The 138630-nt window shown below is 51.4% G+C and overlaps 6 protein-coding genes across 6 annotated transcripts; all 6 read right to left on the reverse strand.

The window, feature by feature from the left end:
• Nucleotides 1-9093: 9093 nt before the first annotated feature.
• LOC129201002 (ubiquitin carboxyl-terminal hydrolase 38-like) lies at nucleotides 9094-23731 on the reverse strand. Its single transcript, XM_054812230.1, is given in 12 exon segments — nucleotides 9094-9282; nucleotides 9641-9763; nucleotides 11114-12137; nucleotides 12139-12399; nucleotides 13511-13620; nucleotides 14170-14271; nucleotides 14577-14706; nucleotides 19974-20109; nucleotides 21168-21332; nucleotides 22600-22659; nucleotides 23009-23080; nucleotides 23626-23731. Coding segments are annotated over 12 exon segments (2478 nt in total).
• A 1507-nt stretch (nucleotides 23732-25238) lies between these two features.
• On the reverse strand, nucleotides 25239-37466 carry LOC129200996 (electroneutral sodium bicarbonate exchanger 1-like). Its single transcript, XM_054812224.1, has 23 exons — nucleotides 37379-37466; nucleotides 36934-37062; nucleotides 36324-36459; nucleotides 35954-36114; nucleotides 35275-35463; nucleotides 35049-35137; nucleotides 34771-34928; nucleotides 34325-34412; nucleotides 33697-33843; nucleotides 33422-33513; nucleotides 32743-32917; nucleotides 32476-32609; nucleotides 31556-31801; nucleotides 31343-31448; nucleotides 30278-30439; nucleotides 29448-29561; nucleotides 28963-29124; nucleotides 28114-28365; nucleotides 27259-27327; nucleotides 26601-26774; nucleotides 26364-26501; nucleotides 25823-25920; nucleotides 25239-25326 (listed from the first exon to the last, which is right to left on the reverse strand). The coding sequence occupies exons 2-23, from the start codon at nucleotides 37031-37033 to the stop codon at nucleotides 25239-25241; spliced, it is 3078 nt and encodes a 1025-aa protein (XP_054668199.1). The 5' UTR covers nucleotides 37034-37062; nucleotides 37379-37466.
• A 7746-nt stretch (nucleotides 37467-45212) lies between these two features.
• Nucleotides 45213-57427, reverse strand: LOC129201003 (electroneutral sodium bicarbonate exchanger 1-like). Its single transcript, XM_054812231.1, has 23 exons — nucleotides 57358-57427; nucleotides 56951-57041; nucleotides 56304-56480; nucleotides 55934-56094; nucleotides 55255-55443; nucleotides 55029-55117; nucleotides 54751-54908; nucleotides 54305-54392; nucleotides 53677-53823; nucleotides 53402-53493; nucleotides 52726-52900; nucleotides 52459-52592; nucleotides 51539-51784; nucleotides 51327-51432; nucleotides 50253-50414; nucleotides 49421-49534; nucleotides 48936-49097; nucleotides 48087-48338; nucleotides 47232-47300; nucleotides 46574-46747; nucleotides 46337-46474; nucleotides 45797-45894; nucleotides 45213-45309 (listed from the first exon to the last, which is right to left on the reverse strand). Exons 2-23 carry the CDS (start codon nucleotides 57010-57012, stop codon nucleotides 45213-45215), a joined length of 3090 nt encoding a protein of 1029 aa, XP_054668206.1. The 5' UTR covers nucleotides 57013-57041; nucleotides 57358-57427.
• An 8327-nt stretch (nucleotides 57428-65754) lies between these two features.
• Nucleotides 65755-77848, reverse strand: LOC129201007 (electroneutral sodium bicarbonate exchanger 1-like). The gene is made up of 23 exons (XM_054812236.1): nucleotides 77761-77848; nucleotides 77310-77444; nucleotides 76707-76842; nucleotides 76337-76497; nucleotides 75657-75845; nucleotides 75431-75519; nucleotides 75153-75310; nucleotides 74707-74794; nucleotides 74079-74225; nucleotides 73804-73895; nucleotides 73127-73301; nucleotides 72860-72993; nucleotides 71940-72185; nucleotides 71728-71833; nucleotides 70656-70817; nucleotides 69823-69936; nucleotides 69338-69499; nucleotides 68499-68750; nucleotides 67702-67770; nucleotides 67044-67217; nucleotides 66807-66944; nucleotides 66339-66436; nucleotides 65755-65842 (listed from the first exon to the last, which is right to left on the reverse strand). The coding sequence occupies exons 2-23, from the start codon at nucleotides 77413-77415 to the stop codon at nucleotides 65755-65757; spliced, it is 3084 nt and encodes a 1027-aa protein (XP_054668211.1). The 5' UTR covers nucleotides 77416-77444; nucleotides 77761-77848.
• An 8233-nt stretch (nucleotides 77849-86081) lies between these two features.
• Nucleotides 86082-98219, reverse strand: LOC129201006 (electroneutral sodium bicarbonate exchanger 1-like). The gene is made up of 23 exons (XM_054812234.1): nucleotides 98132-98219; nucleotides 97687-97815; nucleotides 97086-97221; nucleotides 96716-96876; nucleotides 96037-96225; nucleotides 95840-95928; nucleotides 95562-95719; nucleotides 95116-95203; nucleotides 94488-94634; nucleotides 94213-94304; nucleotides 93536-93710; nucleotides 93269-93402; nucleotides 92349-92594; nucleotides 92137-92242; nucleotides 91063-91224; nucleotides 90232-90345; nucleotides 89747-89908; nucleotides 88898-89149; nucleotides 88101-88169; nucleotides 87443-87616; nucleotides 87206-87343; nucleotides 86666-86763; nucleotides 86082-86169 (listed from the first exon to the last, which is right to left on the reverse strand). The coding sequence occupies exons 2-23, from the start codon at nucleotides 97784-97786 to the stop codon at nucleotides 86082-86084; spliced, it is 3078 nt and encodes a 1025-aa protein (XP_054668209.1). The 5' UTR covers nucleotides 97787-97815; nucleotides 98132-98219.
• A 19150-nt stretch (nucleotides 98220-117369) lies between these two features.
• Nucleotides 117370-129972, reverse strand: LOC129201005 (electroneutral sodium bicarbonate exchanger 1-like). Its single transcript, XM_054812233.1, has 23 exons — nucleotides 129885-129972; nucleotides 129071-129205; nucleotides 128469-128604; nucleotides 128099-128259; nucleotides 127420-127608; nucleotides 127194-127282; nucleotides 126916-127073; nucleotides 126470-126557; nucleotides 125842-125988; nucleotides 125567-125658; nucleotides 124890-125064; nucleotides 124623-124756; nucleotides 123703-123948; nucleotides 123491-123596; nucleotides 122417-122578; nucleotides 121585-121698; nucleotides 121100-121261; nucleotides 120251-120502; nucleotides 119396-119464; nucleotides 118738-118911; nucleotides 118501-118638; nucleotides 117954-118051; nucleotides 117370-117457 (listed from the first exon to the last, which is right to left on the reverse strand). The coding sequence occupies exons 2-23, from the start codon at nucleotides 129174-129176 to the stop codon at nucleotides 117370-117372; spliced, it is 3084 nt and encodes a 1027-aa protein (XP_054668208.1). The 5' UTR covers nucleotides 129177-129205; nucleotides 129885-129972.
• Nucleotides 129973-138630: the final 8658 nt, after the last annotated feature.

Here is a 138630-nt window from a genome sequence, read left to right on the forward strand (position 1 = left end):
CCGTGAGGCTCTCCAAAGAGCAGGGCCCGATGGTCCCAGTGCCCAGGAGGGTCTGCAGGCGCTGCCAGGCCGTAGCCTTGGCCCTGGCCTCCTTGCAGGAAGCAGGCTGCTGGTCCTTGAACCGCTCCAAGATGTAATTTTGGAAGAGTCTCCTCTGTTGTAGCAGTTCGTCTTGCAGGCGGAGGATGCGGGCAGCCTGCTCGCCATTGGTGTCCCAGCGCAGCTTGCCGAGGACGTCCTGGAGCTTCCCGCGGGCCTGGCTGCTGCTCCAGGCTCCTCTCACCAGCTCCTTGGCCAGCTGCTGCTGCAGGTCCCGTGCCTGACGGATGGCGTCGCCACGCTGCTGCTGCAGCATCCCCTGCACCTCGCGCAGCTCAGCCTCCTTTGAGCGCAGCAGCTGGCGGATCTGCGCCGCCCGCTGCCGCTGGTTCAGCTCCCGCAGCCGCTGGAGCTCCCGTGCCTGCTGCTGCTCCCATTTGGAGTGCAGCCGTTCGGCCAGGAGCCGCTGCTCCTGCTCTGCCGCCTCCTTCAGCTGGCGAGTTTCAGCGGCGAAGCGCTGGCGCAGCTCTTGGGAGCGGAGTCGCTCAGCCTCCAGCTCAGCCCGCAGCCTCTCCCGCTGCTGCTTCTGCTCGTCCTTCTGCACCGGGCCCCGGCAGGGTGAGGGGCGGCTGCGCGCCACGGGCCCCCGTCCCGCACCGTCCCGGCTCATGGCTGCAGGGATGGCAACCAAACACGGCCACCAACAGCCACCAACGTCGTGCGTCACTCCCTCTCAGCAGCTGCTGCCTCCCTTGACCATGCAGGTGCGCAGTCAGCGTCTGCAATGAGCCAAGGGTGGGCGCATATGGCCTGATATGCGTGTCCTGGCGCTGACCTCACAAAGGAGGGGTGGGGCTGTGGGGCCTTATAAGGTGTGTCCTGGTGTTGACCTCACCAAGGAGGGGTGGGTCCACATGGCCTTATTAGGTGTGTCCTGGTGCTGACCTCATCAAAGAGCGATTAAGCCACTCGGTTTTGTTGCTTCTTATCTTACTCCCGATAAGACAGGTAGACTCCTTTCCATAAGAAGGGAGTTGTCATGTTCTGTCCCTGACGGTGAAGCAGGGAGTCCCTGCTCTGGATCATCTCCTCCTCCTCCTCTACTCTGGAGAAAGATCCCGTAGGTTGTTGCCTGCATGGATGAGCAAGCAGCTGCAGGAAAAACTCAAAGGGAAGAAAGAAATTTAGAGTATGCTCAGCAGTGACTCAATCATCCCTGGGTGATCAGCGCTGTTTCCAGCACAAATCCAACACACAGCCCCATACTCGCTACTATGACAAAAGTCAACTCTGCCCCAGCCAAAGCCAGCACAGCTCCCCAGCACAAGAGAGGATTTTGATGCCAGGACCAATGAGGGCTTGCCAGCTTGGCAGAGCACGGCTGCCTTTTCGCGTCCTCAGGTGTCCTGGCAGGGGCAGGCTGGGCTAAAGCTTCTCCCCTCCTCCCCTCCGCGTGTTGTGGTCTGGCAGGGCAGCTGGGGCTTTGTTGCAAGCACACCCTGGGTCGAGGCGTGCTGTCCTGCAGGCAGCAGCAGAGACCAGGCATGACGCTGTCTGCTTGGCACACTCGGGGGGGTCCCCATGGGAAGGACAGCATGGGACTGGGCTTTTTGTTCCAGCTTTACTAATAAAAAAGAGAAAAATCTATTCAAATGTGGCCGTGTTCAAGAGAACAACTTCATCTCTGCAGGGCTTGGCAGGGCCAGCAGCGCAGCGACCGCAGGCTCCATCGTGCTGTTGGCACCTCACTTGACAGGATGAAGACGGTCTGAGTTGCCAGACAGCTGACCGAGGGATCGGTGTCTTTCGCCAAGGGCAGGAGGGCTGCAACAAAAGGAAACAGAGCAGGCATGAACCCCCACTGCCTGCCTCTGGAGACCCCCAGGAGTCCCCTCCAGAGCATGCCAGCCCCAGCCATCTCTTGCCCTGGCCAGGAGGAGCAGGGGAGGCAACCGGAGCAGCTGGAAGCTGCTGCTCAGGAATGCTTAAGTACTTAAGGACTTGTCTGAGAAGTGAGAATGCCTGGGAAGTTTCTGACTGTCCCGGGTTCGGCTAGGATAGAGTTAATTGTCACCAGAAGCTGGGATGGGACACAGCCAGGACAGGTGACCCAAGCTAGCCAAAGGAGTATTCCCTACCATGTGACATCATGCTCAGTATAAAAGGGGAGCTAGTCGGGGAGGGGCAGTGCGGCTCCAGGGCGCGTGGCTCAGGGACGGTCCGGTTTTGGGACCAGTCGGAGCGTGCGGTCTGAGTTGTATGGTCGTTGGGTGAGAAACTGCATTGTGTATCACCAGTTTTGTGTATTCTGTTAAGTACTGTTGTTGTTATTTCCCTCTCCCTTTGCTGTCCCAATTAACTCTCCTTATCTCAACCCATGAGGTTTTGCCTTTGCCCATTCTCCTCCCCATCCCACCCACTTCTCACTATTTGTGAAGCCTTCTGTAAGACTCTAGTATGAAGAGCTGTCACAGCGTCTGTAGGGGCTATGGGAAAGTGTTTTCAAGACCCTTCTCCTCAGGGTCACTGCTAAGCCGGTCAGGACCCATCCTGCTCTGATATATGGGGTTATTCCCCCCCCGATGCACGACTGACCACTTCTCCTTGAAAAACTTTACTAGCTCCTGTTGGCCAAATCCCAGAGTTTCTCAAAGTCCCCCTGGACTGCAACTCCTTTTTGCCAGCTGTTCCTGTTTGTGTGCCAATGGCTGGCCCTGATTGTGGTGAGCCATCAACACAAGACCTCAGCATCAGAAACTGCAGGACACTACAGCTAATGAAAGGAGTTCCTAGTTTGTACAGACCAATGTGGGAATCAGCACGACAACCATCTTAGAAACATCCAAGGAGGGTACAAAGCCAGAAACGCCAGGGCCGGTGGGGAAAGGGCAGAGTTGGGCTGTTTGTAGAGGAAGGTATGAAGATGATCAAAGAGGAGAACTTGGGAGGGAGAAGAAGGGAAAAGAAAACCAAAGGTTAAGCTCAGGTATGATGAGGCCTGCTTGGGGTTACCTGCCTAGCAGCCCTGCGTCAATGACTTCAGTGGGACAAAAAAGCCACAGCTGATCACTGTGGACTTATGTCTGCTCACTTCCACGATCATGGGGAACCTGAGTGCTCTGCCTGCTGCCATCAAGGGAAGACCTGTGGTGGAAGGAAATGCACAATCACTCACCCTGGAAGGGATCGCGGGAGGTCTCTAGGCCAAGCCAGACCACTGCCAGTGGAGAAAGGAGAAGCGAGGGTTGGGCTGTTTGTGTGCTAGGCTGTTAATGGAAAACATCGGCCTGTATAGACATGCATACTGTAGTGATGTCTCCAGGAGCTGCTCTTAGACTCGCCATCTATGCAGGAGCTGGCCCTGGGATCCCCTCACCCCTCCAGTTCCAAAACACACACACACACACGCACAGAGCTGTCTCCATCACAGAATCACAGAACCACTGAGGCTGGAAGGCAGCCAGCTTCCACCTTCTCTGTGCTTCCTCTTCATGCTTGATTTTTGTCAGGGGCTCCTTTCTCATCCAGTCCAGCCTCCTGCAATGTTGCTTGACTTCCTGCATGTCTGGGTGTACTGTTCCGAAGCTTGAAGAGGAGATCCTTGTCTAGCAAACAGCTCTTCCCTCTTCTCTGCAGGACCCTAAACCATGGGATTCTTCCAAGCAGGTTCCTCAGCACGCCAAAGCTGTCTCTCCTCAAGTCCTGCTCTTTGCCTTGTTCCCTTCTCTCAGGAACCTCAACTCTACTTTCCCACCCCTGGCTGTTCCATCCCTGACCAGCTCTTCCTTGTTTCGACGGATGACGTCCTGCAGGACAGCGCCCTCTCACTGGCTCCTCAGTCACCCTTGTCAGGAAGGCGTTGTCAATGAACTCCAGAAACCTCCTGGATGGCTTTCACCTTGCTGTGCCCCTTCAGCCAATATTGGGAAAGTTTAGGTCAGCCATGAGGACCAGGGCCTGCTGAATTCAGCCTTCCCTTTGGGTGAATATAACACATGCAGGATTACTCAGAATCTGTTCCACCTTTACATTGCCTTTGTCTACCTGTCATCTCTGCCTCCAGCTTTCTGCTCTAACCAGCCCCTGGGGAGGCTTCGTCAGTAATGGTCCTCGGTGGGACCTGTTAACACTCCAAGAAACTTTGGAGTTTGCATCTGACTTGGACTTCTTCAAAGGTTTCTTCAATTTCCTCTCAGTGTCTGAGGTTCAGGGACAAAACACAACAGAGGGGTCATTAAAATGCCTTGGGCTGGTCCTCTGCTGCTGAGCTGGGCTGGGCTCCTGAGATGGAGGGAGCTCATGGCAAGCGGGCAGCGCTGCAGAGAGACAGCTCTGCCCAGGAGCAGCTCCTCTGCAAAGCGCAGCAGGGCTGAGGGCACTGCCTGCAGGCAGCGAGGGGAAGAGAACGGCTAAAGGCAGATGGGACTGGGAGGATGCTGAGAGCTCAGAAGAGGAGAAATCTTCACGGCCCTTGACACAGTAAGTCTCTGGGTGCAGGCCAATGCAGCTGCAGTTCATGGAGGGATCTCCTAAAGCTGGCATAACCCACAGCCTATGGGATCTCTCTCTTCTACAGAGCAGGAGGACGTGCTCCAGAGCAGGGTTTTCCTGCTGCACCATCAGAGGGACAGGGCATGACAGGGTGACAGGGACAACTGCAGAGGTGTGAAGGTGAGTGTGCAGCCAGGGCTTCCAGGATTGTCCTGGACCAGACTACGGCTGTGTGCCGGGGCAGGGACTCTGCCACCTGCCAGGGTCAGCACTCAACCTGCCTGGGGAGCTCCCCATGACGGTGCAGGGAGAAGCTGGGAGTTAAGAAGTGAACCTTGGCAGGCCAGGGTCCTGGTGTTGAGAGGGTGCTGCATGAGTCATGGTTCTTCACAGCTCAGGATGACATGCAGGACATTAGTAGAGGCAGCATTTCAAGAGGAAGGTCAAGGTAGGGACTAACTTAAAGATGAAGACCTTTGCAGGGTCTGTGATCTCAGCTTTCCTCTAAAGAACGAATGCTCTAACAGAAAGCTGCCCCTGGGCAGAGCCCTGCTGCCAGGAGGTGTCTTCAGGGCAGAGCTGAGCACAGAGCAGGTGGGATGTGGTCTGTGAGCACTGACAGGGAGGAGACTTGGAGACAGAGAAATGGCTCCCGGCAGGGACAACCCCAGGGAGCAGAGAGCCAGGTCATCCGTCAGCATCACTGTCTGCTCAGGTGCACAGAGAAAAAAAAAAAAAGAGGTTTGAGAAATGGACTTTGAAACTGGACTCTTCTGAGCTCACAACAGTCCAGTGTCTTCTTCAAGTACATTGTGTGTAGAGATCATCCTGCAATGAAAGAGGTGTAAAAATTACAGGGCACCTGCCTGGTGACCAGCAGGTCACTTGTGGGCAGACCAGCTCTCCTGACTCTGCATTAGGGCATAAGGAGCCCTTTTGTCCCTCAGGGCTCACCAGTGTCCAGGATGAGAGCAAGGTGAAAGATGAGGATTTCTGCCCCTTCAAGGAAAGTGCCCTCACTCAGCAGCACAAACCTGAGCTGACAAAAAGGAGTTGAACAAAGTTCCGCCAACTAAACAGAAGTTATTTTGAGGGGATTTTTTTGGAAAAAAACATAGGGTAATGTTTGGAAAACAGCATAGGATGGGAACAACAAAGTCTGTGCTAACTTGTCAATGTCTTTCAAGAGTCCTCCATGCTCAGAGTGAAAAATTGTCCAACAACAGCTCCATCACCCAGTTCCTCCTCCTGGCATTCGCAGACACACGGGTGCTGCAGCTCTTGCACTTCGGGCTCTTCCTGGGCATCTACCTGGCTGCCCTCCTGGGAAACGGCCTCATCATCACCGCTGTAGCCTGCGACCACCACCTCCACACCCCCATGTACTTCTTCCTCCTCAACCTCTCCCTCCTTGACCTTGGCTGCATCTCCACCACTCTCCCCAAAGCCATGGCCAATTCCCTCTGGGACACCAGGGCCATCTCCTACGCAGGATGTGCTGAACAGCTCTTTCTGTTTGTTTTTTTCATTTCAGCAGAATATTTTCTTCTCACCATCATGGCCTACGACCGCTACATTGCCATCTGCAAGCCCCTGCACTACGGGACCCTCCTGGGCAGCAGAGCTTGTGCCCACATGGCAGCAGCTGCCTGGGGCAGTGGGTTTCTCACTGCTCTGCTGCACACGGCCAATACATTTTCCCTACCCCTCTGCCACGGCAATGCAGTGGACCAGTTCTTCTGTGAAATCCCCCAGATCCTCAAGCTCTCCTGCTCAGATGCCTACCTCAGGGAAGCTGGGCTAATTGTGGTCAGTGTCTGTTTAGCATTTGGGTGTTTTGTTTTCATTGTGGTGTCCTATGTGCAGATCTTCAGGGCCGTGCTGAGGATCCCCTCTGAGCAGGGACGGCACAAAGCCTTTTCCACGTGCCTCCCTCACCTGGCCGTGGTCTCCCTCTTTATCAGCACCGGCATGGTGGCCTACCTGAAGCCCCCCTCCATCTCCTCCCCATCTCTGGACCTGGTGGTGTCACTTCTGTACTCAGTGGTACCTCCAGCCATGAACCCCCTCATCTACAGCATGAGGAACAAGGAGCTCAAGGATGCAGTGTGGAAACTGAGGACTGGATGGTATTCGGCAGCAATAAACTGCCCATCTTCTGCTGCATAACAACTGTTATTTAACTCATTACAGGCCCAGCCTGTCCTCTGTAATTTATATAGTTGATGATGGTGTTTTACTTGTAATGATGTTGTCATCCCCTCTCTAATTCAGTCTCTGCTTTTCTTTTCTGACTGAGTGGCTGTGTAAACGAGGAGCCATGCTCTCTGTGTGTTTAAGTAAAATAAAGGAACCTGCAGCAAGGTGGGGTTTTTTCTGAGATCCTTCCTCCAAGAGCTTTATTGAGGTGCAGGGACAGTTCCTGTGTGCAGAGGTGGCAGGGAAGAGAGTCCTGGCATGGCAGCACTGCCAGGAAGAACTTGATCTCCCAGAGCTGTTCTCTTTTCACTTCCACACTCTCTTTCTGATCCCTTGGCTTTGGTGGAAGGCCTGATTGCTCTGCAGCTTGGTCACAGTCCTGATGCGTGGTCGTCCTGGGACCACAGGCAGGGACAGGCAACGGGCACTTCTGTGACAGAGCTGGCCTCCGTAGGAGTGGTTCCATCATGAAAGGGCATCTCCTCAGGGCAGTGCATGAAGCCTTAAGCCTTCCTCCAAAGTCGCTATCATGAACATGCCCAAGAATGGGGCCCACAGATGAAAACACCAGTGAGCAGCTAAAGTGTGTGAGTGTGCAGGGTGGGGGCACACAGCAGTGTCCTCGCACAGCCAGTCCTCCTGGGACAGACGTGAAGGCCCAGCAGAGCAGGGTCTGGCCTGTGCCCGTGGTCACTGGACAGCCTGGGGAAGCTGCCTGTGCTGGTCTTGGCTGGGATAGAGTTCATTTTCTTCAGAGTAGCTAGGATGGGGCTGTGTTTTGGATTTGTGCTGAAGACAGTGTTGATGATACAGAGATGGTTTTGTTATTGCTGAGCAGGGCTTACATGGAGTCGAGGCCTCTTCTGCTTCTCACACCACCCCACCAGCGAGGAGGCTGGGGTGCACAAGAAGTTTGGAGGGGAAACAGCCAAGACAGCTGACCCCACCTGACCAAAGGGATATTCCATGTCATATGACATCATATGCAGCATATAAAGCTGGGGGAAGAAGAAGGAAGATGGGGACATTTGGAGTGATGGCATTTGTCTTTCCAAGTAACCATTTGTGTTGGGTTTGCGTGGCAAGGTTTTGGTAGCGGGGGGGCTACAGGGGTGGCTTCTGTGAGAAGCTACTAGAAGCTTCCCCTGTGTCTGATAGAGCCAATGCCAGCTGGCTCCAAGATGGACCCGCCCCTGGCCAAGGCCGAGCCAATCAGCGCCTCTGTGAGAACATATTTAAGAAGGAAAAAAAAAAACAGAGAGAGCTTTTGCAGCCGGAGAGAGGAGTGAGAAGATGTAAGAAACTCTGCAGACACCCAGGTCAGTGCAGAAGGAGGGGCAGGAGGTGCTCCAGGCACCGGAGCAGAGATCCCCCTGCAGCCCGTGGTGAAGACCATGGTGAAGCAGGTTGTCCCCCTGCAGCCCATGGAGGAAGGATGAGGGGGTGTAGAGATTCCACCTGCAGCCCGTGGAGGACCCCACGCCGGAGCAGGTGGAGGGACCTGAAGGAGGCTGCGGCCCGTGGGAAGCCCACGCTGGAGCAAGTTCCTGGCCGGCCCGGTGGACCCGTGAAGAGGGGAGCCCACGCCAGGGCAGGTTTGCTGGCAGGACTTGTGACCCCGTGGGGGACCCCACGCTGGAGCAGTTTGCTCCTGAAGGTCTGCACCCCGTGAGAGGACTCCATGCTGTAGCAGGGGAACGATGAGAGGAGTCCTCCCCCTGAGGATGAAGAAGCGGCAGAAACACCGTGTGATGAACTGACCGTAACCCCCACTCCCCGTCCCTCTGTGCCGCTGAGGGGGGGAAGGTTGAAGCCGGGAGTGAAGTTGAGCCCGGGAAGATGGGAGGGGTGGGGGGAGGTGTTTTAAGAGTCGATTTTATTTTCTCATTCCTCTACTCTGTTTTGCCTAGTAATAAATTTGATGAATTCCCTCTCTAAGTTCAGTCTGTTTTGCTTGTGACAACAATTAGTGAGTGATCTCTCCCTGTCCTTATCTCGACCTACAAGCATTTCGTTATGCCTTTTCTCCCGTTTAGTGAATGGGGGGAGTGAGAGAGCGGCTCTGGTGGGCACCTGGCCTCCAGCCAGGGTCAACCCACCACACCGTTACACATGATGGATCCTTGCTTTCTTGGAGATGGCTGTACACCCACCTGCCCATGGGAAATGGTGAATGAATTCCTTGTTTTGCTTTGCTTGCGCACACAGCTTTTGCTTGACTCACTTTTACCCTTGCTATTCTCTCCCCCATCCTGCCGGGGGTGGGACTGAGCGAGAGGCTGCGTGGTGCTCAGCTGCCGTCTGCAGTTAAACCATGACACTTGCTTCAACTCTGGCATACCATAAGCCTGCCACCCCATAACCCTAGCCAACTGTAGCCTTAGCATCCCAGAACCCCAGCACTTTGTAGCCCCAAGATATCAAAACATGGAACACAAACTCCCTGGAGATCTCTGCCAGAGTCTTCAGGTGGCCCCAGATCTCAGACATCACAACTTTGACGTGGGAGTGGGACAGAGCCAACAGGACAAGACCGGCATCCACCTTCACACCCTGAAAAAGTGCCCGGGTTAACAGTCCCAGGGAGAAGGCTGAGGCACTCAGACACTTTGAACCAGCCAGCCATGGCCACAGGGCTTCAGCTCATCATTGCCGTGCCAGAGCCACCAGGCAGATGAACCCATCCTGCCTGCGAGACCCCTCAGGCAGCACTGCCCAGCTCCAGATACAGGCTGGAGACAACCTCAGCTCTATGGGGAGGTGCTTCCTGGGAGCAGGATCTCTCACGGGGGCACTGGGAAACCATCCTCATGCCTGGATGCCTGAGAAACTTCGATGTGATGCTCCATATCGCACCCAAACCAGGGGTACAGGAAGGCTGCTGTGGTGGCCGCCAAGAGAACCAACTCACCTGGGCTGCTCTGCGGCCACTGGGCACCTTTGCTGTCAGGCAGGTCACAGCGTTGCCCTGTAATCGTCTGTCACCTTCCTGCAGGACACTCTTCAGCGCAGGGTACATCTCTGCTAGGTCACCCTTGGGACAAAGATCAAAAGGGAGGGACTGCGTTTGCTTTTCCCCCATTCCCTGGGTGCCCCAAGAGAGACCTGCCACCCCCACATCAGCTGTGTGACATGGACACCACGTACGAGCTGCAGATGGGGGTCAGGACGGCTGTGGGGAGCGGGCAGGCCATTCTGCAGTGCCCCCGGTGCTGGCAGAAAGCAGAGCTGGAGACAAGCGGGGGAAGCCCAGTGCTGCAGCCTGCACAAATGCCCGGCTCCTTGAGCCCGGGGCTGCAGCACGGCACTGGCACTGCTGGGGCTTCGCTGGGACAAAACAAGCAGGGATGACCCTGACACCCTGCGTACGTACCTGCTCTGGCATCTGACAGCCTGTCCCTCTGCCCATTACTGCCACGGGATCCAGAAAGCAGCACTGCTGCCCCGGCGTGGTCCTGAGCCATCTCTCAACGGATGAGTCTTTCACCAGCAGCCCTACAGAGAGGAAAAATTGCCCAGAATTAAGCTGTTCTCAAGTTTTTGCAGGCAGTCAGTTTTTCTGAGCTGCCTGGTGGTGCTGCTTCTGGGGAATGCTCAAGAAACAGGGCAGCTGCCTGTACCTGCAGGCAGGCAGCAGAGTGTGCACACTGGGAGGGAGCAATGGTTTGTGCGGCTGTTGAATGGCTTTGGGCTTAAAATGTATCCAGCCTGGTACGCCAGGTTCCTTTTCCTTCCAGGTTGCATTCAGAGCTTAAATAGCCTTTTGTAAAAAGCAAAACAATCAAACAAACAGATGGGCAATTTTTTTCCTCCCAGTTGGGCTTTTTTTCCCCCACTCCTGGCCACTCTGCAAGGTGATGTTCGTCACCAAGGTTAGGGCGCAGGATTGGGCCCAGGACAGGGCTTTGGCAGGCCGCACGTTTCTTGAGCCTTCCGGTAATGCAGTTCCTGAGCAGTGCTCGAGAAATGGAGTCAGTTGCCCAAAACTGCTATTTTTGGCCTCTCCCCAGAGCTCTCTGTCCCGCTCCCTGACCCCATGTTTTAATTCTTCCCTCTCTCTCTGTAGCCCATCATGATATTTTTCTTTCCCTTTTTGTCTCTCTTTGGCTCCCTGATCTTTTTTAATCCCTCCTTCCCTGCCCTATAGCCTCTTGCTTTTTTTGTCTTTCTCCACATCTCTCTCTCCCGCTCCCTGTCCTTCTCTTTTTTCTGTCACCATCTCCTGCTTCCTGCCCTGAGTTTCCCTCTCTCTCCCGCAGCCTGTCCCCTCTTTCCTGCCTGCATCCCCCGCTCAGCTGGCTGTGCTTCTCTCTTCTCTCCGGGCCTCCGTCCTGCTCCCCATCCCCTTTTGGGGACCCCTCTTTGGAGAGTATTTATGTCTTACCCGCAAGTATCGTTTGTTATCTTTCATAATTGCATCCACGAGGTCTTTCTGGAGGGGAGGGTCTCCGTTTGCCGAACTGAAGCCACGGGTGCTATTTCGTTTTTTGTAGAACAGAACATAAGCAGTGTCCTTTGGAAATCTACTGGTCATTTTCTGGACTGACTGAAATGAGGGAAATGTCACTCTGCTGTCATTGAACAGAAACCATTCTCTTGACTTATCAGTGTCACTTTCTACAACAGTAGGACGACTCTCCCCTGTCAACAACTGAGCCTGAGGAGAAACTAAAGAATCACCTGTAGACTGCTGGCAGGGTCCTGAAGGCCCTGACCCAGGAACATTTCTAGCATATGAAGAGTAATGTCCACTTCCAGAGGATACACCAGAATGCATCACCACGGAGCTTAACAAACAGGGCTCCAATCGTGGGCGAGTCACTTCATCAGCACCTGAGGGCTTTAGTTTTTTAGCAATATTTTCTCCAATATCAGACACCTCGACACCAACAGACCAACCTCTTGAAACTACACCTGGAGAGGATGCTACTCTTTGGACTGGTAGTTTCAAACCAAGTGGCAGAGACACATTAGCTAAGACTTTGCGCCTTACGTGACACTTTGGATCATAGGAAAATCTCAAAAGAGTGAGAATGAGGTATTCAGGTTCCTCAATGATTTGCATAGTTTTCTCAGCATTCTGTAGAGAGGCACACTTTTCACAGTAATACTTGTTGTCACCACTGAGGATCTCAGGCGCCAGAAAATAATGCAGTAAATCTGTAGCTGACAGAGGGTTTTCACCTACTACCCTCTGAGGCATTTTCTTCTTACCTTGACCTTTGTTGCGTTCAGAATTTGTAGTCTTCTCAGACTTTGGCTCAGCAGAAAAATCCTTTGTGGTTCCTTTCTTTGTTCTTGGGTCACATCCACCATTTGCTTCCAACTTGAGAGGTTTTTTCCCAGCAGGACTCATGGGTGAGGTCTGAGTTTGCACCACGTTGTCGCCTTTCCCTTCAGTACATTCCAGGACAGAAAGCCAGAGGGAGATCTGTGAAAGCTTCTTCCTTTTGAGACACGCTTTTGCACTTCAGACAGTATACAGTAGTCTTCACTTTTCCTCCAAACATCTTCTCGACCAGAGCTCTTTCTTCACTTCCCTTACCAGATGCTTCAGCAAATACTTTTGCCTTATTGACAGCTTCTTGTTTCTGGGACTTTGCATTGGGTTTGCTTTCAGAAGTCTTTGCTGAAGACAAAGTTTTCAAGGTTTTCTCTTCTTCATGCAGCCTGAAGACAAAGAAAAATAGATCCAAACAGCTGTGCTATTTTACAAACAGATCCCGCTGCACCATTTCAGACTTTTTTTTCCCAGTTATGCTCAAAAATATAGATGGTTCAGTGGCTAGAAGTGTCTTACATTCAAAAAAGCTATTTGTTATTTTGTATATAAGCAAGTTGAAACATACAGGTCAGTACCATCCAAGACCGAGTATGAGAGAAGCACAAGTGCATTTAAGGTGGGTTTCATTGTATATAGCAGAACACAATGGAGATACTGAGAGAACTGGCAAGTATTAAAAAACCTAACAGACAACGATTTTATTATTTACCATTACATTATCTTGATAAATCAGTTCTCCAGTTGACTGGTTCTGTATGTCAGATTTTCTAAGAGAACAAGTAGCTGTTTATCCAGTGCCAGACTATTTCCAAAGAAAAGGTCAGGATTTTGTAGCTAAGAAAGTTAAGAAACTACAAGAAAAAAACAAAAAACAAAAAAGAAACACAAGTTGGGAAAAAAACCAAAACAAACAAAACACCACTGTTTCACTATGGGGATAAACTTGTCCAGGAGTGGAATGTGCCATAAAGCAATATTGCTTAAGCCACACCTCAGCAATCCAAAATTCAAGAGAACTACTAATAGATCTAGGTACTTTTGTATTATCCATGCCACCGTTAATTTGCTTGTTTATCAACTGGTTATAAATGCATGTACATCTCGTTGTGACTTATCTAACCTGTAAGAACTATAGCTGTCTCCACCAACACGAAATACCCAGATGCACAACTAAACGGCTTTCAGCAACCACATTCTTTTACAACAGGATCATGACTCGAACATAACACTCAAATGGAGATTTGTAAAAACATTACTACCACTGTAACCTGCTTTAAGTGATGCGGGTACAAGATGGTATCCAGACTTTACCACAGATTAAACCCATGAAGCAAAGTGTTCCATACACCATACAGAAAACCAGAGACAGCCAGGAATGAGGCCCAAGATTCCCGGTGCCCACTCGTGCAGTGGAACCCTTACACGACCGCTCCGAAGAGTTCAACATTATGTGATAAGACTATAGATCTATTCCCATTAGTGGCACAATAACTGTACCTGTCTAGCAGGAATTTGAGATATTCTGAGCAATCCTGCTGGGATCGAGGGCTGAACCATGGTGGTCGGGAAGCCTCAAAGAAAATTCTAGGAGCATATGCCGCCTCTCTCTGTTCACATAAGAGAGGGACAGACAAGGTTACGTAAGAACTACTTAAAAAATTGGTCCTATTCGTTTGATCTTGACCACTGAACTTTGGACTACATCATTCTAGAGAAACTGTATTAAATATGTGGTACACAGAAACATTTAAGCCACTTAATCATAGCAAGAGAGCACCATTAATCTTGTAGTTATCACCTCTAGTACAAAGATAAAAACAGTGGCTCCTGAAGGCAACTATTAAGTGTGTGGTGCGTGTAAATCAGATATTATTTGTAATAGCAGCTACTGTTCTTGCTGGCAAGCTTGAAAAAAATGTTTTCTTTTTTCAGAAGAACACAGTGTTTCATAAACACGAGTTTACTTTTAAGGTGATCCAGCCTCATCCCCTTCACAAGCAAGCCTAGTGGTCAGTGCTCCAGAGAAACCAGATTCTAGAACCTTGAAACAATGAGGACGTTCCAAGCGCAGGAACTCTGTTACTCTTTACAGCCACTTAGGAACCACATGCGAATGACACTTCAAAGAACTGAAAACCATTTCTTTAGTAACTTACCAAATGAAAAGCTTCTGCAGAATGCTGAAAACTAAGCAACATGTGGGAAAGGACAGCAAGGGCACCAGGCCTCGCTAGAGGAAACCAAAGTCGATTAAAGACCTAAAAAAACCCACATTCCTTTCAGTAAATCTAGAAAGTAGAATTTCAGTAAAAATGTAAACATATCTCCAAATCCACAACCATTGGAAACAGACAGAATTGTTACATGCAGCTGAAAGCTATAGATACATTTACATCATCTTTGCAGAATCATAAAGTAATATCTGTTGCGATCTACAAGATGCTACACAATTGCATAGTTGTTACAAACTCCTTTCCCTCTCCTGCAATTTTGAATGTTCTTTTACAGCTATTACAAATTCCTTTCCCTCTCCTGCAATTTTGAATGTTCTTTTCCAACGTACCAATTCAATCGTAAGCAGAGTAACATCAATGAGGATGGTAAATGTCTGGACTGCAGCCAGGCCTTTCAGCAGTGCAATCACCCGTGTTTCCACATGCTAAGCCAGAGGCCAAGACAACCAGGCAATCATTCTGAAATATTAATGAAAAATTAAAAAAATAAAACAAATCAAAACCCCAGTATGCCACTAATTTTAATCTCAACAAAAAGATTCTATATATTGCGCGGATAGTTACACACTTATGCAGAGACTCACAAGAAGTAAGGCAAGAATGTGAAGTAGTAAAATAATTTTGATTCTACTTCAAGTCACTTAACTCTGTAATTAATAGTGATTTACTACATTAAAAGTAAATACAACCATCTCAAAATACATAAGCATATAAAGTTATATATTATATATATAACTGTTACTTGTTATTTAAGAATATGAACCCTGGTTTTATAGACATTAAGCTAATGTTTTTATGTTGTGGCAAAAACTTACTCCTGAAAGTGAAAAAGTGTCTGTACCCGGGAACCTCCCCTCCTCCACCTTTTAACCCAAACCAGACCAAAGCCGACTATTAAGTTTGAACTTGAAAAGCAAGACTCTTCAACTTTGAACCACACGCCTGGAACCCAACTCAAATACTCTCAGCTAAAAAGGTAAAATCCAGTCATTTTAAATCCATTGCAGCAGGTGTTATAAGGATCTTATAATAGCTACCAGCAGCCTGGGGTCCACATCTGCCCCAAAAGGAAGAATTTCACTACAGCTAAGGAAAAGTGAAGGGACTTTATCTGTGCCTAGAAAATACAGTGAAATACCAGCAACGGAAAAGAGGGGTATGCCATACTTTTAAATTCATGGACAATTTACACTGATGTTTAAAGCAGACAGGTGGGTTAGCTGAAGCAATTCTAAGTCACAGACAATATCATGAGGCAGTACCAGCTCAAACATGACATTTAGGCTTTGTTCTTCGGAGATTTTACTTAGCAATAGTTTGGATTTTCTTCAATTGTCCACAAGACCTCCTTCTTCAAACCAGATGGGGGACCACTAATTAAGTGGAAGGAAAAATTTTTCACCATAAGGGGGGTCAGGCATTGAAACAAGTTATGCAGTAAGGCTGAGGCACCTCCATCCCTACAGAAAGCTGTTAACTCAAATGGACAAAGCCCTGAGCAACAATGTCTGACTTTGAAGCTGACCCTCCTTCGAGAAGGACTGGACCAGATCATTTCCAAAGGCTCCACTCAATCTATGTACCATCATGATTCCATTCTACAGTTCAATGAAAATAGGAAGTTAGAAGTATATTTCTTTACTTCTTTTCTGAAAAAGCTCCTCCTAAAGACTAATTCTTTTCAGAGGCTAAATTCTAGCACAGAACTGAATAGGTTACAAGGAACAATTCTAATAAACAGTCACTATCACTACAAACTGAGAATCACCAATGATGCCTATCTGAAGCAAAACTATCAGCCCCTACATTCTTCCGAGAGATTAAAAGAGCTCCAAACAGACTGAAATCAGGGTTTCCATCCTCAGATTCCAAACTAAAAAGAAAACCACGGTCTTTAGCAACACCAGACAAGCATTGTGGACATGTTGTATTGCCATAAACAACCTAAAACTTACACAGAGTTTATAATTTGGATATGAAAAATGTATAGTACACGCATTGTAAAATTTAAATATCTTAGAATTACATACTATCTGCACATATAACATTCAAAGGTTTATCTCAAACAAGGAATCGTTAGGACTGCCCTTTTTTACAATCCAGCACTGATCTTAGTGGGTTTCTTTCATGTTACTACAAAAAACACATGGCAACATCATAATCATTGCTCACAATTTACACAAAGCTCTCATTTCCCCAAGGTGTTAAATTCAAACATGTTTATTCTCAGCGCCCTTTCCATATACTTTCTAAAACAGGGAATCAAGAAAGTAGGCCAAAACTGCTTTGCCCTGCAAAGAATTAAGCTTAACCTAAAAACAGGCCCTGAACCTCACAGTACTATATCGTCTTCAAACCTCCTCCTTGCCCCTCTCCAATTTGTAGGCTTGATATTTTTCAGTAGTGGCACAAACACCTGCACAGTTAATTCAAGCCTAATGACAATATATTTGGTTTTCTTCATTATCTTTTGAGACAGGTCAAGAGTATTCTGTAGAGCCCTCCATTAGAACAACTCTTCTGAAATACCTGATTACCATCTTTATACTACATGCACTTTCAGCCACACTGACTCACAAACTCCAAATGACACCCAGTGCTTTTGGGTAGGAGCCGGAGCTCCCAGTGTTCCATCCCATTGCTCTGGTTATGTGATGGGCCATCCTGTGTCATCTCCAGTCAGTATAATTAACCACTAAACTATTCAACACTCTTACTAAGAGGACAATGGCTATCATTTCAGTATGATTAACCTTGTAAAGAGAAGCCCCATTCTCTGTATATTTGACAAAGAGAGAATTCCCATCCTTCAAATCTGTTTCTGCTCTTTACAAGCAGAGTCAATGCTCTGAAGAGCAGAAACAAAAGCCAGAAGAGGAAACAGAAGTAAACTTGCAGACATGCTTGAGAGTGGCCTAAAAACATCTACTCTGGTATCCAGTAGCTGAAGATTAGACCTTTTGGTTACTAAATCCTCTCTCTGTGTTGCATTTACTTCTCTCCTGCTCTGTTGCAATCAATGACTGCATTTTTAATACAAAAGCAGATAACAATACGGGACGTGATGAGCATGAATGAAAACATAGAGGATGTTTTTCGTGTTTGACCAGATTAAAAAAACCTTCAAGACCTCAAGAGGACCTTCTGCCTCATGTCACCCTAAAACGAGCAGGTCTGCTATCCATAAATGTGCCTAACAAGGACAATATTTCTGATATCTCTGGAGAGAAAGAAATTAGCTGTGCAACCTCAGACAGTAACTTCTTTCACAAAAATATCTGCTTAGCCACATCAGACAAAGAATCTGCCACCTCAAATGCAAATCCCTCAGATTAGAGAAACAAACAAACCACAAAACCAAAACAACAATAAAACTGAAGATCCTCAGACTACAAAGCATCCCCATCCAAAAATTTAACATCTTTTACAATATTTTACATTTTTAGCAACAGGGCAAAGGGCCTGGTCATGTCTGGAGTTTTTCTTAGCAAAGTGCAAGTAAGCAGTGTACTTGTCAGGATAGTGAGTACAGGCAGTCAACCTCCTCTGAGGCCTCTGTAGTAGACCCTTAACGTAGTCGTATATCCTAGAAGAGATTTGACAATTTTCTGCTTTTCCTCACTGATGCTTCAGGGAAGGTTTCATGAAACACGTGAGCTAATTAAGAACAGCTCAATGATTCCAAAAAGCAAGCGCCATTTCTTATACGAACCTGTACCTAATATAACCCCTCACCGAAAAGATTCCATTTATTAGTCTAATTACAGATTATTTACTAATCTGTGGTCAACTTTAGACAGACTCTGCAGGGTCACGAAAGTTGTCCTCAGGAAGTGTGCAACAAGGTCTCTAATTTGCAGTCACCAAAGATCAGCTTCCTCCCATCAGGAGACCTTGCTGTGCCTGGAGTTCTGCATCACCTGGGAATGATGCAAGCCTGATGACAACTTGTCATTTGGTGCTCCAGACATTCCAGCTGCATTATTCTCTTTACAATGACTCCTCTAAGCCAGAAGAGAGTAATCACTGCAAGGGGTTGCCAGAGATGGAAAAAGAAACTGGATACAGTGTTGACATGAGAGTATCTACAAACAGAAATAACCAGGGGTACCTAAGAAGTGAGCTCCTTGGAACAGAACTAGAGACTCTTAAAATCAAGTATTACTTCAAAGAATGAACGAGGCAAGTAAGATTGCACTGCTCTTTCAAAAAGAAGAGGAAAAAACCCCACCAGACAGCTAGTATGAAGAAAGAGCACTTGTGGGCTAATAACAGCTCCTATTACACCCAAAGCTCAGCACTGCATTACTTCCCTAAGCAGAGGCGCACAGAGAAGCCATTCTAAAGCTACAATTAGACAATCACATTGGGTTGAAGCGGGTACCGCAATGTAAATGTTACAATTACACTAACATGAAAATTAATCACCAGCACATTACTGGCAAATTATTAGCATGCACAAATCCTTCTGAATTTCCCAGCTTTGAATTTTAGACTGGGCACACAGCTTAGTTAAAAGAATCTGCTTGAGTGAACAGATTTTAAAGTCTCCGAAGGATATGTCTTACACCAAATTACAATATCAATGCTGCTGCTTCTCATTATGTTTTCAAATGAAATATGGCTTCTCAATTTAATGTAAACACGAGAAATGTTTTCACTGTGAAAAAACCCCTCAGTATTTCACCAAGATACGCAAGTGCTACACTACATGAATGTGTAAGCATTAAAAAATAATACAGCAGACGTTATTTTAGTTGAAAGACTTTTTTAAAGTTACTTTTTTTAAACAACACAAATTTCTAACAGTCTCCTGTTTAACTGCTCTACTCATTTTTCTACCCTTCACTGCTCAGTAACAGCTTCTTCCATAGGCTTTAAAAACAATCATTCAACGAGCTTCAAGGTCTTCATCTTTCCCCCATTGTCAACTTGCTGCACAGCTATTATTCACATAGCTGAAGATACTAACCAAGATTGCAATCTGAATCACAGTCTGTTAACAGCGCAACTTATCTCAACGTTGACTCACGTTTACATTAGTGACAAGAAGCATAATATGCAATTGTTTTTACATCATTCCTATTCTTCTACTATTCAAAGAACATCCAACAAACCTCCGGAGCCTTGAGAGAAGATGGAAACAGAGGCTGTTCCCTGTGAATCCTACTAAAAATCCACAAGGATATCTAAGCAGATGAAAACCCTCAAAACTAAGCAGTAAAACTCATTTCTAACCAGATGATGGGTAAGACAATCATGCGAGAGCACCACTCTGCCTCTTGGAAAAGCAGAAAGGTGGATCTTCTGAAAACAAGGCCTTGTTTCTCAGCTTGATTGTAAACACCATGAAGTTTCCTGTTTATACCACCTCCCATAAGGTGGGAGATCTAAACATAGCATCTAAAAGGAACACCGCTGGCTTCCTCTTAGTTTCTATTTCACCCTCTTCTTCACCCACCCTACCCCTAACAAAGCAGGAGGAAGAAGCCACATCAGCGATCAAGGCAGCAACCTTCAACTGAAACCATGCCAGTAACAGCCATAGCATCATAAATACATAGTACCTTCACATGCCAAACAGCACAACTTAGAATACCATTTTAAGAGAGTTTTTTTTCTCCTATGGCTTTTGTTTGTATGGGGGGGTTTTTTTTAATGGCACCTAAGCGACAAATAGCTTCAAAAAAAGGCAAGAAAAAGAGACTTTTCCTGCCTTTACAGACCTGCACAGAGCTTGAGTCATACTTGCATCTTTCACATTTGGATCTGTAGTCAGGCTCCTGATGAGAACTGTAATCATCTGTAATGGTCTGTGCTGCACAAGACTTGCCAGTGCAACAGAAGGTTCGAATGAAGGATCTGTAATGGTTGAACATGACAAAGTGTAAGAAACTAAAAAGAAAACCCCATAGAAAAAATAGGCTTTATCTTCTCTCCTACGACTTCACTATAATTGTAAAGTTTTGAGACAAGTCTGTCCTCCATCTAACGTTCTATCATTACAAAGCAAAACGAAATTGAAAAGCGTCAACGGATGAAGGCGCTGAATTACAAACGCCTTTCATTCACCTAATATCCGTGCAAGAAAGTGACAATCTGCCAACTTCCTCCTCCGTCATCAACAGAACTGAGAAGTGGGGGTTTTTTATCTAAAAAGCACCACCATACAATTGTTTATCATACTTGATGTTAAGGATCCAACGCAGCTGATAATTCCCACATCCTATCTCAACAACTGCCTGCTAACCATGCCAGTTATAGCAATATATAATGTTATAACGTTAAGTTGCCCAGCTGCCTCAACAGCAAAGGCGCTTTCCAATCTGAGCTAATACAGTCCTTCACAGATTTTTTTGAGGTCAGAAAGGACCTGTTTACAATCGCATCGACATTACTCAGACAGCAAATCCTTCTTATGATACCCACATTTTGTATCTTCTTTACATATATCCCAGTTTCGTAGACTAAACAGTTCCAAGACCTAAGCTACCCCTCTGGAGGGAGCAAGAGGAAGAGCAGCTTTTGGTATTGAATTGTACTTTTTCCTAACAGGACACTCCAGCTCTGCTCCAGTATATCATTTAAAGCGTTGCAACAGGAGTTTTTCCAAAAACCATGCTGCTCTGCAGGTAAATAAATCACCATTTCCCCTGTAGCTCTTCTTGGGCGGGGGTTGGGGAGAAGAGAAGAAAAGGCTTTGCTTTCTCCATGGCCAAAAAGTTGCTTTTCAGTATCTGGGCAGGAAGCAACAGTTCCAAGGCAATGTCTGCAAAGCGACCGATGCTAGCAGTATAACTTTTCCTTTCTGTTGGCAAACCTGCCGCTCTCCTCAAGCCCCCACGTTACTCTACACCCCTCCCACCACCACCACCACCACCACCACCCCTCGGCCGCGTTTCCTGGCGGGCGGTACTCACCGGCGGTGGAGATGACAGCAAAGAGTTCCTGCAGGGAGGGCAGCAGCGTGTCGGGCTCGGCCTTCCAGACGCTCTGCAGCAGCCCGCTGACCTGTGTCACCTGCGAGACGGAGAGGTGCAGCTCGGCCTCCCGGCTGCCCTGGCTCGGGAATGGTTTTACTCCTCCTTGGCAACAAGTACAGTATGGCCTGAATTAGTGGCCTCAGCCTCCTCCACGAGCTTCTTCAGCAAGATGTGAGGGGACCAAGTTGGGCAGTGGGTGCTCACGTAACAGCAGCCCTCTTCATCTGCAGCCACTTGAGCCTGAAGCTCCTCAGCAGCCTTCTGTCAGAAGTCATCCTGCTCGGCCCGTGCCAGCAAAGCTCCAGCAGGCTCTCCCATTTCTCCAGCTCTCTGCTGAGGGAACGACGTCCTACACAATTCTTCAGGGAAGCTTTAGATGTGCAGTGGCACTCGAGCATTGATCAGCTGATGGATGCTCTGCAGTTTCCTGGCTCGCTCCTGCAGCTGCTTGCTAAAGGAGATGCAGCTTAGCGCTCTTCTGCTTGAGCTTCTCCACCTCCTCCCGCACTTCAGGAGAGCTTCCCTTCCTCAGAAGACAGTTCTCCTCTTGAAGGGCACGGCACCGCCTCTCCAGGTCTTGGAGCTCACGCCAGCTCTAAGCTCAACCCCAACGTGCCCGCTGGCTTTGCAGCCAGCACTGGAAGCAGCGCAGGGGAGGAGAAGCTGGCAAAGACAGCTTTGCAAGGCAGAGCCCTCTGGGGCACATCACTGAGCCCAACCCATTCCCACTCTGCTCTTCTGCGTGCCCAAGCATCAGCCAAGAAAGCAGTAAGCTGAATTTCACATGAACAGGAAATTAAAATGTCCGTGCTCGGTCGTTCAAGGGAACGAACCTGCCTGTGGGATCACCCTGAGGCTCACGGACAGGCCCAAGTCAAGAAGTCCAGTAGCCATTGCCTACAGGGAGAGCTGTAATCAAGCAGAGATGGAAAAGATTTCCATTGTTTGTGGTGATCCACCTCTTCCTTAGCAACCTGCGGCGACTGGAAGCAGGTCAGGCAACAACATGGGACCCGGGCGCAGGCAGAGATCTCCAAAGCTGCAGAGAGGCCTGGTGACCTCTTGGCTGGGAGCTGGCACCTTTCAAACTACTGTCTCCAGGCCATGTGCAACACCCCTCAATGACTAGATGGACGAACACACGGCCTCTCGGGGCCTTCTTACCAGGAGACCTCTCCCACACAAAAGGAAGCCCAGACTAAAGCGGGAGCATGTAGCACCCGAGGAAGAAATGATCATGCACGATTCCTATAGAGAAGAGCCTGCTGGCCACTGGAAGGCTGAACGATCACGAGAAGATATTAACAAATAACAAACCAAATACTACCAAGTACAAAAGGCCGGTAACAAATGAAGACTGAATACTTACCTCTGGGATGCCCCCCCGGCTCAGGAACAGGATTCCACCAAGTAGCTTGATCGACACGGGCTGCAGGAACCAAACAGGTAATCAGACAGAGGTGGGGAGAGTTTCCATTGCATGGCGTGATCTACTTCTTCCTTAGTCACCTCCAGTGACTGGAAGGGGGTGAGGTAATGACATGGGACACACAGAAAGGGGTAGGTTCCCACACCTAAAAAGGAACATGGGGGACCTTTTTGCCAAGATCTAGCAGTTCTTCAGGAAAAGAAATATTCAAGACTCATTTGTGCAATGCCTCCAAGGCACAAAAAGCTCTTGGAAGATCCTTAAGAAGGGCTTAGGTAAAACTGCACACGAATAACCTATTAAAACATCAACGTTTATTCCTTCTACCAAACAGACATCGACAAGTTACCTCTGGGATACCCCCGAGGCTCATAACCAGGATCCAGCCGAGAAGCTCGATAAGCACTGCCAATGCCCTCATCTGGAATCAAGCACAGATCAGAGATGTTTCCATGCACACAGAAGAAGCCCACACTAAGGAACTGGAGGAAAAAGTGATTGTCTATGCTTGTTGTGGTCGAGAGCCCATGAAAGGCTGCACCAGCACGACCCCTGCGTGTTCCTGTGGGCCAGGGACCTGCGGTTGATCCAAGGGGAGCAGGGCTGCAGGACTAGAGCAGATGCGCTCCTGTTTTACTGAGCGGACATCTCCTGAGCATGCCCCTCCGGGACGTCCCTGAGGCTGAAAGCCAGAGGGACTCGGCACCAGATTTCTTGCCCCGCACCACCACTCCCAGCCCCTTTGCTTGCCCAAAAACTGTTCCGGAAGCTGCTGCAGCCCCTCTGCACCTCCCACGGTGTGTCTGCCCCACTGCCCAAACTCTGGTGCCTGCCCAGCTCACCCAGCCCAGCCCAGCTCCTCTCCCGGACACAGCCCTAGTCCCGGCCCCACTGCCACCACGCTGAGGTGTGGTGGGTGCCAGGCCGCACTGCTTGGGGCTGGGTGCTGGCCCCCTGCCCGCCTACCTGCTCCCTGCGCTCGTTTCGGAGCAGCCTGGGCATCCCAGGCTTGCAGGGCCACCAGGAGGAGGAGGCGGTGGGCGAGAACCATGGCCCCCCACACTCGCACCATGCTGCGACCACTGCTGCTGCAGCTGCCACTGCCGGAGCATTGCCTGCTGGCACAACACATCAAGGGAGAGCTCTGTGACCTCACAGCCCCACTGGGCCACGCCCTTCGCCAGGACAGGCTGAGAGAGTTGGGGTTGTTCTGTTACCGGAAAGCGGCAAAATAATTCACTCTCTAAGACTTATTTGGAAGTTTTAGAAAGCAGGCATTCTTTATTGCAGCGCTGGCTGCACGGGGGATAACTCCACCTAACGTGCACACCCAAAAGACAAAACTAGCAAGTATTTATACTATGTTAATATACATATTCAGTATATTTCCAAGTAGTGCTTATCACATTCATGGATTTTTCCGGGAACTCGTTAGCATATGCTAATGTCTTTCGCGCATGTTTGTTGGCACCTCCGGGTGGTCGTCCGGGGTCTTCAGACTCAGTCCTGGTATGACGTATACCTTATCCCTCAAGGCTGCTTTTGGGATCACCTTGTAACTTTCTTATCTTTGCGCATCTGTTCTTCCAAGGCCAAGCTGTTTAAAATGAGATTGTTCCAGAGCTTCTTAACTTACAACTAAATATTTTCTAAGTTACAATGGTTTCCCTTTTGTTTGGTTACATCTATTGAGCAATGGATCTAATTGCTTGAATTGATCTTAGTATTTCAATATTCACAGGTATCAGTTCAGCCTGGAAAAGACAAGGCTCCGGGGAGATCTAATTGCTACCTTTCCGTACCCAAAGGGGCCTACAGGAAAGCTGGAGAGGGACTGTTTATGAGGGAGTGTAGTGATAGGACAGGGGTAATGGGTTTAAACTAAAAGAGGGGAGATTTAGATTAGATATTAGGAAGAAACTCTTTACTGTGATGATAGTGAGGCACTGGAACAGGCTGCCAGAGAGGTTGTGGACGTCCCAGTACAAACTGGAACCCCTGATCCTTCCCAGTACAGACTGGAGCACGTTCTGCTATGTGCTGGCTTTGGCTGCCCCACGTGCCCGTGGGGAGGGCTGCGCAGCTGGGCCTCACCTGCCCTTCTCCAGCCCAGAGCCCGCAGTACAGCCTGGAGCTGCGTCCTCCTTCCCTGCCTTCAAGCACAGACCCCCCAAGGCCTCTTCTCCAGGCCCCTCTCCCCTACCTGCTTTCTAGGGTCCAAAGCGCTGGCTGTAGCATCTTCTCCAGGGCCAAAATGCTCATTTTTGGGGCCCAAACCTGTCTTTTATTACCCACAGCCTTTTGTGAGGGCCCACAGTTTCATTCTTAGGGCCTGAACCCTCAAGGCGGAGCGAGTCGCCTGGCAACGCCTGCCAAAAAAAAAAAGGGAGAGCATCATCAGTGGATGATGGGGTTTGAGCCCCGTTCGTGGGACCACCGCGGCAGAGAGGAGCTGGCTGGCGTGCCACCGTCCTCGCCGCTGCTCGTGTGCTCAGCATTGCCGGCCGAAGCATGGGAAAACCGTACGCGCGCGTCTCGTCACGCTCGCATGCGGTCCTTTACCTTTTTCCTCCCCAAATTCAGACTGTTTCTGTGTTCATAGGGAGAGTCTTCCACACGGTCGTTTTCGACATTTCATCCCAGATATTAATCTCGGAAGGATCGGTCCTGCAATAAATATTTTACATCGCAATCCGTGATTACGGGAACTGCTGCCGCCAAGTGCGTTAGCACCAGCAAGAGGACCAGGGGGGCCCGGGGAACCAAAGCTCAGCGTAAGCACCGGAGGTTTTGCTGGATGAGGAGTTTCGGGAGGCAAGCCTGTAGAACAACAGCTCCAGGCAAAGGCTCTTGCTGGCGTTTAGCCCTGGAGCGGGCTCCTAAGCCACTGCTGCTACAGGTCGTGCCTACACCACCTCTTTCTTAAATATGAGGATCTCCTGCTACCCTAAAGTCACTGATGATGCAAGTTTTGGGGGTTAAATGGGAGTTGTGCAGCCGCTCTGCGCAGGGGCAGAGCCCCGCCATCGCCTCCGGCAGCCCTGCCCAGAAATTTGATTTTCCCGCCGAGCGGACCGCTTTACCGAGGGACGCTCGATAAAGACGGTGCCAAACACCTTCAAACGAATCTTGCCGGGGGTCCTGGCGCTTGGTGGCACTTTACCTGTCGCTGCTTTGCTGTGGGATATCCAAGTCGCTGGTCTTCCCCACTTTCAGTTGAACCCAATTTGCAGCAGCAGCTTCCATCACCTTCTGGGACTCCTGACGGAAAAGGGACAAGCCAAGTTCTCGGTCTTTAATCAAAGCGGAGATAAACTCAGCACCCAGTAAAGACGTTGCACGCTGTCCTCTCCTCCTGACCTGCGGCAGCTTTAGCTATTAGTGCAGCAGGGTGAAGACCTTTCACTCCAAATACTTTGGGGGGATTAAAAAACGCTATTATGAGTAAACCTTTCCGTAGTATTAATTAATAATAATAATAATAATCTTTATTATAGGACTCATTTTTAAAATTATACCTCTAGTCGAGTGTTAAGCTCACTGCTAATTTAGGACAAAAGGTTACGATGTGTGATCCAGGCTATTAGGATCCGTTTCTGTTTAGTTCTGATCTTGCCCCGACATTTAAAGACGAGCTGTGGCAGAAAGAGGCGATCTCACAGCCCGAGGGAGACGCCCGGCCCCGAGCACCCAGCAAGCTTCACCTCTTCTTCTTTGGCTTCATTTTTGGCATCGTCCAACTTCTTCTGCTTGCTTTCTGGCATAAGGTCATCCAGAAAGCTGAGCTCTCGCTTCGAGAAGCAGAAATCCATCACTTTCCGGACAAAAACGAGAGCCAAAACCTTCACGAATAAGAGGGAAGATGCAGCGAGGTCAGAGATGATGCCACAGCTCGCTCCGACGCTACAAACACCCCGACGCCGAGCAGCACCGGCTCTTACCATCATGGGGAAGATGATGGCGGCACGCGACACCTTGATGGCCCAGAGCAGGACGAGGCAGATCAGCTGGATCATGGTGAAGCAATGCACCTTTCGCAAGGGGACGTGCCGCAGGTAGATGAAATCCGGCTGGTGTTTCGCCGGCATCCCAAACAGCTTCAAGCGATCGAAGAACTGTAAAATAACAGTGAGAAGTTTCTGGCCCCGGGGAGACGCGGAGGGAGTGTTCAGGATCTCACTTGCAATGAGAAATCCTGGATCCCACCGCGTTCCTCTGCGAGCAGCACCCAATTTTCCCTCCGCTCCATCTATAAACCGGCTTGCCCGCGAGAGCTGCCCACCGAACTGCAATTATTCCCCGTTATTCTGTTCTCAGCGTTTCTCAGCACGCTGAATCCCCCAGCAAGGATTTCCACCAGCCACAGAAATCGCCTTCCCTTCGCGCTGAATTCCCCCTTTTTCCCGTAACCTGCCCTGAACTTGCCCGGTCCTCCCGGCCCTATACACCTCCTGTGCCTCCTCCAATCTTTTTCTTACACAAAATATTTTGATCGCTTGCTTTCGGAGAGGGGTTTTTCCCCCCATGCCACTGCTTTTTTTACCTGCTTCTATAGAGATGAAATACCAGGGACCCAACACGCTGTAAAAGAGGCCGTACCTGAATTCCTCTGAGCGACGACACACCCATGTAGAGAAAGACGCCATAAAGCACAGGCATTGGTATAAACTCCAAAAATAAATACAGAAGTTAGTGCATTCTTGTTTTCAAATTGCATTTTCAGTATTACCGCTCTCTTCTACAGTCCCTGCCTAAAATTGCCTAAAGCCTTCCAGCTTCCAGAGGGTTAGAGAAGTGTCGCATTTTAACCATCAGAGATTTTGTGCGTGCGAATGATTTAATGCTCTGCTTTAGGCTGAGCTTTTGAGTTACACTTCATCAGAATAATCCTGTTTTCCAGAAAGGTTGGAGGAAAATAGGTGATTTCGCCCATGCTACCATATGCCGCGTTCTGCGACGGTAGAAAAACATTTGTACGTGTTCTTGTGGCAACACGCAAGAGCAGCGTGCCTCCTGTGAGCCTAGAGATGAGATTACTTTGTGGGAGGAACACGCAAGGAAGCCCACGGGGACGATTTCAGCGCGTTTAGCTACTGGGAACGGCTGTTCCGAGGCATCTGGGGGAACAAATTGCAAGCGATAACGTGCTGCCTGGTTGAAAGAGCAGAGGTACTGCTCTAAATACGCTTCATCGTAACCCATAAACACGGGTGGGCCTGAAAGACATCTGAAAATCCAAGCAGTTGGCTTGCTCGCTTGGCTCGAGCGTGCCAAACTGGGGTCTGAAGGGCTGGAAAGTGCAACCGAGGGTGGTTCCCACCACGGATCGAGCCCCAAGGTTTGGGATCACCTCCTCCTCTGCTCCACAGCTACTCAGGCCTGGAGAAAGGGGACTAGTTTTGCATAACCTCCAAAAAGCTCGCGGTTGTTGGGTGGTTTCCATTTTCCTCTTACCTTTAACACCGAAGTGAAGAAGACTGAGCAGCCCATTAGCACAAAGATCATCAAGCCAGTGACTCTCTGCTCTCGTATCCCCAGAAACTTGGGCTGTTCTCCTGGAGCTGAGCAGCCAGACTCTACTTTGAGGCTATTCACGTGGGTGATGGACAGGACGGTCGCAGCCACAAACCACGGCAGCCCCATCACGGAGCACACCCCCAGCATCACGGCCACCATGAAGAGGTCCAGGTGGTACCCGCATCCTTTCTGCGCGGAGCAAAACAAGAAACAGAGCATCTCACGGGACAAGAGCAAGGACAACGTCGCAAGTCAGACCCAAACAACCCTGTTTGAGCTCAAGTCGACGTCTTGAAAATTTAAAACACGAACTGGAAACAAATAAGGATGTATCCAGTCTTTGCGCAAGCACCTTGCATGACAATCCGGCAGCAGTTCAGACAAAGTGGATTTGGGGAGTTTGTATCTACTTCTCAACAAAAAAAAACCACCTTACTATTTTTCATTCATAAAGACATTTCTACCACTTGCGAGTAAGATATGACTCTCAGTTATGCCTGGCAGCACATCAAAATGATTCGTTCCCCAGCTGCTGCTGACATTTTAAAACAAAAGCGTGCTTCTACAACGCTCTAAGCTTAATATGCTCCTCCGAAAGATTGCTCATCTGAACTCCCCTGTTGTCGTTTGCTCCCTGTGTCATCATTAAGCCAGGAGACCATCTTGCCACGCTGCCTGACGTTGTTCCAAACCAATGCCTTCACAAGGCATTTGGAATTGGAGCTTCTCCCCGTACCTGCAGCCCAGAGCGGGTTGCGGATGGGGTTGTCTCCTGCAGCCCCTTACCCTCAGCCTGTGCTCCTTCCTGTTCACGATAAGAGCCGTGATCTGCTGGTCCATGAATATCAAGATGGTGCAAAGCAGAGCTGGGATGAGCGCAGCCACCACCGTCCACCAAGGGTTGGGTCCTATGGGGTTGATGAACCACCCGCGGTCGTCTCTGGTAGGCTGCAACAAAGCACACACATCAGCCTCGTCTCCCAGCCCAGCTACTTCACCGGCTTGGATTTTCCCCTCCATCCCCGTGTCACAGCATCTCCCAGCCCTGGTTTCACGTCACCCCGGGGCTCAGCAGTGCCAGCATCCTCTTTGCAAGCACCTGTAGCTATTTCTCCTGCAGGTACCTAGTTTTGGGGCTGTCTTCTCATTTCCAGGAGGAAACGATGCACTTGGAGGTGGAGGAGGAGATGGTCACACCACCAGCATCTCCTCCAGACTCAGCCCTGTCCTGCCCCGGTGAAACCCGCTCCGTGCCACAACACCCCCCCTACCTTGAACGTATGGGGGATGTGGAGCTTCGGTGACGGGATCCCAGTCATGAAGTCAGTGAGCACCATGATGACGATGGTGAGGAAAACAGCAAAGTCACTTATTGTGGACCGCACCTGGGGCAAGAAACCAGAGCTGAAAGGGGCATCGCAAAGGGGGCCGCAACATGAGATGGAAAAATGAGAGACATCAACAACATTAAGGCTGGTTAACAAAATCCCACCACTCTGAGGACGTGCAGCCAAATCCCTTGGTTAGCTACTGTTGCTGTGCTTGTCTCTGTGAGAGATGGTGTCAGACAAGAAAAAAAAAAAGAGTTTAATTAGGTGGAAGAGGGTTGTTTGAATTCAAACCTTAAGTAAAAAAAAAAATTAAAAAATAAGGAAGCAGATGGCTGCCACTGCAGCCACGCTCACAGCTAAAATGGGAATAAGGCGCACTGAGGCATCGTATGTTCCTCAAAAGGAAGAAAAAGTGTCTTTTCCTATGGCAGCTCCTCATTTGAACCAACTTTCCCCTTGAGCATAATGCACAGAAGGTAAAAAAAAAAAAAAAAAAAGGCAAATAAACCCCCACAACTTTGGAAGACCTCATTTCCCACTGCCTGAGCAAAATATCGCTCGGGGGCAGGTCGCGAGGCAGGTGGGAAACGCCACGGTCGTTTAGCACTCATGGAAACGAGGGAGGGACATCCAAGCTGCTGGAGAGTTTGGCCTTCAAGGTCAATGTTTCCCAGCTTGACCAAGCGGTGGCAAATACTGCTTAGCGCTCCGGGAAAGCCATTTTGGGAAATGAGTGTGGAGACTGCTGCCGGCCACCATCTTCTACCTACTCTGGTTGGGAAGTAACGGCTGCTTTTAAACTTCTTCAAGAAGCTCGACAGGACAAAGGTGGAGAAGAAGAGGATGCAGCACCAGAAGAGGACATTAGGCGCGTAGGGGCCATTGCGTCCACAGGCAGGTCCGTGAAACTCTCCATGCAAATACCGACATTCCTGGAGAAACAGAGCGTCAGGACACAAAGGTAGTGCACGTGCGGCAAGGAAACCTGGGATAACTCGGGGCTTTTGAGGATCTTGGTCCAAGATCCATGACCTTGTAACTGCTGCTGCTGCTGACGGAGATTTATATTGAATGAGCAGCAGCTGAACAAGTGACACATCGAACCGCACAGAGGAGAGCGGAGAGGCGAGATGTGATGGGACACCATATCACAGACCCATGGCACATCCTCCGCTCGAATGGCAGGCAACCGTGGCTGAAGAAGACGCCAAGAGGGGAAGGAAACACTGGAAGTTCTTGGGGATAGAGAAAGAGGGAGCAGGGAAGGAGGGCTAAGACAACCGCGGAAGGAAAGGAGAAGAGACGAATCGTCCCTTCCCAGCGAAGGGCTCCCAGGACACGGCCAAGAGGGGATGAAGATGTCCTGAAGAGCCTCCCATCCTATGCCTGGGCTTTGCTTCCAGCAACAGCAGCCCGAGAGGCTGCTCAGACGTGCAAATTTATGCATGGACCTACAGACAGTGCTGAGTAAGCAAGCAAGGACTGGAGTTCTTAGGAACCAATTAAGGAAGCTAATGACTACCTTCAAGCAGGAACTTAAGTCCTCCAACTTCTACAAGAATCAAACCACCCACTTAACCTTGCTCCTGGTCAGAAAAATTGTCCTGCGACAGGGTCAAGGAGGACAGTTATTACCCACGATGTTGGGGGGACAAGGTGGACTCTCCTTCCCAGGACCAAGCGGGTTAAAACCACACGTTAGATTTAAAGAATGACTTTGCAGAGCAGCACTAGCACAGTCTGAAGCCCCTCATCACCCGAAGGGCTCTGACTTTTGCAAAATGTGAACGCCCCTGGACCCCGCGGCCACGGAAGTAGTGGCTTGGGGCACTTACAGTCACCGTGAGGTTTTCCCAGGCGATGCCAGACACGTCGATCTCGTTGCTCTCCCAGAAACGCAGGGTTGCCTTGCTGGGATGGCTTGGTGCCTCACACTTACAGCTGGGAGGAGAAAAGCCAAGACGAGGGTGAGGGAAAGGCAATAGAGGTGCAGCCCTGAGCTCCTGCCAAGGGGCAGTAGCCTTTTAGGAGGAAAAAAAAAAACTCACTAGTAGACGGTGAGGAAGTCGAGCTTGCTGTGCATGTGCACAGGGTAGGTCTCTCGCAGGTGACTCAGCTTCTCCAGAGCCTCGTAGATGAAGATGATGCAGATGAGGGAGGCGAAGGCTTCTTCGGTGAAGCGGGTGATGTAGCACACCAAACAGCTGGCATCGGTGGCCACCAGCACTATGCAGAAGAAGGCAGTCCACAGCCCGATGCAGGCCCGCAGAGAGAGATAGGAGAGCGCGTACTCCCTGGGAAACCAAAATCAAACAAAGGCTGGAAAGGCCAGGAAGAGGCGCCGAGCCGTGCCTTCCTTCGGGGAAAATCACGAGCAATTTAGGAGCACGTCAAGGCTGCAGATGGTAAATGCACTTTCCATGTCCTACTACAGACAGCCTTGGGGCTGCGGTGCAGGGTGCGGACCTGCAGGAGGAGAGGCCAATTATTTCATGATTGTTATTTAACAATTAGCTTGTGTTAAGGCCTTGGAGGCTAATTGAGGTCAGGGCCCTTTGTGGAAGGTGGTGTCCTCCCACATCACCCCCATGCCCTAACACCAAAACCCCAGCTGATTTTGCACCCAGTCACCTGCTACCAGCAAGCTGGGGCTGAAGAATAAATTGAATTGCAATCAGGGTGTCTCATCTCACATCAAAGTCATCACAACACAAGGATCCCCATCCTTATGGCTTCTCCTCTTCCTGCTTCATTTTAACCCTAAAAACCCCAAACAACCTCATCCATCCTTCAGAGACCAAGGGCTCTTGCACCATCACATACTAAAGCAGCAGCGTGCAACGTCTGCGACACAGAAAACAACTGAAATCTAACAACTCTCACTGAGAAAAAGACGAGAAAAACATCTTTTCTCCACCACTGCCTCCTGAAGGCTCTCGCGGCACTCGGCCGCGGCAGCCGGCCTTACTTGCAGAATTTGTAGAGGATCTTTTCGAACACGAGGACGGGTCCAGTGCTGCCGAGGATGGTGAGAGGTTGGCCAGCAAAGGGGGAATACACCACGCCGGTCATGGATGCGCCCAGCAGTGACTCCATGGCACTCTGTCCAGGGAAGAGGCAGCGGCGAGGAAATAAATCAATGAGAAAAAGAAGAAAAAACCCAAAGCAAATTCACTGCAGCGAAGATTTTGCATGAGTTTTGCGCTCCCCTACGCCACCCAAGAGAGCTGCTCACGATGTGGCCGTCGGTCGCCTCCCCCAGCAGTCCCCCGAAGGTGATGACAGGGGACATGCAGGCACAGAAGAGGAAGAGGAAGGACGCCAGACACTGCAGGCTCAGACCATCCCGAAAGTCGCTCCAGAACCACGGGGCTTTGCGCTTCACGTCCAGGATCAAACCTCCAAAGAGCCTGGAGGAAGGAAAAACAAATAGACTGTTTCCCTGCAAGACCACACAGAGGGGGTTTTGCTGCAGAAGGACAAGCCCAAGCAGACAGTAACCTTCATTGCTAACCAGCAGCAGTCTCCTTCGGCCGTTTTATACCCGGCAGAAACCAAGCAAGCACAAAAAACCCCTCCAACAAAAAGAAAAAGGACCAAACCTGAAAGCCCATCCCCTCTTACTGCAACTGTCCCTTGCTTGGAGAAGCAGCAGAGCTCTCCCTGGAGGTATTTACACAGCTGCTTCCACCCCAAATCAAGAAAATCTGTCTGCAGTGGTGCTGTGGCTGAGCCCAGCTGCCCAGATCTCACCTGCCCAGCCCAGGGGACCGAGCTGGTAATGTGAAGCCCCTTCACTGAACCAACTAACCCCAGAAAACTGCTACAAGGGAAGGTGCACGCTCCGATTCTAGAGGCAAAGAGAAAAAAAAAAAAAACAAACAACAAACCCCACAAACTATTAAAGCTCACACCTTCCCGTGCGCTCCAGTTCAGGACCACTGTGTTTCTCTGGCTTGCTGTGAGAAGCACTGTCATCGAGAGCTCCTGGCATCTTCCTTTTTCCCTGTTAAAAAGGAAATAAGCCAAAGCTATGGATTCGTAACCACTGGCTTGTTGGGCTTCTGGTCTGGGTATGTGACTGCGTCAAACTGGGACCTGGTGAATCTGGGTCCCAGAACAGCATCCCCGGCCGGCCGGCCGCCGGCCTGCCCGTCCCCCTCGCGCCTCCCTCCGCCGCAGCACCCACCTGCGAAGGGACGTTTTTCGGGGGCTCGATTCGGATCGATGGATCCCATTCTCCTGGCGGCAAGACCGTGACCTGATCCAGAAACTCGTCGATGCCGGCCACGAGGTCAGCCCGGTTCTTGGCTTTATAGGCAACGTCACGGAAAACCTGCCGACAGGAGACAACCTGCTCAGAGGACAGCCCATCTCCGATGTCCTAAGCACTACAGTAAGCTCCTGGCTAAATGCAAGATCATTTTCCCCAAATTTCCTGCTTGTAATGGCAGGAAATATTCCCCCAAATGGAAAAAATCTGTCCATCACGGTACTTGTAATCATCTCCTCCACGAGGTCCCCATCCCTCATGGCACACCATACCCTTTTGCTTAAAGCGGGGAAGTTTCACTGGCCCTGGCAACGCCACCACTGGGGACAGGGTGCTGGGGACCCAGGGAGGTGCAGGATGCACACCGGGTGGGATTTCAACCTCCAAGAGGTGGGGTGATACAAATCCGTGCGTTTGCTTCGGCGTGTGAACGAGGGGTGGGCTATCTGGAGAGGTGTGGGCAGTTGGGAAGCAAATCCTCTTCCTCACTACTGCAGAGAGGTGAAGAAAACCAAAAATGACCCGGAATTCTCTCTTCTCGCACCTCATCCGTCATGATAGTAGCCATGGACCTGCCGATCTCATGGTACTGATGGGCTTTGCCTTCTGGTCCAAGCAAAACAAACAGGAACCTGGGCAAGAAAAACACAATGAGCGAGAAGAACGTGTCCTTGCTCAAAGGACACCCAAGGAAATCCCTGGGAGCCCCCAGCCCCGAGCGCAGCTCCAGAGGGGACACGTAGGCTCACCGACTCCGCCAGGAATTTGAAATTCACCAAAACCGATGGCAAATTTAATTTTTGGGCCAATTTTCATTAAAATTGGCCAAGGGGTTTGAAAGACACAGCAGGGAAGGGATGCGAGTGGGAGAAATGTCCTCGCTCCCCCTGGCCTTGTTCCCTTGGGACGCCAAACTGATGCATGCACCTTGATGTTCTTTTGTTGGGTGGGGGTTTTTTGAAATAAAATCTTTGTGCTTCTCGTTCAGACCTTGTTGGGATGGGAACTTCCGTCAGGCCCGAGAGGAGGACAGCCGGGGTCAGGCGGACAAATGCCACGATGGGCTGGCGAAGGAAATCCAGCTCTCCTACGAGCACGTTGGATGCTTCAGCCCCGGTGGGAATTTTCTTCATGAAATGCAGCTGCGCCTAGGCACAACAAGCGATTTTCAGGCAAATACCCCAAAAGCAAAGCCCTCAGCACTCTGCACCCAAATTTGCAAGACCAAATCTGGCCCTAAAGGCATAAGATAGCTACGAGCATCTCACCTTGCTTAAGTCCATCGCGTTGCTCTCATGGTTCACCCCATTTTTAGCTTCTGCAGTGGTAGGACAAGGATGCGGGGTGAGTGTTTGGGCTGGTAGGAAAAAGAAAGACACTCAGAAAGACGGACAAGGAGCAATTGGGATGCTTCTCCTCTGCCAGGACAAGTCGAATGGGACCAGAGCCCTGCAGGAACCCTCACCTGGTGCCAAACCCTGCAGGAACCCTCACCTGGCTTGTCAAGGAGGTGCAGGTCTGACTGCTTCTTGCTCACATCAGCAAACGAGCGGACGATGGGAAGAAGGTTGTTTCTTTTCTTCTCATTCTGATGGTGATGCTTCTTCAGTAGGACTTCTCGAACTTTTGCCCGCACGTGCTCGTCAAACTCCGTGGACTGGTCTTGCGGGCCCAGGATCATATCTGGGGATGGCAAAGGGAAACGAAGCCGTCAGAGCAGAAACCCCCCCAGGTCCCAAGCCCCGAAGCCCCCAGGGGAAGGCTGTGCCACGCAGGATCCCCTGACACAGGCCCAGCCTTGCTTAGCAAGACATTTTAATACAGTTCAGCCTTTGCAGCGAAAGCAAGAAGTTTCTTTTGCTAAAAAACACGAGCAAAGTGCTTATTCATCACTCTGCTAAGATAATTATTTCCCATTCGAAATAATGCAATTTTCTTGCCCCGTCTGGCCTTTCTGTCTGACTCTACACATTTAAAAAAAAAGCTGGAAAAAACACACCAGAAAAAGCTGGTGTGACTGTTGCACGCCCAGCCTGCATCCAAAACCAACTTAAAAACACAGCGGGGTTTCTGGAAAAGGACGCGCCGTTGGGGCAGGGTTTGATTCGGGAGCGGAGGGCACCGCGGCAAACCGAGCTCGGCCGTTCCCGCAGAGACGCGGCGCCCGCGGTACCTGCAATCTCTTCGATGCTGTTGGCACAAATGTCCAGCAGCACCGTCCCGTTGATGATGCAACTCCTCAGCTCAGAGAGGCTGTGCAAGGACAGCGTGGCCACGTAGGGCTTGCTCCAGCGCTCGCCGCCGTCTTCCACGTCCTCCTCAAACTTCAGCCACCTGCGGACATCAGGCGCGATCAGCCCCATTGCGAGGAAACGGCCTCAGCTCCGCAACCCCTTTAACAGAGCTACAGGGCGGCGAGAGAAGGCTCCTCGCATCGGCACCTGCAAAAGCTTTGCCAAAGTCCCGGAGAGCGGAAAGCAGAGCCCGCGGGCGCTGCCGGCGAGGGGACTCCTCTCCCACCACGGCCGGCAGCGGGGATTTACCTTGCCGTTTCCTTCCACTCGGCATCTTCACCCTCTTTCACGCAGATCTCATCCAGCTCGGTGAACAAGTCATGGGGAACGTGCTGCTCGTCCTCCTCGGTCCCGAGGATGAACTGCACTCGCTGGGACGGAGTGTCTGGGGGCAGAAGGCAAAGCCCCGTCCCGTTACCGTGCCCGAATACGGCCCGTCACGCTCATAGGCAAAGCGGGCATCGATCGGCACCATAAACATCGGGCTGGCCCCTCTGCCCTGGCTCTGTCCAGGCTTGCACAGAGCCCCAGAGAAGGAGAAGCATCTAATCCACCTCTGCATAAGCATGGGCACCTTCCCTTCCCCACAGTTCCATTTTTAAAGCCAGGATCCCTCTGAGGAAGGCGAGCCTAAATCCTTTATGCATTTAACTGTCTTAAAAAAAAATAAAAAAAAAAAAAAAAAAGGAAAAGAGAAGAAAGAGGAAAGTTTGGGAAAAGAGAGAGGGTCCTGCTAAATGATGCCGCTTTCCCTCGGAGGAACAGCAAGCCACTCAAACCGGCACGGGGACCTGCTTGCAGAAGACCCCAGCACCCACGTAGCCCCGAGGAGTTCAGTGAACGCTGCGGCGGGACTTACAGTGGTAGCCCTGCTCCGTCGGGGCAGAGTCCTTCTCCCGTTCCCGATGCTTCTGGCTGTGGGGACGGTGATGCCGGTGGCTTTGCCTCACCAGCGGCATCCGCACGCCCACGTACAGGGTCCGGTGGCCTGCGAAAAAGCGGCGTTTGCATCATTCTCGATACCGCGGAGACGCTTGACGCAGATGCCGCAATTAAATCAGTGCAGCCACCCCAGGAAGAAACACCAACTTCTCTTAATTTTCTTTTAACTGGATCCCTGAACGTCACAGACCTGCCCTTTTTTCCCAAGCCTATTTTACTCAAACTTTGCAACGAGAGAGCAACAACAAGTGATGGTTCCCGATCATCTAAAATGCCAAGCAAGGGACGTCGCAGGGACTTTGTGCGACAGGAAAAGGCGCTGGGCTGGCGGCTCCTCTACCGGGATCTCAGCAGAGACTCACCTTCCAACTCCTCCTTCTCATAGTGAATATTGACGACGTTGCTCGTTCTTCCTTGGTCAATCACTGCCTCTTCGTCATCTCCCTGTTTAGAAAGGAGAAGGGAAAAGTTGCGCAGAGCTCCCTTACATCCTCCCGGCCATCGTCCACCCCCGCGTCCACCCAAATCCACAAGCATCACGCCTCCGCGTGCCTCCTCCTCCAGGCACAGCCCTAAAAGCACGGACTTGGAGGAGGTTTCTCTTCCCATAACCCAATAAAACAGCCCGTAGCATCGTTCAAACACAAAAAAAAGCCCCAAAAAACCTCTGAGATTCGCACCCAGTTGCTCGATTTCTGAAACCGAAGTTTGAAGAAGAGCAAAACACCAAGAAAACTTGGGGACCTGGCAGGGCTGTTGGACGAAATTCAAGAAGCAAGAGCTACACCGGGCACTGGGAAACAGCCCAAAAGAACCAAACCCATAATTTAAAATAAAACTTCAAACGCCGCGCTGGTATATGCTGCCCGTCGTACTAATGATGATGCATTAATCACAAAGACTTAATTAAAAAAAAAAAAAAAAACAAACCCAAAGCCAGAGAATAAATAACTTGTTACGATTTAAGCTGCAAACACTAACGTGAAATCTGCTTTTTATCCCCCAAATTCCTGCTTTGACTGAACAAAGGTATGGGATGAAAGGGCTTAATAAAATCGCTTTAAATTGCAACTTAAAAAAAAAATCGCTGTTTAAAGAAAAAAATCGCGGTTTCAAAAAAAAATCGCAGTTTAAAAAAAAAAAATCGCGATTTAAACGAAATCACAAGCTCGAGCGCATTAGGTGGGTGTTGGAGTGGGAATACACGGGGCGGTTTGGGAGTCAAACACCCCGCGGGTGACACGGGGAAAGTCTCCGTCTCTCTTAGAAACCGTTTTGCCCCCGTACTCCGACCAACAACGCTGAACCTGCCGCCGGGAGCCCTCCCCGGCACAAAGCATCTCCCCCCTCCGCATCCCTCTGCGCTCCGGGGAAATGCCGACGGGATTTCGGGGAGAGGTTTCCAACCGTTTGGGGCGGGGTGGGGGGGCATCGGGGACGTTGGGCCCCTCGGCAGAGCCCCTACCTGTAACTCTTCCAGCAGCGTCATTTTGTAACCCTCGTCCTGGCTCATCCTGACGTCGGTCAGCGGTTTTGGGGTTTTGGGGATCAATCAAGGGGGGTTAGACCCCCCCCAGGACACCGCAGTAACCCTCACCGAGAGGAGCTCAGTGTCGCCCGCTGTGTACCAACTCCAGGTACACAAAAAGTGACCGTTTCTTGGAATTGGAATCTTGGGCACGGGCGGTTATTTAAAGCCATGCAACCCCAAAACTCATCCTGCTTGGAAAACTTAGTGGATGGGGAGAAACCAGCTCTGTTTTGAACCAAACCTACCCGGAGGAGAGAAATGGGGTGTAAACGCCGGGGCGAAAGGCATAAGCGGCGTTTTGGTGTGTTTCACAGCACAAGCTGCCAACATACGAGTGAGGCGCAAACCCTTGGGAAAATACCCGTTACGGGGCGGCTCAGATCCCCCGCTGCTTTTTTATTATTAAGTTTTAAAGCTTCAGGAGCAAACGTGGGAGGAAACGGGACAAGTGGGGACCTCCAGGTCCGTGGCGAGATGCTCCAAGCATCTCATCGCCCTTCCCCGGCCACCACAGCATCCCCGAAATCGCAGCGAGCCTCGCACGGAGATGCCACCAAAGAAATTAAACCAGAGCACTGAAAGTGCGTGGTGATAGGCAAACAAAAGCCAAAGTTTCAGCAAATGAGGGGGGGTGGGGGGTGGCATTTTACTCCCCCTGAACTGCTAAGGCATCCAGCAAAGATAAAAAATGTACAACTCTAATTAATCTTTGAGTCTGCCGCTTCTTCCTCCTCACGGGGAGGACTCCTCTCATCGTTCCCCTGCTCCTACATGGAGCCTCTCCCACGGGCTACAGTCCTTCACGAACTGCTCCAGCGTGGTCTCTCCCACGGGGTGCAGACCTTCAGGAGCAAACTGCTCCAGCGTGGGTCCCCCACAGGGTCACAAGTCCTGCCAGCAAACCTGCTCTGGCGTGGGCTCCTCTCTCCATGGGTCCACAGGTCCTGCCAGCAACTTGATCCAGTGTGGGCTTCCCACGGGCCACGGCCTCCTTCAGGTCCCTCCACCTGCTCCGGCGTGGGGTCCTCCACGGGCTGCAGGGGGAATCTCTGCACCCCCTCATCCTTCCTCCACGGGCTGCAGGTGGAATCTCTGCACCCCCTCATCCTTCCTCCATGGGCTGCAGGGGGAATCTCTGCACCCCCTCATCCTTCCTCCATGGGCTGCAGGGGGACAGCCTGCTTCACCATGGCCTTCACCACGGGCTGCAGGGGGATCTCTGCTCCGGTGCCTGGAGCACCTCCTGCCCCTCCTTCTGCACTGACCTGGGTGTCTGCAGAGTTTCTTACAGCTTCTCACTCCTCTCTCCCGCTGCAAAAGCTCTCTCTAACTGTTTTTTTTCCTTCTTAAATATGTTCTCACAGAGGCGCTGATTGGCTCGGCCTTGGCCAGGGGCGGGTCCATCTTGGAGCCGGCTGCCATTGGCTCTGTCAGACACAGGGGAAGCTTCTGGCAGCTTCTCACAGAAGCCACCCCTGTAGCCCCCCCCTGCTACCAAAACCTTGCCACACAAACCCAACACATTTGGGCTGGGTGCTGAGCCCCGCTCCATGCCGGCAGCTGTGTGGGAGGAAAATCCTTTGGGGATCTTCTGCCGGGGGGAATTTGTGGAAGGGGGGGACCCCAATGTCAGCTCTCTGTCCTGGAGCTGGAGGAGGTTGATCTAAACCTCGGGGCGGCACCACGCTCCCTCCCTCCCTCCCTCCCTCCCAGGCATGAACCCACCACAGCCGAGCAAGGAGTAGGGCAAATAATATGGGATAGGATAGTGCGTATATATGATGGCGGGGACAACCCTGGCCTGGCTTGGCAGACCCTCCCGAGGCTGCAAATTATTTTTCTTTATTATTAGAGCTTTTCTGGAGGATGCTGCACACAGTAAAGTACTTTACAGGACACACCCCCCACTCTGGGCACCTCCCGCAGGGAGAATGCAGGATGCCACCACGTGCATTAAACCACATTTTCTTCCCCCATCCTTCTCTCCCGAGCAGATGGCAGTCGTACGAATCCCAAAGCGCCCAAAGCTTCGCCTCCAACATCAAGCGACACTCGGAAGGCACCTTCACCAGCGACTTCACCCGCTACCTGGACAAGATGAAGGCCAAGGACTTTGTGCACTGGCTCATCAACACCAAGCGGTACAGGTAAAAAGAGGAGAGGGGAAGGGGACCACGCTGGGAAATAACCTCCCACCACGCCACGATCCCAGTCGGTAACGCAGTTTTAGAAGTTTTCTCTCCACCTGTTTTCTTATATTCGGCAGCTCCGCAAAGAGGTCCCCGAAGGAGGAGCCCCGTGGCGTCCCCTTCCCGGCCGCGTTCCCACCGCTCACGTAAGTCAGCCCAAACAGCAGACGTGGCCCATTAAAAACAAATAAAGGAATCATTTCAAAACGTAGCCACAAATCAGCGGGTGTGGTGCAAAGTCAGAGTCTGGCTTCCTACGCCTGACGCTGCTTCTCATTTTTGCTGGCTCACGGGGCTTCTCTGGTGTTTACTCGTAATAAAATAAAACAAGGAAAATTAAGCTGCTTTGGGGGAGAGTTGATAATTTACGATGGGAAGAGGCTGTTTTGTTCTTGCCGTGCTCCGTGCTGACGTTTTGCATTTCATTTCAGTCTCAACGCGGCGGGATCGTTTGCATTTACAGGGGATATTACCACGTTGCGGTCTCGTCGAAGCAAAGCATTTGCTCCTTTGCGAACGAGAAAATCCGCTGTTCCCAAGCTCCTAAACTGATGTTAGGGGGAGTTTCTAGTCCGTGAAACTGTTTGGTGGTTGTTTGCTTTTTATTTTGAAGGTACAATTAAACGGCAACATCAGCTTTCCAGCAGCATCAGCCTGGGGATAGTTGCACCCGTCCATCACTGCCAGCGATGGGATGCTCCACGGGAAGGATTTATCCATCACACGCAGCCGCATCAATCAATCCCTTCGGTGTTTCCCAGTCACCTCCTCCGAAAATTTGCACCCGCGGATCAGCCTTCCCTTCAAACCTGCATTTCTCCGGCTTCATTTTCTCTCTAACAGCTCCGAGGGCGCTGTAGATCCTGCGGCTTTCCCTAAACCGTAATAAAACCTTTGTTAAATCCGGCAGCCGGTTGGTGACGTCTCCAATGCTTCCGAGCATCCCATCGGGATCCCGCGCGCCGCTGGTCCCGGGGGATTTTGAGGCACCGGGCTCCGATCCCCGGCTTGGCTCAAGTGCCCCATTTTTCTCTCAATTCCTCAAGTTTTAGGTAAAAGGGTGATCGGGATGAACCTGCCTGACCCCACAGACCTGTGCCAGAAGGGATTTGGAAAGAAATTTAAAAAAAAAAAAAAAAAAAAAAAGGAAGATAACTAGAACCTTTGGATTGAATGGTAATTAATTGTGTTGCAAATGGTCCAAAAAAAAGCCAAAATAGGCAGGGGGGAGGATCTGCTCACTCTGGATGGGGTGACTTCTCTCCTGTACCAACACCTTCACCCCCCCAAGTCCCATTTCTGAACTCCCCGCACACCCCCGGTCTGGCAGAGGTGACGTGGGTGATGCTGCTGTCGCCTCCCTCCTGCAACACAGAGCTCATTGCCATCACTTGCATAGAGAAATTAAAAGAATTTTTTTTTTTAAATTACATAAATCAATAAAACCCCAAACCCACTGATTTCAACTCTTTCCCCAATCGGTTGGTTCCTGACCCAACATCCCAGGGAGATGGATTTCCCCCAAATCAGCGCTGCCCACTCCAAACCCCCCCTTAAAGAGCTCCAAAGATGCCTCCAACTCCTCTCCTCCCTTTAAAAGACTCGGGAGCGGCACAGCAAGACACACGAGACTTTTATTATATTCTTTTCCCATTACGTTCAATGGGTGACAAGAGAAAAATCAGACAGACACGGCTCAGGCGGGTGGACCCGTCAGCCAACATCAACCCTTCACGGACGGGACCCACGAGACGGCGACACAGATTTATATTATTTGAGTTTCACAGAAGGAACCCAAAATCAATCAAAGAATAATTAAAAGAAAACAAAAAAAAACAAAACACACAAAGATTCAAAGTGATAAATAACACAGATATGCTCAAAGGATTCCAACCTCCCCCAGTTTTATTTACAACACGGAGCATTTCCAAACTAGAGCATCTCTTACCATAAAATAAATATATTTCAGCATCTCCAAAATGAAAAAATAGTGTCTGTATTTCTAAATGTAGCACATGGGGGGAAAAAATGAAATAAAATTTAAAAAAAGAAAAAGTGCCAGCACCTTATTTATTACCTTTTTACATCTTTTTTCCCCCCTTAGGGATTTCCATGCACCTACATTTTAGGAAACTTCTTTCGAAGGGGCTCCCGGGAGATCTGGGGAGCTCTTCGTTCAGCCCGGCCCCGTTTTCCTTCCCGGGTGGGTTTCTGTCTTTTCTTTCTTTCCGAGCCGAAGAGACGCCAGGCACGCGCAGGGAACAATCCCAGCCTCCGGCCCCTGCCAGGAGGGAGCCGAGTCCAGCCCTGCGCTCTCCTCTTACGGAAAAGAACAAGGACAAAAGAAAAACTGGCCGCTACGAGAAGCCAAATAATTTCATTTAGGGACAGGGCAGCAAGGGGACTGGTACCACAACCGCCCAGCTCCACGCCCATGCCCGTCACCGGCTTAACGCTTCTACCTCCACGGGAATTCAAGTTTATTTTCCAACTGGTGGAGAGCTCAGGGCTCTCCCCCACTGCGACCTTTTCTCCCTGGGGAGGGAGGGACGGCACGGGGGAGCAGCACAGGAAGGCAGCGTGGACGGGAGGTGCACGGAGGAAGAGCAGCGAGAAAACCCAGGCTTTGCACCTTTCCCTTCCTCCAAGCACACACACCCCCCTTTTTTTTTTTGGCCTCCCCTCCTTTTTGAAGAGCTAAACCAGTTTCCTCCCCCTCCACCGGTCACCCCGCCGTGCCGGCAACCGTCAAACTACGGTTTGCAAAGCCCCATCCCGTAAAAGCGTCCGATTTTGGCCCTGCTCGGTGATGTGCCGCTCTCACCCTTACAGAGCCATTTCACATTTTCTTTTCCCCACCCGCACGTCACTTTGGGTCGGTTTGATGCACAAAACGGTTCCCGCGGCGGATGGGAGAAGCCGATGGCAGGAGGGTTCGTGCGCCCGTCCCAGCTGGGTGCGGGGCAGCGGCCGCAGCCGCCAAGAGCCTGGAGCAGGTGCTGAGCCCCCAGCAAGGTGCAGGGCTGCAAGGGGACCTTTTCTTCTGGGTTGTCCTCTCCTCCCAGGCTCCAGGGCCACCCGACTCGACCGCATGTGCCTGGGGTGACGCCGCAGCCCAAGGACCCCCCCAAAACGTGAAGGGGGCACGAGAACCGTCTCTGCTGAACAGCTTGTTCCTGCAAAGCGGCAGGGAGAGGGAGGAGGAGAAGGCAGCTTCCCGCTTTCCTCCCAGCTCGTCCCACCCTGCGAGAGAAAAGACTTTGCAAGGACAGGGCTGAAAAAAGAAAAAACAAAACAACCAACCCCTAGAGTCCCAGGGAGGTAAAAGGAAGGAAAGCGGAGGAACAACGGGGGGGGCAGCCTAGGGACGCAGAGCCCCAGGTCTCACCTGGCCGCTCCCAAAACCATACGCTGTATTCAAAGTATTCGATTTTAAGTGGTCCCTTATATTCGGTTTACGGCCAGGGGACAAGAAAGGGGCATTTCTGCATTTTGCAGCTTCCAGGCTGATGGCAGAGCCAAAGGAAAAGAAAATAAATACAATTAAAATAAAATTAAAATAAAATAAAAATAAAAAAAAATTTAAAATAAAAGAAAAATAAAAGTCAAAAAGAAAATAAAAAGAAAATAAAAATGAAAATTAAAATAAAGTAAAATGCTGTAAAACTGGAGGGCAGGGAGCAAACGCTTTTCCTTCGCCTTAGCCCAACTGCTCGGACGCTCCTTAGGCTGCCCCGCCAGGGAGGACATCCCTCTCCTACCTGTAAGGGACGTAGGAGTGAACGAAAGCCTGGACCCCAAACCAGACCAAAAACCCAGCCGTGATAAAGAAGAAAACGGAGAAGGCGTCAAGTATAACAGAAAACTATTTGGAACATAAACATGAGTTTATATTTGGAAAAAAAAAAGAGAAAGGAGAGGAGGAATTGGGTATTAAAAAAATAGCACTGAATGATAAAGCGGTAGCAGTCCCTCTACCACTACGCAACCGCAACAAACACACGCACGTACGCCCGGAGGCTCAACAACACCGAACTCCCATTGACCGTGATGTGCACCTCAGTTTGCTGGTCTAGAGATACTGAATGCCTGAAGCACACCAAGGATAACTGAAGACGTCTGCATGGCTTTAATGGGAATCCTCCAACTGGAAAAAAAAAAAGCAGTTTCTCCCCGTGTCCGCGTTGGCACATCCCTGAGTCACGTTCTCGCTCCTCTCCTTCAAAGTCAAGATTCCTAAACATGAAAACTGGGGAGGGGGAAGAATGAAAAAAAAAAAAAAGGGAGAGCATCATCAGTGGAAGATGGGGTTTGAGCCCCGTTCGTGGGACCACCGCGGCAGAGAGGAGCTGGCTGGCGTGCCACCGTCCTCGCCGCTGCTCATTTGCTCAGCATTGCCGGCCGAAGCACGGGAAAACCGTACGCGCGCGTCTCGTCACGCTCGCATGCGGTCCTTTACCTTTTTCCTCCCCAAATTCAGACTGTTTCTGTGTTCATAGGGAGAGTCTTCCACACGGTCGTTTTCGACATTTCATCCCAGATATTAATCTCGGAAGGATCGGTCCTGCAATAAATATTTTACATCGCAATCCGTGATTACGGGAACTGCTGCCGCCAAGTGCGTTAGCACCAGCAAGAGGACCAGGGGGGCCCGGGGAACCAAAGCTCAGCGTAAGCACCGGAGGTTTTGCTGGATGAGGAGTTTCGGGAGGCAAGCCTGTAGAACAACAGCTCCAGGCAAAGGCTCTTGCTGGCGTTTAGCCCTGGAGCGGGCTCCTAAGCCACTGCTGCTACAGGTCGTGCCTACACCACCTCTTTCTTAAATATGAGGATCTCCTGCTACCCTAAAGTCACTGATGATGCAAGTTTTGGGGGTTAAATGGGAGTTGTGCAGCCGCTCTGCGCAGGGGCAGAGCCCCGCCATCGTCTCCAGCAGCCCTGCCCAGAAATTTGATTTTCCCGCCGAGCGGACCGCTTTACCGAGGGACGCTCGATAAAGACGGTGCCAAACACCTTCAAACGAATCTTGCCGGGGGTCCTGGCGCTTGGTGGCACTTTACCTGTCGCTGCTTTGCTGTGGGATATCCAAGTCGCTGGTCTTCCCCACTTTCAGTTGAACCCAATTTGCAGCAGCAGCTTCCATCACCTTCTGGGACTCCTGACGGAAAAGGGACAAATCAAGTTCTCGGTCTTTAATCAAAGCGGAGATAAACTCAGCACCCAGTAAAGACGTTGCACGCTGTCCTCTCCTCCTGACCTGCGGCAGCTTTAGCTATTAGTGCAGCAGGGTGAAGACCTTTCACTCCAAATACTTTGGGGGGATTAAAAAACGCTATTATGAGTAAACCTTTCCATAGTATTAATAATAATAATAATAATAATCTTTATTATAGGACTCATTTTTAAAATTATACCTCTAGTCAAGTGTTAAGCTCACTGCTAATTTAGGATAAAAGGTTACGATGTGTGATCCAGGCTATTAGGATCCGTTTCTGTTTAGTTCTGATCTTGCCCCGACATTTAAAGACGAGCTGTGGCAGAAAGAGGCAATCTCACAGCCCGAGGGAGACGCCCGGCCCCGAGCACCCAGCAAGCTTCACCTCTTCTTCTTTGGCTTCATTTTTGGCATCGTCCAACTTCTTCTGCTTGCTTTCTGGCATAAGGTCATCCAGAAAGCTGAGCTCTCGCTTCGAGAAGCAGAAATCCATCACTTTCCGGACAAAAACGAGAGCCAAAACCTTCACGAATAAGAGGGAAGGTGCAGCGAGGTCAGAGATGATGCCACAGCTCGCTCCGACGCTACAAACACCCCGACGCCGAGCAGCACCGGCTCTTACCATCATGGGGAAGATGATGGCGGCACGCGACACCTTGATGGCCCAGAGCAGGACGAGGCAGATCAGCTGGATCATGGTGAAGCAATGCACCTTTCGCAAGGGGACGTGCCGCAGGTAGATGATATCCGGCTGGTGTTTCGCCGGCATCCCAAACAGCTTCAAGCGATCGAAGAACTGTAAAATAACAGTGAGAAGTTTCTGGCCCCGGGGAGACGCGGAGGGAGTGTTCAGGATCTCACTTGCAATGAGAAATCCTGGATCCCACCGCGTTCCTCTGCGAGCAGCACCCAATTTTCCCTCCGCTCCATCTATAAACCGGCTTGCCCGCGAGAGCTGCCCACCGAACTGCAATTATTCCCCGTTATTCTGTTCTCAGCGTTTCTCAGCACGCTGAATCCCCCAGCAAGGATTTCCACCAGCCACAGAAATCGCCTTCCCTTCGCGCTGAATTCCCCCATTTTCCTGTAACCTGCCCTGAACTTGCCCGGTCCTCCCGGCCCTATACACCTCCTGTGCCTCCTCCAATCTTTTTCTTACACAAAATATTTTGATCGCTTGCTTTCGGAGAGGGGTTTTTCCCCCCATGCCACTGCTTTTTTTACCTGCTTCTATAGAGATGAAATACCAGGGACCCAACACGCTGTAAAAGAGGCCGTACCTGAATTCCTCTGAGCGACGACACACCCATGTAGAGAAAGACGCCATAAAGCACAGGCATTGGTATAAACTCCAAAAATAAATACAGAAGTTAGTGCATTCTTGTTTTCAAATTGCATTTTCAGTATTACCGCTCTCTTCTACAGTCCCTGCCTAAAATTGCCTAAAGCCTTCCAGCTTCCAGAGGGTTAGAGAAGTGTCGCATTTTAACCATCAGAGATTTTGTGCGTGCGAATGATTTAATGCTCTGCTTTAGGCTGAGCTTTTGAGTTACACTTCATCAGAATAATCCTGTTTTCCAGAAAGGTTGGAGGAAAATAGGTGATTTCGCCCATGCTACCATATGCCGCGTTCTGCGACGGTAGAAAAACATTTGTACGTGTTCTTGTGGCAACACGCAAGAGCAGCGTGCCTCCTGTGAGCCTAGAGATGAGATTACTTTGTGGGAGGAACACGCAAGGAAGCCCACGGGGACGATTTCAGCGCGTTTAGCTACTGGGAACGGCTGTTCCGAGGCATCTGGGGGAACAAATTGCAACCGATAACATGCTGCCTGGTTGAAAGAGCAGAGGTACTGCTCTAAATACGCTTCATCGTAACCCATAAACACGGGTGGGCCTGAAAGACATCTGAAAATCCAAGCAGTTGGCTTGCTCGCTTGGCTCGAGCGTGCCAAACTGGGGTCTGAAGGGCTGGAAAGTGCAACCGAGGGTGGTTCCCACCACGGATCGAGCCCCAAGGTTTGGGATCACCTCCTCCTCTGCTCCACAGCTACTCAGGCCTGGAGAAAGGGGACTAGTTTTGCATAACCTCCAAAAAGCTCGCGGTTGTTGGGTGGTTTCCATTTTCCTCTTACCTTTAACACCGAAGTGAAGAAGACTGAGCAGCCCATGAGCACAAAGATCATCAAGCCAGTGACTCTCTGCTCTCGTATCCCCAGAAACTTGGGCTGTTCTCCTGGAGCTGAGCAGCCAGACTCTACTTTGAGGCTATTCATGTGGGTGATGGACAGGACGGTCGCAGCCACAAACCACGGCAGCCCCATCACGGAGCACACCCCCAGCATCACGGCCACCATGAAGAGGTCCAGGTGGTACCCGCATCCTTTCTGCGCGGAGCGAAACAAGAAACAGAGCATCTCACGGGACAAGAGCAAGGACAACGTCGCAAGTCAGACCCAAACAACCCTGTAGGAGCTCAAGTCGACGTCTTGAAAATTTAAAACACGAACTGGAAACAAATAAGGATGTATCCAGTCTTTGCGCAAGCACCTTGCATGACAATCCGGCAGCACTTCAGACAAAGTGGATTTGGGGAGTTTGTATCTACTTCTCAACAAAAAAAACCCACCTTACTATTTTTCATTCATAAAGACATTTCTACCACTTGCGAGTAAGATATGACTCTCAGTTATCCCTGGCAGCACATCAAAATGATTCGTTCCCCAGCTGCTGCTGACATTTTAAAACAAAAGCGTGCTTCTACAACGCTCTAAGCTTAATATGCTCCTCCGAAAGATTGCTCATCTGAACTCCCCTGTTGTCGTTTGCTCCCTGTGTCATCATTAAGCCAGGAGACCATCTTGCCACGCTGCCTGACGTTGTTCCAAACCAATGCCTTCACAAGGCATTTGGAATTGGAGCTTCTCCCCGTACCTGCAGCCCAGAGCGCGTTGCGGATGGGGTTGTCTCCTGCAGCCCCTTACCTTCAGCCTGTGCTCCTTCCTGTTCACGATAAGAGCCGTGATCTGCTGGTCCATGAATATCAAGATGGTGCAAAGCAGAGCTGGGATGAGCGCAGCCACCACCGTCCACCAAGGGTTGGGTCCTATGGGGTTGATGAACCACCCGCGGTCGTCTCTGGTAGGCTGCAACAAAGCACACACATCAGCCTCGTCTCCCAGCCCAGCTACTTCACCGGCTTGGATTTTCCCCTCCATCCCCGTGTCACAGCATCTCCCAGCCCTGGTTTCACGTCACCCCGGGGCTCAGCAGTGCCAGCATCCTCTTTGCAAGCACCTGTAGTTATTTCTCCTGCAGGTACCTAGTTTTGGGGCTGTCTTCTCATTTCCAGGAGGAAACGATGCACTTGGAGGTGGAGGAGGAGATGGTCACACCACCAGCATCTCCTCCAGACTCAGCCCTGTCCTGCCCTGGTGAAACCCGCTCCGTGCCACAACACCCCCCCTACCTTGAACACATGGGGGATGTGGAGCTTCGGTGACGGGATCCCAGTCATGAAGTCAATGAGCACCATGATGACGATGGTGAGGAAAACAGCAAAGTCACTTATTGTGGACCGCACCTGGGGCAAGAAACCAGAGCTGAAAGGGGCATCGCAAAGGGGGCCACAACATGAGATGGAAAAATGAGAGACATCAACAACATTAAGGCTGGTTAACAAAATCCCACCACTCTGAGGACATGCAGCCAAATCCCTTGGTTAGCTACTGTTGCTGTGCTTGTCTCTGTGAGAGCTGGTGTCAGACAATAAAAAAAAAAAGAGTTTAATTAGGTGGAACAGGGTTGTTTGAATTCAAACCTTAAGTAAAAAAAATATTAAAAAATAAGGAAGCAGATGGCTGCCACTGCAGCCACGCTCACAGCTAAAATGGGAATAAGGCGCACTGAGGCATCGTATGTTCCTCAAAAGGAAGAAAAAGTGTCTTTTCCTATGGCAGCTCCTCATTTGAACCAACTTTCCCCTTGAGCATAATGCACAGAAGGTTAAAAAAAAAAAAAAAAAAAAAGGCAAATAAACCCCCACAACTTTGGAAGACCTCTTTTCCCACTGCCTGAGCAAAATATCGCTCGGGGGCAGGTCGCGAGGCAGGTGGGAAACGCCACGGTCGTTTAGCACTCATGGAAACGAGGGAGGGACATCCAAGCTGCTGGAGAGTTTGGCCTTCAAGGTCAATGTTTCCCAGCTTGACCAAGCGGTGGCAAATACTGCTTAGCGCTCCGGGAAAGCCATTTTGGGAAATGAGTGTGGAGACTGCTGCCGGCCACCATCTTCTACCTACTCTGGTTGGGAAGTAACGGCTGCTTTTAAACTTCTTCAAGAAGCTCGACAGGACAAAGGTGGAGAAGAAGAGGATGCAGCACCAGAAGAGGACATTAGGCGCGTAGGGGCCATTGCGTCCACAGGCAGGTCCGTGAAACTCTCCATGCAAATACCGACATTCCTGGAGAAACAGAGCGTCAGGACACAAAGGTAGTGCACGTGCGGCAAGGAAACCTGGGATAACTCGGGGCTTTTGAGGATCTTGGTCCAAGATCCATGACCTTGTAACTGCTGCTGCTGCTGCTGCTGCTGACGGAGATTTATATTGAATGAGCAGCAGCTGAACAAGTGACACATCGAACCGCACAGAGGAGAGCGGAGAGGCGAGATGTGATGGGACACCATATCACAGACCCATGGCACATCCTCCGCTCGAATGGCAGGCAACCGTGGCTGAAGAAGACGCCAAGAGGGGAAGGAAACACTGGAAGTTCTTGGGGATAGAGAAAGAGGGAGCAGGGAAGGAGGGCTAAGACAGCCGCGGAAGGAAAGGAGAAGAGACGAATCGTCCCTTCCCAGCGAAGGGCTCCCAGGACACGGCCAAGAGGGGATGAAGATGTCCTGAAGAGCCTCCCATCCTATGCCTGGGCTTTGCTTCCAGCAACAGCAGCCCGAGAGGCTGCTCAGACGTGCAAATTTATGCATGGACCTACAGACAGTGCTGAGTAAGCAAGCAAGGACTGGAGTTCTTAGGAACCAAGTAAGGAAGCTAAGGACTACCTTCAAGCAGGAACTTAAGTCCTCCAACTTCTACAAGAATCAAACCACCCACTTAACCTTGCTCCTGGTCAGAAAAATTGTCCTGCGACAGGGTCAAGGAGGACAGTTATTACCCACGATGTTGGGGGGACAAGGTGGACTCTCCTTCCCAGGACCAAGCGGGTTAAAACCACACGTTAGATTTAAAGAATGCCTTTGCAGAGCAGCACTAGCACAGTCTGAAGCCCCTCATCACCCGAAGGGCTCTGACTTTTGCAAAATGTGAACGCCCCTGGACCCCGCGGCCGCGGAAGTAGTGGCTTGGGGCACTTACAGTCACCGTGAGGTTTTCCCAGGCGATGCCAGACACGTTGATCTTGTTGCTCTCCCAGAAACGCAGGGTTGCGTTGCTGGGATGGCTTGGTGCCTCACACTTACAGCTGGGAGGAGAAAAGCCAAGACGAGGGTGAGGGAAAGGCAATGGAGGTGCAGCCCTGAGCTCCTGCCAAGGGGCAGCAGCCTTTTAGGAGGAAAAGAAAAACTCACTAGTAGACGGTGAGGAAGTCGAGCTTGCTGTGCATGTGCACAGGGTAGGTCTCTCGCAGGTGACTCAGCTTCTCCAGAGCCTCGTAGATGAAGATGATGCAGATGAGGGAGGCGAAGGCTTCTTCGGTGAAGCGGGTGATGTAGCACACCAAACAGCTGGCGTCGGTGGCCACCAGCACTATGCAGAAGGCGGCAGTCCACAGCCCGATGCAGGCCCGCAGAGAGAGATAGGAGAGCGCGTACTCCCTGGGAAACCAAAATCAAACAAAGGCTGGAAAGGCCAGGAAGAGGCGCCGAGCCGTGCCTTCCTTCGGGGAAAATCACGAGCAATTTAGGAGCACGTCAAGGCTGCAGATGGTAAATGCACTTTCCATGTCCTACTACAGACAGCCTTGGGGCTGCGGTGCAGGGTGCGGACCTGCAGGAGGAGAGGCCAATTATTTCATGATTGTTATTTAACAATTAGCTTGTGTTAAGGCCTTGGAGGCTAATTGAGGTCAGGGCCCTTTGTGGAAGGTGGTGTCCTCCCACATCACCCCCATGCCCTAACACCAAAACCCCGGCTGATTTTGCACCCAGTCACCTGCTACCAGCAAGCTGGGGCTGAAGAATAAATTGAATTGCAATCAGGGTGTCTCATCTCACATCAAAGTCATCACAACACAAGGATCCCCATCCTTATGGCTTCTCCTCTTCCTGCTTCATTTTAACCCTAAAACCCCCAAACAACCTCATCCATCCTTCAGAGACCAAGGGCTCTTGCACCATCACATACTAAAGCAGCAGCGTGCAACGTCTGCGACACAGAAAACAACTGAAATCTTACAACTCTCACTGAGAAAAAGTCGAGAAAAACATCTTTTCTCCACCAGTGCCTCCTGAAGGCTCTCGCAGCACTCGGCCGCGGCAGCCGGCCTTACTTGCAGAATTTGTAGAGGATCTTTTCGAACACGAGGACGGGTCCAGTGCTGCCGAGGATGGTGAGAGGTTGGCCAGCAAAGAGGGAATACACCACGCCGGTCATGGATGCGCCCAGCAGTGACTCCATGGCACTCTGTCCAGGGAAGAGGCAGCGGCGAGGAAATAAATCAATGGGAAAAAGAAGAAAAAACCCAAAGCAAATTCACTGCAGCGAAGATTTTGCATGAGTTTTGCGCTCCCCCACGCCACCCAAGAGAGCTGCTCACGATGTGGCCGTCGGTCGCCTCCCCCAGCAGTCCCCCGAAGGTGATGACAGGGGACATGCAGGCACAGAAGAGGAAGAGGAAGGACGCCAGACACTGCAGGCTCAGACCATCCCGAAAGTCGCTCCAGAACCACGGGGCTTTGCGCTTCACGTCCAGGATCAAACCTCCAAAGAGCCTGGAGGAAGGAAAAACAAATAGACTGTTTCCCTGCAAGACCACACAGAGGGGGTTTTGCTGCAGAAGGACAAGCCCAAGCAGACAGTAACCTTCATTGCTAACCAGCAGCAGTCTCCTTCGGCCGTTTTATACCCGGCAGAAACCAAGCAAGCACAAAAAACCCCTCCAACAAAAAGAAAAAGGACCAAACCTGAAAGCCCATCCCCTCTTACTGCAACTGTCCCTTGCTTGGAGAAGCAGCAGAGCTCTCCCTGGAGGTATTTACACAGCTGCTTCCACCCCAAATCAAGAAAATCTGTCTGCAGTGGTGCTGTGGCTGAGCCCAGCTGCCCAGATCTCACCTGCCCAGCCCAGGGGACCGAGCTGGTAATGTGAAGCCCCTTCACTGAACCAACTAACCCCAGAAAACTGCTACAAGGGAAGGTGCACGCTCCGATTCTAGAGGCAAAGAGAAAAAAAAAACCAAACAACAAACCCCACAAACTATTAAAGCTCACACCTTCCCGTGCGCTCCAGTTCAGGACCACTGTGTTTCTCTGGCTTGCTGTGAGAAGCACTGTCATCGAGAGCTCCTGGCATCTTCCTTTTTCCCTGTTAAAAAGGAAATAAGCCAAAGCTATGGATTCGTAACCACTGGCTTGTTGGGCTTCTGGTCTGGGTATGTGACTGCGTCAAACTGGGACCTGGTGAATCTGGGTCCCAGAACAGCATCCCCGGCCGGCCGGCCGCCGGCCTGCCCGTCCCCCTCGCGCCTCCCTCCGCCGCAGCACCCACCTGCGAAGGGACGTTTTTCGGGGGCTCGATTCGGATCGATGGATCCCATTCTCCTGGCGGCAAGACCGTGACCTGATCCAGAAACTCGTCGATGCCGGCCACGAGGTCAGCCCGGTTCTCGGCTTTATAGGCAACGTCACGGAAAACCTGCCGACAGGAGACAACCTGCTCAGAGGCCAACCCATCTCCGATGTCCTAAGCACTACAGTAAGCTCCTGGCTAAATGCAAGATCATTTTCCCCAAATTTCCTGCTTGTAATGGCAGGAAATATTCCCCCAAATGGAAAAATCTGTCCATCACGGTACTTGTAATCATCTCCTCCACGAGGTCCCCATCCCTCATGGCACACCATACCCTTTTGCTTAAAGCGGGGAAGTTTCACTGGCCCTGGCAACGCCACCACTGGGGACAGGGTGCTGGGGACCCCGGGGAGGTGCAGGATGCACACCGGGTGGGATTTCAACCTCCAAGAGGTGGGGTGATACAAATCCGTGCGTTTGCTTCGGCGTGTGAACGAGGGGTGGGCTATCTGGAGAGGTGCGGGCAGTTAGGAAGCAAATCCTCTTCCTCACTACTGCAGAGAGCTGAAGAAAACCAAAAATGACCCGGAATTCTCTCTTCTCGCACCTCATCCGTCATGATAGTAGCCATGGACCTGCCGATCTCATGGTACTGATGGGCTTTGCCTTCTGGTCCAAGCAAAACAAACAGGAACCTGGGCAAGAAAAACACAATGAGCGAGAAGAACGTGTCCTTGCTCAAAGGACACCCAAGGAAATCCCTGGGAGCCCCCAGCCCCGAGCGCAGCTCCAGAGGGGACACGTAGGCTCACCGACTCCGCCAGGAATTTGAAATTCACCAAAACCGATGGCAAATTTAATTTTTGGGCCAATTTTCATTAAAATTGGCCAAGGGGTTTGAAAGACACAGCAGGGAAGGGATGCGAGTGGGAGAAATGTCCTCGCTCCCCCTGGCCTTGTTCCCTTGGGACGCCAAACTGATGCATGCACCTTGATGTTCTTTCGTTGGGTGGGGGTTTTTTGAAATAAAATCTTTGTGCTTCTCCTTCAGACCTTGTTGGGATGGGAACTTCCGTCATGCCCGAGAGGAGGACAGCCGGGGTCAGGCGGACAAATGCCACGATGGGCTGGCGAAGGAAATCCAGCTCTCCTACGAGCACGTTGGATGCTTCAGCCCCGGTGGGAATTTTCTTCATGAAATGCAGCTGCGCCTAGGCACAACAAGCGATATTCAGGCAAATACCCCAAAAGCAAAGCCCTCAGCACTCTGCAGCCAAATTTGCAAGACCAAATCTGGCCCTAAAGGCATAAGATAGCTACGAGCGTCTCACCTTGCTTAAGTCCATCGCATTGCTCTCATGGTTCACCCCATTTTTAGCTTCTGCAGCGGTAGGAGAAGGATGCGGGGTGAGTGTTTGGGCTGGTAGGAAAAAGAAAGACACTCAGAAAGACGGACAAGGAGCAATTGGGATGCTTCTCCTCTGCCAGGACAAGTCGAATGGGACCAGAGCCCTGCAGGAACCCTCACCTGGTGCCAAACCCTGCAGGAACCCTCACCTGGCTTGTCAAGGAGGTGCAGGTCTGACTGCTTCTTGCTCACATCAGCAAACGAGCGGACGATGGGAAGAAGGTTGTTTCTTTTCTTCTCATTCTGATGGTGATGCTTCTTCAGTAGGACTTCTCGAACTTTTGCCCGCACGTGCTCGTCAAACTCCGTGGACTGGTCTTGCGGGCCCAGGATCATATCTGGGGATGGCAAAGGGAAACGAAGCCGTCAGAGCAGAAACCCCCCCAGGTCCCAAGCCCCGAAGCCCCCGGGGGAAGGCTGTGCCACGCAGGATCCCCTGACACAGGCCCAGCCTTGCTTAGCAAGACATTTTAATACAGTTCAGCCTTTGCAGCGAAAGCAAGAAGTTTCTTTTGCTAAAAAACACGAGCAAAGTGCTTATTCATCACTCTGCTAAGATAATTATTTCCCATTCGAAATAATGCAATTTTCTTGCCCCGTCTGGCCTTTCTGTCTGACTCTACACATTTAAAAAAAAAGCTGGAAAAAACACACCAGAAAAAGCTGGTGTGACTGTTGCACGCCCAGCCTGCATCCAAAACCAACTTAAAAACACAGCGGGGTTTCTGGAAAAGGACGCGCCGTTGGGGCAGGGTTTGATTCGGGAGCGGAGGGCACCGCGGCAAACCGAGCTCGGCCGTTCCCGCAGAGACGCGGCGCCCGCGGTACCTGCAATCTCTTCGATGCTGTTGGCACAAATGTCCAGCAGCACCGTCCTGTTGATGATGCAACTCCTCAGCTCAGAGAGGCTGTGCAAGGACAGCGTGGCCACGTAGGGCTTGCTCCAGCGCTCGCCGCCGTCTTCCACGTCCTCCTCAAACTTCAGCCACCTGCGGACATCAGGCGCGATCAGCCCCATTGCGAGGAAACGGCCTCAGCTCCGCAACCCCTTTAACAGAGCTACAGGGCGGCGAGAGAAGGCTCCTCGCATCGGCACCTGCAAAAGCTTTGCCAAAGTCCCGGAGAGCGGAAAGCAGAGCCCACGGGCGCTGCCGGCGAGGGGACTCCTCTCCCACCGCGGCCGGCAGCGGGGATTTACCTTGCCGTTTCCTTCCACTCGGCATCTTCACCCTCTTTCACGCAGATCTCATCCAGCTCGGTGAACAAGTCATGGGGAACGTGCTGCTCGTCCTCCTCGGTCCCGAGGATGAACTGCACTCGCTGGGACGGAGTGTCTGGGGGCAGAAGGCAAAGCCCCGTCCCGTTACCGTGCCCGAATACGGCCCGTCACGCTCATAGGCAAAGCGGGCATCGATCGGCACCATAAACATCGGGCTGGCCCCTCTGCCCTGGCTCTGTCCAGGCTTGCACAGAGCCCCAGAGAAGGAGAAGCATCTAATCCACCTCTGCATAAGGATGGGCACCTTCCCTTCCCCACAGTTCCATTTTTAAAGCCAGGATCCCTCTGAGGAAGGCGAGCCTAAATCCTTTATGCATTTAACTGTCTTAAAAAAAATAAAAAAATAAAAATAAAAAAAAAAGAGAAGAAAGAGGAAAGTTTGGGAAAAGAGAGAGGGTCCTGCTAAATGATGCCGCTTTCCCTCGGAGGAACAGCAAGCCACTCAAACCGGCACGGGGACCTGCTTGCAGAAGACCCCAGCACCCACGTAGCCCCGAGGAGTCCAGTGAACGCTGCGGCGGGACTTACAGTGGTAGCCCTGCTCCGTCGGGGCAGAGTCCTTCTCCCGTTCCCGATGCTTCTGGCTGTGGGGACGGTGATGCCGGTGGCTTTGCCTCACCAGCGGCATCCGCACGCCCACGTACAGGGTCCGGTGGCCTGCGAAAAAGCGGCGTTTGCATCGTTCTCGATACCGCGGAGACGCTTGATGCAGATGCCGCAATTAAATCAGTGCAGCCATCCCAGGAGGAAACATCAACTTCTCTTAATTTTCTTTTAACTGGATCCCTGAATGTCACAGACCTGCCCTTTTTTCCCAAGCCTATTTTACTCAAACTTTGCAACGAGAGAGCAACAACAAGTGATGGTTCCCGATCATCTAAAATGCCAAGCAAGGGACGTCGCAGGGACTTTGTGCGACAGGAAAAGGCGCTGGGCTGGCGGCTCCTCTACCGGGATCTCAGCAGAGACTCACCTTCCAACTCCTCCTTCTCATAGTGAATATTGACGACGTTGCTCGTTCTTCCTTGGTCAATCACTGCCTCTTCGTCATCTCCCTGTTTAGAAAGGAGAAGGGAAAAGTTGCGCAGAGCTCCCTTACGTCCTCCCGGCCATCGTCCACCCCCGCGTCCACCCAAATCCACAAGCATCACGCCTCCGCGTGCCTCCTCCTCCAGGCACAGCCCTAAAAGCACGGACTTGGAGGAGGTTTCTCTTCCCATAACCCAATAAAACAGCCCGTAGCATCGTTCAAACACAAAAAAAACCCCCAAAAACCCCTCTGAGATTCGCACCCAGTTGCTCGATTTCTGAAACCGAAGTTTGAAGAAGAGCAAAACACCAAGAAAACTTGGGGACCTGGCAGGGCTGTTGGACGAAATTCAAGAAGCAAGAGCTACACCGGGCACTGGGAAACAGCCCAAAAGAACCAAACCCATAATTTAAAATAAAACTTCAAACGCCGCGCTGGCAGATGCTGCCCGTCGTACTAATGATGATGCATTAATCAAAAAGACTTAATAAAAAACCCCAAAAAACAAAAATCCCAAAGCCAGAGAATAAATAACTTGTTACAATTTAAGATGCAAACACTAACGTGAAATTTGCTTTTTATCCCCCAAATTCCTGCTTCGACTGAACAGCATCACCTGCCACCGCGCAGCAGCGATGCTCGTGAAAGGCACCGGTTAATTTAACGAACAAGAGGAAGAAACGCTCCTGTCTGGAAACGAGTTTGCTGGTCCCCGAGTATTAATTTCAGAGCCGACCTGTTGCTAACTCCCCGCCAGCTCCCGGGACTCGCCCACGTAACCCGGCAGCCGGATTATCACGCGCCCGTGGCTTTCCTGTCCTCTCTCCGATGACGGCCTCCACCACCCTCCATCCCCTCTTAGCAAAAATGCATCCTGCTCCCCTTTGGTTTTGCCAAAAAAAAAAAAAAAAAAATCCCCAAAAAAACCAACCCCAAGAAACTCCAAACCCCAAGCCGGGAAAAGGTATGGGATGAAAGGGCTTAATAAAATCGCTTTAAATTGCAATTTAAAAAAAAAATCGCTGTTTAAAGAAAAAAATCGCGGTTTCAAAAAAAAATCGCAGTTTTAAAAAAAAAAAATCGCGATTTAAACGAAATCACAAGCTCGAGCGCATTAGGTGGGTGTTGGAGTGGGAATACACGGGGCGGTTTGGGAGTCAAACACCCCGCGGGTGACACGGGGAAAGTCTCCGTCTCTCTTAGAAACCGTTTTGCCCCCGTACTCCGACCAACGACGCTGAACCTGCCGCCGGGAGCCCTCCCCGGCACAAAGCATCTCCCCCCTCCGCATCCCTCTGCGCTCCGGGGAAATGCCGACGGGATTTCGGGGAGAGGTTTCCAACCGTTTGGGGCGGGGTGGGGGGGCATCGGGGACGTTGGGCCCCTCGGCAGAGCCCCTACCTGTAACTCTTCCAGCAGCGTCATTTTGTAACCCTCGTCCTGGCTCATCCTGACGTCGGTCAGCGGTTTTGGGGTTTTGGGGATCAATCAAGGGGGGTTAGACCCCCCCCAGGACACCGCAGTAACCCTCACCGAGAGGAGCTCAGTGTCGCCCGCTGTGTACCAACTCCAGGTACACAAAAAGTGACCGTTTCTTGGAATCGGAATCTTGGGCATGGGCGGTTATTTAAAGCCACGCAACCCCAAAACTCATCCTGCTTGGAAAACTTAGTGGATGGGGAGAAACCAGCTCTGTTTTGAACCAAACCTACCCGGAGGAGAGAAATGGGGTGTAAACGCCGGGGCGAAAGGCATAAGCGGCGTTTTGGTGTGTTTCACAGCACAAGCTGCCAACATACGACTGAGGCGCAAACCCTTGGGAAAATACCCGTTACGGGGCGGCTCAGATCCCCCGCTGCTTTTATATTATTAAGTTTTAAAGCTTCAGGAGCAAACGTGGGAGGAAACGGGACAAGTGGGGACCTCCGGGTCCGTGGCGAGATGCTCCGAGCATCCCATCGCCCTTCCCCGGCCACCACAGCATCCCCGAAATCGCAGCGAGCCTCGCACGGAGATGCCACCAAAGAATTTAAACCAGAGCACTGAAAGTGCGTGGTGACAGGCAAACAAAAGCCAAAGTTTCAGCAAATGAGGGGGGGTGGGGGGTGGCATTTTACTCCCCCTGAACTGCTAAGGCATCCAGCAAAGATAAAAAATGTACAACTCTAATTAATCTTTGAGTCTGCCGCTTCTTCCTCCTCAGGGGGAGGACTCCTCTCATCGTTCCCCTGCTCCTACATGGAGCCTCTCCCACGGGCTACAGTCCTTCATGAACTTCACCATGGGCTGCAGGGGGATCTCTGCTCCGGTGCCTGGAGCACCTCCTGCCCCTCCTTCTGCACTGACCTGGGTGTCTGCAGAGTTTCTTACAGCTTCTCACTCCTCTCTCCCGCTGCAAAAGCTCTCTCTAACTGGTTTTTTTTCCTTCTTAAATATGTTCTCACAGAGGCGCTGATTGGCTCGGCCTTGGCCAGGGGCGGGTCCATCTTGGAGCCGGCTGCCATTGGCTCTGTCAGACACAGGGGAAGCTTCTGGCAGCTTCTCACAGAAGCCACCCCTGTAGCCCCCCCGCTACCAAAACCTTGCCACACAAACCCAACACATTTGGGCTGGGTGCTGAGCCCCGCTCCATGCCGGCAGCTGTGTGGGAGGAAAATCCTTTGGGGATCTTCTGCCGGGGGGAATTTGTGGAAGGGGGGGACCCCAATGTCAGCTCTCTGTCCTGGAGCTGGAGGAGGTTGATCTAAACCTCGGGGCGGCACCACGCTCCCTCCCTCCCTCCCTCCCTCCCTCCCTCCCTCCCAGGCATGAACCCACCACAGCCGAGCAAGGAGTAGGGCAAATAATATGGGATAGGATAGTGCGTATATATGATGGTGGGGACAACCCTGGCCTGGCTTGGCAGACCCTCCCGAGGCTGCAAATTATTTTTCTTTATTATTAGAGCTTTTCTGGAGGATGCTGCACACAGTAAAGTACTTTACAGGACACAACCCCCCGCTCTGGGCACCTCCCGCAGGGAGAATGCAGGATGCCACCACGTGCATTAAACCACATTTTCTTCCCCCATCCTTCTCTCCCGAGCAGATGGCAGTCGTACGAATCCCAAAGCGCCCAAAGCTTCGCCTCCAACATCAAGCGACACTCGGAAGGCACCTTCACCAGCGACTTCACCCGCTACCTGGACAAGATGAAGGCCAAGGACTTTGTGCACTGGCTCATCAACACCAAGCGGTACAGGTAAAAAGAGGAGAGGGGAAGGGGACCACGCTGGGAAATAACCTCCCACCACGCCACGATCCCAGTCGGTAACGCAGTTTTAGAAGTTTTCTCTCCACCTGTTTTCTTATATTCGGCAGCTCCGCAAAGAGGTCCCCGAAGGAGGAGCCCCGTGGCGTCCCCTTCCCGGCCGCGTTCCCACCGCTCACGTAAGTCAGCCCAAACAGCAGACGTGGCCCATTAAAAACAAATAAAGGAATCATTTCAAAACGTAGCCACAAATCAGCGGGTGTGGTGCAAAGTCAGAGTCTGGCTTCCTACGCCTGACGCTGCTTCTCATTTTTGCTGGCTCACGGGGCTTCTCTGGTGTTTACTCGTAATAAAATAAAACAAGGAAAATTAAGCTGCTTTGGGGGAGAGTTGATAATTTACGATGGGAAGAGGCTGTTTTGTTCTTGCCGTGCTCCGTGCTGACGTTTTGCATTTCATTTCAGTCTCAACGCGGCGGGATCGTTTGCATTTACAGGGGATATTACCACGTTGCGGTCTCGTCGAAGCAAAGCATTTGCTCCTTTGCGAACGAGAAAATCCGCTGTTCCCAAGCTCCTAAACTGATGTTAGGGGGAGTTTCTAGTCCGTGAAACTGTTTGGTGGTTGTTTGCTTTTTATTTTGAAGGTACAATTAAACGGCAACATCAGCTTTCCAGCAGCATCAGCCTGGGGATAGTTGCACCCGTCCATCACTGCCAGCGATGGGATGCTCCACGGGAAGGATTTATCCATCACACGCAGCCGCATCAATCAATCCCTTCGGTGTTTCCCAGTCACCTCCTCCGAAAATTTGCACCCGCGGATCAGCCTTCCCTTCAAACCTGCATTTCTCCGGCTTCATTTTCTCTCTAACAGCTCCGAGGGCGCTGTAGATCCTGCGGCTTTCCCTAAACCGTAATAAAACCTTTGTTAAATCCGGCAGCCGGTTGGTGACGTCTCCAATGCTTCCGAGCATCCCATCGGGATCCCGCGCGCCGCTGGTCCCGGGGGATTTTGAGGCACCGGGCTCCGATCCCCGGCTTGGCTCAAGTGCCCCATTTTTCTCTCAGTTCCTCGAGTTTTAGGTAAAAGGGTGATCGGGATGAACCTGCCTGACCCCACAGACCTGTGCCAGAGGGGATTTGGAAAGAAATTAAAAAAAAAAAAAAAAAAAAAAAGGAAGATAACTAGAACCTTTGGATTGAATGGTAATTAATTGTGTTGCAAATGGTCCAAAAAAAGCCACAAAAGGCAGGGGGGAGGATCTGCTCACTCTGGATGGGGCGACTTCTCTCCTGTACCAACACCTTCACCCCCCCAAGTCCCATTTCTGAACTCCCCGCACACCCCTGGTCTGGCAGAGGTGACGTGGGTGATGCTGCTGTCGCCTCCCTCCTGCAACACAGAGCTCATTGCCATCACTTGCATAGAGAAATTAAAAGAAATTTTTTTTTTTAAATTACATAAATCAATAAAACCCCAAACCCACTGATTTCAACTCTTTCCCCAATCGGTTGGTTCCTGACCCAACATCCCAGGGAGATGGATTTCCCCCAAATCAGCGCTGCCCACTCCAAACCCCCCCTTAAAAAGCTCCAAAGATGCCTCCAACTCCTCTCCTCCCTTTAAAAGACTCGGGAGCGGCACAGCAAGACACACGAGACTTTTATTATATTCTTTTCCCATTACGTTCAATGGGTGACAAGAGAAAAATCAGACAGACACGGCTCAGGAGGGTGGACCCGTCAGCCAACATCAACCCTTCACGGACGGGACCCACGAGACGGCGACACAGATTTATATTATTTGAGTTTCACAGAAGGAACCCAAAATCAATCAAATAATAATTAAAACAAAACAAAACAAAACAAAACACACAAAGATTCAAAGTGATAAATAACACAGATATGCTCAAAGGATTCCAACCTCCCCCAGTTTTATTTACAACACGGAGCATTTCCAAACTAGATCATCTCTTACCACAAAATAAATATATTTCAGCATCTCCAAAATGAAAAAATAGTGTCTGTATTTCTAAATGGGGGAAAAAAATGAAATAAAATTTAAAAAAAAAAAATTGTGCCAGCACCTTATTTATTACCTTTTTACATCTTTTTTCCCCCCTTAGGGATTTCCATGCACCTACATTTTAGGAAACTTCTTTCGAAGGGGCTCCCGGGAGATCTGGGGAGCTGTTTTAAGGCACCAAAGATGAGGAAAACACCCAGCACCCATCCTGCATCGATGGCAAAGGGGCTTTGCTACCAACCAAAGCGTCACGGGTCACTTCAAGGATGGGGTTTTTTTTCAGTCAGAAAGCGATTCCAGGAACACCTTTGAGAGGGTTTTTTCCCCCCCTCGTATAATTTTCCTCTGCACAGGGCAATATTAAATCCTCCCAAAATAAGGAGCCATCCCTGGGTTTCTGGTGTCTAATGGGGGCAGGCAGCCGGAGCGCTGGGTCTCCAGCCAGGCTGGGGGGTTCCAAACACCATTGAGATGACCCAGAGTCACGTTAGAAAGTAAGACATCAGCTTTCATTTAAATAAAAAAAAAGTTTAAAATGACAATAAATACAGAAAAAAGAAAAAAGAAAAATCTAGCCCTGTAAGTAGCCAAAGCTCCAAATGGAGAAGCTGGGGCGCGCCGAGGAAGCCTGGTTTGCTTTTTAAATAAGGAACTGCCCAGGCAGCTGCCAAATTTTCGCAGCCCCCCGAGGCCAGGGGAGATGCAGATCCCGGCGGAGCTGGCCCCAGCCCGCTCTTCGTTCAGCCCGGCCCCGTTTTCCTTCCCGGGTGGGTTTCTGTCTTTTCTTTCTTTCCGAGCCGAAGAGACGCCAGGCACGCGCAGGGAACAATCCCAGCCTCCGGCCCCTGCCAGGAGGGAGCCGAGTCCAGCCCTGCGCTCTCCTCTTACGGAAAAGAACAAGGACAAAAGAAAAACTGGCCGCTACGAGAAGCCAAATAATTTCATTTAGGGACAGGGCAGCAAGGGGACTGGTACCACAACCGCCCAGCTCCACGCCCATGCCCGTCACCGGCTTAACGCTTCTACCTCCACGGGAATTCAAGTTTATTTTCCAACTGGTGGAGAGCTCAGGGCTCTCCCCCACTGCGACCTTTTCTCCCTGGGGAGGGAGGGACGGCACGGGGGAGCAGCACAGGAAGGCAGCGTGGACGGGAGGTGCACGGAGGAAGAGCAGCGAGAAAACCCAGGCTTTGCACCTTTCCCTTCCTCCAAGCACACACACCCCCCTTTTTTTTTTTGGCCTCCCCTCCTTTTTGAAGAGCTAAACCAGTTTCCTCCCCCTCCACCGGTCACCCCGCCGTGCCGGCAACCGTCAAACTACGGTTTGCAAAGCCCCATCCCGTAAAAGCGTCCGATTTTGGCCCTGCTCGGTGATGTGCCGCTCTCACCCTTACAGAGCCATTTCACATTTTCTTTTCCCCACCCGCACGTCACTTTGGGTCGGTTTGATGCACAAAGCGGTTACAGCGGCGGATGGGAGAAGCCGATGGCAGGAGGGTTCGTGCGCCCGTCCCAGCTGGGCGCGGGGCAGCGGCCGCAGCCGCCAAGAGCCTGGAGCAGGTGCTGAGCCCCCAGCAAGGTGCAGGGCTGCAAGGGGACCTTTTCTTCTGGGTTGTCCTCTCCTCCCAGGCTCCAGGGCCACCCGACTCGACCGCATGTGCCTGGGGTGACGCCGCAGCCCAAGGACCCCCCCAAAACGTGAAGGGGGCACGAGAACCGTCTCTGCTGAACAGCTTGTTCCTGCAAAGCGGCAGGGAGAGGGAGGAGGAGAAGGCAGCTTCCCGCTTTCCTCCCAGCTCGTCCCACCCTGCGAGAGAAAAGACTTTGCAAGGACAGGGCTGAAAAAAGAAAAAACAAAACAACCAACCCCTAGAGTCCCAGGGAGGTAAAAGGAAGGAAAGCGGAGGAACAACGGGGGGGGCAGCCCAGGGACGCAGAGCCCCAGGTCTCACCTGGCCTTTCCCAAAACCATACGCTGTATTCAAAGTATTCGATTTTAAGTGGTCCCTTATATTCGGTTTACGGCCAGGGGACAAGAAAGGGGCATTTCTGCATTTTGCAGCTTCCAGGCTGATGGCAGAGCCAAAGGAAAAGAAAATAAATACAATTAAAATAAAATTAAGATAAAATAAAAATAAAATAAAATAAAAATAAAATAAAATAAGAATTAAAATAAAAGAAAAATAAAAGTCAAAAAGAAAATAAAAAGAAAATAAAAATGAAAATTAAAATAAAGTAAAATGCTGTAAAACTGGAGGGCAGGGAGCAAACGCTTTTCCTTCGCCTTAGCCCAACTGCTCGGACGCTCCTTAGGCTGCCCCGCCAGGCAGGACATCCCTCTCCTACCTGTAAGGGACGTAGGAGTGAACGAAAGCCTGGACCCCAAACCAGACCAAAAACCCGGCCGTGATAAAGAAGAAAACGGAGAAGGCGTCAAGTATAACAGAAAACTATTTGGAACATAAACATGAGTTTATATTTGGAAAAAAAAAAGAGAAAGGAGAGGAGGAATTGGGTATTAAAAAAATAGCACTGAATGATAAAGCGGTAGCAGTCCCTCTACCACTACGCAACTGCAACAAACACACGCACGTACGCCCGGAGGCTCAACAACACCGAACTCCCATTGACCGTGATGTGCACCTCAGTTTGCTGGTCTAGAGATACTGAATGCCTGAAGCACACCAAGGATAACTGAAGACGTCTGCATGGCTTTCATGGGAATCCTCCAACTGGAAAAAAAAAAAAGCAGTTTCTCCCCGTGTCCGCGTTGGCACATCCCTGAGTCACGTTCTCGCTCCTCTCCTTCAAAGTCAAGATTCCTAAACATGAAAACTGGGGAGGGGGAAGAATGAAAAAAAAAAAAAAAGGGAGAGCATCATCAGTGGAAGATGGGGTTTGAGCCCCGTTCGTGGGACCACCGCGGCAGAGAGGAGCTGGCTGGCATGCCACCGTCCTCGCCGCTGCTTGTTTGCTCAGCATTGCCGGCCGAAGCACGGGAAAACCGTACGCGCGCGTCTCGTCACGCTCGCATGCGGTCCTTTACCTTTTTCCTCCCCAAATTCAGACTGTTTCTGTGTTCATAGGGAGAGTCTTCCACACGGTCGTTTTCGACATTTCATCCCAGATATTAATCTCGGAAGGATCGGTCCTGCAATAAATATTTTACATCGCAATCCGTGATTACGGGAACTGCTGCCGCCAAGTGCGTTAGCACCAGCAAGAGGACCAGGGGGGCCCGGGGAACCAAAGCTCAGCGTAAGCACCGGAGGTTTTGCTGGATGAGGAGTTGCGGGAGGCAAGCCTGTAGAACAACAGCTCCAGGCAAAGGCTCTTGCTGGCGTTTAGCCCTGGAGCGGGCTCCTAAGCCACTGCTGCTACAGGTCGTGCCTACACCACCTCTTTCTTAAATATGAGGATCTCCTGCTACCCTAAAGTCACTGATGATGCAAGTTTTGGGGGTTAAATGGGAGTTGTGCAGCCGCTCTGCGCAGGGGCAGAGCCCCGCCATCGCCTCCGGCAGCCCTGCCCAGAAATTTGATTTTCCCGCCGAGCGGACCGCTTTACCGAGGGACGCTCGATAAAGACGGTGCCAAACACCTTCAAACGAATCTTGCCGGGGGTCCTGGCGCTTGGTGGCACTTTACCTGTCGCTGCTTTGCTGTGGGATATCCAAGTCGCTGGTCTTCCCCACTTTCAGTTGAACCCAATTTGCAGCAGCAGCTTCCATCACCTTCTGGGACTCCTGACGGAAAAGGGACAAATCAAGTTCTCGGTCTTTAATCAAAGCGGAGATAAACTCAGCACCCAGTAAAGACGTTGCACGCTGTCCTCTCCTCCTGACCTGCGGCAGCTTTAGCTATCAGTGCAGCAGGGTATAATAATAATAATAATAATCTTTATTATAGGACTCATTTTTAAAATTATACCTCTAGTCAAGTGTTAAGCTCACTGCTAATTTAGGACAAAAGGTTACGATGTGTGATCCAGGCTATTAGGATCCGTTTCTGTTTAGTTCTGATCTTGCCCCGACATTTAAAGACGAGCTGTGGCAGAAAGAGGCAATCTCACAGCCCGAGGGAGACGCCCGGCCCCGAGCACCCAGCAAGCTTCACCTCTTCTTCTTTGGCTTCATTTTTGGCATCGTCCAACTTCTTCTGCTTGCTTTCTGGCATAAGGTCATCCAGAAAGCTGAGCTCTCGCTTCGAGAAGCAGAAATCCATCACTTTCCGGACAAAAACGAGAGCCAAAACCTTCACGAATAAGAGGGAAGGTGCAGCGAGGTCAGAGATGATGCCACAGCTCGCTCCGACGCTACAAACACCCCGACGCCGAGCAGCACCGGCTCTTACCATCATGGGGAAGATGATGGCGGCACGCGACACCTTGATGGCCCAGAGCAGGACGAGGCAGATCAGCTGGATCATGGTGAAGCAATGCACCTTTCGCAAGGGGACGTGCCGCAGGTAGATGAAATCCGGCTGGTGTTTCGCCGGCATCCCAAACAGCTTCAAGCGATCGAAGAACTGTAAAATAACAGTGAGAAGTTTCTGGCCCCGGGGAGACGCGGAGGGAGTGTTCAGGATCTCACTTGCAATGAGAAATCCTGGATCCCACCGCGTTCCTCTGCGAGCAGCACCCAATTTTCCCTCCGCTCCACCTATAAACCGGCTTGCCCGCGAGAGCTGCCCACCGAACTGCAATTATTCCCCGTTATTCTGTTCTCAGCGTTTCTCAGCACGCTGAATCCCCCAGCAAGGATTTCCACCAGCCACAGAAATCGCCTTCCCTTCGCGCTGAATTCCCCCATTTTCCCGTAACCTGCCCTGAACTTGCCCGGTCCTCCCGGCCCTATACACCTCCTGTGCCTCCTCCAATCTTTTTCTTACACAAAATATTTTGATCGCTTGCTTTCGGAGAGGGGTTTTTCCCCCCATGCCACTGCTTTTTTTACCTGCTTCTATAGAGATGAAATACCAGGGACCCAACACGCTGTAAAAGAGGCCGTACCTGAATTCCTCTGAGCGACGACACACCCATGTAGAGAAAGACGCCATAAAGCACAGGCATTGGTATAAACTCCAAAAATAAATACAGAAGTTAGTGCATTCTTGTTTTCAAATTGCATTTTCAGTATTACCGCTCTCTTCTACAGTCCCTGCCTAAAATTGCCTAAAGCCTTCCAGCTTCCAGAGGGTTAGAGAAGTGTCGGATTTTAACCATCAGAGATTTTGTGCGTGCGAACGATTTAATGCTCTGCTTTAGGCTGAGCTTTTGAGTTACACTTCATCAGAATAATCCTGTTTTCCAGAAAGGTTGGAGGAAAATAGGTGATTTCGCCCATGCTACCATATGCCGCGTTCTGCGACGGTAGAAAAACATTTGTACGTGTTCTTGTGGCAACACGCAAGGAAGCCCACGGGGACGATTTCAGCGCGTTTAGCTACTGGGAACGGCTGTTCCGAGGCATCTGGGGGAACAAATTGCAAGCGATAACGTGCTGCCTGGTTGAAAGAGCAGAGGTACTGCTCTAAATACGCTTCATCGTAACCCATAAACACGGGTGGGCCTGAAAGACATCTGAAAATCCAAGCAGTTGGCTTGCTCGCTTGGCTCGAGCGTGCCAAACTGGGGTCTGAAGGGCTGGAAAGTGCAACCGAGGGTGGTTCCCACCACGGATCGAGCCCCAAGGTTTGGGATCACCTCCTCCTCTGCTCCACAGCTACTCAGGCCTGGAGAAAGGGGACTAGTTTTGCATAACCTCCAAAAAGCTCGCGGTTGTTGGGTGGTTTCCATTTTCCTCTTACCTTTAACACCGAAGTGAAGAAGACTGAGCAGCCCATGAGCACAAAGATCATCAAGCCAGTGACTCTCTGCTCTCGTATCCCCAGAAACTTGGGCTGTTCTCCTGGAGCTGAGCAGCCAGACTCTACTTTGAGGCTATTCACGTGGGTGATGGACAGGACGGTCGCAGCCACAAACCACGGCAGCCCCATCACGGAGCACACCCCCAGCATCACGGCCACCATGAAGAGGTCCAGGTGGTACCCGCATCCTTTCTGCGCGGAGCGAAACAAGAAACAGAGCATCTCACGGGACAAGAGCAAGGACAACGTCGCAAGTCAGACCCAAACAACCCTGTTTGAGCTCAAGTCGACGTCTTGAAAATTTAAAACACGAACTGGAAACAAATAAGGATGTATCCAGTCTTTGCGCAAGCACCTTGCATGACAATCCAGCAGCAGAGTGGATTTGGGGAGTTTGTATCTACTTCTCAACAAAAAAACCCACCTTACTATTTTTCATTCATAAAGACATTTCTACCACTTGCGAGTAAGATATGACTCTCAGTTATCCCTGGCAGCACATCAAAATGATTCGTTCCCCAGCTGCTGCTGACATTTTAAAACAAAAGCGCGCTTCTACAACGCTCTAAGCTTAATATGCTCCTCCGAAAGATTGCTCATCTGAACTCCCCTGTTGTCGTTTGCTCCCTGTGTCATCGTTAAGCCAGGAGACCATCTTGCCACGCTGCCTGACGTTGTTCCAAACCAATGCCTTCACAAGGCATTTGGAATTGGAGCTTCTCCCCGTACCTGCAGCCCAGAGCGCGTTGGGGATGGGGTTGTCTCCTGCAGCCCCTTACCTTCAGCCTGTGCTCCTTCCTGTTCACGATAAGAGCCGTGATCTGCTGGTCCATGAATATCAAGATGGTGCAAAGCAGAGCTGGGATGAGCGCAGCCACCACCGTCCACCAAGGGTTGGGTCCTATGGGGTTGATGAACCACCCGCGGTCGTCTCTGGTAGGCTGCAACAAAGCACACACATCAGCCTCGTCTCCCAGCCCAGCTACTTCACCGGCTTGGATTTTCCCCTCCATCCCCGTGTCACAGCATCTCCCAGCCCTGGTTTCACGTCACCCCGGGGCTCAGCAGTGCCAGCATCCTCTTTGCAAGCACCTGTAGCTATTTCTCCTGCAGGTACCTAGTTTTGGGGCTGTCTTCTCATTTCCAGGAGGAAACGATGCACTTGGAGGTGGAGGAGGAGATGGTCACACCACCAGCATCTCCTCCAGACTCAGCCCTGTCCTGCCCCGGTGAAACCCGCTCCGTGCCACAACACCCCCCCTACCTTGAACGTATGGGGGATGTGGAGCTTCGGTGACGGGATCCCAGTCATGAAGTCAATGAGCACCATGATGACGATGGTGAGGAAAACAGCAAAGTCACTTATTGTGGACCGCACCTGGGGCAAGAAACCAGAGCTGAAAGGGGCATCGCAAAGGGGGCCACAACATGAGATGGAAAAATGAGAGACATCAACAACATTAAGGCTGGTTAACAAAATCCCACCACTCTGAGGACATGCAGCCAAATCCCTTGGTTAGCTACTGTTGCTGTGCTTGTCTCTGTGAGAGCTGGTGTCAGACAATAAAAAAAAAAAAGAGTTTAATTAGGTGGAAGAGGGTTGTTTGAATTCAAACCTTAAGTAAAAAAAATATTAAAAAATAAGGAAGCAGATGGCTGCCACTGCAGCCATGCTCACAGCTAAAATGGGAATAAGGCGCACTGAGGCATCGTATGTTCCTCAAAAGGAAGAAAAAGTGTCTTTTCCTATGGCAGCTCCTCATTTGAACCAACTTTCCCCTTGAGCATAATGCACAGAAGGTTAAAAAAAAAAAAAAAAAAAAAGGCAAATAAACCCCCACAACTTTGGAAGACCTCATTTCCCACTGCCTGAGCAAAATATCGCTCGGGGGCAGGTCGCGAGGCAGGTGGGAAACGCCACGGTCGTTTAGCACTCATGGAAACGAGGGAGGGACATCCAAGCTGCTGGAGAGTTTGGCCTTCAAGGTCAATGTTTCCCAGCTTGACCAAGCGGTGGCAAATACTGCTTAGCGCTCCGGGAAAGCCATTTTGGGAAATGAGTGTGGAGACTGCTGCCGGCCACCATCTTCTACCTACTCTGGTTGGGAAGTAACGGCTGCTTTTAAACTTCTTCAAGAAGCTCGACAGGACAAAGGTGGAGAAGAAGAGGATGCAGCACCAGAAGAGGACATTAGGCGCGTAGGGGCCATTGCGTCCACAGGCAGGTCCGTGAAACTCTCCATGCAAATACCGACATTCCTGGAGAAACAGAGCGTCAGGACACAAAGGTAGTGCACGTGCGGCAAGGAAACCTGGGATAACTCGGGGCTTTTGAGGATCTTGGTCCAAGATCCATGACCTTGTAACTGCTGCTGCTGCTGCTGCTGCTGACGGAGATTTATATTGAATGAGCAGCAGCTGAACAAGTGACATCGAACCGCACAGAGGAGAGCGGAGAGGCGAGATGTGATGGGACACCATATCACAGACCCATGGCACATCCTCCGCTCGAATGGCAGGCAACCGTGGCTGAAGAAGACGCCAAGAGGGGAAGGAAACACTGGAAGTTCTTGGGGATAGAGAAAGAGGGAGCAGGGAAGGAGGGCTAAGACAGCCGCGGAAGGAAAGGAGAAGAGACGAATCGTCCCTTCCCAGCGAAGGGCTCCCAGGACACGGCCAAGAGGGGATGAAGATGTCCTGAAGAGCCTCCCATCCTATGCCTGGGCTTTGCTTCCAGCAACAGCAGCCCGAGAGGCTGCTCAGACGTGCAAATTTATGCATGGACCTACAGACAGTGCTGAGTAAGCAAGCAAGGACTGGAGTTCTTAGGAACCAAGTAAGGAAGCTAAGGACTACCTTCAAGCAGGAACTTAAGTCCTCCAACTTCTACAAGAATCAAACCACCCACTTAACCTTGCTCCTGGTCAGAAAAATTGTCCTGCGACAGGGTCAAGGAGGACAGTTATTACCCACGATGTTGGGGGGACAAGGTGGACTCTCCTTCCCAGGACCAAGCGGGTTAAAACCACACGTTAGATTTAAAGAATGACTTTGCAGAGCAGCACTAGCACAGTCTGAAGCCCCTCATCACCCGAAGGGCTCTGACTTTTGCAAAATGTGAACGCCCCTGGACCCCGCGGCCGCGGAAGTAGTGGCTTGGGGCACTTACAGTCACCGTGAGGTTTTCCCAGGCGATGCCAGACACGTTGATCTCGTTGCTCTCCCAGAAACGCAGGGTTGCGTTGCTGGGATGGCTTGGTGCCTCACACTTACAGCTGGGAGGAGAAAAGCCAAGACGAGGGTGAGGGAAAGGCAATAGAGGTGCAGCCCTGAGCTCCTGCCAAGGGGCAGCAGCCTTTTAGGAGGAAAAGAAAAACTCACTAGTAGACGGTGAGGAAGTCGAGCTTGCTGTGCATGTGCACAGGGTAGGTCTCTCGCAGGTGACTCAGCTTCTCCAGAGCCTCGTAGATGAAGATGATGCAGATGAGGGAGGCGAAGGCTTCTTCGGTGAAGCGGGTGATGTAGCACACCAAACAGCTGGCGTCGGTGGCCACCAGCACTATGCAGAAGGCGGCAGTCCACAGCCCGATGCAGGCCCGCAGAGAGAGATAGGAGAGCGCGTACTCCCTGGGAAACCAAAATCAAACAAAGGCTGGAAAGGCCAGGAAGAGGCGCCGAGCCGTGCCTTCCTTCGGGGAAAATCACGAGCAATTTAGGAGCACGTCAAGGCTGCAGGTGGTAAATGCACTTTCCATGTCCTACTACAGACAGCCTTGGGGCTGCGGTGCAGGGTGCGGACCTGCAGGAGGAGAGGCCAATTATTTCATGATTGTTATTTAACAATTAGCTTGTGTTAAGGCCTTGGAGGCTAATTGAGGTCAGGGCCCTTTGTGGAAGGTGGTGTCCTCCCACATCACCCCCATGCCCTAACACCAAAACCCCGGCTGATTTTGCACCCAGTCACCTGCTACCAGCAAGCTGGGGCTGAAGAATAAATTGAATTGCAATCAGGGTGTCTCATCTCACATCAAACTCATCACAACACAAGGATCCCCATCCTTATGGCTTCTCCTCTTCCTGCTTCATTTTAACCCTAAAACCCCCAAACAACCTCATCCATCCTTCAGAGACCAAGGGCTCTTGCACCATCACATACTAAAGCAGCAGCGTGCAACGTCTGCGACACAGAAAACAACTGAAATCTAACAACTCTCACTGAGAAAAAGACAAGAAAAACCTCTTTTCTCCACCAGTGCCTCCTGAAGGCTCTCGCGGCACTCGGCCGCGGCAGCCGGCCTTACTTGCAGAATTTGTAGAGGATCTTTTCGAACACGAGGACGGGTCCAGTGCTGCCGAGGATGGTGAGAGGTTGGCCAGCAAAGAGGGAATACACCACGCCGGTCATGGATGCGCCCAGCAGTGACTCCATGGCACTCTGTCCAGGGAAGAGGCAGCGGCGAGGAAATAAATCAATGGGAAAAAGAAGAAAAAACCCAAAGCAAATTCACTGCAGCGAAGATTTTGCATGAGTTTTGCGCTCCCCCACGCCACCCAAGAGAGCTGCTCACGATGTGGCCGTCGGTCGCCTCCCCCAGCAGTCCCCCGAAGGTGATGACAGGGGACATGCAGGCACAGAAGAGGAAGAGGAAGGACGCCAGACACTGCAGGCTCAGACCATCCCGAAAGTCGCTCCAGAACCACGGGGCTTTGCGCTTCACGTCCAGGATCAAACCTCCAAAGAGCCTGGAGGAAGGAAAAACAAATAGACTGTTTCCCTGCAAGACCACACAGAGGGGGTTTTGCTGCAGAAGGACAAGCCCAAGCAGACAGTAACCTTCATTGCTAACCAGCAGCAGTCTCCTTCGGCCGTTTTATACCCGGCAGAAACCAAGCAAGCACAAAAAACCCCTCCAACAAAAAGAAAAAGGACCAAACCTGAAAGCCCATCCCCTCTTACTGCAACTGTCCCTTGCTTGGAGAAGCAGCAGAGCTCTCCCTGGAGGTATTTACACAGCTGCTTCCACCCCAAATCAAGAAAATCTGTCTGCAGTGGTGCTGTGGCTGAGCCCAGCTGCCCAGATCTCACCTGCCCAGCCCAGGGGACCGAGCTGGTAATGTGAAGCCCCTTCACTGAACCAACTAACCCCAGAAAACTGCTACAAGGGAAGGTGCACGCTCCGATTCTAGAGGCAAAGAGAAAAAAAAAAAACAAACAACAAACCCCACAAACTATTAAAGCTCACACCTTCCCGTGCGCTCCAGTTCAGGACCACTGTGTTTCTCTGGCTTGCTGTGAGAAGCACTGTCATCGAGAGCTCCTGGCATCTTCCTTTTTCCCTGTTAAAAAGGAAATAAGCCAAAGCTATGGATTCGTAACCACTGGCTTGTTGGGCTTCTGGTCTGGGTATGTGACTGCGTCAAACTGGGACCTGGTGAATCTGGGTCCCAGAACAGCATCCCCGGCCGGCCGGCCGCCGGCCTGCCCGTCCCCCTCGCGCCTCCCTCCGCCGCAGCACCCACCTGCGAAGGGACGTTTTTCGGGGGCTCGATTCGGATCGATGGATCCCATTCTCCTGGCGGCAAGACCGTGACCTGATCCAGAAACTCGTCGATGCCGGCCACGAGGTCAGCCCGGTTCTCGGCTTTATAGGCAACGTCACGGAAAACCTGCCGACAGGAGACAACCTGCTCAGAGGCCAACCCATCTCCGATGTCCTAAGCACTACAGTAAGCTCCTGGCTAAATGCAAGATCATTTTCCCCAAATTTCCTGCTTGTAATGGCAGGAAATATTCCCCCAAATGGAAAAATCTGTCCATCACAGTACTTGTAATCATCTCCTCCACGAGGTCCCCATCCCTCATGGCACACCATACCCTTTTGCTCAAAGCGGGGAAGTTTCACTGGCCCTGGCAACGCCACCACTGGGGACAGGGTGCTGGGGACCCCGGGGAGGTGCAGGATGCACACCGGGTGGGATTTCAACCTCCAAGAGGTGGGGTGATACAAATCCGTGCGTTTGCTTCGGCGTGTGAACGAGGGGTGGGCTATCTGGAGAGGTGTGGGCAGTTGGGAAGCAAATCCTCTTCCTCACTACTGCAGAGAGGTGAAGAAAACCAAAAATGACCCGGAATTCTCTCTTCTCGCACCTCATCCGTCATGATAGTAGCCATGGACCTGCCGATCTCATGGTACTGATGGGCTTTGCCTTCTGGTCCAAGCAAAACAAACAGGAACCTGGGCAAGAAAAACACAATGAGCGAGAAGAACGTGTCCTTGCTCAAAGGACACCCAAGGAAATCCCTGGGAGCCCCCAGCCCCGAGCGCAGCTCCAGAGGGGACACGTAGGCTCACCGACTCCGCCAGGAATTTGAAATTCACCAAAACCGATGGCAAATTTAATTTTTGGGCCAATTTTCATTAAAATTGGCCAAGGGGTTTGAAAGACACAGCAGGGAAGGGATGCGAGTGGGAGAAATGTCCTCGCTCCCCCTGCCCTTGTTCCCTTGGGACGCCAAACTGATGCATGCACCTTGATGTTCTTTCGTTGGGTGGGGGTTTTTTGAAATAAAATCTTTGTGCTTCTCGTTCAGACCTTGTTGGGATGGGAACTTCCGTCATGCCCGAGAGGAGGACAGCCGGGGTCAGGCGGACAAATGCCACGATGGGCTGGCGAAGGAAATCCAGCTCTCCTACGAGCACGTTGGATGCTTCAGCCCCGGTGGGAATTTTCTTCATGAAATGCAGCTGCGCCTAGGCACAACAAGCGATTTTCAGGCAAATACCCCAAAAGCAAAGCCCTCAGCACTCTGCAGCCAAATTTGCAAGACCAAATCTGGCCCTAAAGGCATAAGATAGCTACGAGCGTCTCACCTTGCTTAAGTCCATCGCGTTGCTCTCGTGGTTCACCCCATTTTTAGCTTCTGCAGTGGTAGGACAAGGATGCGGGGTGAGTGTTTGGGCTGGTAGGAAAAAGAAAGACACTCAGAAAGACGGACAAGGAGCAATTGGGATGCTTCTCCTCTGCCAGGACAAGTCGAATGGGACCAGAGCCCTGCAGGAACCCTCACCTGGTGCCAAACCCTGCAGGAACCCTCACCTGGCTTGTCAAGGAGGTGCAGGTCTGACTGCTTCTTGCTCACATCAGCAAACGAGCGGACAATGGGAAGAAGGTTGTTTCTTTTCTTCTCATTCTGATGGTGATGCTTCTTCAGTAGGACTTCTCGAACTTTTGCCCGCACGTGCTCGTCAAACTCCGTGGACTGGTCTTGCGGGCCCAGGATCATATCTGGGGATGGCAAAGGGAAACGAAGCCATCAGAGCAGAAACCCCCCCAGGTCCCAAGCCCCGAAGCCCCCGGGGGAAGGCTGTGCCACGCAGGATCCCCTGACACAGGCCCAGCCTTGCTTAGCAAGACATTTTAATACAGTTCAGCCTTTGCAGCGAAAGCAAGAAGTTTCTTTTGCTAAAAAACACGAGCAAAGTGCTTATTCATCACTCTGCTAAGATAATTATTTCCCATTCGAAATAATGCAATTTTCTTGCCCCGTCTGGCCTTTCTGTCTGACTCTACACATTTAAAAAAAAAAGCTGGAAAAAACACACCAGAAAAAGCTGGTGTGACTGTTGCACGCCCAGCCTGCATCCAAAACCAACTTAAAAACACAGCGGGGTTTCTGGAAAAGGACGCGCCGTTGGGGCAGGGTTTGATTCGGGAGCGGAGGGCACCGCGGCAAACCGAGCTCGGCCGTTCCCGCAGAGACGCGGCGCCCGCGGTACCTGCAATCTCTTCGATGCTGTTGGCACAAATGTCCAGCAGCACCGTCCCGTTGATGATGCAACTCCTCAGCTCAGAGAGGCTGTGCAAGGACAGCGTGGCCACGTAGGGCTTGCTCCAGCGCTCGCCGCCGTCTTCCACGTCCTCCTCAAACTTCAGCCACCTGCGGACATCAGGCGCGATCAGCCCCATTGCGAGGAAACGGCCTCAGCTCCGCAACCCCTTTAACAGAGCTACAGGGCGGCGAGAGAAGGCTCCTCGCATCGGCACCTGCAAAAGCTTTGCCAAAGTCCCGGAGAGCGGAAAGCAGAGCCCGCGGGTGCTGCCGGCGAGGGGACTCCTCTCCCACCGCGGCCGGCAGCGGGGATTTACCTTGCCGTTTCCTTCCACTCGGCATCTTCACCCTCTTTCACGCAGATCTCATCCAGCTCGGTGAACAAGTCATGGGGAACGTGCTGCTCGTCCTCCTCGGTCCCGAGGATGAACTGCACTCGCTGGGACGGAGTGTCTGGGGGCAGAAGGCAAAGCCCCGTCCCGTTACCGTGCCCGAATACGGCCCGTCACGCTCATAGGCAAAGCGGGCATCGATCGGCACCATAAACATCGGGCTGGCCCCTCTGCCCTGGCTCTGTCCAGGCTTGCACAGAGCCCCAGAGAAGGAGAAGCATCTAATCCACCTCTGCATAAGGATGGGCACCTTCCCTTCCCCACAGTTCCATTTTTAAAGCCAGGATCCCTCTGAGGAAGGCGAGCCTAAATCCTTTATGCATTTAACTGTCTTAAAAAAAAATAAAAAAAAAAAAAAAAAGAGAAGAAAGAGGAAAGTTTGGGAAAAGAGAGAGGGTCCTGCTAAATGATGCCGCTTTCCCTCGGAGGAACAGCAAGCCACTCAAACCGGCACGGGGACCTGCTTGCAGAAGACCCCAGCACCCACGTAGCCCCGAGGAGTTCAGTGAACGCTGCGGCGGGACTTACAGTGGTAGCCCTGCTCCGTCGGGGCAGAGTCCTTCTCCCGTTCCTCTTCCCGATGCTTCTGGCTGTGGGGACGGTGATGCCGGTGGCTTTGCCTCACCAGCGGCATCCGCACGCCCACGTACAGGGTCCGGTGGCCTGCGAAAAAGCGGCGTTTGCATCGTTCTCGATACCGCGGAGACGCTTGACGCAGATGCTGCAATTAAATCAGTGCAGCCACCCCAGGAGGAAACACCAACTTCTCTTAATTTTCTTTTAACTGGATCCCTGAACGTCACAGACCTGCCCTTTTTTCCCAAGCCTATTTTACTCAAACTTTGCAACGAGAGAGCAACAACAAGTGATGGTTCCCGATCATCTAAAATGCCAAGCAAGGGACGTCGCAGGGACTTTGTGCGACGGGAAAAGGCGCTGGGCTGGCGGCTCCTCTACCGGGATCTCAGCAGAGACTCACCTTCCAACTCCTCCTTCTCATAGTGAATATTGACGACGTTGCTCGTTCTTCCTTGGTCAATCACTGCCTCTTCGTCATCTCCCTGTTTAGAAAGGAGAAGGGAAAAGTTGCGCAGAGCTCCCTTACGTCCTCCCGGCCATCGTCCACCCCCGCGTCCACCCAAATCCACGAGCATCACGCCTCCGCGTGCCTCCTCCTCCAGGCACAGCCCTAAAAGCACGGACTTGGAGGAGGTTTCTCTTCCCATAACCCAATAAAACAGCCCGTAGCATCGTTCAAACACAAAAAAAAACCCCCAAAAACCCCTCTGAGATTCGCACCCAGTTGCTCGATTTCTGAAACCGAAGTTTGAAGAAGAGCAAAACACCAAGAAAACTTGGGGAACTGTCAGGGCTGTTGGACGAAATTCAAGAAGCAAGAGCTACACCGGGCACTGGGAAACAGCCCAAAAGAACCAAACCCATAATTTAAAATAAAACTTCAAACGCTGCGCTGGCATATGCTGCCCGTTGTACTAATAATGATGCATTAATCAAAAAGACTTAATTAAAAAAAAAAAACAACAAACCCAAAGCCAGAAAATAAATAACTTGTTACGATTTAAGCTGCAAACACTAACGTGAAATCTGCTTTTTATCCCCCAAATTCCTGCTTCGACTGAACAGCATCACCTGCCACCGCGCAGCAGCGATGCTCAGGAAAGGCACCAGTTAATTTAACGAACAAGAGGAAGAAACGCTCCTGTCTGGAAACGAGTTTGCTGGTCCCCGAGTATTAATTTCAGAGCCGACCTGTTGCTAACTCCCCGCCAGCTCCCGGGACTCGCCCACGTAACCCGGCAGCCGGATTATCACGCGCCCGTGGCTTTCCTGTCCTCTCTCCGATGATGGCCTCCACCACCCTCCGTCCCCTCTTAGCAAAAATGCATCCTGCTCCCCTTTGGTTTTGCCAAAAAAAAAAAAAAATCCCCAAAAAAACCAACCCCAAGAAACTCCAAACCCCAAGCCGGGAAAAGGTATGGGATGAAAGGGCTTAATAAAATCGCTTTAAATTGCAATTTAAAAAAAAAAATCGCTGTTTAAAGAAAAAAATCGCGGTTTCAAAAAAAAATCGCAGTTTTAAAAAAAAAAAAATCGCGATTTAAACGAAATCACAAGCTCGAGCGCATTAGGTGGGTGTTGGAGTGGGAATACACGGGGCGGTTTGGGAGTCAAACACCCCGCGGGTGACACGGGGAAAGTCTCCGTCTCTCTTAGAAACCGTTTTGCCCCCGTACTCCGACCAACGACGCTGAACCTGCCGCCGGGAGCCCTCCCCGGCACAAAGCATCTCCCCCCTCCGCATCCCTCTGCGCTCCGGGGAAATGCCGACGGGATTTCGGGGAGAGGTTTCCAACCGTTTGGGGCGGGGTGGGGGGGCATCGGGGACGTTGGGCCCCTCGGCAGAGCCCCTACCTGTAACTCTTCCAGCAGCGTCATTTTGTAACCCTCGTCCTGGCTCATCCTGACGTCGGTCAGCGGTTTTGGGGTTTTGGGGATCAATCAAGGGGGGTTAGACCCCCCCCAGGACACCGCAGTAACCCTCACCGAGAGGAGCTCAGTGTCGCCCGCTGTGTACCAACTCCAGGTACACAAAAAGTGACCGTTTCTTGGAATCGGAATCTTGGGCATGGGCGGTTATTTAAAGCCACGCAACCCCAAAACTCATCCTGCTTGGAAAACTTAGTGGATGGGGAGAAACCAGCTCTGTTTTGAACCAAACCTACCCGGAGGAGAGAAATGGGGTGTAAACGCCGGGGCGAAAGGCATAAGCGGCGTTTTGGTGTGTTTCACAGCACAAGCTGCCAACATACGACTGAGGCGCAAACCCTTGGGAAAATACCCGTTACGGGGCGGCTCAGATCCCCCGCTGCTTTTATATTATTAAGTTTTAAAGCTTCAGGAGCAAACGTGGGAGGAAACGGGACAAGTGGGGACCTCCGGGTCCGTGGCGAGATGCTCCGAGCATCTCATCGCCCTTCCCCGGCCACCACAGCATCCCCGAAATCGCAGCGAGCCTCGCACGGAGATGCCACCAAAGAATTTAAACCAGAGCACTGAAAGTGCGTGGTGACAGGCAAACAAAAGCCAAAGTTTCAGCAAATGAGGGGGGGTGGGGGGTGGCATTTTACTCCCCCTGAAGTGCTAAGGCATCCAGCAAAGATAAAAAATGTACAACTCTAATTAATCTTTGAGTCTGCCGCTTCTTCCTCCTCACGGGGAGGACTCCTCTCATCGTTCCCCTGCTCCTACATGGAGCCTCTCCCACGGGCTACAGTCCTTCACGAACTGCTCCAGCGTGGTCTCTCCCACGGGGTGCAGACCTTCAGGAGCAAACTGCTCCAGCGTGGGTCCCCCACGGGGTCACAAGTCCTGCCAGCAAACCTGCTCCGGCGTGGGCTCCTCTCTCCACGGGTCCACAGGTCCTGCCAGCAACGTGATCCAGCGTGGGCTTCCCACGGGCCACGGCCTCCTTCAGGTGCCTCCACCTGCTCCGGCGTGGGGTCCTCCACGGGCTGCAGGTGGAATCTCTGCACCCCCTCATCCTTCCTCCACGGGCTGCAGGGGGAATCTCTACACCCCCTCATCCTTCCTCCATGGGCTGCAGGGGGAATCTCTGCACCCCCTCATCCTTCCTCCATGGGCTGCAGGGGGAATCTCTGCACCCCCTCATCCTTCCTCCATGGGCTGCAGGGGGAATCTCTGCACCCCCTCATCCTTCCTCCATGGGCTGCAGGGGGAATCTCTGCACCCCCTCATCCTTCCTCCATGGGCTGCAGGGGGACAGCCTGCTTCACCATGGCCTTCACCATGGGCTGCAGGGGGATCTCTGCTCCGGTGCCTGGAGCACCTCCTGCCCCTCCTTCTGCACTGACCTGGGTGTCTGCAGAGTTTCTTACAGCTTCTCACTCCTCTCTCCCGCTGCAAAAGCTCTCTCTAACTGGTTTTTTTTTCCTTCTTAAATATGTTCTCACAGAGGCGCTGATTGGCTCGGCCTTGGCCAGGGGCGGGTCCATCTTGGAGCCGGCTGCCATTGGCTCTGTCAGACACAGGGGAAGCTTCTGGCAGCTTCTCACAGAAGCCACCCCTGTAGCCCCCCCCGCTACCAAAACCTTGCCACACAAACCCAACACATTTGGGCTGGGTGCTGAGCCCCGCTCCATGCCGGCAGCTGTGTGGGAGGAAAATCCTTTGGGGATCTTCTGCCGGGGGGAATTTGTGGAAGGGGGGGACCCCAATGTCAGCTCTCTGTCCTGGAGCTGGAGGAGGTTGATCTAAACCTCGGGGCGGCACCACGCTCCCTCCCTCCCTCCCTCCCTCCCAGGCATGAACCCACCACAGCCGAGCAAGGAGTAGGGCAAATAATATGGGATAGGATAGTGCGTATATATGATGGCGGGGACAACCCTGGCCTGGCTTGGCAGACCCTCCCGAGGCTGCAAATTATTTTTCTTTATTATTAGAGCTTTTCTGGAGGATGCTGCACACAGTAAAGTACTTTACAGGACACACCCCCCACTCTGGGCACCTCCCGCAGGGACAATGCAGGATGCCACCATGTGCATTAAACCACATTTTCTTCCCCCATCCTTCTCTCCCGAGCAGATGGCAGTCGTACGAATCCCAAAGCGCCCAAAGCTTCGCCTCCAACATCAAGCGACACTCGGAAGGCACCTTCACCAGCGACTTCACCCGCTACCTGGACAAGATGAAGGCCAAGGACTTTGTGCACTGGCTCATCAACACCAAGCGGTACAGGTAAAAAGAGGAGAGGGGAAGGGGACCACGCTGGGAAATAACCTCCCACCACGCCACGATCCCAGTCGATAACGCAGTTTTAGAAGTTTTCTCTCCACCTGTTTTCTTATATTCGGCAGCTCCGCAAAGAGGTCCCCGAAGGAGGAGCCCCGTGGCGTCCCCTTCCCGGCCGCGTTCCCACCGCTCACGTAAGTCAGCCCAAACAGCAGACGTGGCCCATTAAAAACAAATAAAGGAATCATTTCAAAACGTAGCCACAAATCAGCGGGTGTGGTGCAAAGTCAGAGTCTGGCTTCCTACGCCTGACGCTGCTTCTCATTTTTGCTGGCTCACGGGGCTTCTCTGGTGTTTACTCGTAATAAAATAAAACAAGGAAAATTAAGCTGCTTTGGGGGAGAGTTGATAATTTACGATGGGAAGAGGCTGTTTTGTTCTTGCCGTGCTCCGTGCTGACGTTTTGCATTTCATTTCAGTCTCAACGCGGCGGGATCGTTTGCATTTACAGGGGATATTACCACGTTGCGGTCTCGTCGAAGCAAAGCATTTGCTCCTTTGCGAACGAGAAAATCCGCTGTTCCCAAGCTCCTAAACTGATGTTAGGGGGAGTTTCTAGTCCGTGAAACTGTTTGGTGGTTGTTTGCTTTTTATTTTGAAGGTACAATTAAACGGCAACATCAGCTTTCCAGCAGCATCAGCCTGGGGATAGTTGCACCCGTCCATCACTGCCAGCGATGGGATGCTCCACGGGAAGGATTTATCCATCACACGCAGCCGCATCAATCAATCCCTTCGGTGTTTCCCAGTCACCTCCTCCGAAAATTTGCACCCGCGGATCAGCCTTCCCTTCAAACCTGGATTTCTCCGGCTTCATTTTCTCTCTAACAGCTCCGAGGGCGCTGTAGATCCTGCGGCTTTCCCTAAACCGTAATAAAACCTTTGTTAAATCCGGCAGCCGGTTGGTGACGTCTCCAATGCTTCCGAGCATCCCATCGGGATCCCGCGCGCCGCTGGTCCCGGGGGATTTTGAGGCACCGGGCTCCGATCCCCGGCTTGGCTCAAGTGCCCCATTTTTCTCTCAATTCCTCAAGTTTTAGGTAAAAGGGTGATCGGGATGAACCTGCCTGACCCCACAGACCTGTGCCAGAAGGGTTTTGGAAAGAAATTTAAAAAAAAAAAAAAAAAAAAAAAGGAAGATAACTAGAACCTTTGGATTGAATGGTAATTAATTGTGTTGCAAATGGTCCAAAAAAAAGCCAAAATAGGCAGGGGGGAGGATCTGCTCACTCTGGATGGGGTGACTTCTCTCCTGTACCAACACCTTCACCCCCCCAAGTCCCATTTCTGAACTCCCCGCACACCCCCGGTCTGGCAGAGGTGACGTGGGTGATGCTGCTGTCGCCTCCCTCCTGCAACACAGAGCTCATTGCCATCACTTGCATAGAGAAATTAAAAGAATTTTTTTTTTTAAATTACATAAATCAATAAAACCCCAAACCCACTGATTTCAACTCTTTCCCCAATCGGTTGGTTCCTGACCCAACATCCCAGGGAGATGGATTTCCCCCAAATCAGCGCTGCCCACTCCAAACCCCCCCTTAAAAAGCTCCAAAGATGCCTCCAACTCCTCTCCTCCCTTTAAAAGACTCGGGAGTGGCACAGCAAGACACACGAGACTTTTATTATATTCTTTTCCCATTACGTTCAATGGGTGACAAGAGAAAAATCAGACAGACACGGCTCAGGCGGGTGGACCCGTCAGCCAACATCAACCCTTCACGGACGGGACCCACGAGACGGCGACACAGATTTATATTATTTGAGTTTTACAGAAGGAACCCAAAATCAATCAAAGAATAATTAAAACAAAACAAAACAAAACAAAACACACAAAGATTCAAAGTGATAAATAACACAGATTTGCTTGATGGATTCCAACCCCCTCCCCCGCTCAGTTTTATTTACAACACGGAGCATTTCCAAACTAGAGCATCTCTTACCATAAAATAAATATATTTCAGCATCTCCAAAATGAAAAAATAGTGTCTGTATTTCTAAATGTAGCACATGGGGGGAAAAAATGAAATAAAATTTAAAAAAAGAAAAAGTGCCAGCACCTTATTTATTACCTTTTTACATCTTTTTTCCCCCCTTAGGGATTTCCATGCACCTACATTTTAGGAAACTTCTTTCGAAGGGGCTCCCGGGAGATCTGGGGAGCTCTTCGTTCAGCCCGGCCCCGTTTTCCTTCCCGGGTGGGTTTCTGTCTTTTCTTTCTTTCCGAGCCGAAGAGACGCCAGGCACGCGCAGGGAACAATCCCAGCCTCCGGCCCCTGCCAGGAGGGAGCCGAGTCCAGCCCTGCGCTCTCCTCTTACGGAAAAGAACAAGGACAAAAGAAAAACTGGCCGCTACGAGAAGCCAAATAATTTCATTTAGGGACAGGGCAGCAAGGGGACTGGTACCACAACCGCCCAGCTCCACGCCCATGCCCGTCACCGGCTTAACGCTTCTACCTCCACGGGAATTCAAGTTTATTTTCCAACTGGTGGAGAGCTCAGGGCTCTCCCCCACTGCGACCTTTTCTCCCTGGGGAGGGAGGGACGGCACGGGGGAGCAGCACAGGAAGGCAGCGTGGACGGGAGGTGCACGGAGGAAGAGCAGCGAGAAAACCCAGGCTTTGCACCTTTCCCTTCCTCCAAGCACACACACCCCCCTTTTTTTTTTTGGCCTCCCCTCCTTTTTGAAGAGCTAAACCAGTTTCCTCCCCCTCCACCGGTCACCCCGCCGTGCCGGCAACCGTCAAACTACGGTTTGCAAAGCCCCATCCCGTAAAAGCGTCCGATTTTGGCCCTGCTCGGTGATGTGCCGCTCTCACCCTTACAGAGCCATTTCACATTTTCTTTTCCCCACCCGCACGTCACTTTGGGTCGGTTTGATGCACAAAACGGTTCCCGCGGCGGATGGGAGAAGCCGATGGCAGGAGGGTTCGTGCGCCCGTCCCAGCTGGGCGCGGGGCAGCGGCCGCAGCCGCCAAGAGCCTGGAGCAGGTGCTGAGCCCCCAGCAAGGTGCAGGGCTGCAAGGGGACCTTTTCTTCTGGGTTGTCCTCTCCTCCCAGGCTCCAGGGCCACCCGACTCGACCGCATGTGCCTGGGGTGACGCCGCAGCCCAAGGACCCCCCCAAAACGTGAAGGGGGCACGAGAACCGTCTCTGCTGAACAGCTTGTTCCTGCAAAGCGGCAGGGAGAGGGAGGAGGAGAAGGCAGCTTCCCGCTTTCCTCCCAGCTCGTCCCACCCTGCGAGAGAAAAGACTTTGCAAGGACAGGGCTGAAAAAAGAAAAAACAAAACAACCAACCCCTAGAGTCCCAGGGAGGTAAAAGGAAGGAAAGCGGAGGAACAACGGGGGGGGCAGCCCAGGGACGCAGAGCCCCAGGTCTCACCTGGCCGTTCCCAAAACCATACGCTGTATTCAAAGTATTCGATTTTAAGTGGTCCCTTATATTCGGTTTACGGCCAGGGGACAAGAAAGGGGCATTTCTGCATTTTGCAGCTTCCAGGCTGATGGCAGAGCCAAAGGAAAAGAAAATAAATACAATAAAAATAAAATTAAAATAAAATAAAAATAAAAAAAAATTAAAATAAAAGAAAAATAAAAGTCAAAAAGAAAATAAAAAGAAAATAAAAATGAAAATTAAAATAAAGTAAAATGCTGTAAAACTGGAGGGCAGGGAGCAAACGCTTTTCCTTCGCCTTAGCCCAACTGCTCGGACGCTCCTTAGGCTGCCCCGCCAGGCAGGACATCCCTCTCCTACCTGTAAGGGACGTAGGAGTGAACGAAAGCCTGGACCCCAAACCAGACCAAAAACCCGGCCGTGATAAAGAAGAAAACGGAGAAGGCGTCAAGTATAACAGAAAACTATTTGGAACATAAACATGAGTTTATATTTGGAAAAAAAAAAGAGAAAGGAGAGGAGGAATTGGGTATTAAAAAAATAGCACTGAATGATAAAGCGCTAGCAGTCCCTCTACCACTACGCAACTGCAACAAACACACGCACGTACGCACGGAGGCTCAACAACACCGAACTCCCATTGACCGTGATGTGCACCTCAGTTTGCTGGTCTAGAGATACTGAATGCCTGAAGCACACCAAGGATAACTGAAGACGTCTGCATGGCTTTCATGGGAATCCTCCAACTGGAAAAAAAAAAAGCAGTTTCTCCCCGTGTCCGCGTTGGCACATCCCTGAGTCACGTTCTCGCTCCTCTCCTTCAAAGTCAAGATTCCTAAACATGAAAACTGGGGAGGGGGAAGAATGAAAAAAAAAAAAAAGGGAGAGCATCATCAGTGGAAGATGGGGTTTGAGCCCCGTTCGTGGGACCACCGCGGCAGAGAGGAGCTGGCTGGCGTGCCACCGTCCTCGCCGCTGCTCGTTTGCTCAGCATTGCCGGACGAAGCACGGGAAAACCGTACGCGCGCGTCTCGTCACGCTCGCATGCGGTCCTTTACCTTTTTCCTCCCCAAATTCAGACTGTTTCTGTGTTCATAGGGAGAGTCTTCCACACGGTCGTTTTCGACATTTCATCCCAGATATTAATCTCGGAAGGATCGGTCCTGCAATAAATATTTTACATCGCAATCCGTGATTACGGGAACTGCTGCCGCCAAGTGCGTTAGCACCAGCAAGAGGACCAGGGGGGCCCGGGGAACCAAAGCTCAGCGTAAGCACCGGAGGTTTTGCTGGATGAGGAGTTGCGGGAGGCAAGCCTGTAGAACAACAGCTCCAGGCAAAGGCTCTTGCTGGCGTTTAGCCCTGGAGCGGGCTCCTAAGCCACTGCTGCTACAGGTCGTGCCTACACCACCTCTTTCTTAAATATGAGGATCTCCTGCTACCCTAAAGTCACTGATGATGCAAGTTTTGGGGGTTAAATGGGAGTTGTGCAGCCGCTCTGCGCAGGGGCAGAGCCCCGCCATCGCCTCCGGCAGCCCTGCCCAGAAATTTGATTTTCCCGCCGAGCGGACCGCTTTACCGAGGGACGCTCGATAAAGACGGTGCCAAACACCTTCAAACGAATCTTGCCGGGGGTCCTGGCGCTTGGTGGCACTTTACCTGTCGCTGCTTTGCTGTGGGATATCCAAGTCGCTGGTCTTCCCCACTTTCAGTTGAACCCAATTTGCAGCAGCAGCTTCCATCACCTTCTGGGACTCCTGACGGAAAAGGGACAAATCAAGTTCTCGGTCTTTAATCAAAGCGGAGATAAACTCAGCACCCAGTAAAGACGTTGCACGCTGTCCTCTCCTCCTGACCTGCGGCAGCTTTAGCTATTAGTGCAGCAGGGTGAAGACCTTTCACTCCAAATACTTTGGGGGGATTAAAAAACGCTATTATGAGTAAACCTTTCCATAGTATTAATAATAATAATAATAATAATCTTTATTATAGGACTCATTTTTAAAATTATACCTCTAGTCAAGTGTTAAGCTCACTGCTAATTTAGGATAAAAGGTTACGATGTGTGATCCAGGCTATTAGGATCCGTTTCTGTTTAGTTCTGATCTTGCCCCGACATTTAAAGACGAGCTGTGGCAGAAAGAGGCAATCTCACAGCCCGAGGGAGACGCCCGGCCCCGAGCACCCAGCAAGCTTCACCTCTTCTTCTTTGGCTTCATTTTTGGCATCGTCCAACTTCTTCTGCTTGCTTTCTGGCATAAGGTCATCCAGAAAGCTGAGCTCTCGCTTCGAGAAGCAGAAATCCATCACTTTCCGGACAAAAACGAGAGCCAAAACCTTCACGAATAAGAGGGAAGATGCAGCGAGGTCAGAGATGATGCCACAGCTCGCTCCGACGCTACAAACACCCCGACGCCGAGCAGCACCGGCTCTTACCATCATGGGGAAGATGATGGCGGCACGCGACACCTTGATGGCCCAGAGCAGGACGAGGCAGATCAGCTGGATCATGGTGAAGCAATGCACCTTTCGCAAGGGGACGTGCCGCAGGTAGATGAAATCCGGCTGGTGTTTCGCCGGCATCCCAAACAGCTTCAAGCGATCGAAGAACTGTAAAATAACAGTGAGAAGTTTCTGGCCCCGGGGAGACGCGGAGGGAGTGTTCAGGATCTCACTTGCAATGAGAAATCCTGGATCCCACCGCGTTCCTCTGCGAGCAGCACCCAATTTTCCCTCCGCTCCATCTATAAACCGGCTTGCCCGCGAGAGCTGCCCACCGAACTGCAATTATTCCCCGTTATTCTGTTCTCAGCGTTTCTCAGCACGCTGAATCCCCCAGCAAGGATTTCCACCAGCCACAGAAATCGCCTTCCCTTCGCGCTGAATTCCCCCATTTTCCCGTAACCTGCCCTGAACTTGCCCGGTCCTCCCGGCCCTATACACCTCCTGTGCCTCCTCCAATCTTTTTCTTACACAAAATATTTTGATCGCTTGCTTTCGGAGAGGGGTTTTTCCCCCCATGCCACTGCTTTTTTTACCTGCTTCTATAGAGATGAAATACCAGGGACCCAACACGCTGTAAAAGAGGCCGTACCTGAATTCCTCTGAGCGACGACACACCCATGTAGAGAAAGACGCCATAAAGCACAGGCATTGGTATAAACTCCAAAAATAAATACAGAAATTAGTGCATTCTTGTTTTCAAATTGCATTTTCAGTATTACCGCTCTCTTCTACAGTCCCTGCCTAAAATTGCCTAAAGCCTTCCAGCTTCCAGAGGGTTAGAGAAGTGTCGCATTTTAACCATCAGAGATTTTGTGCGTGCGAATGATTTAATGCTCTGCTTTAGGCTGAGCTTTTGAGTTACACTTCATCAGAATAATCCTGTTTTCCAGAAAGGTTGGAGGAAAATAGGTGATTTCGCCCATGCTACCATATGCCGCGTTCTGCGACGGTAGAAAAACATTTGTACGTGTTCTTGTGGCAACACGCAAGGAAGCCCACGGGGACGATTTCAGCGCGTTTAGCTACTGGGAACGGCTGTTCCGAGGCATCTGGGGGAACAAATTGCAACCGGTAACGTGCTGCCTGGTTGAAAGAGCAGAGGTACTGCTCTAAATACGCTTCACCGTAACCCATAAACACGGGTGGGCCTGAAAGACATCTGAAAATCCAAGCAGTTGGCTTGCTCGCTTGGCTCGAGCGTGCCAAACTGGGGTCTGAAGGGCTGGAAAGTGCAACCGAGGGTGGTTCCCACCACGGATCGAGCCCCAAGGTTTGGGATCACCTCCTCCTCTGCTCCACAGCTACTCAGGCCTGGAGAAAGGGGACTAGTTTTGCATAACCTCCAAAAAGCTCGCGGTTGTTGGGTGGTTTCCATTTTCCTCTTACCTTTAACACCGAAGTGAAGAAGACTGAGCAGCCCATGAGCACAAAGATCATCAAGCCAGTGACTCTCTGCTCTCGTATCCCCAGAAACTTGGGCTGTTCTCCTGGAGCTGAGCAGCCAGACTCTACTTTGAGGCTATTCACGTGGGTGATGGACAGGACGGTCGCAGCCACAAACCACGGCAGCCCCATCACGGAGCACACCCCCAGCATCACGGCCACCATGAAGAGGTCCAGGTGGTACCCGCATCCTTTCTGCGCGGAGCGAAACAAGAAACAGAGCATCTCACGGGACAAGAGCAAGGACAACGTCGCAAGTCAGACCCAAACAACCCTGTTTGAGCTCAAGTCGACGTCTTGAAAATTTAAAACACGAACTGGAAACAAATAAGGATGTATCCAGTCTTTGCGCAAGCACCTTGCATGACAATCCGGCAGCAGTTCAGACAAAGTGGATTTGGGGAGTTTGTATCTACTTCTCAACAAAAAAAACCCACCTTACTATTTTTCATTCATAAAGACATTTCTACCACTTGCGAGTAAGATATGACTCTCAGTTATGCCTGGCAGCACATCAAAATGATTCGTTCCCCAGCTGCTGCTGACATTTTAAAACAAAAGCGTGCTTCTACAACGCTCTAAGCTTAATATGCTCCTCCGAAAGATTGCTCATCTGAACTCCCCTGTTGTCGTTTGCTCCCTGTGTCATCATTAAGCCAGGAGACCATCTTGCCACGCTGCCTGACGTTGTTCCAAACCAATGCCTTCACAAGGCATTTGGAATTGGAGCTTCTCCCCGTACCTGCAGCCCAGAGCGGGTTGCGGATGGGGTTGTCTCCTGCAGCCCCTTACCTTCAGCCTGTGCTCCTTCCTGTTCACGATAAGAGCCGTGATCTGCTGGTCCATGAATATCAAGATGGTGCAAAGCAGAGCTGGGATGAGCGCAGCCACCACCGTCCACCAAGGGTTGGGTCCTATGGGGTTGATGAACCACCCGCGGTCGTCTCTGGTAGGCTGCAACAAAGCACACACATCAGCCTCGTCTCCCAGCCCAGCTACTTCACCGGCTTGGATTTTCCCCTCCATCCCCGTGTCACAGCATCTCCCAGCCCTGGTTTCACGTCACCCCGGGGCTCAGCAGTGCCAGCATCCTCTTTGCAAGCACCTGTAGCTATTTCTCCTGCAGGTACCTAGTTTTGGGGCTGTCTTCTCATTTCCAGGAGGAAACGATGCACTTGGAGGTGGAGGAGGAGATGGTCACACCACCAGCATCTCCTCCAGACTCAGCCCTGTCCTGCCCCGGTGAAACCCGCTCCGTGCCACAACACCCCCCCTACCTTGAACATATGGGGGATGTGGAGCTTCGGTGACGGGATCCCAGTCATGAAGTCAATGAGCACCATGATGACGATGGTGAGGAAAACAGCAAAGTCACTTATTGTGGACCGCACCTGGGGCAAGAAACCAGAGCTGAAAGGGGCATCGCAAAGGGGGCCACAACATGAGATGGAAAAATGAGAGACATCAACAACATTAAGGCTGGTTAACAAAATCCCACCACTCTGAGGACATGCAGCCAAATCCCTTGGTTAGCTACTGTTGCTGTGCTTGTCTCTGTGAGAGCTGGTGTCAGACAATAAAAAAAAAAAGAGTTTAATTAGGTGGAAGAGGGTTGTTTGAATTCAAACCTTAAGTAAAAAAAATATTAAAAAATAAGGAAGCAGATGGCTGCCACTGCAGCCACGCTCACAGCTAAAATGGGAATAAGGCGCACTGAGGCATCGTATGTTCCTCAAAAGGAAGAAAAAGTGTCTTTTCCTATGGCAGCTCCTCATTTGAACCAACTTTCCCCTTGAGCATAATGCACAGAAGGTTAAAAAAAAAAAAAAAAAAAAGGCAAATAAACCCCCACAACTTTGGAAGACCTCTTTTCCCACTGCCTGAGCAAAATATCGCTCGGGGGCAGGTCGCGAGGCAGGTGGGAAACGCCACGGTCGTTTAGCACTCATGGAAACGAGGGAGGGACATCCAAGCTGCTGGAGAGTTTGGCCTTCAAGGTCAATGTTTCCCAGCTTGACCAAGCGGTGGCAAATACTGCTTAGCGCTCCGGGAAAGCCATTTTGGGAAATGAGTGTGGAGACTGCTGCCGGCCACCATCTTCTACCTACTCTGGTTGGGAAGTAACGGCTGCTTTTAAACTTCTTCAAGAAGCTCGACAGGACAAAGGTGGAGAAGAAGAGGATGCAGCACCAGAAGAGGACATTAGGCGCGTAGGGGCCATTGCGTCCACAGGCAGGTCCGTGAAACTCTCCATGCAAATACCGACATTCCTGGAGAAACAGAGCGTCAGGACACAAAGGTAGTGCACGTGCGGCAAGGAAACCTGGGATAACTCGGGGCTTTTGAGGATCTTGGTCCAAGATCCATGACCTTGTAACTGCTGCTGCTGCTGCTGCTGCTGACGGAGATTTATATTGAATGAGCAGCAGCTGAACAAGTGACACATCGAACCGCACAGAGGAGAGCGGAGAGGCGAGATGTGATGGGACACCATATCACAGACCCATGGCACATCCTCCGCTCGAATGGCAGGCAACCGTGGCTGAAGAAGACGCCAAGAGGGGAAGGAAACACTGGAAGTTCTTGGGGATAGAGAAAGAGGGAGCAGGGAAGGAGGGCTAAGACAACCGCGGAAGGAAAGGAGAAGAGACGAATCGTCCCTTCCCAGCGAAGGGCTCCCAGGACACGGCCAAGAGGGGATGAAGATGTCCTGAAGAGCCTCCCATCCTATGCCTGGGCTTTGCTTCCAGCAACAGCAGCCCGAGAGGCTGCTCAGACGTGCAAATTTATGCATGGACCTACAGACAGTGCTGAGTAAGCAAGCAAGGACTGGAGTTCTTAGGAACCAAGTAAGGAAGCTAAGGACTACCTTCAAGCAGGAACTTAAGTCCTCCAACTTCTACAAGAATCAAACCACCCACTTAACCTTGCTCCTGGTCAGAAAAATTGTCCTGCGACAGGGTCAAGGAGGACAGTTATTACCCACGATGTTGGGGGGACAAGGTGGACTCTCCTTCCCAGGACCAAGCGGGTTAAAACCACACGTTAGATTTAAAGAATGCCTTTGCAGAGCAGCACTAGCACAGTCTGAAGCCCCTCATCACCCGAAGGGCTCTGACTTTTGCAAAATGTGAACGCCCCTGGACCCCGCGGCCGCGGAAGTAGTGGCTTGGGGCACTTACAGTCACCGTGAGGTTTTCCCAGGCGATGCCAGACACGTTGATCTCGTTGCTCTCCCAGAAACGCAGGGTTGCCTTGCTGGGATGGCTTGGTGCCTCACACTTACAGCTGGGAGGAGAAAAGCCAAGACGAGGGTGAGGGAAAGGCAATGGAGGTGCAGCCCTGAGCTCCTGCCAAGGGGCAGCAGCCTTTTAGGAGGAAAAGAAAAACTCACTAGTAGACGGTGAGGAAGTCGAGCTTGCTGTGCATGTGCACAGGGTAGGTCTCTCGCAGGTGACTCAGCTTCTCCAGAGCCTCGTAGATGAAGATGATGCAGATGAGGGAGGCGAAGGCTTCTTCGGTGAAGCGGGTGATGTAGCACACCAAACAGCTGGCGTCGGTGGCCACCAGCACTATGCAGAAGAAGGCAGTCCACAGCCCGATGCAGGCCCGCAGAGAGAGATAGGAGAGCGCGTACTCCCTGGGAAACCAAAATCAAACAAAGGCTGGAAAGGCCAGGAAGAGGCGCCGAGCCGTGCCTTCCTTCGGGGAAAATCACGAGCAATTTAGGAGCACGTCAAGGCTGCAGGTGGTAAATGCACTTTCCATGTCCTACTACAGACAGCCTTGGGGCTGCGGTGCAGGGTGCGGACCTGCAGGAGGAGAGGCCAATTATTTCATGATTGTTATTTAACAATTAGCTTGTGTTAAGGCCTTGGAGGCTAATTGAGGTCAGGGCCCTTTGTGGAAGGTGGTGTCCTCCCACATCACCCCCATGCCCTAACACCAAAACCCCGGCTGATTTTGCACCCAGTCACCTGCTACCAGCAAGCTGGGGCTGAAGAATAAATTGAATTGCAATCAGGGTGTCTCATCTCACATCAAACTCATCACAACACAAGGATCCCCATCCTTATGGCTTCTCCTCTTCCTGCTTCATTTTAACCCTAAAAACCCCAAACAACCTCATCCATCCTTCAGAGACCAAGGGCTCTTGCACCATCACATACTAAAGCAGCAGCGTGCAACGTCTGCGACACAGAAAACAACTGAAATCTAACAACTCTCACTGAGAAAAAGACAAGAAAAACATCTTTTCTCCACCAGTGCCTCCTGAAGGCTCTCGCGGCACTCGGCCGCGGCAGCCGGCCTTACTTGCAGAATTTGTAGAGGATCTTTTCGAACACGAGGACGGGTCCAGTGCTGCCGAGGATGGTGAGAGGTTGGCCAGCAAAGAGGGAATACACCACGCCGGTCATGGATGCGCCCAGCAGTGACTCCATGGCACTCTGTCCAGGGAAGAGGCAGCGGCGAGGAAATAAATCAATGGGAAAAAGAAGAAAAAACCCAAAGCAAATTCACTGCAGCGAAGATTTTGCATGAGTTTTGCGCTCCCCCACGCCACCCAAGAGTGGTGCTCACGATGTGGCCGTCGGTCGCCTCCCCCAGCAGTCCCCCGAAGGTGATGACAGGGGACATGCAGGCACAGAAGAGGAAGAGGAAGGACGCCAGACACTGCAGGCTCAGACCATCCCGAAAGTCGCTCCAGAACCACGGGGCTTTGCGCTTCACGTCCAGGATCAAACCTCCAAAGAGCCTGGAGGAAGGAAAAACAAATAGACTGTTTCCCTGCAAGACCACACAGAGGGGTTTTTGCTGCAGAAGGACAAGCCCAAGCAGACAGTAACCTTCATTGCTAACCAGCAGCAGTCTCCTTCGGCCGTTTTATACCCGGCAGAAACCAAGCAAGCACAAAAAACCCCTCCAACAAAAAGAAAAAGGACCAAACCTGAAAGCCCATCCCCTCTTACTGCAACTGTCCCTTGCTTGGAGAAGCAGCAGAGCTCTCCCTGGAGGTATTTACACAGCTGCTTCCACCCCAAATCAAGAAAATCTGTCTGCAGTGGTGCTGTGGCTGAGCCCAGCTGCCCAGATCTCACCTGCCCAGCCCAGGGGACCGAGCTGGTAATGTGAAGCCCCTTCACTGAACCAACTAACCCCAGAAAACTGCTACAAGGGAAGGTGCACGCTCCGATTCTAGAGGCAAAGAGAAAAAAAAAAAACAAACAACAAACCCCACAAACTATTAAAGCTCACACCTTCCCGTGCGCTCCAGTTCAGGACCACTGTGTTTCTCTGGCTTGCTGTGAGAAGCACTGTCATCGAGAGCTCCTGGCATCTTCCTTTTTCCCTGTTAAAAAGGAAATAAGCCAAAGCTATGGATTCGTAACCACTGGCTTGTTGGGCTTCTGGTCTGGGTATGTGACTGCGTCAAACTGGGACCTGGTGAATCTGGGTCCCAGAACAGCATCCCCGGCCGGCCGGCCGCCGGCCTGCCCGTCCCCCTCGCGCCTCCCTCCGCCGCAGCACCCACCTGCGAAGGGACGTTTTTCGGGGGCTCGATTCGGATCGATGGATCCCATTCTCCTGGCGGCAAGACCGTGACCTGATCCAGAAACTCGTCGATGCCGGCCACGAGGTCAGCCCGGTTCTCGGCTTTATAGGCAACGTCACGGAAAACCTGCCGACAGGAGACAACCTGCTCAGAGGACAACCCATCTCCGATGTCCTAAGCACTACGGTAAGCTCCTGGCTAAATGCAAGATCATTTTCCCCAAATTTCCTGCTTGTAATGGCAGGAAATATTCCCCCAAATGGAAAAATCTGTCCATCACGGTACTTGTAATCATCTCCTCCACGAGGTCCCCATCCCTCATGGCACACCATACCCTTTTGCTCAAAGCGGGGAAGTTTCACTGGCCCTGGCAACGCCACCACTGGGGACAGGGTGCTGGGGACCCCGGGGAGGTGCAGGATGCACACCGGGTGGGATTTCAACCTCCAAGAGGTGGGGTGATACAAATCCGTGCGTTTGCTTCGGCGTGTGAACGAGGGGTGGGCTATCTGGAGAGCTGTGGGCAGTTGGGAAGCAAATCCTCTTCCTCACTACTGCAGAGAGCTGAAGAAAACCAAAAATGACCCGGAATTCTCTCTTCTCGCACCTCATCCGTCATGATAGTAGCCATGGACCTGCCGATCTCATGGTACTGATGGGCTTTGCCTTCTGGTCCAAGCAAAACAAACAGGAACCTGGGCAAGAAAAACACAATGAGCGAGAAGAACGTGTCCTTGCTCAAAGGACACCCAAGGAAATCCCTGGGAGCCCCCAGCCCCGAGCGCAGCTCCAGAGGGGACACGTAGGCTCACCGACTCCGCCAGGAATTTGAAATTCACCAAAACCGATGGCAAATTTAATTTTTGGGCCAATTTTCATTAAAATTGGCCAAGGGGTTTGAAAGACACAGCAGGGAAGGGATGCGAGTGGGAGAAATGTCCTCGCTCCCCCTGCCCTTGTTCCCTTGGGACGCCAAACTGATGCATGCACCTTGATGTTCTTTCGTTGGGTGGGGGTTTTTTGAAATAAAATCTTTGTGCTTCTCGTTCAGACCTTGTTGGGATGGGAACTTCCGTCATGCCCGAGAGGAGGACAGCCGGGGTCAGGCGGACAAATGCCACGATGGGCTGGCGAAGGAAATCCAGCTCTCCTACGAGCACGTTGGATGCTTCAGCCCCGGTGGGAATTTTCTTCATGAAATGCAGCTGCGCCTAGGCACAACAAGCGATTTTCAGGCAAATACCCCAAAAGCAAAGCCCTCAGCACTCTGCAGCCAAATTTGCAAGACCAAATCTGGCCCTAAAGGCATAAGATAGCTACGAGCGTCTCACCTTGCTTAAGTCCATCGCGTTGCTCTCGTGGTTCACCCCATTTTTAGCTTCTGCAGTGGTAGGAGAAGGATGAGGGGTGAGTGTTTGGGCTGGTAGGAAAAAGAAAGACACTCAGAAAGACGGACAAGGAGCAATTGGGATGCTTCTCCTCTGCCAGGACAAGTCGAATGGGACCAGAGCCCTGCAGGAACCCTCACCTGGCTTGTCAAGGAGGTGCAGGTCTGACTGCTTCTTGCTCACATCAGCAAACGAGCGGACGATGGGAAGAAGGTTGTTTCTTTTCTTCTCATTCTGATGGTGATGCTTCTTCAGTAGGACTTCTCGAACTTTTGCCCGCACGTGCTCGTCAAACTCCGTGGACTGGTCTTGCGGGCCCAGGATCATATCTGGGGATGGCAAAGGGAAACGAAGCCGTCAGAGCAGAAACCCCCCCAGGTCCCAAGCCCCGAAGCCCCCGGGGGAAGGCTGTGCCACGCAGGATCCCCTGACACAGGCCCAGCCTTGCTTAGCAAGACATTTTAATACAGTTCAGCCTTTGCAGCGAAAGCAAGAAGTTTCTTTTGCTAAAAAACACGAGCAAAGTGCTTATTCATCACTCTGCTAAGATAATTATTTCCCATTCGAAATAATGCAATTTTCTTGCCCCGTCTGGCCTTTCTGTCTGACTCTACACATTTAAAAAAAAAAATGGAAAAAACACACCAGAAAAAGCTGGTGTGACTGTTGCACGCCCAGCCTGCATCCAAAACCAACTTAAAAACACAGCGGGGTTTCTGGAAAAGGACGCGCCGTTGGGGCAGGGTTTGATTCGGGAGCGGAGGGCACCGCGGCAAACCGAGCTCGGCCGTTCCCGCAGAGACGCGGCGCCCGCGGTACCTGCAATCTCTTCGATGCTGTTGGCACAAATGTCCAGCAGCACCGTCCCGTTGATGATGCAACTCCTCAGCTCAGAGAGGCTGTGCAAGGACAGCGTGGCCACGTAGGGCTTGCTCCAGCGCTCGCCGCCGTCTTCCACGTCCTCCTCAAACTTCAGCCACCTGCGGACATCAGGCGCGATCAGCCCCATTGCGAGGAAACGGCCTCAGCTCCGCAACCCCTTTAACAGAGCTACAGGGCGGCGAGAGAAGGCTCCTCGCATCGGCACCTGCAAAAGCTTTGCCAAAGTCCCGGAGAGCGGAAAGCAGAGCCCGCGGGCGCTGCCGGCGAGGGGACTCCTCTCCCACCACGGCCGGCAGCGGGGATTTACCTTGCCGTTTCCTTCCACTCGGCATCTTCACCCTCTTTCACGCAGATCTCATCCAGCTCGGTGAACAAGTCATGGGGAACGTGCTGCTCGTCCTCCTCGGTCCCGAGGATGAACTGCACTCGCTGGGACGGAGTGTCTGGGGGCAGAAGGCAAAGCCCCGTCCCGTTACCGTGCCCGAATACGGCCCGTCACGCTCATAGGCAAAGCGGGCATCGATCGGCACCATAAACATCGGGCTGGCCCCTCTGCCCTGGCTCTGTCCAGGCTTGCACAGAGCCCCAGAGAAGGAGAAGCATCTAATCCACCTCTGCATAAGGATGGGCACCTTCCCTTCCCCACAGTTCCATTTTTAAAGCCAGGATCCCTCTGAGGAAGGCGAGCCTAAATCCTTTATGCATTTAACTGTCTTAAAAAAAATAAAAAAAAAAAAAAAAGAGAAGAAAGAGGAAAGTTTGGGAAAAGAGAGAGGGTCCTGCTAAATGATGCCGCTTTCCCTCGGAGGAACAGCAAGCCACTCAAACCGGCACGGGGACCTGCTTGCAGAAGACCCCAGCACCCACGTAGCCCCGAGGAGTTCAGTGAACGCTGCGGCGGGACTTACAGTGGTAGCCCTGCTCCGTCGGGGCAGAGTCCTTCTCCCGTTCCCGATGCTTCTGGCTGTGGGGACGGTGATGCCGCTGGCTTTGCCTCACCAGCGGCATCCGCACGCCCACGTACAGGGTCCGGTGGCCTGCGAAAAAGCGGCGTTTGCATCGTTCTCGATACCGCGGAGACGCTTGACGCAGATGCCGCAATTAAATCAGTGCAGCCATCCCAGGAGGAAACACCAACTTCTCTTAATTTTCTTTTAACTGGATCCCTGAACGTCACAGACCTGCCCTTTTTTCCCAAGCCTATTTTACTCAAACTTTGCAACGAGAGAGCAACAACAAGTGATGGCTCCCGATCATCTAAAATGCCAAGCAAGGGACGTCGCAGGGACTTTGTGCGACGGGAAAAGGCGCTGGGCTGGCAGCTCCTCTACCGGGATCTCAGCAGAGACTCACCTTCCAACTCCTCCTTCTCATAGTGAATATTGACGACGTTGCTCGTTCTTCCTTGGTCAATCACTGCCTCTTCGTCATCTCCCTGTTTAGAAAGGAGAAGGGAAAAGTTGTGCAGAGCTCCCTTACGTCCTCCCGGCCATCGTCCACCCCCGCGTCCACCCAAATCCACGAGCATCACGCCTCCGCGTGCCTCCTCCTCCAGGCACAGCCCTAAAAGCACGGACTTGGAGGAGGTTTCTCTTCCCATAACCCAATAAAACAGCCCGTAGCATCGTTCAAACACAAAAAAAAACCCCAAAAAAACCCTCCGAGATTTGCACCCAGTTGCTCGATTTCTGAAACCGAAGTTTGAAGAAGAGCAAAACACCAAGAAAACTTGGGGAACTGTCAGGGCTGTTGGACGAAATTCAAGAAGCAAGAGCTACACCGGGCACTGGGAAACAGCCCAAAAGAACCAAACCCATAATTTAAAATAAAACTTCAAACGCCGCGCTGGCAGATGCTGCCCGTCGTACTAATGATGATGCATTAATCAAAAAGACTTAATTAAAAAAAAAAACCAACAAACCCAAAGCCAGAGAATAAATAACTTGTTACGATTTAAGCTGCAAACACTAACGTGAAATCTGCTTTTTATCCCCCAAATTCCTGCTTCGACTGAACAGCATCACCTGCCACCGCGCAGCAGCGATGCTCGGGAAAGGCACCGGTTAATTTAACGAACAAGAGGAAGAAACGCTCCTGTCTGGAAACGAGTTTGCTGGTCCCCGAGTATTAATTTCAGAGCCGACCTGTTGCTAACTCCCCGCCAGCTCCCGGGACTCGCCCACGTAACCCGGCAGCCGGATTATCACGCGCCCGTGGCTTTCCTGTCCTCTCTCCGATGACGGCCTCCGCCACCCTCCGTCCCCTCTTAGCAAAAATGCATCCTGCTCCCCTTTGGTTTTGCCAAAAAAAAAAAAAATCCCCAAAAAAACCAACCCCAAGAAACTCCAAACCCCAAGCCGGGAAAAGGTATGGGATGAAAGGGCTTAATAAAATCGCTTTAAATTGCAATTTAAAAAAAAAAATTACTGTTTAAAGAAAAAAATCGCGGTTTCAAAAAAAAATCGCAGTTTTAAAAAAAAAAAAAATCGCGATTTAAACGAAATCACAAGCTCGAGCGCATTAGGTGGGTGTTGGAGTGGGAATACACGGGGCGGTTTGGGAGTCAAACACCCCGCGGGTGACACGGGGAAAGTCTCCGTCTCTCTTAGAAACCGTTTTGCCCCCGTACTCCGACCAACGACGCTGAACCTGCCGCCGGGAGCCCTCCCCGGCACAAAGCATCTCCCCCCTCCGCATCCCTCTGCGCTCCGGGGAAATGCCGACGGGATTTCGGGGAGAGGTTTCCAACCGTTTGGGGCGGGGTGGGGGGGCATCGGGGACGTTGGGCCCCTCGGCAGAGCCCCTACCTGTAACTCTTCCAGCAGCGTCATTTTGTAACCCTCGTCCTGGCTCATCCTGACGTCGGTCAGCGGTTTTGGGGTTTTGGGGATCAATCAAGGGGGGTTAGACCCCCCCCAGGACACCGCAGTAACCCTCACCGAGAGGAGCTCAGTGTCGCCCGCTGTGTACCAACTCCAGGTACACAAAAAGTGACCGTTTCTTGGAATCGGAATCTTGGGCATGGGCGGTTATTTAAAGCCACGCAACCCCAAAACTCATCCTGCTTGGAAAACTTAGTGGATGGGGAGAAACCAGCTCTGTTTTGAACCAAACCTACCCGGAGGAGAGAAATGGGGTGTAAACGCCGGGGCGAAAGGCATAAGCGGCGTTTTGGTGTGTTTCACAGCACAAGCTGCCAACATACGACTGAGGCGCAAACCCTTGGGAAAATACCCGTTACGGGGCGGCTCAGATCCCCCGCTGCTTTTATATTATTAAGTTTTAAAGCTTCAGGAGGAAACGTAGGAGGAAACGGGACAAGTGGGGACCTCCGGGTCCGTGGCGAGATGCTCCGAGCATCTCATCGCCCTTCCCCGGCCACCACAGCATCCCCAAAATCGCAGCGAGCCTCACACGGAGATGCCACCAAAGAATTTAAACCAGAGCACTGAAAGTGCGTGGTGACAGGCAAACAAAAGCCAAAGTTTCAGCAAATGAGGGGGGGGTGGGGGGTGGCATTTTACTCCCCCTGAACTGCGAAGGCATCCAGCAAAGATAAAAAATGTACAACTCTAATTAATCTTTGAGTCTGCCGCTTCTTCCTCCTCACGGGGAGGACTCCTCTCATCGTTCCCCTGCTCCTACATGGAGCCTCTCCCACGGGCTACAGTCCTTCACGAACTGCTCCAGCGTGGTCTCTCCCACGGGGTGCAGACCTTCAGGAGCAAACTGCTCCAGCGTGGGTCCCCCACAGGGTCACAAGTCCTGCCAGCAAACCTGCTCTGGCGTGGGCTCCTCTCTCCATGGGTCCACAGGTCCTGCCAGCAACTTGATCCAGTGTGGGCTTCCCACGGGCCACGGCCTCCTTCAGGTCCCTCCACCTGCTCCGGCGTGGGGTCCTCCACGGGCTGCAGGGGGAATCTCTACACCCCCTCATCCTTCCTCCACGGGCTGCAGGTGGAATCTCTGCACCCCCTCATCCTTCCTCCATGGGCTGCAGGGGGAATCTCTGCACCCCCTCATCCTTCCTCCATGGGCTGCAGGGGGAATCTCTGCACCCCCTCATCCTTCCTCCATGGGCTGCAGGGGGACAGCCTGCTTCACCATGGCCTTCACCACGGGCTGCAGGGGGATCTCTGCTCCGGTGCCTGGAGCACCTCCTGCCCCTCCTTCTGCACTGACCTGGGTGTCTGCAGAGTTTCTTACAGCTTCTCACTCCTCTCTCCCGCTGCAAAAGCTCTCTCTAACTGGTTTTTTTTTCCTTCTTAAATATGTTCTCACAGAGGCGCTGATTGGCTCGGCCTTGGCCAGGGGCGGGTCCATCTTGGAGCCGGCTGCCATTGGCTCTGTCAGACACAGGGGAAGCTTCTGGCAGCTTCTCACAGAAGCCACCCCTGTAGCCCCCCCTGCTACCAAAACCTTGCCACACAAACCCAACACAAGAGTTTATAATTTGGATATGAAAAATGTATAGTACACGCATTGTAAAATTTAAATATCTGAGAATTACATACTATCTGCACATATAACATTCAAAGGTTTATCTCAAACAAGGAATCGTTAGGACTGCCTTTTTAACAATCACGCACAGATCTTAGTGGGTTTCTTTCATGTTACTACAAAAAACACATGGCAACATCATAATCATTGCTCACAATTTACACAAAGCTCTCATTTCCCCAAGGTGTTAAATTCAAACATGTTTATTCTGAGCACCCGCTCCATATACTTTCTAAAACAGGGAATCAAGAAAGTAGGCCAAAACTGCTTTGGCCTGCAAGGAATTAAGCTTAACCTAAAAACAGGCCCTGAACCTCACAGTACTATATCATCTTCAAACCTCCTCCTTGCCCCTCTCCAATTTGTAGGCTTGATATTTTTCAGTAGTGGCACAAACACCTGCACAGTTAATTCAAGCCGAATGACAATATATTTGGTTTTCTTCATTATCTTTTGAGACAGGTCAAGAGTATTCTGTAGAGCCCTCCATTAGAACAACTCTTCTGAAATACCTGATTACCATCTTTACACTACATGCACTTTCAGCCACACTGACTCACAAACTCCAAATGACACCCAGTGCTTTTGGGTAGGAGCTGGAGCTCCCAGTGTTCCATCCCATTGCTCTGGTTATGTGATGGGCCACCCTGTGTCATCTCCAGTCAGTATAATTAACCACTAAACTATTCAACACTCTTACTAAGAGGACAATGGCTATCATTTCAGTATGACTAACCTTGTAAAGAGAAGCCCCGTTCTCTGTATATCTGACAAAGAGAGAATTCCCGTCCTTCAAATCTGTTTCTGCTCTTTACAAGCAGAGCCAATGCTCTGAAGAGCAGAAACAAAAGCCAGAAGAGGAAACAGAAGTAAACTTGCAGACATGCTTGAGAGTGGCCTAAAAACATCTACTCTGGTATCTAGTAGGTGAAGATCAGACCTTTTGGTTACTAAATCCTCTCTCTGCGTTGCATTTACTTCTCTCCTGCTCTGTTGCAATCAATGACTGCATTTTTAATACAAAAGCAGATAACAAAACGGGACGTGATGAGCATGAATGAAAACATAGAGGATGTTTTTCATGTTTGACCAGATTAAAAAAACCTTCAAGACCTCAAGAGGACCTTCTGCCTCATATCACCCTAAAACGAGCAGGTCTGCTATCCGTAAATGTGCCTAACAAGGACAATATTTCTGATATCTCTGGAGAGAAAAAAATTAGCTGTGCAACCTCAGACAGTAACTTCTTTCACAAAAATATCTGCTTAGCCACATAAGACAAAGAATCTGCCATCTCAAATGCAAATCCCTCAGATTAGGAAAAACAAACAAACCACAAAACCAAACCAACAATAAAACAGAAGATCCTCAGACTACAAAGCATCCCCATCCAAAAATTTAACATCTTTTACAATATTTTACATTTTTAGCAACAGGGCAAAGGGCCTGGTCACGTCTGGAATTTTTCTTAGCAAAGTGCAAGTAAGCAGTGTACTTGTCAGGATAGTGAGTACAGGCAGTCAACCTCCTCTGAGGCCTCTGTAGTAGACCCTTAACGTAGTCGTATATCCTAGAAGAGATTCGACAATTTTCTGCTTTTCCTCACTGATGCTTCAGGGAAGGTTTCATGAAACACGTGAGCTAATTAAGAACAGCTCAATGATTCCAAAAAGCAAGCGCCATTTCTTATACGAACCTGTACCTAATATAACCCCTGACCGAAAAGATTCCATTTATTAGTCTAATTACAGATTATTTACTAATCTGTGGTCAACTTTAGACAGACTCTGCAGGGTCATGAAAGTTGTCCTCAGGAAGTGTGCAACAAGGTCTCTAATTTGCAGTCACCAAAGATCAGCTTCCTCCCATCAGGAGACCTTGCTGTGCCTGGAGCTCTGCATCCCCTGGGAATGATGCAAGCCTGATGACAACTTGTCATTTGGTGCTCCAGACATTCCAGCTGCATTATTCTCTTTACAATGACTCCTCTAAGCCAGAAGAGAGTAATCACTGCAAGGGGTTGCCAGAGATGGAAAAAGAAACTGGGTACAGTGTTGACATGAGAGTATCTACAAACAGAAATAACCAGGGGTACCTAAGAAGTGAGCTCCTTGGAACAGAACTAGAGACTCTTAAAATCAAGTATTACTTCAAAGAATGAACGAGGCAAGTAAGATTGCACTGCTCTTTCAAAAAGAAGAGGAAAAAACCCCACCAGACGGCTAGTATGAAGAAAGAGCACTTGTGGGCTAATAACAGCTCCTATTACACCCAAAGCTCAGCACTGCATTACTTCCCTAAGCAGAGGCGCACAGAGAAGCCATTCTAAAGCTACAATTAGACAATCACATTGGGTTGAAGCGGGTACCGCAATGTAAATGTTACAATTACACTAACATGAAAATTAATCACCAGCACATTACTGGCAAATTATTAGCATGCACAAATCCTTCTGAATTTCCCAGCTTTGATTTTTAGACTGGGCACACAGCTTAGTTAAAAGAATCTGCTTGACTGAACAGATTTTAAAGTCTCCGAAGGATATGTCTTACACCAAATTACAATATCAATGCTGCTGCTTCTCATTATGTTTTCAAATGAAATATGGCTTCGCAATTTAATGTAAACACGAGAAATGTTTTCACTGTGAAAAAACCCCTCAGTATTTCACCAAGATACGCAAGTGCTACGCTACATGAATGTGTAAGCATTAAAAAATAATACAGCAGACGTTATTTCAGTGGACAGACTTTTTTAAAGTTACTTTTTTTAAACAACACAAATTTCTAACAGTCTCCTGTTTAACTGCTCCACTCATTTTTCTACCCTTCACTGCTCAGTAACAGCTTCTTCCATAGGCTTTAAAAACAATAATTCAACGAGCTTCAAGGTCTTCATCTTTCCCCCATTGTCAACTTGCTGCACAGCTATTATTCACATAGCTGAAGATACTAACCAAGATTGCAATCTGAATCACAGTCTGTTAACAGCGCAACTTATCTCAACGTTGACTCACGTTTACATTAGTGACAAGAAGCATAATATGCAATTGTTTTTACATCATTCCTATTCTTCTACTATTCAAAGAACATCCAACAAACCTCCGGAGCCTTGAGAGAAGATGGAAACAGAGGCTGTTCCCTGTGAATCCTACTAAAAATCCACAAGGATATCTAAGCAGATTAAAGCCCTCAAAACTAAGCAGTAAAACTCATTTCTAACCAGATGATGGGTAAGACAATCATGCGAGAGCACCACTCTGCCTCTTGGAAAAGCAGAAAGGTGGATCTTCTGAAAACAAGGCCTTGTTTCTCAGCTTGATTGTAAACACCATGAAGTTTCCTGTTTATACCACCTCCCATAAGGTGGGAGATCTAAACATAGCATCTAAAAGGAAAACCTCTTAGTTTCTCTTTCACCCTCTTCTTCACCCACCCTACCCCTAACAAAGCATGAGGAAGAAGCCACATCAGCGATCAAGGCAGCAACCTTCAACTGAAACCATGCCAGTAACAGCCATAGCATCATAAATACATAGTACCTTCACATGCCAAACAGCACAACTTAGAATACCATTTGAAGAGGGTTTTTTTCTCCTATGGCTTTTGTTTGTATGGGGGTTTTTTTTTAATGGAACCTAAGTGACAAATAGCTTCAAAAAAAGGCAAGAAAAAGAGACTTTTCCTGCCTTTACAGACCTGCACAGAGCTTGAGTCATACTTGCATCTTTCACATTTGGATCTGTAGTAAGGCTCCTGATGAGAACTGTAATCATCTGTAATGGTCTGTGCTGCACAAGACTTGCCAGTGCAACAGAAGGTTCGAATGAAGGATCTGTAATGGTTGAACATGACAAAGTGTAAGAAACTAAAAAGAAAGCCCCATAGAAAAAATAGGCTTTATCTTCTCTCCTACGACTTCACTATAATTGCAAAGTTTTGAGACAAGTCTATGCTCCATCTAACGTTCTATCATTACAAAGCAAAACAAAATTGAAAAGCGTCAACGGATGAAGGCGCTGAATTACAAACTCCTTTCATTCACCTAATATCCATGCAAGAAAGTGACAATCTGCCAACTTCCTCCTCCATCATCAACAGAACTGAGAAGTGGGGGTTTTTTTAATCTAAAAAGCACCACCATACAATTGTTTATCATACTTGATGTTAAGGATCCAACACAGCTGATAATTCCCACATCCTATCTCAACAACTGCCTGCTAACCATGCCAGTTATAGCAATATATAATGTTATAACGTTAAGTTGCCCAGCTGCCTCAACAGCAAAGGCGCTTTCCAATCTGAGCTAATACAGTCCTTCACAGATTTTTTTGAGGTCAGAAAGGACCTGTTTACAATCGCATCGACATTACTCAGACAGCAAATCCTTCTTATGATACCCACGTTTTGTATCTTCTTTACATATATCCCAGTTTCGTAGGCTAAACAGTTCCAAGACCTAAGCTACCCCTCTGGAGGGAGCAAGAGGAAGAGCAGCTTTTGGTATTGAATTGTACTTTTTCCTAACAGGACACTCCAACTCTGCTCCAGTATATCATTTAAAGCGTTGCAACAGGAGTTTTTCCAAAAACCATGCTGCTCTGCAGGTAAATAAATCACCATTTCCCCTGTAGCTCTTCTTGGGCGGGGGTTGGGGAGAAGAGAAGAAAAGGCTTTGCTTTCTCCATGGCCAAAAAGTTGCTTTTCAGTATCTGGGCAGGAAGCAACAGTTCCAAGGCAATGTCTGCAAAGCGACCGATGCTAGCAGTATAACTTTTCCTTTCTGTTGGCAAACCTGCCGCTCTCCTCAAGTCCCCACATTACTCTACACCCCTCCCACCACCACCACCACCAGCCCTCGGCCACATTTCCCAGCAGGCAGTACTCACCGGCGGTGGAGATGACAGCGAAGAGTTCCTGCAGGGAGGGCAGCAGCATGTCGGGCTCGGCCTTCCAGACGCTCCGCAGCAGCCCGCTGACCTGTGTCACCTGCGAGACGGAGAGGTGCAGCTCGGCCTCCCGGCTGCCCTGGCTCGGGAATGGTTTTACTCCTCCTTTGCAACAAGTACAGTATGGCCTGAATTAGTGGCCTCAGCCTCCTCCACAAGCTTCTTCAGCAAGATGTGAGGGGACCAGGTTGGGCAGTGGGTGCTCACATAACAGGAGCCCTCTTCATCTGCAGCCACTTGAGCCTGAAGCTCCTCAGCAGCCTTCTGTCAGAAGTCATCCTGCTCGGCCCATGCCAGCAAAGCTCCAGCAGGCTCTCCCATTTCTCCAGCTCTCTGCTGAGGGAACGACGTCCTACACAGTTCCTCAGGGGAGCTTTAGATGTGCAGTGGCACTCGAGCATTGATCAGCTGATGGATGCTCTGCAGTTTCCTGGCTCGCTCTTGCAGCTGCTTGCTAAGGAGATGCAGCTTAGCACTCTTCTGCTGGAGCTTCTCCACCTCCTCCCGCACTTCAGGAGAGCTTCCCTTCCTCAGAAGACAGTTCTCCTCTTGAAGGGCACGGCACCGCCTCTCCAGGTCTTTCAGGGTGCTCTGGAGGCAGGCGTTCTGCTCCAGCAGCCTGCTGTGACTGCTCCCAAGCAGCCAGTCCTCCTGATTCTCTGATTTGGTCTGAACGCCCACCTCTGCCACAGACCGCCCGCTGCCGGCACTTCCTTGTGGCAGGGAGTGCAAGCTGTGCGGCGCCAAGTCTTGCCCCACAGCCTCGAGCAAAACCTCCACGCCGCTTCCTTCCTCCTGGAGGCCAGCATGGCAGGAGGGAGATGCTGTGAGGCTCTCCAAAGAGCAGGGCCCAATGGTCCCAGTGTCCAGGAGGGTCTGCAGGCGCTGCCAGGCCGTAGCCTTGGCCCTGGCCTCCTTGCAGGAAGCAGGCTGCTGGCCCTTGAACTGCTCCAAGATGTAATTTTGGAAGAGTCTCCTCTGTTGCAGCAGTGCGTCTTGCAGGTGGAGGATGCGGGCAGCCTGCTCGCCATTGGTGTCCCAGCGCAGCTTGCCGAGGACGTCCTGGAGCTTCCCGCGGGCCTGGCTGCTGCTCCAGGCTCCTCTCACCAGCTCCTTGGCCAGCTGCTGCTGCAGGTCCCGTGCCTGACGGATGGTGTCGCCACGCTGCTGCTGCAGCATCCCCTGCACCTCGCGCAGCTCAGCCTCCTTCGAGCGCAGCAGCTGGCGGATCTCTGCCGCCCGCTGCTGCTGGTTCAGCTCCCGCAGCCGCTGGAGCTCCCGTGCCTGCTGCTGCTCCCATTTGGAGTGCAGCCGTTCGGCCAGGAGCCGCTGCTCCCGCTCCCTCTCAGCAGCTGCTGCCTCCCTTGACCACGCAGGTGCGCAGACAGCGTCTGCAATGAGCCAAGGGTGGGCGAGTATGGCCTTAGATACGTGTCCTGGCGCTGAGCTCACCAAGGAGGGCTGGGGACACGGTGGCCTTGTAAGGTGTGTCCTGGTGCTGAGCTCACCAAGGAGTGCTGTGCTGATCACCAAGGATCCGCGTGTTCCTTGAGACAGTGTTTGATATGCACACAGTACTAAAAGGTTGTGAAGGTGAATGGGCATGAAAGAAACAGGAAAACTGCCCGTCCAGTGGAGCTCTGCAGGAGGATGGAGCTGTACATGGCAGGAGGTGATACAAGTGGGATTAGCACGGAGAAAAGGTTTTGTAAGGAAGGCTGTTGTGCCAGGGAGTTCCCTGACTTCACCCAGCTACAGAAACCAAGACGAGGCAGTGTGCTGAAGTGATGGGGAGAAGGGTCCTGGGGTAAAAGAGTGTAGATGACAGAAGGTTGGAGAGATTTGGGTGGCAGAGATTTGAGGTAGTCCTTTCAAGGGCTGAGCAGGCTGAGATTTGGTGCCGAGGAAGAATAAAGCTGCTCTCAAGGATGTTTTGGAATTAGTGTTACTATCACTGGTAACAGCAACAGGACAGTGCTGTAAGGGTGAGGCGTGGTGGACACCTTGCTTATGAGGATGTTATGACCGATGTGTCAGAAGCCTTGCTGAAGTCAAGGTAGACAACATCCATTGCTCTCCCTTCATCCACCTACCCAATCGTGCCATCATAAAAGGCTGTCAGATTGGTCAGGCAGGATTTCCCCTTGGTGAATCCATGTTGACCACTCCAGATAAGACAGACTCCCTTCCAAAAGTATATAGCAGTACAGCTGCATTTTTCAGCCATTTTGTGACATTAGGATTGCATTTGCACAGTCCCCATGCAAAATGCTTGGGGTAGAATTTGCTGAAGCGTTACGGCTTCTTCAATTCTGCTCCCACTGAAGAAAGACCCCTACTAATTTCAGTGGGAGCAGAATTTAGACAATCTGGAAAGCTTTGCGAAAAACATTGCCTCTCATTTAAGAAAGTTCAAATTTTCCCTTATTATACTGGAAGATGTGAAACAACTTTCATGTTACAGGGTTCTTCAGGTGTTTTTATAGGAGAACTGGCTGAAGTGAGGACTTGACAAGAGAAGGACAACGGAAGGAGTCAGTGGGCACTGACCCACTGATTTTCCACTGAGGAGAAGGAAAACATTGGATTTTGGTTGTTCGGATGAGCTGCATCCAACCTTTCTCTTTTTCCTTGGAAGAGCTGAATGTTTCCTGTCAAAGGTAATAGGACTGCCTCCTGCTATGTCCCTCCAGAACATGTGGGTGGGCAGGGGGGGAGAGGGAGACGGGGGCAGAGGGGTGGAAGGGGGAAGACGGGCCCCAGGCCTGGGCCAGGGGCTGCTCGGCCTCAGGACAGGCCCCACGGGCACCATGGTGAAGCTGGGCCTGGCTGCCAGGGGAGCCCGCCTTCCTCTCACAGTGGGCTTGGCCGGCATAGGTCGGGAGGGCTGTCAGTCTCCTCCGCTAAGGTGACGCTGCCCTGGATTGATCCCCTGGGCTGTCACTCTGCCCTGGTTCAGGGCCTGCCCCCCCTGTGGTGCTGCTCTCACTGATTGGCTGCCTGAGGGGTCACTCCCCCACAGTGCCCGCCCTTCCCCTCTGGTGATCTTTCCTCTGAATGGCTGTCTGGGATGTCTGTCCCACCTTCCTCCTCCCATGCAAATGCGATTGGCTGTCCTGGGTCTGCTGACTCCCCATAGACTTCTGGGCGGGCGTTGCCAGGGGACTGGCTCCGCCTTGAGGGTTTAGGCCCTAAGAATGAAACTGTGGGCCCTCACAAAAGGCTGTGGGTAATAAAAGACAGGTTTGGGCCCTAAAAATGAGCATTTTGTCCCTGGAAAGGAAGCGTTGGGCACTGGAATAGATGCTACAACCAGCACTTTGGACCCTAGAAAGCAGGGAGGGGAGAGGGGCCTGGAGAAGAGGCCTTGGGGGGTCTGTGCTTGAAGGCAGGGAAGGAGGACACAGCTCCAGGCTGTACTGGGAAGGATCAGGGGTTCCAGTTTGTACTGGGAGGGGCCCCAGTCGGTACTGGGAGTGGTTAAAGGGGTGCAGTTTGTACTGAGATGGTGCAGAGTCTGCACTGGGAGGGGTTAAAGGTGTAACCGATGTGTTTAACTTTTTTTTATCTCTGGTGATGGGATAGGTTGTGGATGGTCTCTGTAAACAAGGTGACGAGATTATTAGCAATAGTAAGGTAATGGTGGAATGATTGTGTTGTTAGGAACCAGTCGTGCTGCTATGGTCCCTGTACAGCCCCAACCTAACAGGTAACTAATAAAAACATTTTAAGAACGAGAACCTGAGAGCTTGGTGGTACTGTGGAGCTGACAAATTGTGTAGTTGGTACATGAGCCAAGTAATATTTCATTTTCTGTTCAAATCATGTCCTATGAGTGAACTTTGTTTATTATAATCTACTTACAATACCAAAACACACCTCCATTGTCAAAGCTACCCGCCTCCAAGGTACGACCACCCCTCACTGGGCGTGCTCTCTGAATTTCTTGAAGTCTGTGGCTTTAAAAGCAAAGTGAGAAAGTTTTCCACCAATCATAATGAAGTAACTATGTAACTAGGTGATGGAATTGTAACTCTGTGTGTTTGGAGACTATAAATGTGTGTATGTTTGTGGGCTAGGTGGGCATGTTAGGAGGAGAGATCCCCCATGCACCCCAGCACTGAATAAACCAATGTTGGCTTTCTCAACTGCATTTCGGTTTGGAAAGGGTTTTTTATTGCCGTTTGAGCGGTAACAAAGGGATCCCCTTTGTACTGGGACAGGGCCCAGTCTGTACTGGGAGGGTTTTAAGGGATCCAGTGTCCACTGGCGTGGTGTCCAGTCTGCAGTGGGAGGGGTCTGGAGGACGGAGCTTTTACTGGTACTGAGGAGCAGTCTGTACTGGGCAGGGTTCAAGGGGTCCCGTTTGTGCTGGGAAAGGGCCCAGTCTTTACAGGTAGGGATCAGCGGTTCCACTTTGGCCTGGGACAGGGCCCATGTCTATACTGGGAGGTGTAAAAGAGATGCAGTTTGACCTGGGAGGGAGCCCAGTCTCCACTTGGAGCTGTTCAAGGGAACCAGTTTGTACTAGGATGACACCCAGTCTGTAGTGGGAAGGGTTCAAGGGGTCCTGTTTGTACAAGGACTGGGCCCAGTCTGTACTGGGAGGGATCAGGGGATCCGCATTGTACTGGGCACTGACCAGGCTCTACTGGGAGTGGTTAAAGGCATCCAGCTTGTACTGGGACAGTGGACCAGTCCATACTGGGTGGGGTTAAAGAGACTGAGTCTGACTAGGAGTGGGCTCAGTCTTACTGGAAGGGGTTAAGGGAACCAGTTTCTACTGGAGAAAGCTCCATATGGACTGGGAGGGGTTAAAGTGATCCAGCTTGTACTGGGTCAGAGGACCAGGGGATCGAGTTTTTACTGGGACATGGCCCAGCTTGTACTGGGAGGTGTTAAACAAATCCAGTTTACACTGGGGGGGAGCCCAGACCATGCTGGGAGGGGTTAAAGTGATTCAGTTTGTACTGAGAGGGGGCAATGGCTGTAGTGGGAGGAGATAAAGAGAACCAGTTTGTAGTGTGACAGGGCCCAGTCTGTACTGGGAGGGCTCAGGGGACATACCTTTTACTAGGACAGGTCCCACTCTGTGCTGGGAGGGCATAAAGGGATCCAGCCTGTGCTGTGACAGAGTCCAGTCTGTAGTGGGAGGGGTTTAAGGGATCCAGTTTGTACTGGGAAAAGTGTCCAGTCTGTACTTGGAGGGGTTAAAGGGGAACCAGTTTGTACTGGGACAGGCCCATGTCTGTACAGGGAGGGGATAAATTGACCCAGTTTGACCTGGGAGGGCTCCTCGACTTGACTTGCAGGAGTTAAAAGGACCAACTTTTAGTGGGAAGGGGGCCCCGTCTGTACTGGGAGAGGTTAAAGGGATCCAGCTTGTGCTGGGACTGGGGAGCCCCATTCTTTACTGGGAGGTATCAGGGATTCCAGTTTGTACTGTTACAGATCCCAGTCCATAGCACGAGAGGTTAAAGGGATCCAGTTTGAACTGGGGAAGGGCACAGTCTGTACTGAAATGGATCAGTGGTTCCAGTTTGTACAGGTACAGGGCCCATTCTGGATGGGGAGGTGAATGAGGGACAGAGCTTCTACTGGGACAAGGGACCAATTTATCCTGGGAGGAGTTAAAGAGATGCAGTTTGTAGTGGGTCAGAGCCCAGCCTGTACCGAGGGGGTTAAAGGGATCCAGCTTTTACTGGGACTGGGGACCAGTTTGTACTGGGAGGGCTTAAAAGGATCCAGTTTGTACTGGGAAAGGGGTCCAGTCTGTACTTGGAGGGGTTAAAGGGGATCCAGTTTGTACTGGGAAATGTCACAGTGTGTACTGGGAGTGGTTAAAGCAATTCAGTTTTTACTGGGATAGTGCCCAGTCATACTGGGAGGGGCTAAGAGAACCAGTTTTATTTGAGATTGCAGAGAGTCTGTACTGGGAGTGGTTAAAGGGAATCAGTTTGTACTGGAGGGGCCCCAGTCTGTACTGGGAGGGGTCTGGGGAACAGAGCTTTTACTGGGCAAGGTCCCACTCTGGGGGGTACAGACCTGGAGAGATGAAAGGTATCCAGTTTGTACTGGGACAAATGGCGTGCTCACGCCGGACAGCCATCCTTCCCAGCACCTCCCTCCCTCTCTGCCCAGTCCATCCCGATTCAGGGCAGCATCCCAAGCCAGCTCAAGGACAACCCTTCGCACCTCAAGTCTCACCAGCCTGTCCCCATTCTGGTGGATGAAAGCCTTGTTGACAGCCCCAGCTGGGAAACCAGGCTGATGCTGGGACAAACGGGTCCCTTGCTGGAGTGCAGGAATCTCACAGATCCAGCGCTGCTCCCAGCTCTGTGCACTATAGCCCGATGGAAACGGACAAAACAGCCCAGGACTCGCTGCTTTTGCCAAAACAGAGTTGCTCTTCTCTATTCTAAAAAGCATCGTCTTCAGATGTACAGTATCCCTGTTGGTACTGGTAGCAGGGACACCAGAAGGGCTTGGGCAGAGGCGAGTCCAGAGAAATGCAGGTGTCCAGTGAAGAGGCATCGTCGCTGAGAGAGCAGCTGGGACAAGTGGGCAGAGGGGAGGGCTCTGTGCTCATGTTCCTGTACAGATGGGTGAGCTCTGCCGCAAAGGGCCATGGTGATGGGCAGGAGCTGTTGCAGATCTCCTTTTCTTGGGCACTCTCACCCTCTTCTGTTCCTTCTCCTGACTCTGCTTTGCCTTTATCTCGAGTTTGACCTTCACTTTTCCAGGCAGAGTCAGTATCGGCTTGTCCCGGTGCTTCTTCGTCTCTCTGGGTCCTTCTGTACAAATGGGTTTCAGAGAAGACTGCTCACTGATGTGAATTCAGAGGCCAGCCAAAGACCTTACTGCAGAAATCTCAGCAGAGTACTGCCAGCAGGTGCCTTGGCACTCCCGCGTACTCTAACTGCAAACACCTCATTGCCAACTGCAGCAAGAACTAACTCTGGGGAAAAGCCAACTCACGGGTTTCTCTTCCTCAGCCGGGAAATGGCTACGCAAGATACCACTGCCCCAGCCAGCAGCAGACCCAAGGCTGCTGCAGTCACTGCGATATAGAACTTGTGCAGCTCCTCAGGACCGGCAGCCTCAGCCTTTTTCCCAGCGTCCGCCCCTGGAGGAGAAGAGACAATGCCAGACGTTACTGTGCTCTGCGCTACGGATCATCTCACAGTGTGTGTGCTTCGCATGGCCAAGAGATTTTCTGTTTCAGTGTGCGTGCCTCTGGCTCTGGTGTCTTCCGATCTATGTCGTCATAACTGCATAGCAGAACAGACAAGGGGGTCCCGTAATGACCCCGTGCACACACATGCAGGTCTGTCTTCTCACACCTGCAGAGGCGCCTGGCTGACTTGGTGCTTTGAGCTGGCAGCTCTCAAGGGAAGGAAAAAGCCATGACGTACCCACACGACCTGCCTGCGGGTCATCCCTGGAACCCAGCCAGGCAGCTGGATAACCATCGCCTGCCGCCACGTCTGTAAATGAACACAGGACAGAGAAGCTCCCATGAAATATTGCAATGTACTTCTTCAGATGTGAATGAGAGTGAATGCGGTTCAAACACGGGATTACTCCAGAGCACTCCTCTCTCCCTTCCACTCAGGAGCATCTTGCAAACACCGACCTGGTGCCCACAGCGGCCACTAACCAGGCACAGAGCTGTCGGCAGAAAGGACTCCTTGGAGCTCACGCCAGCTCTAAGCTCAACCCCAACGTGCCCGCTGGCTTTGCGGCCAGCACTGGAAGCAGCGCAGGGGAGGAGAAGCTGGCAAAGACAGCTTTGCAAGGCAGAGCCCTCTGGGGCACATCACTGAGCCCAACCCATTCCCACTCTGCTCTTCTGCGTGCCCAAGCATCAGCCAAGAAAGCAGTAAGCTGAATTTCACATGAACAGGAAATTAAAATGTCCGTGCTCGGTCGTTCAAGGGAACGAACCTGCCTGTGGGATCACCCTGAGGCTCACGGACAGGCCCAAGTCAAGAAGTCCAGCAGCCGTTGCCTACAGGGAGAGCTGTAATCAAGCAGAGATGGAAAAGATTTCCATTGTTTGTGGTGATCCACCTCTTCCTTAGCAACCTGCGGCGACTGGAAGCAGGTCAGGCAACAACATGGGACCCGGGCGCAGGCAGAGATCTCCAAAGCTGCAGAGGGGCCTGGTGACCTCTTGGCTGGGAGCTGGCACCTTTCAAACTACTGTCTCCAGGCCATGTGCAACACCCCTCAATGACTAGATGGACGAACACACGGCCTCTCGGGGCCTTCTTACCAGGAGACCTCTCCCACACAAAAGGAAGCCCAGACTAAAGCGGGAGCATGTAGCACCCGAGGAAGAAATGATCATGCACGATTCCTATAGAGAAGAGCCTGCTGGCCACTGGAAGGCTGAACGATCACGAGAAGATATTAACAAATAACAAACCAAATACTACCAAGTACAAAAGGCCGGTAACAAATGAAGACTGAACACTTACCTCTGGGATGCCCCCCCGGCTCAGGAACAGGATTCCACCAAGTAGCTTGATCGACACGGGCTGCAGGAACCAAACAGGTAATCAGACAGAGGTGGGGAGAGTTTCCATTGCATGGCGTGATCTACTTCTTCCTTAGTCACCTCCAGTGACTGGAAGGGGGTGAGGTAATGACATGGGACACACAGAAAGGGGTAGGTTCCCACACCTAAAAAGGAACATGGGGGACCTTTTTGCCAAGATCTAGCAGTTCTTCAGGAAAAGAAATATTCAAGACTCATTTGTGCAATGCCTCCAAGGCACAAAAAGCTCTTGGAAGATCCTTAAGAGGGGCTTAGGTAAAACTGCACACGAATAACCTATTAAAACATCAACGTTTATTCCTTCTAGCAAACAGACATCGACAAGTTACCTCTGGGATACCCCCGAGGCTCATAACCAGGATCCAGCCGAGAAGCTCGATAAGCACTGCCAATGCCCTCATCTGGAATCAAGCACAGATCAGAGATGTTTCCATGCACACAGAAGAAGCCCACACTAAGGAACTGGAGGAAAAAGTGATTGTCTATGCTTGTTGTGGTCGAGAGCCCATGAAAGGCTGCACCAGCACGACCCCTGCGTGTTCCTGTGGGCCAGGGACCTGCGGTTGATCCAAGGGGAGCAGGGCTGCAGGACTAGAGCAGATGCGCTCCTGTTTTACTGAGCGGACATCTCCTGAGCATGCCCCTCCGGGACGTCCCTGAGGCTGAAAGCCAGAGGGACTCGGCACCAGATTTCTTGCCCCGCACCACCACTCCCAGCCCCTTTGCTCGCCCAAAAACTGTTCCGGAAGCTGCTGCAGCCCCTCTGCACCTCCCACGGTGTGTCTGCCCCACTGCCCAAACTCTGGTGCCTGCCCAGCTCACCCAGCCCAGCCCAGCTCCTCTCCCAGACACAGCCCTAGTCCCGGCCCCACTGCCACCACGCTGAGGTGTGGTGGGTGCCAGGCCGCACTGCTTGGGGCTGGGTGCTGGCCCCCTGCCCGCCTACCTGCTCCCTGCGCTCGTTTTGGAGCAGCCTGGGCATCCCAGGCTTGCAGGGCCACCAGGAGGAGGAGGCGGTGGGCGAGAACCATGGTCCCCCACACTCGCACCATGCTGCGACCACTGCTGCTGCAGCTGCCACTGCCGGAGCATTGCCTGCTGGCACAACACATCAAGGGAGAGCTCTGTGACCTCACAGCCCCACTGGGCCACGCCCTTCGCCAGGACAGGCTGAGAGAGTTGGGGTGGTTCTGTTACCGGAAAGCGGCAAAATAATTCACTCTCTAAGACTTATTTGGAAGTTTTAGAAAGCAGGCATTCTTTATTGCAGCGCTGGCTGCACGGGGGATAACTCCACCTAACGTGCACACCCAAAAGACAAAACTAGCAAGTATTTATACTATGTTAATATACATATTCAGTATATTTCCGAGTAGTGCTTATCACATTCATGGATTTTTCCGGGAACTCGTTAGCATATGCTAATGTCTTTCGCGCATGTTTGTTGGCACCTCCGGGTGGTCGTCCGGGGTCTTCAGACTCAGTCCTGGTATGACGTATACCTTATCCCTCAAGGCTGCTTTTGGGATCACCTTGTAACTTTCTTATCTTTGCGCATCTGTTCTTCCAAGGCCAAGCTGTTTAAAATGAGATTGTTCCAGAGCTTCTTAACTTACAACTAAGTATTTTCTAAGTTACAATGGTTTCCCTTTTGTTTGGTTACATCTATTGAGCAATGGATCTAATTGCTTGAATTGATCTTAGTATTTCAATATTCACAGGTATCAGTTCAGCCTGGAAAAGACAAGGCTCCGGGGAGATCTAATTGCTACCTTTCAGTACCCAAAGGGGCCTACAGGAAAGCTGGAGAGGGACTGTTTATGAGGGAGTGTAGTGATAGGACAGGGGTAATGGGTTTAAACTAAAAGAGGGGAGATTTAGATTAGATATTAGGAAGAAACTCTTTACTGTGATGATAGTGAGGCACTGGAACAGGCTGCCAGAGAGGTTGTGGACATCCCAGTACAAACTGGAACCCCTGATCCTTCCCAGTACAGACTGGAGCACGTTCTGCTATGTGCTGGCTTTGGCTGCCCCACATGCCCGTGGGGAGGGCTGCGCAGCTGGGCCTCACCTGCCCTTCTCCAGCCCAGAGCCCGCAGTACAGCCTGGAGCTGCGTCCTCCTTCCCTGCCTTCAAGCACAGACCCCCCAAGGCCTCTTCTCCAGGCCCCTCTCCCCTACCTGCTTTCTAGGGTCCAAAGCGCTGGCTGTAGCATCTTCTCCAGTGCCCAATGCCTCCTTTCCAGGGCCAAAATGCTCATTTTTGGGGCCCAAACCTGTCTTTTATTACCCACAGCCTTTTGTGAGGGCCCACAGTTTCATTCTTAGGGCCTGAACCCTCAAGGCGGAGCGAGTCGCCTGGCAACGCCTGCCAAAAAAAAAAAGGGAGAGCATCATCAGTGGATGATGGGGTTTGAGCCCCGTTCGTGGGACCACCGCGGCAGAGAGGAGCTGGCTGGCATGCCACCGTCCTCGCCGCTGCTCGTTTGCTCAGCATTGCCGGCCGAAGCACGGGAAAACCGTACGCGCGCGTCTCGTCACGCTCGCATGCGGTCCTTTACCTTTTTCCTCCCCAAATTCAGACTGTTTCTGTGTTCATAGGGAGAGTCTTCCACACGGTCGTTTTCGACATTTCATCCCAGATATTAATCTCGGAAGGATCGGTCCTGCAATAAATATTTTACATCGCAATCCGTGATTACGGGAACTGCTGCCGCCAAGTGCGTTAGCACCAGCAAGAGGACCAGGGGGGCCCGGGGAACCAAAGCTCAGCGTAAGCACCGGAGGTTTTGCTGGATGAGGAGTTTCGGGAGGCAAGCCTGTAGAACAACAGCTCCAGGCAAAGGCTCTTGCTGGCGTTTAGCCCTGGAGCGGGCTCCTAAGCCACTGCTGCTACAGGTCGTGCCTACACCACCTCTTTCTTAAATATGAGGATCTCCTGCTACCCTAAAGTCACTGATGATGCAAGTTTTGGGGGTTAAATGGGAGTTGTGCAGCCGCTCTGCGCAGGGGCAGAGCCCCGCCATCGTCTCCAGCAGCCCTGCCCAGAAATTTGATTTTCCCGCCGAGCGGACCGCTTTACCGAGGGACGCTCGATAAAGACGGTGCCAAACACCTTCAAACGAATCTTGCCGGGGGTCCTGGCGCTTGGTGGCACTTTACCTGTCGCTGCTTTGCTGTGGGATATCCAAGTCGCTGGTCTTCCCCACTTTCAGTTGAACCCAATTTGCAGCAGCAGCTTCCATCACCTTCTGGGACTCCTGACGGAAAAGGGACAAATCAAGTTCTCGGTCTTTAATCAAAGCGGAGATAAACTCAGCACCCAGTAAAGACGTTGCACGCTGTCCTCTCCTCCTGACCTGCGGCAGCTTTAGCTATTAGTGCAGCAGGGTGAAGACCTTTCACTCCAAATACTTTGGGGGGATTAAAAAACGCTATTATGAGTAAACCTTTCCGTAGTATTAATAATAATTAATAATAATAATAATAATCTTTATTATAGGACTCATTTTTAAAATTATACCTCTAGTCAAGTGTTAAGCTCACTGCTAATTTAGGATAAAAGGTTACGATGTGTGATCCAGGCTATTAGGATCCGTTTCTGTTTAGTTCTGATCTTGCCCCGACATTTAAAGACGAGCTGTGGCAGAAAGAGGCAATCTCACAGCCCGAGGGAGACGCCCGGCCCCGAGCACCCAGCAAGCTTCACCTCTTCTTCTTTGGCTTCATTTTTGGCATCGTCCAACTTCTTCTGCTTGCTTTCTGGCATAAGGTCATCCAGAAAGCTGAGCTCTCGCTTCGAGAAGCAGAAATCCATCACTTTCCGGACAAAAACGAGAGCCAAAACCTTCACGAATAAGAGGGAAGATGCAGCGAGGTCAGAGATGATGCCACAGCTCGCTCCGACGCTACAAACACCCCGACGCCGAGCAGCACCGGCTCTTACCATCATGGGGAAGATGATGGCGGCACGCGACACCTTGATGGCCCAGAGCAGGACGAGGCAGATCAGCTGGATCATGGTGAAGCAATGCACCTTTCGCAAGGGGACGTGCCGCAGGTAGATGAAATCCGGCTGGTGTTTCGCCGGCATCCCAAACAGCTTCAAGCGATCGAAGAACTGTAAAATAACAGTGAGAAGTTTCTGGCCCCGGGGAGACGCGGAGGGAGTGTTCAGGATCTCACTTGCAATGAGAAATCCTGGATCCCACCGCGTTCCTCTGCGAGCAGCACCCAATTTTCCCTCCGCTCCATCTATAAACCGGCTTGCCCGCGAGAGCTGCCCACCGAACTGCAATTATTCCCCGTTATTCTGTTCTCAGCGTTTCTCAGCACGCTGAATCCCCCAGCAAGGATTTCCACCAGCCACAGAAATCGCCTTCCCTTCGCGCTGAATTCCCCCATTTTCCCGTAACCTGCCCTGAACTTGCCCGGTCCTCCCGGCCCTATACACCTCCTGTGCCTCCTCCAATCTTTTTCTTACACAAAATATTTTGATCGCTTGCTTTCGGAGAGGGGTTTTTCCCCCCATGCCACTGCTTTTTTTACCTGCTTCTATAGAGATGAAATACCAGGGACCCAACACGCTGTAAAAGAGGCCGTACCTGAATTCCTCTGAGCGACGACACACCCATGTAGAGAAAGACGCCATAAAGCACAGGCATTGGTATAAACTCCAAAAATAAATACAGAAGTTAGTGCATTCTTGTTTTCAAATTGCATTTTCAGTATTACCGCTCTCTTCTACAGTCCCTGCCTAAAATTGCCTAAAGCCTTCCAGCTTCCACAGGGTTAGAGAAGTGTCGCATTTTAACCATCAGAGATTTTGTGCGTGCGAATGATTTAATGCTCTGCTTTAGGCTGAGCTTTTGAGTTACACTTCATCAGAATAATCCTGTTTTCCAGAAAGGTTGGAGGAAAATAGGTGATTTCGCCCATGCTACCATATGCCGCGTTCTGTGACGGTAGAAAAACATTTGTACGTGTTCTTGTGGCAACACGCAAGAGCAGCATGCCTCCTGTGAGCCTAGAGATGAGATTACTTTGTGGGAGGAACACGCAAGGAAGCCCACGGGGACGATTTCAGCGCGTTTAGCTACTGGGAACGGCTGTTCCGAGGCATCTGGGGGAACAAATTGCAACCGATAACATGCTGCCTGGTTGAAAGAGCAGAGGTACTGCTCTAAATACGCTTCATCGTAACCCATAAACACGGGTGGGCCTGAAAGACATCTGAAAATCCAAGCAGTTGGCTTGCTCGCTTGGCTCGAGCGTGCCAAACTGGGGTCTGAAGGGCTGGAAAGTGCAACCGAGGGTGGTTCCCACCACGGATCGAGCCCCAAGGTTTGGGATCACCTCCTCCTCTGCTCCACAGCTACTCAGGCCTGGAGAAAGGGGACTAGTTTTGCATAACCTCCAAAAAGCTCGCGGTTGTTGGGTGGTTTCCATTTTCCTCTTACCTTTAACACCGAAGTGAAGAAGACTGAGCAGCCCATGAGCACAAAGATCATCAAGCCAGTGACTCTCTGCTCTCGTATCCCCAGAAACTTGGGCTGTTCTCCTGGAGCTGAGCAGCCAGACTCCACTTTGAGGCTATTCACGTGGGTGATGGACAGGACGGTCGCAGCCACAAACCACGGCAGCCCCATCACGGAGCACACCCCCAGCATCACGGCCACCATGAAGAGGTCCAGGTGGTACCCGCATCCTTTCTGCGCGGAGCGAAACAAGAAACAGAGCATCTCACGGGACAAGAGCAAGGACAACGTCGCAAGTCAGACCCAAACAACCCTGTTTGAGCTCAAGTCGACGTCTTGAAAATTTAAAACACGAACTGGAAACAAATAAGGATGTATCCAGTCTTTGCGCAAGCACCTTGCATGACAATCCGGCAGCAGTTCAGACAAAGTGGATTTGGGGAGTTTGTATCTACTTCTCAACAAAAAAAAACCACCTTACTATTTTTCATTCATAAAGACATTTCTACCACTTGCGAGTAAGATATGACTCTCAGTTATCCCTGGCAGCACATCAAAATGATTCGTTCCCCAGCTGCTGCTGACATTTTAAAACAAAAGCGTGCTTCTACAACGCTCTAAGCTTAATATGCTCCTCCGAAAGATTGCTCATCTGAACTCCCCTGTTGTCGTTTGCTCCCTGTGTCATCATTAAGCCAGGAGACCATCTTGCCACGCTGCCTGACGTTGTTCCAAACCAATGCCTTCACAAGGCATTTGGAATTGGAGCTTCTCCCCGTACCTGCAGCCCAGAGCGGGTTGGGGATGGGGTTGTCTCCTGCAGCCCCTTACCTTCAGCCTGTGCTCCTTCCTGTTCACGATAAGAGCAGTGATCTGCTGGTCCATGAATATCAAGATGGTGCAAAGCAGAGCTGGGATGAGCGCAGCCACCACCGTCCACCAAGGGTTGGGTCCTGTGGGGCTGATGAACCACCCGCGGTCGTCTCTGGTAGGCTGCAACAAAGCACACACATCAGCCTCGTCTCCCAGCCCAGCTACTTCACCGGCTTGGATTTTCCCCTCCATCCCCGTGTCACAGCATCTCCCAGCCCTGGTTTCACGTCACCCCGGGGCTCAGCAGTGCCAGCATCCTCTTTGCAAGCACCTGTAGCTATTTCTCCTGCAGGTACCTAGTTTTGGGGCTGTCTTCTCATATCCAGGAGGAAACGATGCACTTGGAGGTGGAGGAGGAGATGGTCACACCACCAGCATCTCCTCCAGACTCAGCCCTGTCCTGCCCTGGTGAAACCCGCTCCGTGCCACAACACCCCCCCTACCTTGAACATATGGGGGATGTGGAGCTTCGGTGACGGGATCCCAGTCATGAAGTCAGTGAGCACCATGATGACGATGGTGAGGAAAACAGCAAAGTCACTTATTGTGGACCGCACCTGGGGCAAGAAACCAGAGCTGAAAGGGGCATCGCAAAGGGGGCCGCAACATGAGATGGAAAAATGAGAGACATCAACAACATTAAGGCTGGTTAACAAAATCCCACCACTCTGAGGACATGCAGCCAAATCCCTTGGTTAGCTACTGTTGCTGTGCTTGTCTCTGTGAGAGCTGGTGTCAGACAATAAAAAAAAAAAGAGTTTAATTAGGTGGAAGAGGGTTGTTTGAATTCAAACCTTAAGTAAAAAAAATATTAAAAAATAAGGAAGCAGATGGCTGCCACTGCAGCCACGCTCACAGCTAAAATGGGAATAAGGCGCACTGAGGCATCGTATGTTCCTCAAAAGGAAGAAAAAGTGTCTTTTCCTATGGCAGCTCCTCATTTGAACCAACTTTCCCCTTGAGCATAATGCACAGAAGGTTAAAAAAAAAAAAAAAAAAAAAGGCAAATAAACCCCCACAACTTTGGAAGACCTCTTTTCCCACTGCCTGAGCAAAATATCGCTCGGGGGCAGGTCGCGAGGCAGGTGGGAAACGCCACGGTCGTTTAGCACTCATGGAAACGAGGGAGGGACATCCAAGCTGCTGGAGAGTTTGGCCTTCAAGGTCAATGTTTCCCAGCTTGACCAAGCGGTGGCAAATACTGCTTAGCGCTCCGGGAAAGCCATTTTGGGAAATGAGTGTGGAGACTGCTGCCGGCCACCATCTTCTACCTACTCTGGTTGGGAAGTAACGGCTGCTTTTAAACTTCTTCAAGAAGCTCGACAGGACAAAGGTGGAGAAGAAGAGGATGCAGCACCAGAAGAGGACATTAGGCGCGTAGGGGCCATTGCGTCCACAGGCAGGTCCGTGAAACTCTCCATGCAAATACCGACATTCCTGGAGAAACAGAGCGTCAGGACACAAAGGTAGTGCACGTGCGGCAAGGAAACCTGGGATAACTCGGGGCTTTTGAGGATCTTGGTCCAAGATCCATGACCTTGTAACTGCTGCTGCTGCTGCTGCTGCTGACGGAGATTTATATTGAATGAGCAGCAGCTGAACAAGTGACACATCGAACCGCACAGAGGAGAGCGGAGAGGCGAGATGTGATGGGACACCATATCACAGACCCATGGCACATCCTCCGCTCGAATGGCAGGCAACCGTGGCTGAAGAAGACGCCAAGAGGGGAAGGAAACACTGGAAGTTCTTGGGGATAGAGAAAGAGGGAGCAGGGAAGGAGGGCTAAGACAACCGCGGAAGGAAAGGAGAAGAGACGAATCGTCCCTTCCCAGCGAAGGGCTCCCAGGACACGGCCAAGAGGGGATGAAGATGTCCTGAAGAGCCTCCCATCCTATGCCTGGGCTTTGCTTCCAGCAACAGCAGCCCGAGAGGCTGCTCAGACGTGCAAATTTATGCATGGACCTACAGACAGTGCTGAGTAAGCAAGCAAGGACTGGAGTTCTTAGGAACCAAGTAAGGAAGCTAAGGACTACCTTCAAGCAGGAACTTAAGTCCTCCAACTTCTACAAGAATCAAACCACCCACTTAACCTTGCTCCTGGTCAGAAAAATTGTCCTGCGACAGGGTCAAGGAGGACAGTTATTACCCACGATGTTGGGGGGACAAGGTGGACTCTCCTTCCCAGGACCAAGCGGGTTAAAACCACACGTTAGATTTAAAGAATGCCTTTGCAGAGCAGCACTAGCACAGTCTGAAGCCCCTCATCACCCGAAGGGCTCTGACTTTTGCAAAATGTGAACGCCCCTGGACCCCGCGGCCGCGGAAGTAGTGGCTTGGGGCACTTACAGTCACCGTGAGGTTTTCCCAGGCGATGCCAGACACGTTGATCTCGTTGCTCTCCCAGAAACGCAGGGTTGCCTTGCTGGGATGGCTTGGTGCCTCACACTTACAGCTGGGAGGAGAAAAGCCAAGACGAGGGTGAGGGAAAGGCAATGGAGGTGCAGCCCTGAGCTCCTGCCAAGGGGCAGCAGCCTTTTAGGAGGAAAAGAAAAACTCACTAGTAGACGGTGAGGAAGTCGAGCTTGCTGTGCATGTGCACAGGGTAGGTCTCTCGCAGGTGACTCAGCTTCTCCAGAGCCTCGTAGATGAAGATGATGCAGATGAGGGAGGCGAAGGCTTCTTCGGTGAAGCGGGTGATGTAGCACACCAAACAGCTGGCGTCGGTGGCCACCAGCACTATGCAGAAGAAGGCAGTCCACAGCCCGATGCAGGCCCGCAGAGAGAGATAGGAGAGCGCGTACTCCCTGGGAAACCAAAATCAAACAAAGGCTGGAAAGGCCAGGAAGAGGCGCCGAGCCGTGCCTTCCTTCGGGGAAAATCACGAGCAATTTAGGAGCACGTCAAGGCTGCAGATGGTAAATGCACTTTCCATGTCCTACTACAGACAGCCTTGGGGCTGCGGTGCAGGGTGCGGACCTGCAGGAGGAGAGGCCAATTATTTCATGATTGTTATTTAACAATTAGCTTGTGTTAAGGCCTTGGAGGCTAATTGAGGTCAGGGCCCTTTGTGGAAGGTGGTGTCCTCCCACATCACCCCCATGCCCTAACACCAAAACCCCGGCTGATTTTGCACCCAGTCACCTGCTACCAGCAAGCTGGGGCTGAAGAATAAATTGAATTGCAATCAGGGTGTCTCATCTCACATCAAACTCATCACAACACAAGGATCCCCATCCTTATGGCTTCTCCTCTTCCTGCTTCATTTTAACCCTAAAAACCCCAAACAACCTCATCCATCCTTCAGAGACCAAGGGCTCTTGCACCATCACATACTAAAGCAGCAGCGTGCAACGTCTGCGACACAGAAAACAACTGAAATCTAACAACTCTCACTGAGAAAAAGACGAGAAAAACATCTTTTCTCCACCAGTGCCTCCTGAAGGCTCTCGCGGCACTCGGCCGCGGCAGCCGGCCTTACTTGCAGAATTTGTAGAGGATCTTTTCGAACACGAGGACGGGTCCAGTGCTGCCGAGGATGGTGAGAGGTTGGCCAGCAAAGAGGGAATACACCACGCCGGTCATGGATGCGCCCAGCAGTGACTCCATGGCACTCTGTCCAGGGAAGAGGCAGCGGCGAGGAAATAAATCAATGGGAAAAAGAAGAAAAAACCCAAAGCAAATTCACTGCAGCGAAGATTTTGCATGAGTTTTGCGCTCCCCCACGCCACCCAAGAGAGCTGCTCACGATGTGGCCGTCGGTCGCCTCCCCCAGCAGTCCCCCGAAGGTGATGACAGGGGACATGCAGGCACAGAAGAGGAAGAGGAAGGACGCCAGACACTGCAGGCTCAGACCATCCCGAAAGTCGCTCCAGAACCACGGGGCTTTGCGCTTCACGTCCAGGATCAAACCTCCAAAGAGCCTGGAGGAAGGAAAAACAAATAGACTGTTTCCCTGCAAGACCACACAGAGGGGTTTTTGCTGCAGAAGGACAAGCCCAAGCAGACAGTAACCTTCATTGCTAACCAGCAGCAGTCTCCTTCGGCCGTTTTATACCCGGCAGAAACCAAGCAAGCACAAAAAACCCCTCCAACAAAAAGAAAAAGGACCAAACCTGAAAGCCCATCCCCTCTTACTGCAACTGTCCCTTGCTTGGAGAAGCAGCAGAGCTCTCCCTGGAGGTATTTACACAGCTGCTTCCACCCCAAATCAAGAAAATCTGTCTGCAGTGGTGCTGTGGCTGAGCCCAGCTGCCCAGATCTCACCTGCCCAGCCCAGGGGACCGAGCTGGTAATGTGAAGCCCCTTCACTGAACCAACTAACCCCAGAAAACTGCTACAAGGGAAGGTGCACGCTCCGATTCTAGAGGCAAAGAGAAAAAAAAAAAACAAACAACAAACCCCACAAACTATTAAAGCTCACACCTTCCCGTGCGCTCCAGTTCAGGACCACTGTGTTTCTCTGGCTTGCTGTGAGAAGCACTGTCATCGAGAGCTCCTGGCATCTTCCTTTTTCCCTGTTAAAAAGGAAATAAGCCAAAGCTATGGATTCGTAACCACTGGCTTGTTGGGCTTCTGGTCTGGGTATGTGACTGCGTCAAACTGGGACCTGGTGAATCTGGGTCCCAGAACAGCATCCCCGGCCGGCCGGCCGCCGGCCTGCCCGTCCCCCTCGCGCCTCCCTCCGCCGCAGCACCCACCTGCGAAGGGACGTTTTTCGGGGGCTCGATTCGGATCGATGGATCCCATTCTCCTGGCGGCAAGACCGTGACCTGATCCAGAAACTCGTCGATGCCGGCCACGAGGTCAGCCCGGTTCTCGGCTTTATAGGCAACGTCACGGAAAACCTGCCGACAGGAGACAACCTGCTCAGAGGACAACCCATCTCCGATGTCCTAAGCACTACAGTAAGCTCCTGGCTAAATGCAAGATCATTTTCCCCAAATTTCCTGCTTGTAATGGCAGGAAATATTCCCCCAAATGGAAAAATCTGTCCATCACGGTACTTGTAATCATGTCCTCCACGAGGTCCCCATCCCTCATGGCACACCATACCCTTTTGCTCAAAGCGGGGAAGTTTCACTGGCCCTGGCAACGCCACCACTGGGGACAGGGTGCTGGGGACCCCGGGGAGGTGCAGGATGCACACCGGGTGGGATTTCAACCTCCAAGAGGTGGGGTGATACAAATCCGTGCGTTTGCTTCGGCGTGTGAACGAGGGGTGGGCTATCTGGAGAGGTGTGGGCAGTTGGGAAGCAAATCCTCTTCCTCACTACTGCAGAGAGCTGAAGAAAACCAAAAATGACCCGGAATTCTCTCTTCTCGCACCTCATCCGTCATGATAGTAGCCATGGACCTGCCGATCTCATGGTACTGATGGGCTTTGCCTTCTGGTCCAAGCAAAACAAACAGGAACCTGGGCAAGAAAAACACAATGAGCGAGAAGAACGTGTCCTTGCTCAAAGGACACCCAAGGAAATCCCTGGGAGCCCCCAGCCCCGAGCGCAGCTCCAGAGGGGACACGTAGGCTCACAGACTCCGCCAGGAATTTGAAATTCACCAAAACCGATGGCAAATTTAATTTTTGGGCCAATTTTCATTAAAATTGGCCAAGGGGTTTGAAAGACACAGCAGGGAAGGGATGCGAGTGGGAGAAATGTCCTCGCTCCCCCTGCCCTTGTTCCCTTGGGACGCCAAACTGATGCATGCACCTTGATGTTCTTTCGTTGGGTGGGGGTTTTTTGAAATAAAATCTTTGTGCTTCTCGTTCAGACCTTGTTGGGATGGGAACTTCCGTCATGCCCGAGAGGAGGACAGCCGGGGTCAGGCGGACAAATGCCACGATGGGCTGGCGAAGGAAATCCAGCTCTCCTACGAGCACGTTGGATGCTTCAGCCCCGGTGGGAATTTTCTTCATGAAATGCAGCTGCGCCTAGGCACAACAAGCGATTTTCAGGCAAATACCCCAAAAGCAAAGCCCTCAGCACTCTGCAGCCAAATTTGCAAGACCAAATCTGGCCCTAAAGGCATAAGATAGCTACGAGCGTCTCACCTTGCTTAAGTCCATCGCGTTGCTCTCGTGGTTCACCCCATTTTTAGCTTCTGCAGTGGTAGGAGAAGGATGAGGGGTGAGTGTTTGGGCTGGTAGGAAAAAGAAAGACACTCAGAAAGACGGACAAGGAGCAATTGGGATGCTTCTCCTCTGCCAGGACAAGTCGAATGGGACCAGAGCCCTGCAGGAACCCTCACCTGGTGCCAAACCCTGCAGGAACCCTCACCTGGCTTGTCAAGGAGGTGCAGGTCTGACTGCTTCTTGCTCACATCAGCAAACGAGCGGACGATGGGAAGAAGGTTGTTTCTTTTCTTCTCATTCTGATGGTGATGCTTCTTCAGTAGGACTTCTCGAACTTTTGCCCGCACATGCTCGTCAAACTCCGTGGACTGGTCTTGCGGGCCCAGGATCATATCTGGGGATGGCAAAGGGAAACGAAGCCGTCAGAGCAGAAACCCCCCCAGGTCCCAAGCCCCGAAGCCCCCGGGGGAAGGCTGTGCCACGCAGGATCCCCTGACACAGGCCCAGCCTTGCTTAGCAAGACATTTTAATACAGTTCAGCCTTTGCAGCGAAAGCAAGAAGTTTCTTTTGCTAAAAAACACGAGCAAAGTGCTTATTCATCACTCTGCTAAGATAATTATTTCCCATTCGAAATAATGCAATTTTCTTGCCCCGTCTGGCCTTTCTGTCTGACTCTACACATTTAAAAAAAAAAATGGAAAAAACACACCAGAAAAAGCTGGTGTGACTGTTGCACGCCCAGCCTGCATCCAAAACCAACTTAAAAACACAGCGGGGTTTCTGGAAAAGGACGCGCCGTTGGGGCAGGGTTTGATTCGGGAGCGGAGGGCACCGCGGCAAACCGAGCTCGGCCGTTCCCGCAGAGACGCGGCGCCCGCGGTACCTGCAATCTCTTCGATGCTGTTGGCACAAATGTCCAGCAGCACCGTCCCGTTGATGATGCAACTCCTCAGCTCAGAGAGGCTGTGCAAGGACAGCGTGGCCACGTAGGGCTTGCTCCAGCGCTCGCCGCCGTCTTCCACGTCCTCCTCAAACTTCAGCCACCTGCGGACATCAGGCGCGATCAGCCCCATTGCGAGGAAACGGCCTCAGCTCCGCAACCCCTTTAACAGAGCTACAGGGCGGCGAGAGAAGGCTCCTCGCATCGGCACCTGCAAAAGCTTTGCCAAAGTCCCGGAGAGCGGAAAGCAGAGCCCGCGGGCGCTGCCGGCGAGGGGACTCCTCTCCCACCGCGGCCGGCAGCGGGGATTTACCTTGCCGTTTCCTTCCACTCGGCATCTTCACCCTCTTTCACGCAGATCTCATCCAGCTCGGTGAACAAGTCATGGGGAACGTGCTGCTCGTCCTCCTCGGTCCCGAGGATGAACTGCACTCGCTGGGACGGAGTGTCTGGGGGCAGAAGGCAAAGCCCCGTCCCGTTACCGTGCCCGAATACGGCCCGTCACGCTCATAGGCAAAGCGGGCATCGATCGGCACCATAAACATCGGGCTGGCCCCTCTGCCCTGGCTCTGTCCAGGCTTGCACAGAGCCCCAGAGAAGGAGAAGCATCTAATCCACCTCTGCATAAGGATGGGCATCTTCCCTTCCCCACAGTTCCATTTTTAAAGCCAGGATCCCTCTGAGGAAGGCGAGCCTAAATCCTTTATGCATTTAACTGTCTTAAAAAAAAATAAAAAAAAAAAAAAAAGAGAAGAAAGAGGAAAGTTTGGGAAAAGAGAGAGGGTCCTGCTAAATGATGCCGCTTTCCCTCGGAGGAACAGCAAGCCACTCAAACCGGCACGGGGACCTGCTTGCAGAAGACCCCAGCACCCACGTAGCCCCGAGGAGTTCAGTGAACGCTGCGGCGGGACTTACAGTGGTAGCCCTGCTCCGTCGGGGCAGAGTCCTTCTCCCGTTCCTCTTCCCGATGCTTCTGGCTGTGGGGACGGTGATGCCGCTGGCTTTGCCTCACCAGCGGCATCCGCACGCCCACGTACAGGGTCCGGTGGCCTGCGAAAAAGCGGCGTTTGCATCGTTCTCGATACCGCGGAGACACTTGACGCAGATGCTGCAATTAAATCAGTGCAGCCATCCCAGGAGGAAACATCAACTTCTCTTAATTTTCTTTTAACTGGATCCCTGAACGTCACAGACCTGCCCTTTTTTCCCAAGCCTATTTTACTCAAACTTTGCAACGAGAGAGCAACAACAAGTGATGGTTCCCGATCATCTAAAATGCCCTGAAAGTATCCAACCTCTTCTCAAAGTCCAGCTTCAGCTGGACAACGCTCAGAATTGCTCGTTGAGCAGCAACAAAAGGTAATTATTTTGAAAATCTTTGTATGGCGCAAGGCGACAAGAGAAGATCAAATCAGTCCCATGATAATGAACTCCAGAACAAAAAAAAAGAAAACCACAGCCCTGAGTCTGCAGCCGTCAAATTATGCTCCCGGCTTGGAGAGCCCCGTGGCTAAAACTCACACCATGGCCTCCACGGGGGCTTTCTCCCTCTGTTTAAAAGCCGTCACGTTAAAAAAGGTGAAAAGAACTGTGCTTATTTATTTAGAAGCACGCCACGTTTTGCTGCACGTGACGCGTACGCCAAGCAAGGGACGTCGCAGGGACTTTGTGCGACAGGAAAAGGCGCTGGGCTGGCGGCTCCTCTACCGGGATCTCAGCAGAGACTCACCTTCCAACTCCTCCTTCTCATAGTGAATATTGACGACGTTGCTCGTTCTTCCTTGGTCAATCACTGCCTCTTCGTCATCTCCCTGTTTAGAAAGGAGAAGGGAAAAGTTGTGCAGAGCTCCCTTACGTCCTCCCGGCCATCGTCCACCCCCGCGTCCACCCAAATCCACGAGCATCACGCCTCCGCGTGCCTCCTCCTCCAGGCACAGCCCTAAAAGCACGGACTTGGAGGAGGTTTCTCTTCCCATAACCCAATAAAACAGCCCGTAGCATCGTTCAAACACAAAAAAAAACCCCCAAAAAACCCCTCCGAGATTTGCACCCAGTTGCTCGATTTCTGAAACCGAAGTTTGAAGAAGAGCAAAACACCAAGAAAACTTGGGGAACTGTCAGGGCTGTTGGACGAAATTCAAGAAGCAAGAGCTACACCGGGCACTGGGAAACAGCCCAAAAGAACCAAACCCATAATTTAAAATAAAACTTCAAACGCTGCGCTGGCAGATGCTGCCCGTTGTACTAATAATGATGCATTAATCAAAAAGACTTAATTAAAAAAAAAAACAACAAACCCAAAGCCAGAAAATAAATAACTTGTTACGATTTAAGCTGCAAACACTAACGTGAAATCTGCTTTTTATCCCCCAAATTCCTGCTTCGACTGAACAGCATCACCTGCCACCGCGCAGCAGCGATGCTCAGGAAAGGCACCAGTTAATTTAACGAACAAGAGGAAGAAACGCTCCTGTCTGGAAACGAGTTTGCTGGTCCCCGAGTATTAATTTCAGAGCCGACCTGTTGCTAACTCCCCGCCAGCTCCCGGGACTCGCCCACGTAACCCGGCAGCCGGATTATCACGCGCCCGTGGCTTTCCTGTCCTCTCTCCGATGACGGCCTCCACCACCCTCCGTCCCCTCTTAGCAAAAATGCATCCTGCTCCCCTTTGGTTTTGCCAAAAAAAAAAAAAAATCCCCAAAAAAACCAACCCCAAGAAACTCCAAACCCCAAGCCGGGAAAAGGTATGGGATGAAAGGGCTTAATAAAATCGCTTTAAATTGCAATTTAAAAAAAAAAAATTACTGTTTAAAGAAAAAATCGCGGTTTCAAAAAAAAATCGCAGTTTTAAAAAAAAAAAAATCGCGATTTAAACGAAATCACAAGCTCGAGCGCATTAGGTGGGTGTTGGAGTGGGAATACACGGGGCGGTTTGGGAGTCAAACACCCCGCGGGTGACACAGGAAAGTCTCCGTCTCTCTTAGAAACCGTTTTGCCCCCGTACTCCGACCAACGACGCTGAACCTGCCGCCGGGAGCCCTCCCCGGCACAAAGCATCTCCCCCCTCCGCATCCCTCTGCGCTCCGGGGAAATGCCGACGGGATTTCGGGGAGAGGTTTCCAACCGTTTGGGGCGGGGTGGGGGGGCATCGGGGACGTTGGGCCCCTCGGCAGAGCCCCTACCTGTAACTCTTCCAGCAGCGTCATTTTGTAACCCTCGTCCTGGCTCATCCTGACGTCGGTCAGCGGTTTTGGGGTTTTGGGGATCAATCAAGGGGGGTTAGACCCCCCCCAGGACACCGCAGTAACCCTCACCGAGAGGAGCTCAGTGTCGCCCGCTGTGTACCAACTCCAGGTACACAAAAAGTGACCGTTTCTTGGAATCGGAATCTTGGGCATGGGCGGTTATTTAAAGCCACGCAACCCCAAAACTCATCCTGCTTGGAAAACTTAGTGGATGGGGAGAAACCAGCTCTGTTTTGAACCAAACCTACCCGGAGGAGAGAAATGGGGTGTAAACGCCGGGGCGAAAGGCATAAGCGGCGTTTTGGTGTGTTTCACAGCACAAGCTGCCAACATACGACTGAGGCGCAAACCCTTGGGAAAATACCCGTTACGGGGCGGCTCAGATCCCCCGCTGCTTTTATATTATTAAGTTTTAAAGCTTCAGGAGCAAACGTGGGAGGAAACGGGACAAGTGGGGACCTCCGGGTCCGTGGCGAGATGCTCCGAGCATCCCATCGCCCTTCCCCGGCCACCACAGCATCCCCGAAATCGCAGCGAGCCTCACACGGAGATGCCACCAAAGAATTTAAACCAGAGCAATGAAAGTGCGTGGTGACAGGCAAACAAAAGCCAAAGTTTCAGCAAATGAGGGGGGGTGGGGGGTGGCATTTTACTCCCCCTGAACTGCGAAGGCATCCAGCAAAGATAAAAAATGTACAACTCTAATTAATCTTTGAGTCTGCCGCTTCTTCCTCCTCACGGGGAGGACTCCTCTCATCGTTCCCCTGCTCCTACATGGAGCCTCTCCCACGGGCTACAGTCCTTCACGAACTGCTCCAGCGTGGTCTCTCCCACGGGGTGCAGACCTTCAGGAGCAAACTGCTCCAGCGTGGGTCCCCCACGGGGTCACAAGTCCTGCCAGCAAACCTGCTCCGGCGTGGGCTCCTCTCTCCACGGGTCCACAGGTCCTGCCAGCAACGTGATCCAGCGTGGGCTTCCCACAGGCCACGGCCTCCTTCAGGTGCCTCCACCTGCTCCGGCGTGGGGTCCTCCATGGGCTGCAGGTGGAATCTCTGCACCCCCTCATCCTTCCTCCACGGGCTGCAGGTGGAATCTCTGCACCCCCTCATCCTTCCTCCATGGGCTGCAGGGGGAATCTCTGCACCCCCTCATCCTTCCTCCATGGGCTGCAGGGGGAATCTCTGCACCCCCTCATCCTTCCTCCATGGGCTGCAGGGGGACAGCCTGCTTCACCATGGCCTTCACCATGGGCTGCAGGGGGATCTCTGCTCCGGTGCCTGGAGCACCTCCTGCCCCTCCTTCTGCACTGACCTGGGTGTCTGCAGAGTTTCTTACAGCTTCTCACTCCTCTCTCCCGCTGCAAAAGCTCTCTCTAACTGGTTTTTTTTCCTTCTTAAATATGTTCTCACAGAGGCGCTGATTGGCTCGGCCTTGGCCAGGGGCGGGTCCATCTCGGAGCCGGCTGCCATTGGCTCTGTCAGACACAGGGGAAGCTTCTGGCAGCTTCTCACAGAAGCCACCCCTGTAGCCCCCCCGCTACCAAAACCTTGCCACACAAACCCAACACATTTGGGCTGGGTGCTGAGCCCCGCTCCATGCCGGCAGCTGTGTGGGAGGAAAATCCTTTGGGGATCTTCTGCCGGGGGGAATTTGTGGAAGGGGGGGACCCCAATGTCAGCTCTCTGTCCTGGAGCTGGAGGAGGTTGATCTAAACCTCGGGGCGGCACCACGCTCCCTCCCTCCCTCCCTCCCTCCCAGGCATGAACCCACCACAGCCGAGCAAGGAGTAGGGCAAATAATATGGGATAGGATAGTGCGTATATATGATGGCGGGGACAACCCTGGCCTGGCTTGGCAGACCCTCCCGAGGCTGCAAATTATTTTTCTTTATTATTAGAGCTTTTCTGGAGGATGCTGCACACAGTAAAGTACTTTACAGGACACACCCCCCACTCTGGGCACCTCCCGCAGGGAGAATGCAGGATGCCACCATGTGCATTAAACCACATTTTCTTCCCCCATCCTTCTCTCCCGAGCAGATGGCAGTCGTACGAATCCCAAAGCGCCCAAAGCTTCGCCTCCAACATCAAGCGACACTCGGAAGGCACCTTCACCAGCGACTTCACCCGCTACCTGGACAAGATGAAGGCCAAGGACTTTGTGCACTGGCTCATCAACACCAAGCGGTACAGGTAAAAAGAGGAGAGGGGAAGGGGACCACGCTGGGAAATAACCTCCCACCACGCCACGATCCCAGTCGATAACGCAGTTTTAGAAGTTTTCTCTCCACCTGTTTTCTTATATTCGGCAGCTCCGCAAAGAGGTCCCCGAAGGAGGAGCCCCGTGGCGTCCCCTTCCCGGCCGCGTTCCCACCGCTCACGTAAGTCAGCCCAAACAGCAGACGTGGCCCATTAAAAACAAATAAAGGAATCATTTCAAAACGTAGCCACAAATCAGCGGGTGTGGTGCAAAGTCAGAGTCTGGCTTCCTACGCCTGACGCTGCTTCTCATTTTTGCTGGCTCACGGGGCTTCTCTGGTGTTTACTCGTAATAAAATAAAACAAGGAAAATTAAGCTGCTTTGGGGGAGAGTTGATAATTTACGATGGGAAGAGGCTGTTTTGTTCTTGCCGTGCTCCGTGCTGACGTTTTGCATTTCATTTCAGTCTCAACGCGGCGGGATCGTTTGCATTTACAGGGGATATTACCACGTTGCGGTCTCGTCGAAGCAAAGCATTTGCTCCTTTGCGAACGAGAAAATCCGCTGTTCCCAAGCTCCTAAACTGATGTTAGGGGGAGTTTCTAGTCCGTGAAACTGTTTGGTGGTTGTTTGCTTTTTATTTTGAAGGTACAATTAAACGGCAACATCAGCTTTCCAGCAGCATCAGCCTGGGGATAGTTGCACCCGTCCATCACTGCCAGCGATGGGATGCTCCACGGGAAGGATTTATCCATCACACGCAGCCGCATCAATCAATCCCTTCGGTGTTTCCCAGTCACCTCCTCCGAAAATTTGCACCCGCGGATCAGCCTTCCCTTCAAACCTGGATTTCTCCGGCTTCATTTTCTCTCTAACAGCTCCGAGGGCGCTGTAGATCCTGCGGCTTTCCCTAAACCGTAATAAAACCTTTGTTAAATCCGGCAGCCGGTTGGTGACGTCTCCAATGCTTCCGAGCATCCCATCGGGATCCCGCGCGCCGCTGGTCCCGGGGGATTTTGAGGCACCGGGCTCCGATCCCCGGCTTGGCTCAAGTGCCCCATTTTTCTCTCAATTCCTCAAGTTTTAGGTAAAAGGGTGATCGGGATGAACCTGCCTGACCCCACAGACCTGTGCCAGAGGGGATTTGGAAAGAAATTTAAAAAAAAAAAAAAAAAAAAAAGGAAGATAACTAGAACCTTTGGATTGAATGGTAATTAATTGTGTTGCAAATGGTCCAAAAAAAAGCCAAAATAGGCAGGGGGGAGGATCTGCTCACTCTGGAGGGGGCGACTTCTCTCCTGTACCAACACCTTCACCCCCCCAAGTCCCATTTCTGAACTCCCCGCACACCCCCGGTCTGGCAGAGGTGACGTGGGTGATGCTGCTGTCCCCTCCCTCCTGCAACACAGAGCTCATTGCCATCACTTGCATAGAGAAATTAAAAGAAATTTTTTTTTTTAAATTACATAAATCAATAAAACCCCAAACCCACTGATTTCAACTCTTTCCCCAATCGGTTGGTTCCTGACCCAACATCCCAGGGAGATGGATTTCCCCCAAATCAGCGCTGCCCACTCCAAACCCCCCCTTAAAAAGCTCCAAAGATGCCTCCAACTCCTCTCCTCCCTTTAAAAGACTCGGGAGTGGCACAGCAAGACACACGAGACTTTTATTATATTCTTTTCCCATTACGTTCAATGGGTGACAAGAGAAAAATCAGACAGACACGGCTCAGGCGGGTGGACCCGTCAGCCAACATCAACCCTTCACGGACGGGACCCACGAGACGGCGACACAGATTTATATTATTTGAGTTTCACAGAAGGAACCCAAAATCAATCAAAGAATAATTAAAACAAAACAAAAAAAAACCAAAACACACAAAGATTCAAAGTGATAAATAACACAGATTTGCTCGATGGATTCCAACCCCCTCCCCCGCTCAGTTTTATTTACAACACGGAGCATTTCCAAACTAGAGCATCTCTTACCATAAAATAAATATATTTCAGCATCTCCAAAATGAAAAAATAGTGTCTGTATTTCTAAATGGGGGAAAAAAATGAAATAAAATTTAAAAAAAGAAAAAGTGCCAGCACCTTATTTATTACCTTTTTACATCTTTTTTCCCCCCTTAGGGATTTCCATGCACCTACATTTTAGGAAACTTCTTTCGAAGGGGCTCCCGGGAGATCTGGGGAGCTGTTTTAAGGCACCAAAGATGAGGAAAACACCCAGCACCCATCCTGCATCGATGGCAAAGGGGCTTTGCTACCAACCAAAGCGTCACGGGTCACTTCAAGGATGGGGTTTTTTTTCAGTCAGAAAGCGATTCCAGGAACACCTTTGAGAGGGTTTTTTCCCCCCCTCGTATAATTTTCCTCTGCACAGGGCAATATTAAATCCTCCCAAAATAAGGAGCCGTCCCTGGGTTTCTGGTGTCTAATGGGGGCAGGCAGCCGGAGCGCTGGGTCTCCAGCCAGGCTGGGGGGTTCCAAACACCATTGAGATGACCCAGAGTCACGTTAGAAAGTAAGACATCAGCTTTCATTTAAATAAAAAAAAAGTTAAAAATGACAATAAATACAGAAAAAAGAAAAAAGAAAAATCTAGCCCTGTAAGTAGCCAAAGCTCCAAATGGAGAAGCTGGGGCGCGCCGAGGAAGCCTGGTTTGCTTTTTAAATAAGGAACTGCCCAGGCAGCTGCCAAATTTTCGCAGCCCCCCGAGGCCAGGGGAGATGCAGATCCCGGCGGAGCTGGCCCCAGCCCGCTCTTCGTTCAGCCCGGCCCCGTTTTCCTTCCCGGGTGGGTTTCTGTCTTTTCTTTCTTTCCGAGCCGAAGAGACGCCAGGCACGCGCAGGGAACAATCCCAGCCTCCGGCCCCTGCCAGGAGGGAGCCGAGTCCAGCCCTGCGCTCTCCTCTTACGGAAAAGAACAAGGACAAAAGAAAAACTGGCCGCTACGAGAAGCCAAATAATTTCATTTAGGGACAGGGCAGCAAGGGGACTGGTACCACAACCGCCCAGCTCCACGCCCATGCCCGTCACCGGCTTAACGCTTCTACCTCCACGGGAATTCAAGTTTATTTTCCAACTGGTGGAGAGCTCAGGGCTCTCCCCCACTGCGACCTTTTCTCCCTGGGGAGGGAGGGACGGCACGGGGGAGCAGCACAGGAAGGCAGCGTGGACGGGAGGTGCACGGAGGAAGAGCAGCGAGAAAACCCAGGCTTTGCACCTTTCCCTTCCTCCAAGCACACACACCCCCCTTTTTTTTTTTGGCCTCCCCTCCTTTTTGAAGAGCTAAACCAGTTTCCTCCCCCTCCACCGGTCACCCCGCCATGCCGGCAACCGTCAAACTACGGTTTGCAAAGCCCCATCCCGTAAAAGCGTCCGATTTTGGCCCTGCTCGGTGATGTGCCGCTCTCACCCTTACAGAGCCATTTCACATTTTCTTTTCCCCACCCGCACGTCACTTTGGGTCGGTTTGATGCACAAAACGGTTCCCGCGGCGGATGGGAGAAGCCGATGGCAGGAGGGTTCGTGCGCCCGTCCCAGCTGGGCGCGGGGCAGCGGCCGCAGCCGCCAAGAGCCTGGAGCAGGTGCTGAGCCCCCAGCAAGGTGCAGGGCTGCAAGGGGACCTTTTCTTCTGGGTTGTCCTCTCCTCCCAGGCTCCAGGGCCACCCGACTCGACCGCATGTGCCTGGGGTGACGCCGCAGCCCAAGGACCCCCCCAAAACGTGAAGGGGGCACGAGAACCGTCTCTGCTGAACAGCTTGTTCCTGCAAAGCGGCAGGGAGAGGGAGGAGGAGAAGGCAGCTTCCCGCTTTCCTCCCAGCTCGTCCCACCCTGCGAGAGAAAAGACTTTGCAAGGACAGGGCTGAAAAAAGAAAAAACAAAACAACCAACCCCTAGAGTCCCAGGGAGGTAAAAGGAAGGAAAGCGGAGGAACAACGGGGGGGGCAGCCCAGGGACGCAGAGCCCCAGGTCTCACCTGGCCTTTCCCAAAACCATACGCTGTATTCAAAGTATTCGATTTTAAGTGGTCCCTTATATTCGGTTTACGGCCAGGGGACAAGAAAGGGGCATTTCTGCATTTTGCAGCTTCCAGGCTGATGGCAGAGCCAAAGGAAAAGAAAATAAATACAATTAAAATAAAATTAAAATAAATAAAAATAAAAAAAAAAATAAAAAAATAAAATTAAAATAAAAGAAAAATAAAAGTCAAAAAGAAAATAAAAAGAAAATAAAAATGAAAATTAAAATAAAGTAAAATGCTGTAAAACTGGAGGGCAGGGAGCAAACGCTTTTCCTTCGCCTTAGCCCAACTGCTCGGACGCTCCTTAGGCTGCCCCGCCAGGGAGGACATCCCTCTCCTACCTGTAAGGGACGTAGGAGTGAACGAAAGCCTGGACCCCAAACCAGACCAAAAACCCGGCCGTGATAAAGAAGAAAACGGAGAAGGCGTCAAGTATAACAGAAAACTATTTGGAACATAAACATGAGTTTATATTTGGAAAAAAAAAGAGAAAGGAGAGGAGGAATTGGGTATTAAAAAAATAGCACTGAATGATAAAGCGCTAGCAGTCCCTCTACCACTACGCAACCGCAACAAACACACGCACGTACGCCCGGAGGCTCAACAACACCGAACTCCCATTGACCGTGATGTGCACCTCAGTTTGCTGGTCTAGAGATACTGAATGCCTGAAGCACACCAAGGATAACTGAAGACGTCTGCATGGCTTTCATGGGAATCCTCCAACTGGAAAAAAAAAAAGCAGTTTCTCCCCGTGTCCGCGTTGGCACATCCCTGAGTCACGTTCTCGCTCCTCTCCTTCAAAGTCAAGATTCCTAAACATAAAAACTGGGGAGGGGGAAGAATGGGAAAAAAAAAAAAAAGGGAGAGCATCATCAGTGGATGATGGGGTTTGAGCCCCGTTCGTGGGACCACCGCGGCAGAGAGGAGCTGGCTGGCGTGCCACCGTCCTCGCCGCTGCTCGTTTGCTCAGCATTGCTGGACGAAGCATGGGAA

This window comes from Grus americana, unplaced genomic scaffold (assembly GCF_028858705.1).
Source record: "Grus americana isolate bGruAme1 unplaced genomic scaffold, bGruAme1.mat scaffold_75, whole genome shotgun sequence".
Classification (NCBI taxonomy): Eukaryota; Metazoa; Chordata; class Aves; order Gruiformes; family Gruidae; genus Grus; species Grus americana.

Excerpts from the sequence above, each read along its gene's own strand:
- LOC129200996 (XM_054812224.1), bottom strand. The coding sequence starts at position 37,033 with ATGCCGCTGGTGAGGCAAAGCCACCGGCATCACCGTCCCCACAGCCAG. Across the intron at positions 32,918-33,421 it reads GAACTGGAGCGCACGGGAAG|GCTCTTTGGAGGTTTGATCC; the intron begins GTGTGAGCTTTA and ends TCCTTCCTCCAG. Across the intron at positions 32,610-32,742 it reads AGGCGACCGACGGCCACATC|AGTGCCATGGAGTCACTGCT; the intron begins GTGAGCAGCTCT and ends TTCCCTGGACAG.
- LOC129201003 (XM_054812231.1), bottom strand. The coding sequence starts at position 57,012 with ATGCCGCTGGTGAGGCAAAGCCACCGGCATCACCGTCCCCACAGCCAG. Across the intron at positions 53,494-53,676 it reads CGAAAAACGTCCCTTCGCAG|GGAAAAAGGAAGATGCCAGG; the intron begins GTGGGTGCTGCG and ends CCTTTTTAACAG. Across the intron at positions 49,535-50,252 it reads GCCGTTACTTCCCAACCAGA|GTGCGGTCCACAATAAGTGA; the intron begins GTAGGTAGAAGA and ends TTCTTGCCCCAG.
- LOC129201007 (XM_054812236.1), bottom strand. The coding sequence starts at position 77,415 with ATGCCGCTGGTGAGGCAAAGCCACCGGCATCACCGTCCCCACAGCCAG. Across the intron at positions 70,818-71,727 it reads GGGAAAACCTCACGGTGACT|GAATGTCGGTATTTGCATGG; the intron begins GTAAGTGCCCCA and ends CTGTTTCTCCAG. Across the intron at positions 67,771-68,498 it reads TCTTCACTTCGGTGTTAAAG|TTTATACCAATGCCTGTGCT; the intron begins GTAAGAGGAAAA and ends TTATTTTTGGAG.
- LOC129201006 (XM_054812234.1), bottom strand. The coding sequence starts at position 97,786 with ATGCCGCTGGTGAGGCAAAGCCAGCGGCATCACCGTCCCCACAGCCAG. Across the intron at positions 95,204-95,561 it reads GAAGTTCCCATCCCAACAAG|GTTCCTGTTTGTTTTGCTTG; the intron begins GTCTGAACGAGA and ends TTTCTTGCCCAG. Across the intron at positions 88,170-88,897 it reads TCTTCACTTCGGTGTTAAAG|TTTATACCAATGCCTGTGCT; the intron begins GTAAGAGGAAAA and ends TTATTTTTGGAG.
- LOC129201005 (XM_054812233.1), bottom strand. The coding sequence starts at position 129,176 with ATGCCGCTGGTGAGGCAAAGCCAGCGGCATCACCGTCCCCACAGCCAG. Across the intron at positions 127,074-127,193 it reads ACGCGATGGACTTAAGCAAG|GCGCAGCTGCATTTCATGAA; the intron begins GTGAGACGCTCG and ends TGTTGTGCCTAG. Across the intron at positions 123,597-123,702 it reads GACTTCCTCACCGTCTACTA|CTGTAAGTGTGAGGCACCAA; the intron begins GTGAGTTTTTCT and ends TTCTCCTCCCAG.